At 32.5% G+C, this 142,195-nt stretch overlaps 15 protein-coding genes, 3 long non-coding RNA genes, 1 other non-coding gene and 1 pseudogene across 25 annotated transcripts; 8 read left to right on the plus strand and 12 right to left on the minus strand.

The window, feature by feature from the left end:
• Window positions 1-23,800: 23,800 nt before the first annotated feature.
• LOC130503531 (uncharacterized) lies at window positions 23,801-25,561 on the minus strand. Its single transcript, XR_008940856.1, has 5 exons — window positions 25,447-25,561; window positions 25,182-25,318; window positions 24,321-25,005; window positions 24,137-24,235; window positions 23,801-24,041 (listed from the first exon to the last, which is right to left on the minus strand). It is a non-coding gene; the product is annotated as an uncharacterized LOC130503531 (long non-coding RNA).
• Window positions 25,562-29,236: 3,675 nt separating this feature from the next.
• LOC108838553 (late embryogenesis abundant protein 49-like) lies at window positions 29,237-30,556 on the plus strand. The gene is made up of 2 exons (XM_018611477.2): window positions 29,237-29,332; window positions 29,628-30,556. The coding sequence occupies exons 1-2, from the start codon at window positions 29,246-29,248 to the stop codon at window positions 30,066-30,068; spliced, it is 528 nt and encodes a 175-aa protein (XP_018466979.1). The 5' UTR covers window positions 29,237-29,245; the 3' UTR covers window positions 30,069-30,556.
• Window positions 30,557-30,686: 130 nt separating this feature from the next.
• On the minus strand, window positions 30,687-31,495 carry LOC108840515 (arabinogalactan protein 22). The gene is made up of 2 exons (XM_018613342.2): window positions 31,146-31,495; window positions 30,687-31,046 (listed from the first exon to the last, which is right to left on the minus strand). The coding sequence occupies exons 1-2, from the start codon at window positions 31,261-31,263 to the stop codon at window positions 30,973-30,975; spliced, it is 192 nt and encodes a 63-aa protein (XP_018468844.1). The 5' UTR covers window positions 31,264-31,495; the 3' UTR covers window positions 30,687-30,972.
• A 2,023-nt stretch (window positions 31,496-33,518) lies between these two features.
• Window positions 33,519-34,682, plus strand: LOC108838463 (uncharacterized). The gene has a single exon (XM_018611400.2). The coding sequence runs from the start codon at window positions 33,558-33,560 to the stop codon at window positions 34,680-34,682; it is 1,125 nt and encodes a 374-aa protein (XP_018466902.2). The 5' UTR covers window positions 33,519-33,557.
• Window positions 34,683-35,090: 408 nt separating this feature from the next.
• Window positions 35,091-37,873, minus strand: LOC108841016 (DEAD-box ATP-dependent RNA helicase 18-like). Its single transcript, XM_018613808.2, has 8 exons — window positions 37,458-37,873; window positions 36,900-37,379; window positions 36,695-36,774; window positions 36,518-36,623; window positions 36,226-36,438; window positions 36,025-36,114; window positions 35,700-35,950; window positions 35,091-35,508 (listed from the first exon to the last, which is right to left on the minus strand). Exons 1-8 carry the CDS (start codon window positions 37,716-37,718, stop codon window positions 35,220-35,222), a joined length of 1,770 nt encoding a protein of 589 aa, XP_018469310.2. The 5' UTR covers window positions 37,719-37,873; the 3' UTR covers window positions 35,091-35,219.
• A 12,138-nt stretch (window positions 37,874-50,011) lies between these two features.
• LOC108840239 (transcription factor SPEECHLESS) lies at window positions 50,012-53,118 on the plus strand. 2 transcript variants are annotated; one of them, XM_018613077.2, is made up of 3 exons: window positions 50,015-50,544; window positions 50,891-51,517; window positions 52,750-53,118. In XM_018613077.2, exons 1-3 carry the CDS (start codon window positions 50,128-50,130, stop codon window positions 52,813-52,815), a joined length of 1,110 nt encoding a protein of 369 aa, XP_018468579.1. In that variant the 5' UTR covers window positions 50,015-50,127; the 3' UTR covers window positions 52,816-53,118. The 2 variants fall into 2 exon arrangements, with proteins under 2 accessions (XP_056858893.1, XP_018468579.1); XM_057002913.1 differs by lacking the exon at window positions 52,750-53,118 and having other exon boundaries at window positions 50,012-50,544; window positions 50,891-51,544.
• Window positions 53,119-56,288: 3,170 nt separating this feature from the next.
• Window positions 56,289-57,756, minus strand: LOC108840566 (transcription factor TRY). The gene is made up of 3 exons (XM_018613405.2): window positions 57,499-57,756; window positions 57,045-57,132; window positions 56,289-56,587 (listed from the first exon to the last, which is right to left on the minus strand). The coding sequence occupies exons 1-3, from the start codon at window positions 57,566-57,568 to the stop codon at window positions 56,416-56,418; spliced, it is 330 nt and encodes a 109-aa protein (XP_018468907.1). The 5' UTR covers window positions 57,569-57,756; the 3' UTR covers window positions 56,289-56,415.
• A 13,865-nt stretch (window positions 57,757-71,621) lies between these two features.
• LOC108825325 (mitotic spindle checkpoint protein BUBR1-like) lies at window positions 71,622-73,683 on the plus strand (annotated as a pseudogene).
• Window positions 73,684-76,690: 3,007 nt separating this feature from the next.
• Window positions 76,691-78,595, minus strand: LOC108836908 (probable WRKY transcription factor 25). Its single transcript, XM_018610001.2, has 5 exons — window positions 78,263-78,595; window positions 78,003-78,119; window positions 77,396-77,907; window positions 77,158-77,322; window positions 76,691-77,084 (listed from the first exon to the last, which is right to left on the minus strand). The coding sequence occupies exons 1-5, from the start codon at window positions 78,479-78,481 to the stop codon at window positions 76,946-76,948; spliced, it is 1,152 nt and encodes a 383-aa protein (XP_018465503.1). The 5' UTR covers window positions 78,482-78,595; the 3' UTR covers window positions 76,691-76,945.
• Window positions 78,596-78,728: 133 nt separating this feature from the next.
• Window positions 78,729-80,291, minus strand: LOC130507913 (U2 small nuclear ribonucleoprotein B''-like). Of its 2 annotated transcripts, none has more exons than XM_057002699.1 (5): window positions 80,114-80,291; window positions 79,636-79,808; window positions 79,429-79,522; window positions 79,213-79,286; window positions 78,729-79,114 (listed from the first exon to the last, which is right to left on the minus strand). In XM_057002699.1, exons 1-5 carry the CDS (start codon window positions 80,184-80,186, stop codon window positions 78,842-78,844), a joined length of 687 nt encoding a protein of 228 aa, XP_056858679.1. In that variant the 5' UTR covers window positions 80,187-80,291; the 3' UTR covers window positions 78,729-78,841. The 2 variants fall into 2 exon arrangements, with proteins under 2 accessions (XP_056858679.1, XP_056858680.1); XM_057002700.1 differs by having other exon boundaries at window positions 79,636-79,773; window positions 80,114-80,254.
• A 155-nt stretch (window positions 80,292-80,446) lies between these two features.
• On the minus strand, window positions 80,447-82,846 carry LOC108806812 (RNA-directed DNA methylation 4). Of its 2 annotated transcripts, none has more exons than XM_018579004.2 (10): window positions 82,687-82,846; window positions 82,487-82,591; window positions 82,314-82,397; window positions 82,149-82,249; window positions 81,969-82,043; window positions 81,835-81,876; window positions 81,554-81,705; window positions 81,271-81,462; window positions 81,103-81,179; window positions 80,447-80,905 (listed from the first exon to the last, which is right to left on the minus strand). In XM_018579004.2, exons 2-10 carry the CDS (start codon window positions 82,581-82,583, stop codon window positions 80,616-80,618), a joined length of 1,110 nt encoding a protein of 369 aa, XP_018434506.2. In that variant the 5' UTR covers window positions 82,584-82,591; window positions 82,687-82,846; the 3' UTR covers window positions 80,447-80,615. The 2 variants fall into 2 exon arrangements, with proteins under 2 accessions (XP_018434506.2, XP_018434507.2); XM_018579005.2 differs by having other exon boundaries at window positions 82,487-82,607.
• Window positions 82,847-90,144: 7,298 nt separating this feature from the next.
• Window positions 90,145-91,317, plus strand: LOC130499247 (uncharacterized). Of its 2 annotated transcripts, XR_008938131.1 has the most exons (4): window positions 90,145-90,339; window positions 90,433-90,494; window positions 90,571-90,609; window positions 90,745-91,317. It is a non-coding gene; the product is annotated as an uncharacterized LOC130499247 (long non-coding RNA). The 2 variants fall into 2 exon arrangements; XR_008938129.1 differs by having other exon boundaries at window positions 90,571-91,317.
• An 876-nt stretch (window positions 91,318-92,193) lies between these two features.
• LOC130508640 (uncharacterized) lies at window positions 92,194-96,543 on the plus strand. The gene is made up of 5 exons (XM_057004240.1): window positions 92,194-92,261; window positions 93,755-93,988; window positions 94,472-94,979; window positions 95,034-96,330; window positions 96,479-96,543. The coding sequence occupies exons 1-5, from the start codon at window positions 92,194-92,196 to the stop codon at window positions 96,541-96,543; spliced, it is 2,172 nt and encodes a 723-aa protein (XP_056860220.1).
• Window positions 94,074-94,180, minus strand: LOC130508936 (small nucleolar RNA R71). Its single transcript, XR_008943120.1, has one exon. It is a non-coding gene; the product is annotated as a small nucleolar RNA R71 (small nucleolar RNA).
• Window positions 96,544-109,984: 13,441 nt separating the features above from the next.
• On the minus strand, window positions 109,985-110,988 carry LOC108840857 (uncharacterized). Its single transcript, XR_001948009.2, has 2 exons — window positions 110,433-110,988; window positions 109,985-110,351 (listed from the first exon to the last, which is right to left on the minus strand). It is a non-coding gene; the product is annotated as an uncharacterized LOC108840857 (long non-coding RNA).
• A 3,546-nt stretch (window positions 110,989-114,534) lies between these two features.
• On the plus strand, window positions 114,535-116,907 carry LOC108840585 (bidirectional sugar transporter SWEET3). 2 transcript variants are annotated; one of them, XM_056991665.1, is made up of 6 exons: window positions 114,535-114,922; window positions 115,529-115,565; window positions 115,662-115,884; window positions 115,973-116,137; window positions 116,235-116,354; window positions 116,576-116,907. In XM_056991665.1, exons 2-6 carry the CDS (start codon window positions 115,543-115,545, stop codon window positions 116,771-116,773), a joined length of 729 nt encoding a protein of 242 aa, XP_056847645.1. In that variant the 5' UTR covers window positions 114,535-114,922; window positions 115,529-115,542; the 3' UTR covers window positions 116,774-116,907. The 2 variants fall into 2 exon arrangements, with proteins under 2 accessions (XP_056847645.1, XP_018468923.1); XM_018613421.2 differs by lacking the exon at window positions 114,535-114,922 and adding an exon at window positions 115,147-115,320.
• Window positions 116,908-119,571: 2,664 nt separating this feature from the next.
• LOC108843346 (ATP-dependent zinc metalloprotease FTSH 11, chloroplastic/mitochondrial) lies at window positions 119,572-124,227 on the plus strand. Of its 2 annotated transcripts, none has more exons than XM_057002702.1 (17): window positions 119,572-120,221; window positions 120,305-120,458; window positions 120,543-120,635; window positions 120,730-120,815; window positions 120,968-121,091; window positions 121,353-121,514; window positions 121,634-121,684; window positions 121,874-121,935; window positions 122,045-122,102; window positions 122,216-122,341; window positions 122,438-122,518; window positions 122,747-122,876; window positions 122,975-123,123; window positions 123,201-123,482; window positions 123,572-123,661; window positions 123,767-123,820; window positions 123,901-124,227. In XM_057002702.1, the coding sequence occupies exons 1-17, from the start codon at window positions 119,680-119,682 to the stop codon at window positions 124,048-124,050; spliced, it is 2,394 nt and encodes a 797-aa protein (XP_056858682.1). In that variant the 5' UTR covers window positions 119,572-119,679; the 3' UTR covers window positions 124,051-124,227. The 2 variants fall into 2 exon arrangements, with proteins under 2 accessions (XP_056858682.1, XP_018472026.1); XM_018616524.2 differs by having other exon boundaries at window positions 119,574-120,221; window positions 121,395-121,514.
• A 1,142-nt stretch (window positions 124,228-125,369) lies between these two features.
• On the minus strand, window positions 125,370-126,544 carry LOC108841798 (abscisic acid receptor PYL8). The gene is made up of 3 exons (XM_018614557.2): window positions 126,230-126,544; window positions 125,894-126,109; window positions 125,370-125,812 (listed from the first exon to the last, which is right to left on the minus strand). The coding sequence occupies exons 1-3, from the start codon at window positions 126,362-126,364 to the stop codon at window positions 125,597-125,599; spliced, it is 567 nt and encodes a 188-aa protein (XP_018470059.1). The 5' UTR covers window positions 126,365-126,544; the 3' UTR covers window positions 125,370-125,596.
• Window positions 126,545-132,157: 5,613 nt separating this feature from the next.
• On the minus strand, window positions 132,158-132,938 carry LOC130508641 (F-box/kelch-repeat protein At3g18720-like). The gene has a single exon (XM_057004241.1). It carries the CDS (start codon window positions 132,929-132,931, stop codon window positions 132,158-132,160), a length of 774 nt encoding a protein of 257 aa, XP_056860221.1. The 5' UTR covers window positions 132,932-132,938.
• Window positions 132,939-133,004: 66 nt separating this feature from the next.
• On the minus strand, window positions 133,005-136,553 carry LOC108819795 (probable protein phosphatase 2C 76). The gene is made up of 9 exons (XM_018592827.2): window positions 136,380-136,553; window positions 135,897-136,128; window positions 135,448-135,575; window positions 134,907-135,005; window positions 134,636-134,794; window positions 134,325-134,411; window positions 133,851-133,942; window positions 133,708-133,782; window positions 133,005-133,612 (listed from the first exon to the last, which is right to left on the minus strand). The coding sequence occupies exons 2-9, from the start codon at window positions 136,103-136,105 to the stop codon at window positions 133,289-133,291; spliced, it is 1,173 nt and encodes a 390-aa protein (XP_018448329.2). The 5' UTR covers window positions 136,106-136,128; window positions 136,380-136,553; the 3' UTR covers window positions 133,005-133,288.
• Window positions 136,554-142,195: the final 5,642 nt, after the last annotated feature.

The raw sequence follows: 142,195 nt of genomic DNA on the forward strand, positions 1-142,195 counted from the left end.
CTATTATAGAGTAAGTTTTGCTCCAATGGTTTACTCTATAATAGAGTTACTCTATTTTTGTGGAAAAAATAGAGTGAAACCATTATTTCACTCCAAATAATGGGTTTACACTATTTTCTCTACGAAAATAGAGTAACTCTATTATAAAGTAAACCATTGGAGCAAAATTTACTCTATAATAGAGTTACTCTATTTTTGTGGGAATTATAGAGGGGAAAATAGAGTGCCATTGGAGATGCTCTAAAAGCATACTACATAAACTTTATCAAAAATCGTGTTTTAATAAATTCTGTAAAATTTAAAATTTAAGAATACTACATATACTTTCAAAATCGTATTTATATATTAACTTTTAATTTAACAGAATTTATCAAAATGACTTTATTTTGCTAAATTAACGGATGACTAATATCTTTGATGGTCAATATACATATAAACACGATTTTAAGAGTTTCTGTAGTATTTTAAATATTAAATTTTACCGAATTTATCAAAAACAACGTCGTTTGCCTCTGATCTAAATGCAAAACAACACTAAATATTATTTTTATAATATATTTCAATTTAGTAATAATATAAAGTAAATATTTAAATAAATAATAATTAGTTTAAATTTATAAAATATTGTTTTAAAGTTAAATCTAAGAACATAAATAATTATATACTTATTTGATAAAACTGAAACAATAAAAATATGATAACATTTGTTTTGATTAAACTAAAACCTAAATATCATTTAATGTTTACAAATTTATACAAGAAATTTACTTTGGTATAGCAGTTAATATGTTTGTACTTGTCCACCAGTATAAGAGTTCACACCTTCCAAAAAAAATAATTTAATTTTATAGAATTTATCCAAAATTACGTTATTTTGATAAATTAATGGATGACTAATATCTTTGACGATATATATATATATACACGATTTTGAGAGTATGTAGTATTTTAAATTTTTAATTTTACAGAATTATCAAAAACAACGTCGTTTAATAAATTAATGGTTGAATAATACCTTTGACGTTTAAATATATATATATAGACATAATTTTGAGAGTTCATGTAGTATTTTTGAATTTTTGTTTAAAGCAGTATAAAATATGCACTATTATAAAGTTCGAGAAGGAAAATGCTGAATGCTTAAGATTCATGTAGTATTTTTACGTTTTTATGTAGTTCGATATGTAATGTGTACTATTCTAAAGTTCAGAAAAATAGACAGGTTGGGTAAAGTTCTGGTTGAAATAGGCATTTTTCCCTAACAGAGACTAAGAAGTGAACATACAAATACAAAGCACAAAAATTAAACATATACTTTTGAGTTTCTTTTTAACGAAAAAGTGAGTAGCCAAAAAAGAAGAAATATATAGTTTGAGCTACGATCTTTTGCATGCCTGCCTGCATTGGTTGGTGCGTTAAGAAAGAAGTTATCTTTTTCTGTAAGAGAGCATTCTACATGTTTTCATTACTTGTCATGTGATATTGTTCGTTTTGGCAATATTAATGTTTTCCTTTTTAGTTGCATGCCGAGAGTAGTGATCCGTGTAAAAAAACAAACCCATACCTCAGTCAAATATCCTTACTCATTTAAAAAAAAAAATTAATACTTGCATTGCTTCCGTACCATTTTGTTTTTAGGATGGTATTTCAAAATCAAACCCATAGTCATGATCAGTCTTCATTTTCAATTTGAGATCATATTTTTCTTGACGAAATTATAGGTTAATCTTGCATTCTCCCAACAGAATGCTTTTAAACGATGGTTATCATGAATAAAATCAAATTCTCTCAGACAGTTAATAACAAATCACTATTTGGGCTTAAAAATCTCGAAGAATTGGAGTCTAGACTTATTTGTTATCAGTTTTGTCTATCAGTTTTATGTTGCAGTAACAGGACAAGTTACATAAATGCCCTAGACCCATTATTGACCATCAATTTTATAATCGATGTGTATGTAAATTTTGTACCCTTTAATTTTGTCTCAACTATCTTCTAACTTTCTTTTGGTCTGAAAAATCTCGAACTTAATGCATCAAACGAACACACTTAATACAAATAAAGATTTTGGACGTCGCTTTTTCCTTCCTGCCTGTTGACTTCTTGGCTGCTGGCCGGTTGGTATATCTCTTAAAGACACAATAACGAGTGCAAAGTATCCGGTTAAATGGGTGTATACGGTCACGGTGGCGGGATTGAAGGCGGCAATCTTCAAGTCTTCCCCTCGTACGACGGCATCGTCGGATGGTGTCATTACCTCGTGCCGCTGGTTGTAGTTCGTGTCGAGTAGCTACTACATCTGTGCTTGTGATTCTTTGGATTGGTCTGTGTTCGGAGGGTCTTTAGGAAGCTGCAGGCACCATGCATCCAAGGTTTGAGGACGCCTTTCTCTGGGGTTAGCGGCAACCGCCAGGTCTTTCCCCACACCATTCCAGTCTCCTTGGTCTGTGCTCGTCTCGTTGTCTCCCGCTATTTTGACTTCAGCTCTCGCCTTGTTTGTGCTTTGTTCTTGTTTGGTTGCTTGTTGTTTAGTTTCAATTATTGCATTTCTGCTACTAGTTTCTTTGTAAACTTCTGTCAAAAATCAGAAAATTTGGTATAATAAATTTAACATTTTACCCAAAAAAAAGTATACGAAATTTATTTGAAAATTCGGTCAATGTCGGAGAAAAGTAGGTGACATAGAAAACATTACAAAAAATGTATTTGCGTGGAAAAGTGTTAAACGCACACATATACCTCAAATTTTAATCACATTTAAGACATCTATATTTTTAATACTACTATATAATAGTAAATTTATACAAATTAAAAGTACTTATAGCTTTGGTTTTTTAAAAGAGAATATTTTTTTTTGCTTTCGCTTCAATAAGGTTACCACTTGGTCTGCTATTGCCGAGAGACAGAGATATCATTCGTACCCCCTTATTCGTTTCCAATAATATAGGTTATCATATTGTTCTTTTAGGTTACTCGACCATAGTTGTTCAAAAAAAAAAAAAAGTTTACTCGACCACATAAAAACACATACAAGTATATTTTAGCTACGTCTATTATTTTATCCAAACTTTTATTCTTTTAACTTTATGTGTATGCTACACAAATATATTGGGAGCTCACCGCTCCACCCGTAAGCCTTTTATAGTTTTATTACGAATGATCACACCATCATTACCCACATGAAATAAATATTATCTGATCGTTTATTATAAAATTTATCAATTAAATTGTTTTCCTCAGTTGGTCAAAAATGAAAACTGATTCTCTCAATTAAACATGGTGATCGTAAATCACCATTAGAGATGTCAATCATGGACCTGGACCGCGGATCTGGCCCGTAAAGAACTGTCGCAGACGGGATTGGGCCGAGATTTTACAGACCCGCAAATTAGCGGGCTTTGCGGGACGGGTCTTTGCAGAACTGGGTCTTTTGCGGGACGGGACGATGCGGGCCTGCGGGATTACAAAGACCCGTATTTTTTTCCTCTTCAACTCTTGTTTTACCTCAAAAAAAATAAAAAAGAGTGGAAAAGATAATTTATATGACTTTCCTCTGGAAAAAGAAAAAAGCTTCAGCAATGATGATTCGAGCTCCGACGATGATGTTTTGAGCTCCATTAGTGTTTTAATTTGGTGTTTTTTAATTAATTTTGGGATTAGCAGCTTAGTTTTGGTGTTTGATTATATTTAGTATTTATTCATTAAAACTAAAAAATTGGTTATGAACTTAGGAGTTATAAGCTAATGAAAAACATATTCTGAAATTATCTTTAATTGGTATGTAAATATGTTTGAGTGTGACAAAATTAACTATAACTATTTTATTTGGTTAAGATAACATGAACAAGACTAAGCTCTGATCAAAGCGGTAACGAGAATAAGCTATTATTAGAGCCTTGATCGACTAAGCTATTTAATTCTATAACAATGATGTCGTTCAGCTGAAAGAGTTAGTCTTGTTACTGATTAGAACCTTCTTCGATATGTATTTTATTCTTCATGTTCTCTTGTTACTTATCATTGTTATCTTGTTACATCAACAGAATAGAATATACATTAACATCTCATTTTTACATGCACTTTTTGTTTGGTTATGACTTCATATATATATATATATAATCATCTCATGTTCTATATGCACTTTTAATAGAGAAAATATGCATAATATATTACAAATTTTGAAGAATTTGCATTGTAGACATTTCATGTATATTAATTATGTGAACTTGATTATGTAGGGGAGCAGCCTGAGGCATCTTAGAGCAGCATGCAGCATCAGGAAGTGTTCTGGAGCGGCCTGCAGTGTCAAGCATGATCGGATACATTACATTAACGTATGTCCCGCGGGACAGTCTGTAAAGGAATGTGCAATTTGCGGTACGGGCTTGGGACGACCTTTTGGAGACCGCAGCCCGCGCGGGCCTGACCCGCCATGACCCGCAAAGAGATGAGCCCGCTGCGGTACGGGACAGGACGGGACGGATCAACCTGTTTGACATCTCTAATCACCATATAAGGTTGCGTTTATTATAATCAACGTAACCAGAAATGTATTGATTTTATTATTAGACCCAATGGATCAGATGACACAATGAAGCCGGCCCATCTGCATATGAAGCCCACGTCCTGCTCACTAGTGTCTTCAACGGTCACAAACACATCAAGACAAAACAGAGAACGGTGTACGGTTCCTGCAGTCAAGCAAGTGGCTCTGTGTAACCGATTTGAAGCTTTATTGGATCAAGGAGAGTGAGCTGTCAGAGACCTAGAACCATCTCATAGCTATATAAATAGAGAGCTTAAGAGTTGTAACAAGATAAGTTAATAAAAACGCAAAACTTCAATAGTATTGTCTGAGATCTCCTATACTCTGTTTAACCTTCATGGTATCAGAGCTCTGGAAGTAGATCATGGATGAGAACCAAGAAGTTCTTGCGGTTTCCGCACTTACCATTACTCAAGCAGTAACCCTAAAGCTCAAAGATGGAAACTATCTTCTGTGGAAACTCCAGTTTGAGCAATTCCTTTCCAGTCAAATGCTTCTCGGTCATGTGACTGGAGCTTCTCTCTGTCCTCTCCCGACAGTGACAGTAACTGAGGGTGAAGACGTCACGCAAGCGGTCAATCCAGAATACAACAAATGGATGCAGAAAGACCAGCTCATACTCGCTTGGTTGTATGGAACGCTCACGGAGGACGCCCTCAAATCTGTCTATGGTCTTCGCAGCGCTCAAGAAGTCTGGCTGGCTCTCGGCAAGAAATACAACCGCGTCTCCGCAACTCGCCGTCTAGATCTCCAAAGAAGGGTTCAGACAACTGTTAAAGGCACCAAGACGATGTCTGCTTATCTTTCTGAGATAAAGTCTCTCTGTGATCAACTTGATTCCATTGGAGCTCCGATTACAGAGCATGAGAAGATCTATGGCGTCTTAAACGGCCTTGGAAAAGAGTATGAGTCTGTGTGCACTGTTATTGAGCACTCTATGGATCTCACACCGAGTCCTTGCTTTGATGATATTGCACACAAGCTTACTGGATTTGAGGACAAGCTGCGTGCTTATGAAGAAATAAATCAGCCCACCCCACATCAAGCGTACTATATGAACCGTGGAGGTTACTCTGGTAGAGGAAGAGGACAAAACAGAGGAGGCTATCGTGGTTGTGGTAACTACTCATCGCAAGGTAGAGGCTTTCCACAACAATTTGGTCATGGAGCTCACCAAGGACGTGGAGGTTCATCAGGAAACAACACCAGACCCACATGTCAAATTTGTGGAAAGTATGGCCATCCAGCTTACAAATGCCACTACCGCTTTGATGAAAGCTTCTTTGTTCAAGATCCACCTCAAGCTAACGCCTTGACCACGACAGCAAACAACAGACAGGCTGGAGCAGAGTGGTATCCAGACAGTGGATCAACAGCTCATGTGACCAACTCAGCTCAGCATCTCGATACGGCTCAAGAGTATGATGGGGCAGATCAGGTGATTGTGGGCAATGGAGAGTTCCTCCCCATCACACATGTTGGTTCTGCTTCAATCCCCACTGGTCCAGGTACTAGTCTTCCTCTATTAGATGTTCTGGTCTGTCCTGGAGTAACTAAATCTCTGTTGTCTGTATCTAAACTGACTGATGATTACCCATGTGAGTTTACAATTGATGGTGCTGCTTGCTTTGTTAAGGACAAACTCACCAGACGGGTTCTCACTCAGGGAAACAAAACTAAGGGACTGTACCGGTTGGATGATCCGAAGTTTCTCTCCTTCTACTCCTCAAGACAGCAGACTACGAGTGATGTTTTGTGGCACAAGAGACTAGGACATCCCAACGATCAAGTCCTGAAGTATCTATCCACCATCAAGGCTATCTCTTTCAATAAGACTTCTCAGTCATTATGTGAAGCATGTCAGTTAGGAAAGACATGTAGACTTCCTTTTATTAGATCAGATTTTCGTTCAACCAGATTACTTGAGCGCATACACTGTGATGTATGGGGTCCTGCTCCTGTTATGTCAGCTCAGGGCTTTCGTTATTACGTTGTATTCATTGACAATTGTTCAAGGTTTTGCTGGTTTTATCCCCTTAAATCGAAGTCTGATGTGTGTTCTGTCTTCAAGTCTTTCCAACTACAAGTAGAGAATCAATACAAAACAAAGATAGCAATGTTTCAGTCTGATGGTGGGGGTGAGTTTGTGAACAAACGTCTCATGGAGCACTTTGCTTCATGTGGAATCAAACATCTCATCTCCTGCCCTCACACGCCAGAACAAAATGGGATAGCAGAGAGACGTCACAGACACATCACTGAGCTTGGGTTATCAATGATGTTTCAGAGTTCTTTGCCGCAGAAACTGTGGGTTGAGGCATTCTATACTGCTGCGTTTCTCAGCAACCTGCTTCCTACTTCAGTGAATGACAAGATGATCAGCCCTTTTGAAATTCTGAATGGTAAAGCACCTATCTATACAGCTCTTCGTGCCTTTGGTTGTGCTTGTTACCCGTATGTGAGACCATATGCAGAGAATAAGTTTGATCCAAAGTCTCTGCTATGCGTTTTTCTTGGTTACAATGAAAGATACAAGGGGTACAGATGTTATCACCCACCGACAGGCAGAGTCTACATCAACAGACACGTCTTGTTTGATGAGACCAGGCTTCCCTACAGAGATACATATAAACATCTTCTTACTGAACCAGTTACTCCTCTGCATACTGCTTGGAGACTGCAAGACCCCTCTGTTTGTAACCAAGAAAACTCTGCATCTCAACCTCCTCAAGAAGATATTGGACGAACAGTGTCAGTTGTTCTATCTACTCCTCCTATTAGTATCACTCAGAACCACCAAGAAGCACCGATTCAGCATCAAGAGCAGACCTCATCTAGCTCTTCAGACTCTTCAAACTCTGAACCTGAGTCTGATCATGATGAGCAACCTGCAGTACCAGTGATACAACCTCAGCAAGTAATACAGGCTCCAGCCAACGCTCACAAAATGACAACAAGAGGAAAGGCTGGAGTTATGAAGCCGAATCCGAGATATGCGTTGCTAACAGTAAAAGGAATCCCTACATTACCGAAGACTCTTGCTGAAGCGTTGAGTCATCCTGGTTGGAATGGGTCAATGACAGAAGAAAAAGACATGTGTGATGAAACCAACACTTGGAGTCTGGTTCCTCCTCCTCCAGACGTTAAACCCATTGGGTGTGGTTGGATACACAGAGTTAAACTCAACGCAGATGGTACGTTACTCAAGCTGCGATCAAGGCTGGTGGCTAGAGGAAATGAGCAGGAAGAAGGAATAAATTTTTTGGAGACTTATAGTCATGTGGTTAGAACAGCTACGGTCCGAATGATTCTGCATTATGCTGTAACAGAAAGGTGGGATATCAAACAGCTTGACGTAAAGAATGCTTTCTTGCACGGTGACTTGTCTGAGACAGTTTATATGCGTCAACCTCCAGGATTTGAAGACAAACAACATCCTGAATACGTCTGTCTTCTGCATAAAGCTATCTATGGACTCAAACAAGCCCCAAGGGCATGGTTTGACAAGTTCAGTTCATATCTGTTGGAGTTTGGCTTTCTCTGCAACACGGGAGATCCATCACTTTTTGTTTATCTAAAAGGCAGAGACGTGATGTTTCTTCTATTGTATGTAGACGATATGGTTGTCACCGGCAACAACAAAACACTTATGCAACAGTTGCTTGTGTCATTGAGAAAACAGTTCAGAATGAAGGACATGGGGCAGCTAAGTTATTTTCTTGGGATCCAGGCTCAGTTCACATCAACCGGATTGTTTCTTAACCAAGCCAAATATGTAGCAGACTTACTGCAAGCAGCCGGGATGTTGGACTGCGCTCCCATGCCAACACCACTACCCCTACAACTCGACAGAGTCCCTCACCAAGACGAAGCATTCAGCAATCCCACTTACTTCCGCAGTCTAGCAGGGAAGTTGCAGTATTTCACACTGACACGACCTGATATACAATATGCAGTCAATATAGTCTGTCAGAAAATGCATCTTCCGTCTGTTTCAGACTTCAACTTGCTGAAGAGAGTGTTGAGATATCTAAAAGGAACTATAGAGATGGGAGTTCAGCTAGAAGCAGACTCAGATTCTCGTCTTAGAGCTTATTGCGATAGCGACTGGGCTGGCTGTCAAGACACGAGACGTTCAACGGGAGGTTTCTGTACTTTTCTTGGAGCTAACATGATCTCCTGGTCAGCTAAAAGGCAAGATTCTGTGGCTCGATCATCCACAGAAGCAGAGTACAGAACACTCTCAGATACTGCAGCAGAGGTTGCTTGGATAAGCCTGATGTTAAAGAGTATAGGAGTAACTCAGAAGGAACCTGCAGAGATATACTGCTACAACTTATCTGCAGTTCATCTAACAGCCAATCCAGTCCTGCATAGAAAGTCCAAACACTTTGCTACGCACTACCACTTTGCTCGTGAGAAGGTAGCAGATGGGTCTCTAGTGGTCAAACACATACCTGCAGCACAACAACTTGCAAACGTATTCACCAAGTCTTTACCTCAGAGAAGCTTCTTCAGTCTTCGTTCCAAACTCGGCGTTGCTTATCCACCCACGTCGAGTTTGCACGGGGGTATTAGACCCAATGGATCAGATGACACAATGAAGCCGGCCCATCTGCATATGAAGCCCACGTCCAGCTCACTAGTGTCTTCAACGGTCACAAACACATCAAGACAAAACAGAGAACGATGTACGGTTCCTGCAGTCAAGCAAGTGGCTCTGTGTAACCGATTTGAAGCTTTATTGGATCAAGGAGAGTGAGCTGTCAGGGCTAGCTGTCAGAGACCTAGAACCATCTCATAGCTATATAAATAGAGAGCTTAAGAGTTGTAACAAGATAAGTTAATAAAAACGCAAAACTTCAATAGTATTGTCTGAGATCTCCTATACTCTGTTTAACCTTCATTTATAACAGTCGACGGTTTAGGAAGAACTAGTTCAAGTATGGTCTTTTTATTGTCTAATTTTATTTGTCTGCATGTATTGTCTATAAACTTTCTAACATCTACACTGATCCCCTAGGCCGTATGTGAATTATATATTTTTCATTCCTTGGTCTATGGACTATTCGTTTTTCTAAAGAAAACTTGTCAACATCTATAATTAATTTAGATTTCACTTAGCATCTACGTATTTTAGATTAAATATTCTAACTGTTGGACTCTGACGAAAAAAGGCTGTCTTTTAATAAATTTAGATTTAACCAGCAGTTCCCATTATTATTTCTTTTCGTTTTTGCAGTTTACATATTTACCAAACGAAACAATGTTTTGAATTTATGCCGTGTAACACTCATGATTATTTCCATTGGTCTTGAACTAAAACTAACATATCCATAACCGAGCGATTATGGTTGTGCTTGTGTTTGTAAATCAAACCATACATGCACACATGATATATTTATATGTGTGATGCATGCTTGATAAGGAAATCTTAAATTAGTGATAATTCACGCATATTGTATAACATGTGAAGCTAAGGATCATGATGTCTCTAGTCACGTGAGTTACATTCAATTTGTTTTCTTCCCTTTTCGTACCATTTTTTCGTACCATTTTCTATATATTACATATAAGTTTCCCTTTTTGGAGTATCGAAAAAGTCACCGTATGCAAGTTGGTTTAGTTGAAATTCTCTAAACAAAATTTCCTTCACTTTGAGGTAACTTTTTTTTTGTTTAAACTTTTCTGTATTTTTACCTTTCAAACTAGCTACTTTTGAAGCATTTTAAGCTTTAAGATTCACCCCTCTTTATGCAAATTATTATTGCCTATATGGCTTCTCTTTATTTTTTTTATTTTTTTTTGAAAAAGAGCTACTGTGGCTTCTCTTCCACAGTCAATAGACTCAGAATTAGGCAACCCCATTAGGTGTAAATAGAATGATACAGTAAATTCTTTCCGAATTTTAACTTCGAATCGAAATACGAAATACTGGAAAATACATATTGAATACTTCAAAGACTGAAATTAATCAGAAACATATTTTGCTTCGTCATACACAAATGTACAATTACAAAATAACAAAAAGAAGAAAACACACTGACAAAACTTGCTAATGGACATAGATTTTTGGTCAAAGACTTTAAAACGAACTTATTTGTTGGCATGCTGAGTAGCAACACCTAGACCCCTACCTCATTGATCCGTTTTGTAAGCTTTTGAAGCACTTGATATATATAGGCGGAACATAGGAAGCAATAATAGTAACCAATTGACATTTCAACCTGCTATATGAGAGTAATAAGAAAAACGTAAATTTAACGAACTTACTATCATTTCATGTTATGATTGCATTTTTAAAACCGTAGGTAACTCAACTAGTTTGAAGGGAACTATGTTTATTTTGATGTATACGAAATTTACTAAGGTGTTATAATATTTAAAGAAGTATCGCAACAGTTGACGTACACCCTGAAAATATATTTCGATCATTATGATAATGGTAGTACATAGCTTGACGTCCAAAAAAACATTATTCTTCGGCTGTAGAACTTAATCTATTCAATTTGACTACTAAGTAGAATACCAATCGTGTATGTCGTTTTTCTGAAGTTTCAGAACGGGAATTCAAATTCATACAGACGTAAACAACCAAATTGATTTGAAAATGTTTTTTCTTCCCGGGACACTCTAGCTTATATTTTAGCAAAAAGAAAAAAAAGACACTCTAGCTAATATATACACCAGATTTTTAATTAATAAAATTATTTTAAGTTTCTTTGTTAGAAAAAAGATCTTGATTTATTTTAAAGTTAGGACGCATTTATACATGCAAACGTGAATTCTCTCCAGTCCCCACCCCCAATGAACTGGCCTCTCACCTACGGATGGGATGGACCGGCTATCCGAGGTATACTAGGATATCCGGATCTGGATTTACTAGATCTATAAAATTGTTATCCAGATCCGGATTCGTGTCTTCCGGATATCCAGACTAAAATTCGAATATCTGCAGATATCCGGATCCGAACATTTTTTCTAAAACAAAAATAGATTAAAAATTAATTAATTAACTATTTATTTAGTTTATTTAAAATTATTTTTAAAATAAAATTGAAAAATTATTGAAAATTAAAATTTTAGTTATTTTATATATAAACTATATATAGTATACATATATAGATATAATTATATTTTAAATATTTTAAATATATAATAGGTCCTAATCCAGATCCGGATATCCGGATCTAAAATTTTACTACCCGATCCGGATTTGCGGATCCGTAAAAACACTATGTGAATCTAGATCCGAACTTTCCAGATATCCATTTTTGGAGCCGAATCGGTGCGGATACCGGATCGGATCGTGAAACCGGATTTTAATTCCGAAGCCTACGGTATAGGCTAATATTAACCCTGCGCACAAGAGGCTCACATTTTGTCATTTTCACACTAAATTTCTATACAAAATCCAAACACATTTATTTTCATCTTTTCTAAAATTATATAATATGTATATAATAAATATATGTTCTGACAGCATAGTTCCACCAGAAAGTAGACAATAAACACATCGACATCTAACTCTTTTTTTATAATAAGCACCGTTCATGCATGATAACATAAAAAAAATTGGTTTGCTAAAAAAAAAAAACATAAACCATATGTTTTTTTATGAACCAAAAAAAACATAAACCATATACATATAACCTGCTAAGCCTTTTAAAAGCACTTGTAAATATGAAATTAGAATATGATTTTACTATCAAACAGATTTCTTTTTTGAACAATACTATCAAACAGTTACATTTAAGTTTCTTACTCCTAGTTTTCCTTGGGCGGGATAATAACAAATTAAATGGAGTACACTTTTCTTTTTTGCACTTTTTATTTATAAAAAAATTATTTGCATATGAGTAAACTAACTGTACATTTTTATTATTATTCAAAACAACAAAAAACACTAGAAATTTATGATTTTAGTTTTTTTTTTCTTTTGTCTCAGCTTGGGAGGTCAGGTCACGGTGCCGTCTTGCTTTTTGTTATAGAAGCTGAGGCTATAATTTATTTATTTTTAAATTCCCCAATTTTGTCTTTTTTTTTTGGTCCAGTGGTTTGACTAAGGATTCATTAATGCTTCTACACCAGGAGGTCTAAGTTTCGAGTCCCAGTGAAGACGAAATTATGCGAATTAAGGGAGAAAAAGCTTACAAGAGATTCTGCAGCATAGGGCAAAGAGTACCGTCAGGCATGGATACGATAGGGTGGTTCAGGTGAGGTGATGCCATCAGTGACGGGTAGAATTGTCGGCTGTAAAATCGTCTGTAACATTCTCATAGTTTGTAATAGCATAATTATCCAGAGTTAAAAAAAAACTATTTTTTTGAACTAACCATATTGTTATACGTATCTAGTAAAATGTTGTTTTGCGTCTGTCCTAATCGAGTTGAGCCGCAAATTAGTCTTCATGTGCATGGGAAATCACATAGTTTGGTCTCACAAGAAAAAGTTGCACCTTTCCTCATGAATTTTGCATGTCTAGTTTTCTTCAAAAAAAAAAGAGTTTTCCATTTTCTCAACGGTCAAATAAAACCCAACGATTTAATAGGTTATAACGAACTGACAGGCTCTATAATGACTATAAGGTACGAACACACGCAATGCAGTAGACTATGTTTGTTTGTTTCTTTCTTTTGGCAAATATTGCAAAGAAAAAAGAAAAAATCACAATAATATTGTAAGGTCTTAGTAGTAATTTTTTTCCACAAGTGGGTAATTTATAGCCGCAGTTCATAATTCATTTTACTAATTGCTTTTTTTTTTTTGGGAGTTGAAGCTGTTTTGGTCCCCTAGCTTTTGTTCTCTTCTTTTATCATAACTTCATATCTATATTTTGTAGGATTTTTAACACTAAAACCCCTCAACTAAGTTTGTTTTGGGTAAAAACCCCCCACTTAACAAAATAACCCCCAAACTAACTTTATTTAGTTAATTAAACTCTCTCAGGTCATAATTACCATTATTACTGGTAAAGTTTTAGTTTAGAGGTTTTTATAATAAGTAAACAAAGTTGAGGGGTTTTACCATTGAAAAAAATCCAAAATATAATAACATTACTAAAAGTTAGTGACTTTAATTTTCAAAATTAGCATTTTAAAAAAATTTATATAGATATATAATTCTGATTTTTTTATAAAATCAACATTATATATGTATAAATTAAAAATGTAAAACCCAAAAAAATATAAAAAAATATCTAAAGCTTTTACGTGTATTATAAATTATCTAAAAATTAAAAAAAATGTAAAAGACAAGTAAATATAATAAAAAAATATATCTTGTCTAGTTTTTTTAAATCAACATTATCTATGTATATGAGTCTGATTTTTTTTTAAATCAACATTATCTATGTATGAGTCTGATTTTTTTTTTAAATCAAGATTATCTATGTATAAATAAATAAAACGTAAAATTAAAGTTATACATATATAATGTTAATTTTATAAAAAAATAGACTCATATATTTATAGAATTTTTTTAAAAATGCTAATTTTGAAAATTAAATTTACTAGATAATATATAATTTGGTATATTTTCTTGTCTTTTACATTTTTAATTTTTAGATAATTTTTTTACAGGTAAAGCTTTAGATAATTTTTTTCTATTTTTGGGTTTTTACATTTTTAATTTATACATATATAGTGTTGATTTTTAAAAAAATCAGACTCACATATCTATATAAATTAAAAATGCTAATTTTGAAAATTAAAGTTACTAATTTTTAGATAATGTTATTATATTTTGGATTTTTTTTTTTTTTTTTATTTTAGTGATAAAACCCCAACTATATTTACTTAATATAAAAACCCCTAAACTAAAGATTTACCAGTAGTACTGGTAATTATGACCTGAGAGGATTTAATTCATTAAATAAAGTTAGTTTGGGGGTTATTTCGTTAAATACTTAGTTTAGGGGTTTTTACCCATATCAAACTTAGTTGAGGGGTTTTAGTGTTAAAAATCCTATTTTGTATTGCAAGATTTTTCTACTGATGACAAAAAAAAAAAAATCTTTCTACTGATATTTATTGGGTGAATTAGGAGATTGAGCGACTTTTAAGTTTGAATTAGAAAATTGGGCAAGTCCAAGTTTTAATTAGGTTGTTGGGCAACTTAGTAGAGAGATAATAAATTTATGACTTTTTTAACCTTTTTGCCTATTAAACTTGGCAAGTTGGAAAAGTAATTTCGTGGGACCCAAAATCCACTTTGTCTATAAAAAAATAATTTTTTTCTCCACTAACTTTTAACAACTAACTTTTGTGGACCCCATGAACATTCTTTATTCATTAAATTTGTGGATCATATTTAATATTTAAAGATCATATATGAGCAACTACTTTTAATATAATACATATTTTTCATATATAAAGTCAATACAAAATCTATACGAATTAATATAAAATCGATGTAAACTCTAAAAATTTATGAAAGTTACCCAATAAATTATACATTTTGACTCATAAAAGAAACTTTCATATTTATGAAATCTACCCAAATAAATAATAATTCATAAAATTATGTAAATTTATGGATAATTATCATAAATCTGAGTAAATTTAATAAACTTGGAAACCTTCAAGATCCTTCATTTTTGCCAAAATGGCAGGAAAACAAATTTATCTACATTTAATTTTAATATATTTGGATAAATTTAATAAATTTGGAAACCTACATGAATCTTACATTTTTTGGTCAAAATTGATCTCACACTTTTTGTTTTTGCCAAAAAATAGAAACACTCACGAAATGCTAAATTTTTTTCCCAAAAATAAAATGAAAAATTGGGATCTGGCAGCAAAGTGCATTCGTTATAATTTTTATGTTTATAAAATGACAAAATGGTTAATGAAATGACAAATTTATTAATAAAATGACAAACCCTACACCTTTCACGATGAAGTGATCTTATAGCTTTACTTTTCAAGGATCATATCTACTTGCTAGAACCAATATAATCCCATATTGAGTACAACCTGCAGATTTTCAATCATCCCAAGTTCTTGATTAGTCATAGGTAGAACCGTGCTTATAGTCTATTGATAAAGATATCTGCTATAGTGCTATTTCACCCCAAAAAATAGAGTTATTCTTAGGTTCACCCCTAGAGTGAACATTTAGGTTCACCCAACCAATAGGAATCAAGTATTTCATAATTAATATTTTTTAAAAAAGGAAAGAAAATATTGTCAAGTTATATTATGTTTTTAAAATAAATAAAATAAAAACAAATAAAAATAATAGTCGTTACAAAAAATGATTTTTTGAAAACTATTTTTAATATCGTCAAAAAATACTAAACCCTAAACCCTAAATCCTAAACCCTAAACCCTTGGGTATACCCTAAACCCTTGGATAATTTTAAACTCTAAACCCTAAATCCTAAATTCTAAACCCTAAACCCTTGGATAAATCATAAACACTTGGATAATCTTAAATTCTAAATCAAAAACACTAAACACTAAAACATTAAATCTTAAAAATACTATTATGGTTTAATGTTTTTAATTTAGGGTTTAGTATTTATCGAAGGGTTTAGGATTTAGAGTTTAGGGTTTAGTATTTTGTTGACGAAATTAAAATCTTTTTAAAAAATTTTTTTGCATATATTATTATTTTTATTTTTTTAATATAACTCGACAATATTTTGTATACTTTTTTAAAAGATATCAATTGTGAAATGAGTGATTTCTATTGGTTGGTGAACCTTAAGGTTCACTCTAGGGGTGAGCCCAAGAATAAGTCCAAAAAATATAGGATAATTTGGTGCCCCCATATCAAGTATCTAGTGATTTTTATGTCTTAAGAAGTTAAGACTCAACCTGAGTTTGACCAAATTCTCTCGCATAAACTTCTTATTTTAAATATTTAAAATCATCAACAAAACACTAAACCTAAAATCCTAAATTCTAAACCATGAATCCTAAACCGGAACCCTTGGGTAAATCCGGAACCCTTTGGTAAATCCGGAATCCGAATAAATTATACATTTTGACCCATAAAAGAAACTTTCATATTTATGAAATTTACCCAAATAAATGATAAATTATTCATAAAACTATATAAATTTATGGGTAATTTTCATAAATCTGGGTAAATTTAATAAACCTGGAAACGTACATGGATCTTTCATTTTTTGTCAAAATGGTAGGAAGAACAAATTTGTCTACATTTAACTTAAATATTAAAAATCATCAACAAAACACTAAACCTAAAATCCTAAACTCTAAACCTTGAATCCTAAACCCGGAACCCTTTGGTAAATCCAGAACCAATGGGTAAATCCAGAATCCGAAACAATCTGGAACCCTTAGGTAAATCCAGAACTCTATGCCTAACGTTTAATACAATCTAATTCACTATAACTCAAGAAATAAGTATACGTATACATAAGATGTACGAATATCTAAGGTGTACGAATATATAAGGTGTACGTATACGTAAGTATACATAAGGTGTACGAATACCTTAGGTGTACAAATACCTAAGGTATACGAATACCTAAGGTATACAGAAGGTGTACGAATACATAAGGTGTACGAATATCAACATAGCCCATCTAATACTTAAGATGTACAAATACATAAGGTGTACATATACATAAGTATACATAAGGTGTACAAATACATAAAATGTATGAATACCAACATAACCTATCAAATACTTAAGGTGTACATATATTTAAGGTATACATAAGTATACATATATTTAAGGTATACGGATACATCGGTGTACAAATACATAACATCTATGAATACCTTTGTTTATACTCCCTCTGTTTTTTAAAGATGTATGTTTTGGAGTTTTCACACATATTAAGAAAACACATTAATCATCCATTGTTTTTAGAAAATATCAAATTTCAATGCATTTTAACCAATAGTCTTTCAATAAATTCAATTAATTTTATTGAAAATTGCAATTTTTATATAGAAAACATAAAAAATACATCTTTTTGAAACAAATATTTTTTCCAGAACATGCATCTTTTAAAAACAGAGGGAGTATCTCTTATGACATTGGAGAGTTTAAATACATATTAAGTATAAAATTTAAATACATCTACGAATACAACGAGAGCACAGTGCTCTCCAAAACAATTATACGTTAATTATTTAGAACTCACATTTTACTCTATATAAAATTTAAATATTTTGCTAATAACCTATTGGTATTATAATCTAAAATTTGTCAATCTCATTATAAATGATCTAATTAACAAAAAGGTGGTAAAAACAATGAAATAGTTATAACAACATTTCATTTGTGAAAGCTGATATACCAAAATATTTTCATTAAATTTAATAAAATAAATTAACATATTAGTTTAATTGTGTTTTCATATATGTGAAGCACATTCATTTAGACAACATAATTTTTCATATAAAATTTAAGATTGTTTAGAAATGAAATGTTGAAATAAGTAAGTGAAATACATCTTATAATAAAAAAACTAAACAATTAAATATTTTTTATAATAAAAAGCTAAACAATTAAAAAAACTAAACAATTAAAGATTAAACAATAAATAATTGACATTAAAGACATCTAAAATGAAATATAATGAAAGATTTCTTTAAAAATATACATCATACTTTTATTATGAAATATATAATACAGTTACAAAAAAAATCAATAAAATCGAAATAAAATCTAGATAATTTTTCAATAGAAAAAAGACATTTTCTATTAATAGTTTAGGTTTATTCAATAAAATCACAGCCATGAAAACTAGAAATTTAGATGGATATAAGATGTTTTAATAGAAAATAGACATTTTATATTATCTTGTATTATTCAAAGATTTTTTAAAAACTAAATTATTAAAAGATAATGAAATATAATTTAAACAATTAAAGATAATGAAATATAATGAAAGATTTTTTTTAAAACCAAACAATTAAAAGAATGTAATATGTAATACAGTTACAATAAATTTCAATAAGATCGAAATCTAACCTAGATAAATTTTCCCATTAGATTACTTTTAAGAATCAATTTTTAAATTTTAATAAATATTTTTAGTATTTATACTTTTAATAATTAATAAATGATATATAATATTTTTGTATGATATTAAGCATTCATTTTAATCATTTTTAGTGTATAAATATTGTATTTAGGTGTCATTAGGAGTTGCATATGTATAAATTTCATAAACAGGGGCTTGGAGTGCACATGGGCGTAATGGTTTCTTATTCTTCAGTTAAAGAAAACATTTTCTTCTTTTTCTTCAGTTAATTTAACTGTAAAAGTGGTGGTGTAGAAAAGAATGAGAGAAAAAAAAAAGATGAGAGGAAAAAAAGGAGAGTGAGATGATTTCGTAGATGATGGTTGGTGGTGTGGAAAAGAAGGAGAGAGAAAAAGAATGAGAGAGAAAAAGAATGAGAAAGGTGATGTGACAAATTTTATTTTAGATATATTTTAATAGAAATGGCAAAAATGTAAATAATGAATCAGACAAAGATCCCAAAGGATATTTAGACATAAGTTTATATGGACAAATGCAAAAAGTTGCCCAATTGATTAATTTAAACTTGAGGTCGTCCGACTGTCTAATTACAAACTTATGATTTGCCCATTTTTCCAATTTTTTCATATTTATTTACCTTACTGAGATCTTTGTAAAGTAATGCTATATTCACTCTTTTACCTCTTGTTTCTATTGTCGGTAATATATGGCATTACACACTTTTACAGGACGAGAACGTTGACTAATCAAGGCAGATAGTGCGAATGTTGTAGTGACACGTTGCATGCTCTGAAGCAGTGGGATTGATCAAAATAGCCAACTCACTCTCCCGTTTGGCTTAGATGGCGCAAGGGTTATATGCCTAATTCTAATAGCTTTACCTAGCATATTACCAAATTGCAGATTCCAAATGCTTTATGGCATAGTTCAGAACAATTCTCTTTCCTTCCTCTCTTTTCTCGATCTTCTAATCATACCAGTAGTCGTGTTCTAAACGAGCATCGAATTGTCTTTAGAAAATATCAGAAAAAATCTAAACATTTCTGGCTGCGTTATGTATTTATGTCAACAATATATGTGTGGTATGTCACTATGTGGGCTTGAACACGGATGGCAAAAAAGCAACATTGTTAACACAAATTCTTAAACTATACAAGTTTAAACTAAGCAAGTATTTAAAAAGTTCTTTCTCAAAAAAAGAAGGTTTCATTCAGTTTCATAAAACAAGCACCTCTTTCACATAAGAAAGTGAAGGCAAACTTGGATACGATCTAAAATGATTCCATATGAAAGAGGATTTGAGTAGTGAAGAAGCGGGTTAGTCCCCTGATCAAACTCCTCCTTTTGAAGGAGTTCCACCGCCCGCCTACTCTCCCACCCTCCTCCGCGGCAGCCTACTTCTTTTGTTCTATAATATAATTTTTTTGGAAAAGTTTTGATGTTTTAAAATATAAGATGTTTGATATTTTTAAAGTACTTCAATTTTATTGAAATTGGTTAAGCTAATTTACTATATATTTATGATTGATTAATTTATTTTATTTAATAATATTAATTTTAAAGTAATTTTTTAATTCTTGTATATTTAAATAAAACATTTTAAATTATAGATGGAGAGATTATTAAGAAGTACTCCTTCTGTTTCAATAAGATTCATGTTCTAAGAATTTTTTTTGTTTCAAAAGATGTATTTTTATGTTTTCAATGTAATTTTTGTCAATTAATAATAAAAACTGTAGTTTTTTAAAATATTAATTATATTTCTTGAGAGTCTATTGATTTAGAAATATAGGAAACACAAAATTACAAAAATCTATGCAATAATAACTATGTTTTGTTAATAAATATGAAAATTCTATAATATGTATTATTTTGAAATGCATGGAGTATTTATTTTAACTCTTTAGGTTAAAGGAATGTTGACAAACAAAGAGCTTCCAAGGTCACGTGATGTGATCATGGGCCCTGCAATTTGTAGTGCACAGTCACATGATTCTAAGTAAAATAAAAAGCCCATCTGTTCATAACCAAATTTTACTTTCCTTGCCTTGATTGGTAGAGCATTAGCATTAGCATTATACTCCACATTATCCAATCAATATTTGTTAGAAAAACATTTAGAAAAGCATTTACTAAATGCTAATGCTCTCCAAATATTCTATGGCAAATGCTCTCATATGAAGCTTTTGGAAGTTACAATTTATAAATTTAAGAAATAAATATAATTAATTCATTTATTTGATTTAATAATATCATAAAATTATTTTTATATCCATAAAATGAAATTTTGATTTATAAAATAAATTTACAAAATAAATATTCTTTTTAAAAAATAATATTTCACATTTAAAATAGAATTTGATTATATTATGATTTAAATGCAAAATATTATTTTTAAAAATAGATATTTTAATTGTAAATTTTATTTTTTAAATAAAACTTTCGATATAAACATAATGTTGAAATTACTAAATAAAATAAATTAATTATATCTCTTTTATATATTAATATATAAAATAAAAAGATATATATATATATATACATATAATGATAATTTATTTATTTTGTTTAATAATATTCAAATTATTTATATCCAAAAATAAATTTTTTATTTTATTTAATAATATTCAAATTTATTTTATATCCAAAAATAAATTTTTATTTAAAAAAAACATTTTAAATAATAATATTTCACATTTAAATTTAATTTAATTTAATTTATGTTATTAATTGAGAATTATTATTTTTAATAAGAAATATATTATTAATATATATATTATAATTTAAGATACATAATTTTAAAATAAATATATTATATACTAACTTTTATAAAAAAAAAGTTGTATATTGCTACTGCTCTACCAATCATCTTATTAAAATTTTTAATAAAAGCATACAGCTTTTGCAGTATACTGATTCTACAGCATAATGTTACTGCTTCTTCATCAGCTATACCAATCGAGGCCTAGACTATCTCTAATTCTATATTTCACTCTAAAATAGAGTAATTCTATTATAGAGTTGAATTTATTTCAATAGTTTACTATATAATAAAGTTATTTTATAATATAATAAAATATAGAATAATGTTGATTTTTGCTCTATATTTGGAGTAGAAAATTAACATTACTCTATAATTTATTATATTATAGAGTAACTATATTATAGAGTGAATCATTGTAGCAAATTTCAACTCTATAATAGAGTTACTCTATTTTAAAGTGAAATATAAAGTATTTTTTTGTACTATTGGAGATGTTTTTAGGTTGGTTATTATAAAGTGAAGCTTTTGTTTTTGTCTAAATTACAAAATTTTAAAAAGCTTTTATAGTTTTTGTTGGTGGTTGTTTGGGCTCAAACTATAGCTGTCCGCTTGAAGCTATCTGACGAATTACTGAGATACTTATGTAAAATTCTATAAGTTAACCGAGAGCTTTTGGTATAGTGGTAATGGAATATCAGTTGGAGTGTCCGTCTTGGGTTCGATTCGTTTTGGCCATCTTCCCGCCTATAACTGTGTGTACCCGAATGAAAAGTCTCGTGAGAATTAGTTTGAGTTTACCGTCTGAGATCCACTACGGTCATAAAACAATTTTACGTATAAGTACACATTTTTGAAACAACCATATGCCTTACGGTTTCTACTCATATTTTCTCTTCAGTTTTGAAAACTCATATATGATTCATTTTCTGCCTTTGTTGAATCATTTTCTTCGAAACACCGTAAACGAATTTTGGTTCTCGCTGTGTATATATACAGTTGAGAACATATCAATTGTTGGTTATCAAATGAAATAGTGAAATAAAGAAAAAAACATGGAAGCAAAATCTTAGATGTGATAGTCGGATAGTAGAAACAGAATACCTTACAATGTTGGATTTCAATTTTTGGAATAAAATGGTTAATGTCATGAATTTCATCGATTATTTTTATTATACTATGTAATGAATTTATTCTATTTTTAATGTATTCCATTAAAACTGTACTGCTTATTTTTATTCTACTAACTTCATATTAATTTACCAGTTAATATATTTGATAGCTATGGAATGAAACTGATCTTGCTCATGGAAGACAAAACGACAACAGACGAGTAATTTTATATTGTATTCTTTACCAATCTTTATATAATCAAAATGGTTCAAATTTTCATTTATTGAGTTGGGAAACTAAGGATTTGAGTTTTCCTACTATGATTATAATTATGGTTGGGCTTTAGACTTACTAAAAAAAGTTACTTTGTTTTGACAAGCTTGATAGTTAATATGCAATTTTTCTCTCTGGACTATCGAATATATATGTACTAGGGCAAGCCCGCGCTTCGCGCGGGATATTGACGTAATTAAGTGTCTAAATCGACATTTTTTAGTTCCAAAAGAACAATTATGTTTTTTGTGAAACATTATTTATATGTGATTTTTGTTTATATAATATCAAATGATATCGAGAGCTGGATTAGCTGTTGTTGGCCAGATTGCGTAATTATATTGTTAGAGTTTTTAGTTGGAACATATTTTAGAAGTGTGTTCAATAATAAAATGAAAGTCAGCATTATTGCATACTATAAGTTTGAAGGGAGACACGATAAAAGTCATGTACGTACACAAATAAATATGTATCCTACCATTTTTGATACAATTGAACATTTTTGAAGAGTGGTTTGCTATAAGTACATATGTTTATATGACAACTCTATTAGTACATATATTTATATGATAACAAAACTTAACGTTGTTCTTTAAGAAACACAATCCTAATATTGTTCCTTTATTTTTGGAACTAAATATCCAATTTTTTAAAAACCCTCACAAGTTAATTTCAAATTGGTTTATGTCTGTTAATCTCATAAACTTCAGAAAACATGTAAAACCACATTTCAAAAAAGAACATGTAAAATCACTGATGCAACTACCGTGGCTAGTGACCACCAATAGCCCGTTGCTTGATCATGTACCCCACCGTTCCCTACGCAAACAATATCGAGAATCAAAGTAGCTATTGCAACCCAAGAGTAAATATTCACTAAAATTTCAAAGCAGATTTGATTACTTTATACCTGCAAGAAACTTCCCAGCTGCACCATTGGCAAAAGGGAAGAGATCAAATTATTTCAAACAACATCAAACACTAATGGCAGTCCAAACTAACATAAAAGTAACAGTTACTTGTGCATACCAAAACAAATCTTTTGCTTTAATCTGTAACATAAAGGCAAAATAAAAAAGAAATTTTAAATTTTTTTATTTATACTGAAGAAATACAAACGAAAATGCTTCGTCACTATCAACTGTAGTTTCTGGATTGTTGGGATCAAATAATAAATGCAAAAAAACATAAAAACTGATTATCTTGTCTACACTTGTAGGTGGAGACTTGGTTGCAGAACTTGTTGATCCAAGCATAAAGCTTCCTCCTATTCTAGCTCCATCAATGGAGTTAGATCTTCCATCACTTTACTTGACCACCTTCTTCTCCTCTGGTTTATTTTCTTGCAGCAAGCAATCCAATGCATTCCACGCCTTTGAAGATATTACAACAAAACTATAACCCGATTAAGTAAAACCAATGTAATTAGAAAAAAGTTCGGATGGTTAAAAAGATTGATTTGGTTTACCTTTTGTGTCCAACCAGAAGATAATGTTCTGGTTTCCCTTTAGCCTTCTTCTTCTGCTTGTTTAGACCAATTTATGAAGTAACAAAACTACTTTAGAACCTGATACATCATATAATTATAAAGATATTTAGCTTTATTCTTGATTCAAATAGAGTTTTTGTCAAAAACTTATCAATTTACTTACTGTGTTGTGATGGTTTCATTGATTCCTTCAACACTTTCTCACTGGACTTCTGAGCTAATTTTCCATTGAACCAAAATAATTCTATTCCTCTTTTTGACAAAAGGAATCTCGAGAAGATCCCAAAACAAAGTATATTGGCTTAAAGACAATGCTCTTCTCCCCAGTAAGGCCGTACCAGACATCTTGATATCCTCTAAACATTTGGGCAGCACTGAAACCGTTGAAGACTCTTTCCATTTATTTACAATATCAACACGGAATAACCACTCTGTTGGGCATAGATGAGATTTGTCATCTTTAGTAATATCATGCAGATTTCTTAAAACTATCATACAATAAGCTATTTTTTTAAAACAAAAACATTGTTTCAAAATAAAATCGACTCGAGCAAAAAAATTACATATGATATTTGACTCAAATGGTATATATAACATATGAGCTTTACCTGTCCCCACTACAGACTCTCGTCTTAATATACTAAGACGCCTTTATCTTAGTACAGTACCATCAATGAATTTCCCCATATGTATCTTCATACCTTCTCTGAAGCAGAGCATTAGTAATTCTTTTTTACCTGGCAATCTCTTGACTGTAATACAGAAACCGCAACCAAAGCTCTTCTTATCGCCAAGACCATTTACAGAGACAAACCCAGTTTGTAAAGACTTTGACTTTAAATCATCATCTGCATTTGTTTGAGCCATTGTCAGATTAAAAAGACAGAAGAGCTTAAAAAAATGAAGAAGCAAACATATGACTAAGATAACATACTAATTAAGACCACAGACTAATTAAGACCACGTTACTTCTCAATCTTACAGGAAAAAAACTTGAGTTTGTTTTTAAAATCGCCGGAGCTACCTTGGCTTCAAGGAGAAGCGTATTGACGTCCATAACGATTTAAGAAGAAACCCAAACGAATCGATTGAGTGCAGCCACTAACCGTTCATGTTTCCCTTCGTCAAGGAGAGGAAATCAACGCAGCAACCTGACCTCAACTGGGAGGAACATTTACCACATTTTAAATTAGAAAGAAGAACTTTGGAGTTCGCCATTTATGAAAAAATAAGTCTACTTTGTTGGTTCAACAGATCGAGAAAGTGATTTTGAGAGGAGGAAGGCTAACCTTTTTATATTCGCAGTAACACCGCCTCTTAGAAGAGAAGCTCACATTCAAGGCCAGATTGTGGTTGATGGAGTTAAGAAAAGGTTTAATGAAACGAATCTGTAACCGGGAACGTTTTGGTTGAAGAAAAAGAAGGTCAGACGACGGCGAAGAACAAAGAGCGGAGATAAACTTTGTTCCATTAGGGTTGAGTGTGACACGTGTCACACTCTCAGAACATGAGTTTGTGACCTGTCATCCTAGGTGGACACCCCAGGAGAGATTGAAACTCTCTTTTATATATAAAGATCTGTTAAATGGTTCGATAATTATGTTTTTAATCATATAACTAAAGTAAATACATAAAAATGCAATTTGCTCTCTGGATTATCGCATAGATTATTTTTGAACTATATATATATATATATATATATGTTATATGTATCCAATATATGTATCTGTTAAATGGTTCAATAATTATGTTTTTAGTCATATAACTGAAGCAGATACATAAAAATGCAATTTTTATTATGATCGTGGGGATCCCAGGCGGTAAGTCCAGAATAATCTCTACAAAGTCTTCTATTCGAGTACGCACGATTATAGGCGGGAAGATGGCCAAGACGACTCGAACCCAGAGCAGACATTCCAGCCGGAGTTCCATTATCACTAGACCAAAAGCTCTTGGTTATAAAAATGCAATTTGCTCTCTAGAATATCCGATATATTATTTTTGAACTATATATATGTTATATGGTTCAGTAATTATGTTCTAGTCATTATAACTGAAGCAGATACATAAATTTCCTTCTACAGAAACTAGCTTATAATTATATGGCCGATCATAACCAGTTTGGTATGTATCTAAATCTAAATTTTGTTTATAGTTGCATTTATATGTTAGGGATGGAAAAGATCAGGTATTATCCCTACCCAAACATGCAATTCATGTCCTCTGAGACTTTGGATTAAGAGATATTATTGATGACTTGTAACCACTATGACGATCAATACTCTGTCTCCGTCAAGCTTTACACTGTTTTACCCAAAAAATTACAAAAGAAGGAAGATACGAAATATATTGTGACCCATCTGCTAATAATTATTTAGAAGTGGCAAAACACTTTCTACCGGTTTCATCAGCTTTTGTCGTATCACAATGAAGCAACTTGGCTATTTCATAATTATACTTGGTCCAACCCTTCTTCGTTTTAATCTATAATCGACATCTGAAAATGAATATTCTAATTATATTATTTCGCTTATCCCATATTTATAACTATCACGAGCGATCATTTCTTATCTTCGTGAACGAGTTACATACAAAAGGATTAACAATTGCAAAACACAACTATGATTATGTTGTGGGATTACAAGTATAGTGGAAACTCAACTCGTATTAGACAAATTATTAAACACGCTAAATTAATAAATTAATAAATTTATTTAATTCTAAATTAGATTGGTTCAAAATGTGACACAAATCGATAAAATAATAAAATAATATTTTAAAAAAAATTCTATGTAAATATCCATTTCCACAAAATTATAAATTAATAAATTATATATAAAAAGTTATATAAGTTCAAACAAAATATTGTATTGGTTATTTTATATTCACAATAAAATTCATCTCCATTTTTTCTTAACATTTCTATATATTTTGATAATATTTAGTAAAATTATATCTAAAACTACATTAAATTTTTATGAAACATATTTCGTATATACCAAATAGTATAATAAAAATGATATAAAATTTGAATTTCTAAAACTTAATTAATATATGACAAAATCCATTATATTTTTTATAAAACAATATTTTTAAAATAAATAAATTATAAAGGAAACTTTTATAAATTAATAATTCTATAAATTAATATATTTACATAGTCTTAACATTATTAATTTATAAACTTTTATTATGTGACTTTGGTTTTACATTACTGTTTGGTGTCTGACTAGACATAGTTTCACACTTTCACTTGTATCTGTATTTTTTTCCAGTATCCAATAGTAGAATAGAGGGAAAATGGAAGTTGCCAAATTCAGATATTACTTTCTATTTTCGATGTAACAAATTGACAAAATGACAACGTCCTTATATTGTTTTTCCCATCTATTACAATCTTACCCATCGCAAGTTATGGTTCTTCATTCTATTATCATTTCTAATAACAAAAATGTGTGTTTTGAGTTTGTCAGCTAGGAGTGTTTAATTGTACAAATTTCGATGATATATTATTATAGATTCATATTAGTCACAACTATATCTTAATTAGTATCCTATTAAAGGTGGACACGAAGTGGATATCCAAAATTTTAAAGATATCCATAATCTGATATGTTTCATACGAATAATTAATTTTTCGACCGATCCGTAATCTTTCGGATATTTGGTGTTATGGATATTCCAAAAATTAATATATTTTACTGGATATCCATTCGATCCAGTAAAAATAATAAAAAAATCATTTTTTGAAAAAATATTAAAAAAAGGAATTTTAATAAAAAATAATAATATTTCATTACAAATTATTTAAAGCCTACATAATTTTAAAAATTTAATGACCAAATAATTAATTTAGTGGATAAAATAATTAAAATCTATATAAAGATATAAAATTATATATATATATATCTATCTAATCAAAACGAATAGTGGATCGAATCAAAATTTACATATATTTTTCCCACCCCTTTATCTTACTATACAATATTGTATAGTCTAAATGTGAAAAGTATTTGCCCAAAAAACATTCCAGACAAATCGAAAAATTGGGTTGACCTAGTTGACAGGAAACCCGGGGTGATATTTCCCATAATGCGAACCAGGACAAACAAAGTGTCTAACCCATACTTTCACAATCCATATATAGGTATTATTTATTTGTCTAATCACGTTGAGATTCATGTTTACAACATTGAGAAAAGGGAGGACGCAGATATAGAAAGAAAAGCAAGAAGAAATTTATATCGTTAAGCGTGTAGAGAAAAAGTGATGTGAACTAAATATATTTTTTTTTTTTAAAAGAGAGAGACAAAAGAGATGTAAAGAAAATGATTTTTGCTATTCCGTAGGCCACATTATATGCATCCCTCTTTGACTCCTGATCCTCCCGCTGATCTCTGCTTTGTTCACATCACAAAAACAATTCACATCAATATAACCAAAAACCAATAATTTCACAAAAGGTAGCCAAAAGCAGTTTACTTTGTTTTAGGACTATACGTTACAATGTTATATACAATGGATATATGGAACCTGTAGAAAATTTGCTATGAACGCAAGTCATACACATAAGAAATCAATATGTTTTTCCACTCAACCAAGATAGTCGGGACTATAAGTATAAACTTGTGGATTCATAAGTTTCTATATTGCTTCAGGTTCATAAATAGATGGAGTGATATGATATTAAAGTAAATAGGCCTAAGGTGGAACAATCTAGGGCGGGATAGTTTTGGTATATATATGGGCCATTGGTGAGCCAATACTTACATCAATCTTCACTATGCCTCTCAACTGGGGCTGAATAGTTTTCGAAAACGGGTTAGAACTCACCCGGCCCGGAAAGGCATGTGTGTTAATTTTGTTAATCGATGTAGAACTTAAATGCTTAATGTCGTTCAATGAGGCCCAAAATGGCCAAAAGTATCATCCGCGTTGGTCTCACCGATGCATGGAATTGGTAGGTCATTGTCGCACCAAATGTGAACACGTGGACTGTTAAACACTGACGTGTAACTGGTGAGGTTGAGGCTTATTTAAACTAAAGAAGAAGAAAAAACAAGAACAGAGTTCAAACACTTTAAAAAAATGACTGCATCAAAGGATGGCGCTAGTTTCACCAACATATCTGTAGAGGAGCACTTTAGGGTCGCTCAATCTAATCACGGTGGACAGGTAATATAGATATGTTAATGGGTATGCTCTATTGACGAACCAAAAGAATAATCGCGTTTGTGTTAGAACTTACAAGAAGCAAATGATACAACCATTAGGAAACCAAGGTAGCTAATTTATGTCCAACAAGACATAGGTTTTTGTAACAATGTGTCATAGGCTAGTGGTGGGCTCTTTGGACTTATTGTGTTTTGAGCCCCTAGCTAGTTCGATTCCGATGTGGGACAGAGACATAGGTTTGTGAAACAATGACGACCATAGTAACATCAAATGATGTGTAAACCTTTTGATACAGTATGTAGGTACAGAAGAAATTTCCACGGCGGCTAATGCCCTTATCGGGAGGTCGGCGAGATTGACGGAGGCTCTCAAAGCAGCAGCCATTAACGTCGGCCGCAAGCCTGTGGAAACCAGAGACTTAGCTGCCATAAAAGAGGTGGAATCTAGAGCTACCGGAGGCAATACAGAGAGCGGCGGTAGTATCACAGCTGTGGCTAATGAGGCGGTTGCTAGTAACAAAAAGATAGGTAAAGAAGATGAGAATAAGATTCATCTGGGCGATATATTCGCGGAGATTGATATGAAGATAACGAGGGATAGATCAGTAACAAGTGAAGACGCTGAAGCAGTGGTTCAGGCTGAGCTCACTCAGCCTCCCTATAACCATGTTATTCCTGGAGGCGTCGCTGAGTGTGTCACTGCAGCTTATAGATTAAACCGCAGTCCCTCTCTATGATATTAATTTGCAATATATATTTGTACGGTTCCTTATTATGGTCTAATGACTTTTATTGCCTCTCTTCAGTTGCACAAAATGAACTATAGGAAAACGCACAAACAAGCCAATCAAAATAAGTTTTGATATGGCAGTTCGTTGTTTATGGTAAAGATATTGCAACTATCTGCCAGTGTTAAGATATTTGTAGTTCTGAATCTTAGAGAGGTAGGTGCAACTCTTTTTCTATTAAATGGTTGCATGGTGATTGATAGTATAGAATAACCACTATTGTCTCCAATTTGTTTTCTTTCCTTTTGGTCCCTCGCTTTGAATAGTCACACAAACTTACAAACGTGATCGCCCAAAGAGTGTTCGAGACAACTTGTGTAAACTAGTGAGAAGGTGGAATTAACACATGGTATTAAATTAGAGGGGAAGAAGTGATTCAATAATGGTTCAATAGTGTATAATATGTTTTGATGGACTTGTACCATTATTCGTTTTGAAGGAGTTATTCAATAGTGAAAATATCTCTTAGCCGTATCTTTTGTTATTTTCTTGTAACATTTTTAGTAATTATCACCTCCTTAATTAAAGTTCATTTCCTGTCATTTACCAAATTTACTATTGAATTAATAATGGGTTTTCTTTTCAATAACAAAAAAAGAATAATTACACCATGGCTGAAAAACATATACTTACGTTTTTTTTTCACTAAACAAGAATAAAGAAGTCACACACACGAATCATCCAACCAACAAAAAAAGAACAAAGCACGATGTCCAAAACCTAAATATCTTTTGACTTTCTACGAATCTCACGTCAATCCAGCAACATAAAGAAAGACCAAAATGATTATGAACACAAACACTAGGAAACAAAACCATTGTGGAGGAAGAACAAACTGGAGGATCCATCAAGTTCAATGAATGAAATAGGTCAACGCCAAAGCCACCATCATTAGAACATACGCTACCCCCTGATCTATCGATGTTCCTGCCATATCCCAATATCAAAAATGAACATTAATAATCCAAATCTTCTTAGACATCCGTTAAATTCAAAATGGAAATGTTAAATCGAAAATTATAATACCATCGCTTGTGGGTGCTGGAGCTGGCGAAGGTGATTGTGAATGAGCAATCGGCAAGAGAATCACGGAGATGATGACGAAGACGGCGAGAATCTCCAATGGAAATTTCAGGGACGCCATTCTTTTTCTCTGTCTCCGGTGATTATTCCGGCGAGGGAATGTCTTTTTCTTTTTGATGAAATCTCTCACCAAAATCAAGAAAATGCCGACTGGTGAAAGAACAAGAGAGCTAAGATTCGGTTAAATAGTAAAAAGACATGCCTAAAGGAATGTAGGGCCCGGACAGCTTGGGTCTTACGTGACACACAGATCTTCTCTGTCTTAAACTCTAATCATTCGTTGGTTGTTGGTGCGTTGTCTTTTTAAAAAAAAAATGATTGTAAAATAAAGATTGAATAATAGGATTAACGAGAAAAACGGTTAATTATGCTCTGTTTCTAAGCTGTGTTTGAAAAGGATCATATACAACTAGGCTAGTCTCCGGTTTTCATATCTGATAGAGTTACAGAACCGAACTGACACGTCTCAAACCAAACCAAGTTTCCAAACCGAAATACACTACGTAATTGATTACATAGAATCTTTATTGTTTCTTTTTTTATTTGTTTCAGTCCACCATCTACTCCACTTTCCCTTAATTCCCATGTTGAAAGGAGTTACGACTCACTTTGTTTCTGTATCTTCTCTATTTAAATGGATGAAAAAGCCAAAAAGAGGCAATCTTAATTTTCCAAAAGTAAAGTTTTATTGTTTTTACTCTGTTCTAAAGCTTTGAAGAAGTTCATAGCTATCAATCTCAAGGCGGTCTAATGTTTACGGGTAAATTGAACCATTGGCGAACCTAGGTAGAGGATTGTGGTAGCACTTGCCCCCATAATAATTTGAATTTTTGGTATATTTTTTAATAATTTGATATCTACACCTATAATTATATCTAAATTTACATATATTCTATCATTGTGCACCCACTGGAAAAAATCTTTGGATTCGCCTCTGAATTGAACTTTAAGCTAGCTGTTGTGTTGAGTCATACCATAACGAACATGTCCGCCATGAGGCGTATCCACAAAGTCTTAGACATGGTGGACCAGCGAAGAATGGATCTTCTCTGTTGTAATAGATCAAGAGTTGGTTCGAGTATCGGACAGCTAAATATCTGCGTTCCACAAAAAAAAAAGATCTCTGCAAATCTCAACCGTGTTAAACGCGTAACTTTGCAATTCCTCAACCGATTTCTTCAAACCACTGGAGAGATCTCCATTTGTCAGAAAATCAACAAAACATTTATAAACATATCAAAAATGTTTTATGAACATAGAAAAAATGCACCATATCAAAAATATGTTTGTAAGTCATTGTTGTGGATTTCTTATTCGGTGTTGCCAAGACCGAACGCACCATGCGTACTCTCTCAGTCTCTTAAATAACTTTTTATGCTTGTTTTGTGAAGAAATAGGCAAAAACTAAAGTGACGATTGGTTTATACTTGCATAAGCGAAAATATGTAATATTTGAAAGCTTATGCAGGAATATGAATATTAGTAAAAATAATAAATTATAACTATAGACTATTTTTTTTTCATTTTTAAAAGTTTTTAGTCTTTTATTTTTTTTCAAAATTAAAATATACATATCATTTTGATAGGTTTAACATCTAATCAGAATTTGAACAAGTAACACATACAAAAAAATAAAAATGTTCATCAATAATAAATATTATTCATTACAAAATGAGAAATCCGTGCTCTATCAAACATTAAAAATATAATAATAAAAATATAACAATTTATATTTAAGAATAATTATATTTTTGAAAATGGACATCTTGTAAATTTAGTTCTGAACAACTAGGACACTAAATGTATAGTCTTAAGTTTGTTTTTCCACTAGCAAAATATGTCAGAATTTTATGTGGAAATTGTTTGTTTCAGTTTACAATGTTAAATATTAAGGGAAAATGTTTAGGGAAGAAATAGAAAAACAAATATCTTTCTTTCCGCTAAGAACATCCAAAATAAATTACCAAATAAACGACTACGGAAATTCATGAAGGAAAAAGTAAAAATCGTAAATAACCGGCCAAGTATACCTTAAGATGAAATGTTTGTACATCTTTGTGGTGTCTGTATTCTGTGTTGACTTTTGAAAAATAGAAAATAAATATCTTTGCTTTCAGGTTTCAGCTAAGAAAATTCAAAATAAATTACCAAATATTCAGTTACGGTAAATTCAATTCACTAATATCATGAAAGAAAAGTGTATATAGTAATAAAAATAAATACTACTCCGAACATAAACTTGGCTTGGTAGGCAAGGCTATTCTCTGCATTAATGGAAAGAGTAGTTTAGGTGGAGAAGGTGGGAACATCATCAACTCTCTCAGATCTCTCTCTGGTTTTTGCTTAACAACACTCATGTCTCTGTTTCTTAGCCGGTACTCGAGGAAACCTGAGTTGGTGAGAAGATCTTTTCTTCTTCTCTCTAACGCCTTCTCAACTTCCTTGCGTCAAACCCATCCTTGTTTCATCATCGGCGCTAAACCTTGTCTACCACACAAGTTTTCCCCTGATAATCGCCTTGGAACACTCGGCATTGTAAATGTCAATATTAAACGCTTCACTGAATTTCAAAAGAAGGTGTCTGCGGAGTTGGTATACAATGATTGTTTTGATACAGTTGTAACGATCGGGGCATCTCACGGGTGGGTAGCTAGTTTGAAGGACGATGGAATCTTGCGTCTCCATGACGATCTAAACCCTTATGCATTGTATAAAGATCCCATTTGCATCCCTCTGCCTCCTCTTGTGACTCTGCCACATTGTCAAACCAAAATCATCACCAATGTTTCAATGTCATCATCTTCTCCAGAGAATGATATAGACTGTGTCGTGGCTGTCAAGTTCTTGGGACCTCAGCTCAGCTTTTGCAAACCAGCCGGTAAGAGTAGTAAACCAGAGTGGACCAACGTCAAGATCGAAAACCCCAGCTTCTACTCCTCCCGTGTCATGTTCTCCAAGAAATACAACATGTTTCTTATTCCTGGATCCGGAGGCCACCTCATCGGTGCATGGGACCCCAGTGATCCCAGCGATGACCTTAAGTTTCAGAGCGTGCGATTTGAAAACCCTCCCGAGCTACCGACTAACGTACGCGAGCTTATGAATTCGTGCAGCAAGAGCGAGCACTTGGTGGAGTCAACATCCACCGGTGAGATTTTCTTGGTTAAGCAGTACAGGAAGACAGCAGCCGAAGGTGGTGTCCCTAGAATGAAAACAGAATATTTAATGGTGTACAAGCTAGATGTTGAAGGAAACGCGGTCTACACTCAAGACATGGGAGATCTGACCATGTTCCTCTCAAAGTCTGAACCATTCTGTGTCCCTTCTACTTCCTTTCCTGGTTTGTATCGTAACTGGGTTTACATCTTGGATTTCGACCAACACACAGCTGTCCATCTGCTGAAAGGCTACCCCTTAAGAACTACAACTTCTAGAGTCGTCGCTCCTTATTTTATTCCACCTCAAAATATAGTAGACTAGTTGCAACGGAGTCTATTGTTGTTTTAAGTTTTGGAAGAGAAGAGAGAGTATTTCGTTTGAGTTGGTATTTGTTCCATTTTCACTTTATTAATGAAAAAGAAAAATCGTTACTGGACGGACTTTGACTATGAATTTAGTTTTAACAATCGACTTGTTAATTATACCCCACTGAAATGAACTCTGATCATGAAATTTGTACGCAAACAAGCCTTTGTTGAGATTAAGATCCTAATAACGAATTTTGAAAACAAGCCTTTGTTGAGACTAAGATCCTAATATAACGAATATTATTTTTGCATTCACAATTTATTTGGTTACTTAGGGATGTGCAAAACAAAAAAAATATTGAAAGGAGGAAATCGAATCCTTTTGCTAATATGCTTAAAATATTTTAGACCCAAATAGGAAAGATGATCTCAGTTAATTCTCTCAATTAAGACTCAAAAGCCACAAACACACGAGAGTGATATATTCTCTACTACAAAACACTTAAAGCATAGTAAGCCCCATCTCTAAGCCTCAAAGGTTACTTACTTCTTATAAGATCAAATCTGTACGTTTAAAATATTCATCTTCTGTAATAAGCCCTTTCTTCTGTTTCCTTAGTAACAGATACTCTAGAGCCATCTCTTCTTCATCTTCAGCTGTTTGGATGGTTTGTCTCTGCTTTCCTGTTAGCTTTCTCTTTTTCGACACTTTGCTGGAATCATTAGAAGCAGAAGCATTATTCGACCTTTTCTTGCCTTTCACTCTTTTTTCTTCTTCTTCCCGTTTCTCTTTCCTTTCTTTTAAGTTTTGCTGTCTTTGTTTCTCCCGAGATTTATCCCTGCGTTTATTCCCAAAAATAAAATAAAAATTCTGTTTTAGACCTCTAAATCTAAAACCTGATCGTTTCATATAACATATGGAAACTCACTTAAACAAATTTATAGAGTTTTTAGCTTTCTCTGTAACACTATAGTGGGTATGAACATTAACAAAAAAAAAAAACAAGTTCCAAATGGCGAAAAGACTTACTTGAATTTTAAGTCCTGTAACTTGAAGCCTTCAACAGGTGTAAAACCGTCACTGTAGAGTCTATGTTGTTTAACTTCAGAGATCGAAGGAAGATACAAGAGGCCATATCCCATGGCTAGCTTGCCGATTTCAAGCTCTCTCCATATGAAAATGTGAGAGCACTCGTGCTTCTTATAAGCACGGATAAAGGAAACAAATGCCTTTAATCCCTTGTCCGACACTGCCCGGTCCTCCATCGCAACTGAGCGTATCTGAATACATTATAGCAAAATACTAAACCACCCTGTGACAGAGAGAAAGAGAGGCATTATGGAGATTTTCTTACAATAGGGATGACATCAGAAGCATTCTCAGAGCATTTTCTCTTTTGAAGAGGGACCTTTCTTAAGCTCAAAAACTCTACATAGTCTTTCTCCTAAGACATAAACAAAGCGAAAGAAATTATCAGCTATTACTTGCCCTGAAAGTAAAGTCTGGGGAACACAAGGCACAAGAGAGTAGTACAAAGGTGCTAAAAGCTAAAAACCTTGGGCAGTAAAAACACAATGGACCTCCCTTGTCTTCCAAATCTAGCAGTTCTGCCAACCCTATGGATGAATACTTTTGGGTCTTGTGGGGGATCATACTGAACTACGTAATCGATGCCTGGAATATCAAGTCCACGTGCAGCCACATCTGTGCACAGAAGAACACCGCTTGTTGCCTCTGTAAACAAAGCTAATGCCTTGTCTCTAGCATTCTGATGTACGTGTAAAAGCATTAATTTCATCAGAACAACATGCAATGAGATGAATATGGAAGATTTAAAATATATCAACCTGATTCATCTTCCCATGTATAGGAATTAACGATATGGACTTCAGGGTAGGGATTTTTGAAAGCACTTGTCCCCAGTAATTAACAGAAGCACATGTTATGAAGTATCTGCAAAGATAATACGTACTTAATACTATCTGTAAGGATTATTAGTCAGCGCTAAAATGTTTTGAACTCACACAATAAGCTTTTTATTTTTGTTCTCTATCAGGAGATCCACTAGTTGTGATGATTTTTTATCTGCTTCGCATACCAAATACTGCACAATAGACAAGAAGAAAAAAACTCAATAATTTGCTAGAAAAGTTAGTGGAATATATATATATATATATATATATATTATATATACGCACACAGGATAATTTAGTATTGAGCTTACAATACCTCAAGATGAAGACCAGAAGGCGTTTTTGAGTGTGTGAATTGCTGCGATGATGATTCTGACGCACGAACCTCAACTCTCACGGGGTTCCTAAGCCCAGCCTTGGCGAGCTCTTCAACAGCTTCTGTCTGCGTAGCTGAAAAGAGGCCAGTCCTACGTTGCTTCGGTAATCGAGAGATAATGTAATTCACCTGCTTCTTGAACCCCATGTCCAAAAGCCTATCCGCCTCGTCTAAAATAAGAATCTCAACGTGCCGGAAATCAAGAACTTCCATACGTTGCATTATGTCCGAAAGCCTTCCAGGCGTGCCGATCAAGATATTGCCTCCTCCTTCTTCGAGAGTATCCATGTCGGCTTTGACCTTGCGTCCTCCGACAAGCAGCACAGAGTTCACGTTTGTCATAGTCGAAACAAACGGCTGCGCCACTTTAAATATCTGTGCTGATAGCTCTCTTGTAGGAGATATAATCACTCCCATAACCTGTCATTTAATCTCATCAACATATATGAATCCAAAAAATAAAAATAATTTTCAGATTAGTCTGCGGATTCTTCTAACCTGGTGAGGCTTGGGAGGATATGACGTGGATCTACGGATGATTTCAACGAGCGGGACGAGGAAAGCTAGGGTTTTTCCAGAACCGGTGGCTGCGTCGACGGCAACATCTTTGTAGCCGCAGAATAAAGGGATCGTCGCGACCTGAACGGGAGTGCAGAACTCGAAACCGGAGTCAAGCGCCGCCTTGATGGTATCGTCAGATAAGGGAGGTTTGAGGTCAGCGAAACACGTTCCTGTTATCGCTCTCTGCGATGAATCCATGACAGACTTCCACAGTTTTAGCGTGCCTCACACTCTATCTTTTAGGGTATCAAGTGGCCGGCCCTTTTATTTTATAAGCGCCGGCATAAAACGCACCGTATTCATTGGTTCGGTTTGGTTTTGTATTGGATTTCGAAACCCGAAATTAAATACTGATCCGGTGATCAATCTGGATCCAAACCACTGCAAACTACACGCTGTTTAAGAAAACACAAACAACACAACTTGCAAATGCATTATTGAAATAGATTTTTTTTTTTTTAATTATTGAAATAGATAGACGAAAGCATCTAGTTCTACCAGAGTCTTTCAAGGCTTCTCTATACTTCGCCTTAGCCACTTTGAACAACCATCCGGCCAACTCTCCCCTGTGTACATCTCTTCATCCTAGCAAAAGCCAAAGGAACTGCAAGTCTATCAAACTGAATAAAAACCATGTTTGGATCAGGTTTGGTTATGGTCATTTTACCCCCATTGGTTCCTGCACATGTATATCGGTTTGTAATCCCAGTTATAAGCTTTAGGATTGACTACTGTTATTACTCTTTTGTTTATTGCCCGATACAAATACACTAAATTACTTAGAGGGTTAAGTATTTACTCGATCATTTAGGGTTTTGTCCACTGAATTCCCATCTGATCCTTGTTTTTTCGTTTATCAGTCTTGAAAAATCAATCCCTAAACACAAACTGGAGTCCCTAGCTAATAATATCTAGAGGCTTGGCATCGTTCGTCACATCTCCTGTTAGACCACAAAAAATCTGGATTGAAATTACGAGACAATTAGTTAACCATAAAATAAAACAGTAGATTAAGGAAATCAAATCAAAATAAGATTTATATGAAACAATTTTAGGGAACAATGTTACCAAAAAAAACAATTTTAGAGAACAAGACTAACACAGAGTCAAGATTTGATTTCTTTCGTTAACTCTATAAATCACATGTAATCTTGAATCCTAAGATATAGCCGTGATGAAACTACTATGCAACACCCATAGCAGAATCTGCAAACTTAATAAACTACTCAATTCTTTCGAGACACTTGCAAAATTGAAGACTATGACGGAAATCAAATCAAAATAAGATTTACAATATATGAAACAGTTTTAGAGAACAAGACTAACACAGAGTCAAGATTTGATTTCTTTCGTTAACTCTATAAATCACATGTAATCTTGAATCCTAAGATATAGCCGTGATGAATCTACTATGCAACAACACCCATTGCAGAATCTGCAAACTTAATAAACTACTCAATTCTTTCGAGACAGACACAAAATTGAAGACTATGACGTGAAGGGTTTGTTGGTAGGGTTTCTGCTTCTTTATAACATTTTTAGGTTTTTTCTTTTAGCATATGAATTATGAGGAGACGAGACATCTATCTATATACGAGAGAGTTAGCTTGATCCCCAAGGGATAATGATGAGGAGTTGAGGACCCTAAACCATAACTGGAAAAAGAAGGTCTGATAACACTTAGAACAATTTAAGACAATTCCAACAAATCTCACCCGAAAGCTCCAATTTGAAGGCTGTATTCAATATAGTGTAAAAGGCTGAGTATAGCAACCTAGGATGTGATACAACTAAGCTCTCTTTGAGTCTTTTTTTTTTAAGAACACCAAAGATCATCCTAATGCCGCGTACCAATCAATAAAGGACCAAACACTAAAGACATATCTGATGGATCCTTTCTATGAGACTTTTTGGCCTTTTTTGAAGCCCAAATCAGAATATCACTTTCCCAGCGTGTAACCACCATCTAGGAGAAATTTAGAAAGATTATGAGGATAACTGTTGACCAATAAATACAAGAAAATAATGTATTTTTATTATTTCTTTTTTTTTGCCATTTATAATTTTTCTTTCATTCCTTTTCATTCTTTTTATTGTATAATATAGAACAAATTTGTTTCTTACCAAAATTAATAAATAATAATTTTCCTCTTTATTCCTGTGTATTTTTTTCAACTTATTCATATTTTTTCTATAATAGTCACCGGTTAGATCCATATATATATATATATTATATATATATATATATATATATATATATATATATATATATATATATATCACGGAGTGTTTAACTACAACATGTAAATTTTAAAAATTTTATGTTTCAAAACTTCATATAAAAATTTTGAATATTTGGTAAATATTAAAAAATAAACATGTAAAACAGATATCAATGTATATAGAATTAAAACAAACATACATATGGGGGTGAAACTCTAGTAGATAATTATAGTTGGAATCTAGATGAAATCCTTTCATACTATGCAATAAAGAAAAATTAAAATGATCAGTTCTTATAAGTTTTCCATTTCATCCGGTTGCCGGAGAAAAACATAATCCAAAACCTAAACACCATTATAGTAATTTATAAAGAGAGAAAAACCAATATAATTGTCTAAACAGAAAGATTTGCTTCGTAAATTAAATATCCCAACCGTCATAATTAACAATAACATATATCAAAACTTGGTGAATTATTATTATCATATCGACCATGTTTAAGTCAACATGTTCAACTTTATATAATAAAATAAGGCTAATGTTACTAGTAGCTAGCATATAAGTAAAAGATATTATTACAAACAACGAACATATATCTAGTTAAACCAGGACTTGTGGTTGTGGTCCGGTGGTGATTAATTTAAAGACAAAAACCCAATGCGGTGAAACCGTCAGGATTCAAGTCTCGGTCACTGGAAAATTAACATTTCGACATTGCCAGAAATATATGACCGATACGTGACAACATGTGACTAGTCTGAACCACTTCTGTGGGATCATGATACTCCTGTATAATTTAAAAAAAACATATATCTAGTTAGTTAATACTTCCACGAGAATTTTAAAATTATCAGTTGAAGCCTTCGTGTTTAAATTTTGCTTAAATTTTTATATTCTTCTTGTAGAGTCGGGAAAAAAAAACAAGTTGAAAAGATGCATGCACCACATCACAAAAAGGTGCATAAGCATCACCACTCATTATGGTTTTTGTAGAAGATATGGGGGACATGGCATTCACTTGTGGGCTCTTCAAATCTAATTTGCAATCAAAAGTATCATGGGTCCCCGCGTATTTGGGGGAAGCTAGATTCTTCTCCAAATCTAGCCGTAATTTACCCAAATTATTAGTAGTGAATAAAACACTCTAGGAGTAATGATCGGCACTGATTTAACAAATCATCCTTGATGAATGAAAGTGTACTAATTTTTGCTCATTAATTCGTGGTCACACAAAATAGTACGTAGCCTTTATGAAACAATTTTTATGGACTGTCTCAAGTCATTAATGTGTCTCTTACAAAATTAAACAATGGTTGATTAAATGTAAGATAATAGTAGTTGAGAATCAACTGTGACGAGAATCTAAGGAGGATGTTTTGTTTGATAGAAACCATGCATGTCATTGGTATCATGTACTAGTCAAGATGATTATGAGTTTTAACTCCGTTCGTTGCAACGTTCAGTGAATCTTAGATATCAAACGATTTCTAATTGAACTTTATCTGGCTACCCGATATTCAGATACATATACATGACTGACTGAAGTTGACAAAAAATGGTTGACTGAAATCCAAAAGATTCTTTTATGCAAACATGGCAAATACGGAGAATTATAGTAAACATTATAAAATTATTTGAAGAGGATTGTGCTCTATTGATCTTGTATTCTTGTGTTTTTTTGTTGGTAAAATTTGTATTCTTGTGTTCATATCTAACTTTCTAGATTTGAGGTTTTACACTTCAATCATTCAAGCGGTTTTTTCCTTGACTTTCCACTATATGTTTGCATGTTGTTTGCTATTGAGTAAAAAATGCTACTCCATAAACGTCTCCCTACTACTTTTGTGAAACTTCTAATCTATTAATTTAGGGTTCTATTTTTATCTACTATTAACAAGTCATAGTAGGACCACTTAAAGAATTAGTCAATATGACATATTTGATTATTAACAATAAACCAACTATAAATATATTAACAATAAACCAACTATAAATTTGATTTTTTTAATTATAATAAAATCTGTTGAGAAAGAATCTAACAAAATCTTAGTTTAAAATTTAAATATTTTTTTTTATAAATAACACATTAATATATTTCGAAATTAGTAATATAATATTATTATAAGTAAATTTAACTAAAACTTATTATAAAAAAGAAAATAAAAAACTCTTTATACTATTTTTTTATAGATTCTATGATATATTCCGTATTATATAAAAATAGAAGTGCTATATGAATTAAATATTAAAAATATATTAAATAGGTAAATTAACAAAAAAAAATTATTTTATTTTTAACTTAAATAAATTATTGATCATCATTATAATGGATTAAACTTCGAAAACTATATAATACTTTTATATTAAAATAAATGTATTAACATAAGTTAAAATTTTATATTTACAGCCATATATTATCTTTTTATTTATTTTGAAACTATTAGCAATATATTGCTTAAAAATGTTTATATACAAAAATATAATAGTATATAATAACCTTTAGTTCATATACTATTTAAAAATATGTTATTAGTAAAATATGAAATTTCAGTAATTCATTTAAAATATTAGTGACAAAAATCAAATTTTAATTATAAATTTTATTTTATTTTAATTGTAACAAAATTTGTTGATAAAAGAATTAAAAATATCACCAAAAATTCAAATATTTTATAAAATAATACAGTAATGTAGTACCAAAACAAATTCAAAATTCATGTATTATTCCAAACTCAAATAGTTGTGTAATTTTCCAAAGTTGTCTCGAAAAAATATATTATTTTGAAAATAAATATTCAAACTCAAAATGATAATATTTCAAATTTTACAAAAGACAAAATCATGGATAATAAAGATTAACTTTTTGAAATGTACCTGAAAAAACTAACTATATATGTTAGTAAAAATTTAAAGTAACCTAATGTTTTGACGTCTTAATTTAAAAAAAAAACAGAATTTAATATCATAACATCCAAAACAAATATCCTATATAATAAATTTAATAAAATAGTATGATAGATACTACTATGTATAAAGTTTACTAAAACAATAGGATTATATTATTTAAAATAAATAAATCCCGTAAAATACTAAAATGAGATATGTTAAAGTATATTTTCTTAAACACAACATGTAAATATAATTATTTTGTCATATTTATTTTCTATAATATAAATAAATAAAATTTAAAAATGTATTATATGCAAAATGTTTAAATTAAAGAAAACAACATAATTTGAATGGGGTTCTATATTTGAGTATTTCATATTTTATTTTATTTTACCTAACTCGAAATATATTAGTAAGTAATAAAAATCAATAACAAAGTAAATTTTTTTAAAAACCATTATATATTAATAATACTGAATAAGAAATATAAACAATAATATGATATAATAATATAATATATAAAACTAAAATAGAAATTATATATTTAAAACATTTTTAAATATATAAAATATATTTAAAAATATAAATATATCCGCACGAACGTGCGGGTTAAAATCTAGTTACTCTTTTTAATTGTCGAATGTGAAACTAATTGTTTTTGAAAATAGTTTTTTTGTAGGAAAAAAAATTCTATTTTAGAAAACAGATTGTTCTACTACTGTCGTTTACTTAAATCGAAAAAAGAACAAAAGTGAGCTAGGTTGTTTTTTAGGAAACCTATAGGTATTAGAAACATAATCATTACCTACAATTTTTGTCTTTCATAGATGATGAAACTCATAATTTGTAATCATAATATTGCACATTGGGATGAGAGGGAGAGAAGAGAGGGAGAGCAATAAAGCGTCGCTCATGTATTTCGTGGTAAGAGTAAATGATATTTCAGATCTTCGCAGTGATTAAAGTTTAAGTAGGACCCATCTCATTCACCTCTTCAGCTACTTCTCATCTTTGTTTCTACTAGAATCGATTTAAAAATTTATCCAAATAAACAATTAAAAATAAAGTGTTATCCTTCAAGAGCTTATCTTCTAGTACAAAACCTTTGCCAGTTTGTCTATATTCACCTTTTACTATTGATATGTAACAGAAATAGATATAAACTGTTATACTGACTACCGAATTACAGAGACGAGAGACGTGTAGGCATGTAATACGTAGGTAGGGTGCAGGCGGAAATGAAGGAAATTGAATTTTTGTCATGCAAACGTAATAAAAGCACATAGAAAGAGACAAATAAGTATGTAAGAGTATTATATTATTATTATTATTATTATTATTTTTTTTTTTTTGATTAACCTGGGGGTATCCCGGACCTATGGAAGGGCCCAGACTAATTCCCAAGGGGAGGTGCAGCCCACGGATAGACCCTCTCTCCGGGGTATGCAAATGGGCCCTAAAGCATATGCCCATATCCGTGTTGGTGTCCAGAAATCATGACTTAGTTCCATCCAGCAGGGTTCGAACTCACAACCTGGGTGCAGGAAGGAGCCCGTCCTTACCATTCAGCCATGATGTTCTGGACTATGTAAGAGTATTATTACTTTTGAAGTTTGAAAATTTAAATGGAGAAACGAAAAGGGTAATGGCTGGCTCCTAAATTCAAGCTTATAAAATCTGCATAATCTCTCAGTTTCAAATTAATACATGTTATAGGATTTTCACACTTATTAATATTTCTTCCATTTATATATAAATGTCATTTTGACATTTTTCACACAAATTAAGAAAATGATAAAAATATATATAAGTTGTTATTAATTATATATCTCTTATTACTAATAGTATTTGACATAAACAAAATTATTTATAAAATCAATGCAGATTATAATTAATTTTTAGATGAAAGTAAATATAATTTGTATTGAAATTGTTAAGTAACATTTTTTATGTAACAAGAAAAAATAGTTAGAATAACACTTATTATGCAACAGAGAGAGTGAACACACATTAAATCTTAGTATTAAATGTATAGTTTTTCGTGATTAACTTTTCCCACAACTTTCAACTAATCAACATTTAATAAATACAATTAATTTTCTTGAAATTTACAACTTATCATTATTATCTATTAAAAATTACATTGAAAATGTAAAAAACACATATTTTGAAACAATTTTTTTCTCTAAAACATGGATTAATTTGAAACGGAAAGAGTATAATATATTTGTGTAATGGCTGGCTTCATATTTTCTTTTCTTTTCGAAGAAAATTTGCATACAATATATTTGTTCATTGATCCTCAGTGAGTAATTGGTATTTAAATTTGGAGTATTACTGTTATTATTCACTTTTTTATCGTTAGGTTCTTCATTATTTGTATCTACTTCTTTTAAGAATCGTATCCCTTGATGTATCTCAAAGAAAGAACCATATAATGCTCGATCGGAGCTAGGGTTTTAGAGCTGATTTTATTTCAAAGCTACGAACTTAGGGTATATGCTTTTTGCTTTTCTGAATCGGTTGCAGGATGTAGGTGTAGGCATTTAGCCAGTTAGGGCATACTGTGTTTTGTCCAATTGGGACTCCAACAGTCAAATTCACAACTACGTGAGTCATCCAGCTACACACATGCAATCTCGCATTGGTATACGCACTTTTCTATAACGTGTAACGACTACGTAATTTTATATGCGTTCTTATATAATATAAATTGTAATGCATTGCGTGTTATCTGATGCGTTTGTTAGTTTAACCTAGACGTGGTTACTTCAACAAGAAGAGTGTTATTTTAGTGGTGCGAGATCTTAATTCGAGTCTGGTACTGTATAGTTACAAATAATTTAGGGTAATTCTTTCAAATAACTAATTTTTAGTTTTTATCACAAAAATAACTATAAAAAAATAAAATGATCAAAATAGCATTTTTATTTTGAAAATTTTAATATTTTTTTTTTATTTTTAAAAATTTGAATTCGTCCGCTAAACCCACCTCTTAACTCTAAACCCAAAGTTTTAGATTAGTTAATTCTAAGGATATAAATGCATATTTACCCTTTAATAAAATTTATTTTGGTCATTTTCCTCATTGAAAAACTATTTTTTTTAAAAATAAACTAAAAATGCTATTTAAAGGAATTTCTCAATAATTTACGATGTCACAATTATTTTTAAATTGTAGCATTGGATATATCTAGAAGAGTGCATGCCAAATAATTTATTTAACCTATAATTTTATTTTAAGCTGTTTAGAACGAATTGTGAGTCGGTTGTGTTCTCATAACTAAAGAGGTGATATATAAACAACATGGGTTTGGTCGGGTGGCGTATGCCATCTTAGGGTCCCTAAAGAATTTGATTCGAATATGCCAGCTTAGGTTTATCTATATGATCAGGCAACATGAATATTTACTTCTCTTTTGCGAGTAATCGGATATAGTTAACGATGATGATAAGATTTTTAAGAGATTAATCAGTTTGGTCTAGATCCATCGGATATTCTCAGATTATAAAAAGGTGATATATATATATATATATATATATATATATATATATATATTAAAGCCTCATTAATCTACCATGCACAGATATATAAAAATATGGAATTACAAATTATCTATTTAATCCTAAAATATTATTAAGTTCTTTTACTTCATTAATTCATAGCCATCATATTCGTTATAAAATTTTAATAGTATTATTCTAAAATCCATCCCACGTTTCTTATGTTTTAATGTTTGTAAATGTTTGCCAATATTCAGAGGATTTTCAAAGAAAAACGTTCTCGGATTTTAGTCAATTTTTTGACAAAAACATAAATATATTCTGTAAGAAACTTTCAATGAATAAACAAAGATGTTCCATCAATATTTACAATATAATTTGAGCGTTAAAGTTCAAAAATTTATAGCAAAATTTAACAATAATTCATTAATATCAATTATGATTGTTTTGATGGTAAGAAATGTGTAAAAAAGTTACGACAAATTACAAAGACAATCTATCAATATTGGTGATTATAATGGTCATGAAAAATTCTTTGATTATTTTTCAACAAATGTTTAATAAAAATTTGATTTTTAAGATAAATTTAGTTGATTTTACATGACTTGGTTTCGACAGTGAAAACTCTCTGGTTTCCGACAGACCATCTATAATCACAACTATCACAAGATCCAACTCTACAAATAAATCATTTACATTAACATTTTATAAATTATGTCAAAATATAACATTTTATAAATTACAGATATAATTTGAAAAAAGAATTTCTACCTGTTTCAGTGAACGCTTGTCAAAAGTCTTTAGCATAAAAAATATATAATAAAATTTTAAATTTTTATTCATAATCTTAAATGTTATCTAAGTTTTGTAATTTTTATTTGATTATTTATGCTGAATAAGTGATATATAACGTTAGAAAGCGTTTTTAAATCTAACCGGACAAAATAGCATTGAAATATTTTAATTACTAAGAAAAATAACTTTATTTTGAAGAAAAACATGTTTATATATAGTACTTATTATAGTTTAGTTAAATTATATATTTACCTATGTTTTTAAAAATTTATTCTTATTATTTAATAAGTTATGTGATATTCTGAAATGGTCCAACTGTAGACTAAATTTTGTGCTGTGTGTGCAAATATGTAAATATTGTTTCTCACGAAAAAGTGTATGTAAAATGTGGAACATGTATGATGATAAATGTGCATGAAGAAGTAGAATCTCAGGCACGGGATGGCGCGTCCGATCTTTGAAAGCCGCCCGCCATCTTTACTTTGTTTCATGAGCTAACTCTCTCACTCAATTTCTAATTAATTGCTGCAAACACTTTGACAGTTCTTATACAAATTAAAAATGACAGAAATATATGTAAATTGTTATTAATTATATATCTTTTACTAATAGTAATTGAAATTAACAAAACTATTTATAAAATCAATACATTTAATAATTATTTTTCAGCTGAAAATTAATATAATTTGTATTGAAATTGTAAAATAACATTTTTATGTAACGAAATTTTTTTTTGGAATGACGCTAGTTATGAAACAGAAGAAATATTATTTTTCAAAGGGCAATAAATTTCACCATCTATATATTCTTTAAAGTCTTGAGTTTTACTTGTTTTTGATTAGTAATTATCAACGCCAACTCATGACTTCTTAATTGAGACTACAGGAAGAATATAATCAAAGTTTCGTTATATCATATGAACTGAAATAAATTTACCTCGATCGTCTTTTTTCTTGTCACAATGATGAGAAGAGCAACGATGTTATAGAATTATTGATTTGGATTTAAGAAATAAATAGAGAAAGACAAAACGGTACGAATATAATTAAAATCAATGTCATAGTCTCCACAAAAGGGTATATTTATGAAATTGAATGACGTCTTGGATCCGAGTCATATCTCAACTATATCATGCATGCATGATAAAACTTTATTTACATTTCTATGTTTGATATATAAAATTATTCATTAACAATACGAACCATCGAACTCTTCTTCATATTTTTTGTTTGCCTCTAGTACATTGTGTTCGTTTTAGTTGCTTAAATTCGAAAACCCCAATTCGACATTGTACAAACCTTTCATACCAATAACCAGTGTGAACTCTGTCAACTAAACATTTGAGATTAATTTGAAATTTGATACATATATATTTCATGGGAGATATATTAACATGCGCATTGCATTGCATTGAAAAGAAACATACATGATTTTCCTTAATTGATCTCTATTAATTTGGGCTAGAAACAAAACATAACTAAAGGAGAAGAGACCCGTTACTAAAAAGACATTGTCAGGTAAACAATATCTGACAGCCAACACATTAACTTCAAACCTAACGTCTACCTGATTTTGTCTTGGCTCCAACTTCTTAAAAAAAAAAATTTCTAAAACAAATTATTGGATTACTTTCATTAATATATCATATATACGGACAACCTACATAGATATTAATGTAGAAAACATTTCAAAAAAAAAATTGAAAGGGAAAGTTCAAGTGAAGGGTGGCTCCTCTAGAATCAATTTGATTTTGAAGAGACAAATTGAGGCACGACTAGTATGACATCAAGTATTTATTGCCTTAGATCTATCCCTTTTCTTTTATATTTCTTGAAACAAAATGGTTTTCTTTTAACATTTGTATCCAAAAAATGTTGTTCTCTTTGTATCAATTTAAAGATCAACGTAGATGATGAATCTATTTTGTGCTTCATTTTGCTTAACAAAAAAATTATTCTTAAACTCATATTTATTTTGATTTTTTCCCAAAATAAATTGAATTGGTATGCCATCTGATTACGTTCTCATAATACATGATATGGATCCATTTGAACCGAACTAACTTTTGTATAAGCCGACAGGTTTTTCAATTACGAATTCTTTTTCAAGCGGTTTTTCAAAGTTTAAAATTTAAAATAAAGAATCAAACTAAATCCGAGTGAGATAAAAAGAAACAACATCAAAGTGAACTGAAAGTAATGAAATGGATAGGAACTTGTTCATAAGAAAAATGGATAGGGACTAAAAGAATGATTTTGAGAAGAATGGAGATATGTAAAATAAATAAATACGGAAGTGTGAAGTAGAGCATACAAAAATTAATACGAATTATAATGTTTTATAATATGATGGCTAAAACTAGCGAAGGCCTTTGCTAATATGCCGATGTGCTTGAAATCGCAAAAAGTGTAAACTTTGTTTTTTAACGGCAAGTGTCTAAACTTTATAGGTTTATTTTGTTAATAATGCGACTGTACAACAGACTTAACAGAAAATATGCGACTGTACAACATATCATTCAATTGTGTGTCTCACGAGCGAGGGCGCTAAAATAAATGTGAATGCAGTAAATTTCAAATACCTTTTTCTTTCTTTCTTGTATATGTTTACTCGAAAACCGGGATTAGTCGGACCATTTGCAACCCATATATATAGGTAGATTAAATACATATGAACGTGCATGTCCGTGTTTGTGTGCATTACATGTTTGTGTGTACAAAAAACAATTATACCGAGCTTGTTACTATTCAAAACTTTACCCAAAAAATATCCACAAAAATCTTTTCCTAAGAAATTTATGAATATTTCCCTTTGCATATATACAACCTTTATATCTCTATTTTAAAGTATACAATAAAACGTCCCTATATTTATATCTAAAACATAAATGATACACACCCAAAAAACCTAGATCCTCCCCAAATTTCATCCAACGGCACAAACCCCATAATAAATACCCCTATCAAAATTTTATAATATATTGAAGTTTGATAGCGATAGTTTAGTCCTCGATGAATGCGAGTCCCTCATATTTACTCCTTTTAGCATCTCTCTCTCTCTCTCTCTCTCTCTCTCTCTCTCTCTCTCTCTCTCTCTCTCTCTCTCTCTCTCTCTCTTTTATTGTACTATTTTCTCGTATCCAACCATAAGACAAAACAACGAACTAGGAAGAGAGAGTGAGAGATTTGTAGTCACGATGCAAGAGATAATATCGGATTTTCTTGAAGAGTGTGAATTCGTCGACACTTCACTAGCCGGTGATGATCTATTTGCTATCTTAGAGAGTCTTGAAGGCGCCGGAGAGATATCCTCCACGGTGGCATCTACACCTAGAGATGGAATTGCAAGTTCAAAAGAGTTAGTAAAGGATCAAATCCATGAAACTTCATCTCCTAAGAGGAATAAAAGGAAAAGAATAGAAACTGACAAAGAGGAGGAGGAAGAAGAAGACGGAGAAGGAGAAGGAGAAGGAGAAGGGGAAGGGGAGGAAGATAATAAGCAAGATGGGGAACAAAAGATGTCTCATGTAACCGTGGAACGTAACAGGAGAAAGCAAATGAATGAGCACTTGACGGTTCTACGTTCTCTTATGCCTTGTTTCTACGTCAAACGGGTACATGTTCAATGCATCTATACATTTTCTTAGCCAGTACTTTGGTATATGAGTTGTTGTTGCTCCTGAGTAATTAATATTCTAAAACATTTGTTCTCTTTTTTTCTGAAACGCCTTCTAAAACATTTGTTCAATTAATCTTTTTGGTATACCTAACTATCATATATCATATCTTAGAAACATCATTTAAAACAATAGCACCATATCAATGTTTTTAGGAATAATGACAATTATAATGACATTTGGTCCCACTAATCATCTTTCTTTTCTTTCATGTCACAATTGTGATAGATAGAATGTCCTAAATATTAACTTATATTGTTTTTTCCTTTGATCATGATAAAAGGGGGACCAAGCATCGATTATAGGAGGAGTTGTGGAATACATAAGCGAGCTACAACAAGTCCTTCAATCTTTAGAAGCCAAGAAACAACGTAAGACCTACGCGGAAGTGCTAAGCCCGAGACTAGTCCCGAGCCCTCGTCCTTCGCCGCCTGTCCTAAGCCCGCGAAAACCGCCTCTTAGTCCGCGCATCAACCACCTTCAGATCCACCACCACCTCCTCCCTCCCATAAGCCCTCGAACCCCTCAGCCCACAAGCCCATACCGAGCCCATCCGCCGCAACTACCACTCATCCCACAGCCTCCTCTTCGTTCTTACAGCTCATTGGCAAGTTGCAGCACTTTAGGGGACCCACCTCCATACTCTCCAGCTTCATCTTCTTCCTCACCTTCAGTTAGTAGTAACCATGAGAGTAGTGTGATAAATGAGCTCGTTGCTAACTCAAAGTCGGCTTTGGCTGACGTGGAAGTGAAGTTCTCAGGAGCTAATGTGCTGCTTAAAACGGCATCGCATAAGATCCCTGGACAGGTTATGAAGATAATAGCTGCTCTTGAGGATTTGGCTCTCGAGATTCTTCAGGTTAATATCAACTCGGTCGACGAAACCATGCTTAATTCTTTCACCATCAAGGTACGTAAGAATAATCATCCTCATTAACTTTCACGGATTTTATTGATCTGTTCTAAATGAATGTCATATATTGGGGGAGGGGGGAGATATGGCAGACTACTATAACATTTAGAAATATAATAAAATAGTATAATATACATAAGTCTTATTATCTACATTGTATATAAACATAGACGCACACAAAGGTATGTCAGATTACTCACAAGCATACAACACTAGCTTTTTGTTGTTTTAAATATTTTTTCTCAAAAGTTTAATAATATAGTTGACTTTTTTATTTAAACCAGCGTGAATTACTCGTGTTCCAATGTCTTATTTGCAAATACATGGGATATTCTATCTAGGAGTGGCCCAGATCAAATACTATCATAAATTTCAGTATTTGAAATTTGCACCGAATTTTATTGATATCAAATTTTTCCATTTTGTTTTGATTCAGAAAAATACGGATATCCGAAAAATTTACAAATATTTGCAAATATTTATGGATATCTTATACACTTTGTTCAATACAAATACATTTAGGAAATACCATACAAGTTTGTCTTAAAAATATCTTTAACTTAATATAGAATATATATGTTTCATAATTTTTTTAAATTAATTAAATGTTCTTATAAAACATAAAATTCTTAGAAGAATTATAATTTTATAAGGCTTTTATATTCATTTCTTAATTTGATACTTCTATAAGTAATTTTATAAAATGAAACTAATAAAGTTGTATGTTAAAATAATAGTTATATAAAATTATACATTTAAACTTCTATATTTAATTTTACATATACATATATTTGAATAAAAGCCGGAGCGGATTAGATATCCGACTTTAAATTTTTTAGTATTTGTGATTTGATTCCTTTTTAACGGATATTGATTTTTAATATTTTACTTCTAAAACTTGTGAATATTCGGATTTTTGTGGATCGAATCGAAACGAATAACGAATCAAATCAAAATTAACAGAGAAAATATCCAGTCCAATTTCTATCTATGTAAAAATTGAAGATTATTGTAAATCTTAAAATTCTATATAAATGACATTTATTCAAATAAGTCATACTGATGTGGTTTGCTGGTTTTGTTTATTGGTCAGACTTAGATTCTACGTTCGATAGGCGAATGCATATATACATTTTTTCAATAAAGAATAGTCTATTGTGATTTAAAGAAAATGTTATGATATTGGTTGAAAATGATTTATGTATCTCTTTCTATTGTTCTTTTGATAGATTGGAATTGAGTGCCAACTAAGTGCAGAAGAATTGGCTCAACAAGTTCAGCAAACATTCTGCTAATAAGAGAAGGATTAAGTAGGTCTTCCACATAAACCCTAACGCGCGAGAGATCAGTACTTACTCACTTTCTCTCCTTACTATCCTTTTAATTATTTTCAAACATTCCTAAATTTCAAATATATGTTACTTTGAATAATATTGTTTTTTAAGATTTTAAACAAACAGCTATCAGATATTTAAGTAATATAAATGGGGTTTCAGCTTCATATATAACAGCCTTCGTCACATGTTTTTCTATTTAAGTTGTAACAGTACTCCTACTATGTTACTTTATTTCTATTACATCGAGAATTGTAGCTGTAATTGCATATGACTGAACATGTGTATGGATTTCTCATGGATTTATTTTTTGAACTTTTCTTCTAAAGAATAATTTTATTCAACCTGATAAATGGAAATTCAGATCCGATTACAAATCTGATTTTTGAAGAAAATTATCCGAGTCAATCTATAACATTCTAACTTCGTCCACCCACTAAATCCGGCACATTCCGGTAGTCCGTTTGAAATCTGTTGATATTCTCAACCATCAACGAAAATTCCAGAAAGGTGAAGTTCTTCTCGTTGCCTTGGATGTTAGTATTTCCCGAGTCATCTTCAAAGTAGGTAGCTTTCGATAAACTCCTGAAAGCTTATCACTGACAATGTCCTTTGAGCACTTGGCTAACAATAGAGATGATAAGGTTGAAAATACCTTTACCAAGAAGATCTTCGAGAAACATAAACCACCGACCATGCTGCAAGAACCAGGATAGTGACCCACGACTGAACCCACTCGCCTTTTCCATTAAAGATGGCCTGGCAATGGCACACATTGGCCGGAAGGTCTCGAACGACCTGCACAATAAAGCAGCTGAGCAACACTATCGATAGCAAATCAAGCAACCCACCACCGGCACTGGGATGTGTGCTAGGCACAATGGGACACTGACACGAATAATACAAGGATCGTGGCGCATTTGCCCGCTCCAAGAACCAAAGACAAGAAAACTGTGACTCGCAAAGGCTAACCACTGGTGTCAACGGGGGATAACAAAGAAATGAGCATGAGAATCCATCTTCAGGAAATAAAAACTGTCGTTACACTTCTAGAGGTACCGAGACAAATTACGAATAGGAGAATCCGAAGAATTGAGGACCACCGAGCAATCTTCAAGCGGCCATGGACAACCAAAAATTCTAACCACTCGATGATATACTAACGGACGAAGACATCTATATGGTTATTCTAAAAGAAGGGAGGAATTTTTGGTTTAGACAATTTTTTAAAATAGTCCGTGGAGTTGGTTGCTTGCTGAGCAATTGCATTCTCGAGGCATTCCAGTAGATAGAGCATGTAAGATCTGTGGAGCAGGACAGGAAACAATATGTCATACTCTCTTTACCTGCTCGGTGGCCAGAGATACATGGGCTGCAGCTGGTCTGCCTCTTCCAGAGAGAGGGCTCTCTCAAAGCTCTGTTTTTTCTCAACACGCACCACTTAGTAGCCTGCACCAAAAGTAAGAACCCTTCTCAAATCCAACATGTTATTCCATGGGTGCTTTGGCATATCTGGAAAGCTCGCAATGCTCTGGTTTTGAGAAAATTAAATTGGATCCTACATCTATTCTGAGGAAAGCAGATGAAGAGTCCAAAATATGGTTTGAGCTGAACTATCCTGACGTTACTCCTCCAGAACCAATCAAACCATCTGCGCCACCGCATCAACCTGGAAGGCTCCACTGATGACATGTTAAAATGTAACATTGCTGCTTCTTGGTCGGAAGTTTCGGGTAGGAGTGGTGCGTCTTGGGTAGTCGGGGATAGTCGAGGTAGAGTCTTAATGCATAGCAGGCGTCCTACTCAGTGGCGGACCCACAGAGGAAGATGGGATGTGAGGTGACATACCTTAAATCTCAATAAATTTTGTTTTGGCTGTTAAAACAATGAAGAATTTGTAGTTCTAGTGATAAAGTACACCCTCTGACCCCCCTAAACTTGGGTTCGAACCTCCTTAATGACACCTTTTATATATTTTCTTCCTTTTAAATGTCAAGTTTGACCCAGGTAAAATAAATTCCTGGGTCCACCACGGACTTCTACTCTTTTATAGGATCCAGAGAACTCGCAGAACTTTGGGCTTTCTACTGGGCTATTGAGAGCATGAACTCCATGCGCATGGAGAAAGTCATCTTTGAATATTCCTGTGAATGTGCAAGAGCGTGCATCCTAAATCAAACCGCAGTCCTTGGATCTTTGGAGCATGTTGGAAATATATGTGGTATGGTTCAGAGGTTTCAAAACTGGACCTTGGATCACGTTATGGCTGCTAAAAACGAGGTAGCTCAACGAATTGCCAACAGTGTCACGCAGAGCGCATATACCAGTCCTACATTGCGGCTGGGGCCCTGACTGGTTGAGAGACTTGGTTGCGTCGGAAGCAAGAAACGCAACTTCTCCTCGTTGAATGGAACACTACTGTCTTACTTCCATCGTAGAAGCAAGTGGTTTGTTATGGTGTTTGGTCTTTTTAGACATCCATTTTCTTTTTATCTTTTTTCTTTCCGACCTACTGGTACTGTTTTTATCCCACTTTCGTGGAATCTTTGTTTGAACCATTGCCCTGAGGGCTTTCTATCATTCAGCGTTAAAAAAAAGTTGGTTGCTTGCTAACGAGGTGAAGCGAGATAATAATGTTGTTTTAACAGTGGTATTCGTGTGTCTGCCGCCAATGAATTAGCATGAAGACATGTGGTTTCTGATGAATATTTTCAGTGTTTTTGTCCCATCCATGAGAGAACGTTCAGTGTTGCGATTTATTTGGGAAGTCACCACAATATTTTCCTGGAGAACCTATTTATTCAGATAGGCCGGAAAGGTGAATATACTTCGTTGTATAAGCTAACATGGTGAACGTAACTAAAAATTTACTATCTGTCTACTTTTGTTTTGTGGTCAACCTTTTGGGGGTTTTATTAGATTCTAATTTTTGGGAAGACTTATATTCTTGTATATGTTTTAAATCAAAATCTATCTGTTGGATCTGGAAATTTGAATGTTTCTGAAAACTCATGGTATAGGACAAGTTTTCTTCAATCTTAATTTCAAACTCTTACATTATTCAACCTACTATTTGGGAAACACCTCAAATGTTATGCTGTTGTTAACTTTATAAGAGATTTTTCCGTCTGATTTCAAGTGTTTATGATTTCTGTAAAATAAAACTGCAAATTTTCTTTTACATGAAACTTTGGGAAACTTTATTTAGTTTTAAGTGGTACTTCTGATTTTATTTAAATACCCAACTTTAAATTCATCACAGTTCATCTAAAATATCATCAAACTTGAATCATTCCAAATTTAATATTGAGTAACCCATATAGTTTCTGTTACTATTTAACCTGATTGCAATTTGTTTATATAATATTACCACACCGATCAATAATTGATTAATAACTAGAACATACTATATTAAAATTAAAAAACACGACAAAAACATAAAAATTTCGTTGAGCTAATTAAAAGAACAACTATTACACCATTTTTTGTTGTGGGGGCAGAAAAATAGAATAAAATATAAATGACAATAAAAACTAAGAAAGGTCATTCTCGAAAAGAAAACTAAGAAGGGTAAACAGACGGACGTGGACGATGAAGTTTGTTATTTTTATGAGAGGAAGAGTGGTGAAGTTGGAGTCGTTTTTCAGCAAAGCTATCACTGTTTCTCATTATCCAGTATCTTTCAATCTCTTCTGGTTGTCTTCCTGGCACTCGTCCTGCTATTAAATCCCACCTAAAATAAAAGGAAATACACAAATTACACCATTTTCTATTTAGTTTGTTGGCATTTAAATTTTATTTTTTTCAATTGTAGAGCCAGCCAATCATTTATTCATAAAATACTTGTCGATAAAGAAAGCAAATTAGGTTCCTTACTTCATATATCAATGTATGCCTATGTGTATAATTTAATGAACGTGATAGCCTTACTTAAATGCATTTTTAAGAAAATTAGTGGACACCATGTGCTTCCACTACAACATTGTACACCGTACAACTTCAAACGTAAGTACACGCCTAAATTAGCGTATGTTTGATTAGACATATACAAGCATATTAAATTTATTTACCTGGTGCACAAAAAAAAAATTTATTTACCTACCAATGTATACAAATATCATGTTTCTTTCGGTCGAGATAATTGACAACAGAAAAAAAATTAAGAAGATGATGAAGAAAGAAATTGTTACCTATCACCGACAAGTCTATACATTCGAAGGATGATATCTTCTTCTTGTTCTGTCATATTGATAAACTTCCATTCGATACTGCTCACTTCTGCACACATATATTCAACCAATTAAACTCAAGCAAATATTAAATTGTATAAATGATTTTTTGGGGTTAAATTTTAATACTAATCTTGATATTTTTAGTTACTCAGCCCTGTCCTGGTTTAACTAATTTATAAGTGAACATTTGCTTCGTTTTCCACTCTATAATCAATCACTAGGCCAAATCAGACTCCATGAACTAAATTCAAAATCGAAGCCAGAACATGCTTTCAACATGTGCAAAAGCATCTATATATATATATATATTTTTTTTTTTTTTAAAAAAGCATCTATATTTATTCTTCTACCCATGAAAAATTACGCAAACAAGTATATTCCAGGTAAGAACTAACAGGGAATAGCGAGGGACCTTCAGAGTCTTGGACTTGGAGAGTGACTATGTGTTGATCAGGAAGGCGACGACGGTTGGTATTATCCATGAGCTAGTAAGAATAAGGTATATGAAATTTGAGGTCTTGTTGGAGAATGCAAGAAAAGAAAAATGTGAGAGATGAGAGTTTATAGAGAGGAGAAAAAGAGGAGAGAGATGGATAGGATGAAATTTCCAACGAACAGCCTTTGCAAACTAAAAGTAAGATGTGTTGTGTGGTGTTTGTTGACATCTTAGCCTTTGTGTAGACTTGTCGTTGACACTCTCATCTACACATGGAGATGAAGTCTTTTATTGGGATTTGTAAGTATTTGAAGGCTGATTTTGTCTCATTCGTCAAATAGTAACAAAATTACTATTTCCTCTACATTTTTTTTTTGAAACCTCTACAAATTTTCTACACCTTTAATACTTTTATATATTTGGTGTAGCAAATTCTACGGTTCTCTATGTTTTTTTTTCATTGTTAATTTAGGGATAAACAATATATTTCTACAAAACTATTTTATAGTACTTGAAATGAACCAAACAAAAACTTCATATTACATATTCCCAGGAAAAAAATTAGTGACAAGCTTTTCAAATTTATAAGTTATATATACTCTAAAAGTCAAAGTTGGAAACATAAAAACTCATAAACCTAAACTTTAATCAGTTTACTGTTTACAAATAAATCATTAACAAGAAGAAGAAGTCGATGAAAAACTAGGCGAGCGAGAAGTACATTTCAAATGGAGCACCTTGTCCAAGAGTTCATCAGCAAACCTTCGAGTCACCACACGTGTATCCAAACTTATATCCACAGCAGTGATGGGATTTAGTTTGACAACACTCTTTAATCGCCGCATATGGCATTATTGTACTCCCTCTGTTTTATATTAAGTATCGTTTTAAATTTCAGCACACGAATTAAAAAATCATTTAATTCTATATACTTTACATAGAATTAATTCGTTAATTGTATTTACCATAATATTTTACATATAAAACATAATAATTTTACAGGTTTTAATGGAATTTCTCCATTCGTAACAAAATGTATACCAATTAATAAATAATTTTTATTTATTTATAGAATCTGTTAAACATAGGCATCCAAATACTCATTTAAGTATGAATCGGTTTTTTGGATATCTGTTTTTTGCTTTAAAACTAAACTACATTCAGATATTAAAACATTTCGGATGAGATTCGAGTAGAATCCTTTCAGACCCGGATAAATTTGTTGGATCCTAAAAGATATCTGAATAACCAATATATTTAAAAATGTTATTAAACCATTTATAAAAAATAAATAGAAATCAAATCTCGTGCGGGCGTATAGATCAAATTCTATTGATTATTATATAAAAGCAAGGGGCTAAACTTTACGAAAACTCAACTCAGACCAAATTGGATTTTCTGTAAAGTTTAGAACTTCACAGTTATATTCATATATAATATATACATATAACTTTTAAAACTCTGGAGCTAGAACCTACCGGGGGTGCTCTTATTTTTTCAATGGTCATCTGTAATTTTTTCATGCTTACCAGCATATATCTATCTTATTAAAACAGAAACATTTTGTTGGACCTAACATTTATTTTGTAAGTTTTTAAATTAAATACACATTTATACTTTATAGTTAAACTTACATTAAATCACTAATGTTCCTTTCTTTATACTACTATCTATGTTTCCAAACAATATACTTATTTCTTTATACTACTATCAATGTTTCCAAACAATATATTTTATATACTACTATCAATGTTTCCAAACAATACAATAATTAATCTTAGTTATTTTATATCCATCATTTTCTCTTTAAAATTTTGTAGAAACGTCATAATTTCATAAATTACAAAATAATAAACTTTAAAGTTGGATTATAAGATTACAAATTATGAAACTATTACAATTTCAATCAAATTAGATTACATATCGGTCATCCATCAGTTCAGTCTGTTAGTCTCGGGTTTTAGTAACTTTTTAATATGAATATTTTAAAAAACTAAATTGAATTGTTAGATCTCCGGATTAACCGGTATAATCACAATCGGGTTGAATTTAAAAACACTGATTTAAATGCAAAAATATTTTAAATACACACTCTTTAAAAGTTAACAAAATATTTGTTAAGTTATTAATGAAATTTTTCATCGTAAAATATTCCGCTCTTCCAAAGCGCGGATCAAGATCTAGTGGTTTATTCAGTTTCGATGACAATACTACATTCTATATAAGTTTGTGATCGTTTGGTATATAGCGCTTAATAAATTCAGCAAATTATATTTTCCATCTTAGCTTAATTGTCTAAGTCTAATGTTATCTTTAGTTTTAGGAAATGTATTTTAAATGTAAAAAAAAAAATCAGCTTGGACTAAAAAAAGACTGGTGTAGCTACACTAAAAACCACATGATCCGCATAGAATATCCAATGTCTAAAATCGTGGATATCATCAATGTAACTCCCTTGTTTCTCAATATAGGAGGGCCATTTTTAAATATTGATTTTAGAATAAATGTTTTTTCGCCAGGAGACAAACGTGCTTGGCGGGCTGATATAGATTTTAGATATATATTTTTTAATTATCTTTATGAATTTTATATACTCCTTCCGTCTTTCCTTCAGTCCTGATGTTTTGATTTTTTTTGATGTTTTAGAATAGATGCTGTGTTGATATTAATTTTACTTTTATTAAAAACTGTGTAACTAATAATATTTTATTATTTTTTGATGATCAGTTGAGTTAGCTTTAATTTATATTTTAGTCTAGTACATTTTAGGAAAAAGTGAATTTCTTAATTATTGTGTCATAAACTAAAATATCAACTATTTTGGAAAAGAAAGAATATAAACTTAGGAAATTAGACTTTAATCATAAAAGTTTATAATGGAAAATAATACCTTATGCATATATTTTAGTAGCTTAAGAAAATTTGTGTGCTACTCTATGTTGTTTTTGTAAAGGTTAGGTAAATTAAAAAAAAACTTTCTTATGTGATGTTTTTCACTCTTTATTTTTATTTTCACTGATTTTATTTTTTGATCAGTATAAACTAGAAAAATAAAAATTCACCATAACTCTATAAATAAAAGAGTTCGGATTTTTGGTGATTAAATTTTAAAATTTCTAACTAAAATAATATAGAAGTAGGTGATAATTTTTTTTCAATCCAAAATCTTATCATCCCTTATAAACAAAGAAAATAAATTTATAAATGCATAAAATATATAAATATATTTGGAACTATAACTTCTATTAAAATAAATTTGTTAAAAAAAATTATCTTGCGTTTTTGTTTTGTTTATTTTTAGAGTTTGACCGGTGACCGTATAAATATTTACTTTCATTTGAATTTGTTTCTTTGTACTAGTGGTATTCCATATATATATATATATATATATATATATATATATGTAAATTAAAATGTATTGCATAATTGTTAATATAACATTTTAAAACATAACAATTTTATTTATTACTCTGAAATAATTATATTTTATTATTTTAATCGTCTATTATATTACAGTGTATCATATAAACAAATCCTATATTTATAACTAATTGGATTTATATTATGAAAGTATTATACTAATAATATATGTACAAATGATTTTATATTTTTTTATGTTATATAAATTGATTACGATGTGTGGTTTTTTTATTTTATTATTTATTACTAACAAATATTTAAAATATTTATTATGTTAATAGAAAATATATTAGGAAATCTATTTTGGTTAAGATTTGATTAAGGAAATTGATTATTTAAATTAGTAAAATATATTAAATGAGTAAATATATTATTTAAATTAACAAGTATACTTAAATATAAGTTCAATTAATATATCAATGGTAAAACTAAGAGGTATTTTATTTTTGTATTTCTCCTTTAATAATATAGATAGTCTATTCTGTATTTTCTAACTTGTAACAAATAAAATAGAAAATAAATTTCATGGTAATATAAATGATTATACACCACTGATATGAATTGATTGTTCCAGATTTCTGAAGACAAAATAATAGATAGAATACCAACATAGTTTTTCTCCTAATTTCTCTTTGTTCTTTCACACAAGCAGTATATCCCCTTGGTACTAAAATGGAAGCAAAAATTAAGAATAACCTTTAAAGAGTACTATATTAACTACTATGTCATTTTGACGACGTGGTAGCACGAGGTTTCTTTTCAGACGCTTTATGAAAAAAGGCTTACTCACCTTAGGATATTACGGCTATTGCCATTGGACAGGTTTATATATTCGTATATCCCTTGTACATAGTTTCATGTCGCTCAATAAATCGCCATATCAATTTTTGTATAAAAGGAAAGTAGTCAACTTCGGGATTTGACTAATTCAATCTTAAATGTCCATATATGGTCCACGTGATTATTCTCTTCGTTTCCACTTTCTATATTAATTTGTTTTGCATATGGAAATCGACTTTTGACTAATATTAAATACAGAGTGAATTAGGAACTAATTAGATATGTTTTTCCAATATTTGCATACGAAATTAGTTGCATATTCTTTTCACTTTCTAAATTTTGTTATAAGATCAGTAAATTAGGGATTACAAATATATACGAAATTAGTTGCATAAGCTTTAATTTATAATATCTCTTTCACATAATTACTTTTTAAATCAAATAAACCTGAAATTATATATGTATATATTTAAATGACATTTATAATTGACCGAACAAGTATAATATTAAACATAAAAACTGTGGACGTGTACCGTGCTATATTCGTGACCAATATCCTTTTAGGTGTAACATGATTTTTTTACATTAAAAAAATATTTATTCATAATTTTAGACAATTGTGAATTAAGGCACAACAAAACATAATTATTATATAGACCAAATTCTTCGAAGTATAAACTAATATATACAAGAATGACAATATTGGCAATAACGCCAAATATATCATGTATATAGATTATATTCTATTTTTTAAAAATATGTATTTCTAAATTCTAGATAATTCCCTATAATCTATTCAGAACAGGAAAACAACATTTCAGATTCCAAAAAAAAAATCAATATATTATGTACTGACCGATTATATTACATTTATTAAAATTTAATACTTCTACATTTTATTTAATTAACTTTATAAAATACATAATATAGGAAAATAGAATTTCAAACTTTAATTTTTTTAAAAGGTTTATCTCACTCCGCGCAGGGCGCGGATCTCACCCTAGTATTTATTTATAATACAATCGCCTAGGCCTACAATCGCCCTCTTTTCTTTTTCTTTTCATTTTCGTACATCACATCAAACAAATAAATTCGCGGCAAAAGAGAAAATTGTTCAATTCGGATATCGGTTCAGTTTCGGTTTTTTTTTTTTGATTTTTCGGTACTTCGGTTAGTAAACTACAACTAATATTCTAAATTCATATTTACTTCGGTTCGGATCGATTTATATAACATCGATTTTTGGTTTATCCGGTTTTATACCAAAAACATAATTATTTAATTTAAGATCTTATTATACGAATTTTAGAGTCATGTTGTCAACGCAGTTATTTATTAAAAAATATTATATATTAAATAAAGAACAAAAAATAAAAACATTTCTACCATCTAAAAAATAATCAAATCAAGAATTAGAATGAAAAATAAAAATTCTGAAAATAAAAATTTAATCTAAAAATAATCAAATATTCTATTCTTCCATATTTAGTGTTTATCAACGTCATGTTACTTCGATTGATCATGAAACTCTGTTCGTTTATAGAAATGAAAAAAATTGTGAATAACTTCCACTAAGTTTTGTCCATCAAATTTATAATCTTTACTTCAATTTAGTCAATGCTAAAATAAAGTGAAGAGATAAAAGAAGAAACTAAGAAAATAAGAGATCTCAGTTGCGATGAATTGTTACTTAATTATAGTTCAAGTGTTTTGCAAATTAGGACTTCTTTATTACTATAAAAATATGGTAATATATATTAGAAAAAATTAACTTATATAACAAATAGATTTTTATGTGTACTTATAAAATATATACTTATTTACATGTTCCTACCTTTGATCGGTTTTGTTTGGTTTATTCGGTTTAATCGATTATAAACCAAACTATATCCAAATCCTACGGTTTTTATAAAATCACATCCATTCGGTTTGTATGGTATATACCAAAACCGGAAAAGGCCTATTTCAACATGAAATTTACACGTCGTACCTATTCCTTCACGAATTTTGTAGTAGTGCGTATTCTACATTGAACTAAACAAAATTTTTAATATACTACATGAACTTTACCGTCATGCCTATTCTTTCACGAACTTTATAGTAGTGTGTATTTCACACTGAACTAAACAAAAATTCAAAAAATACTACATACTCTCAAAATCGTGTTTATTTATATTGACCGTTAAAGGTGTTAGTCATCTATTAATTTATCAAAACAAAGTTATTTTGAATAAATTGTGTAAAATTAAAAACAAATATAGACTCTCGAAATAGTACTTATATATTGACTGTCAAATGTGTTAGTCATCCTTTAATTTATCAAAATATTTTATTTTGGATAAATTCTATGAAATTATCGGTAGTTTTGTAATTTTTTTAATTTTACAAAATCTATTCAAAATGACGTTGTTTTAAATTGACATATGACTAATACTTTTGATTTGCTGACAAAAAAAATACTAACACCTTTGACTGTTAATTTATATATATTGACCGTCAATGGTGTTATCTTTTTTTTTGTTAGCAAGTCAAAGGTGTTAGTCATACATTAATTTATCAAAACAATGTCATTTTGGATAGATTTTGTAAAATTAAAAAAATTAAAAAACTACGGATAATTTCATAGAATTTATCCAAAATAAAGTCTTTTGATAAATTAAAGGATGACTATTTTATTTGACAGTCAATATATATAAGTACGATTTTGAGAGTCTATATTTTTTTTTTACAGAATTTATTCAAAATGACGTTGTTTGATAAATTAACGGATGACTAACATATTTAACGGTAATTATATAAATAAGCATGATCTTGAGAGTCTGTGTAATATTTTTTGATTTTTTGTTTAGTTCAATGTAAAATATGCATTACTATAAAGTTCGTGAAGGAATATGCACAACGCAGAAAGTTCATATAATATTATAAAAAACTTGTTTATTTCAGTGTGGAATACGTACTACTACAAAGTTCGTGAAAGAATAGACACGACGGATAAAGTTCATGTTGAAATTTTTTCCTACCAAAACCAAACTATATTGTTTATTTTAGTATGATTCGGTTCGGTACGGTTCGGTTTTACCGAACAGCCCTATGCAAAATTATCACATCTATCGACTACTTTATTACATGATTATTTTGTCAATTTATGTTCTCATTATAGTGTCATTACACCTATAAACTTTTAAACATTTGCATGCATTCGTTTCTTCTATTAAAGGGTATACAACTTTGAGTTCCGGAAACCTTGAACCGGTCACGCTAGCACAAAACAGACAAATATGTGATTTTATTTTGTAATACAATTGGTAAGCCGCATCAGTCTTCTCCTAGGTAGTCATAGGCCTGGGCATTCGGGTAGTCGGGTCGGGTTTGGACCGGGTCCTTTCGGGTCCGGGTCTTTCGGATCTAGGAGTTTAGGACCCGATAGAGTAATTTCAAATTTTCGGTTCCGGGTCGGTTCGAGTCGTACCGGGTCCTGGTCGGGTCGGATCTTATATAGTTGGACCCATTCAGGTAACTAGAATTTATCGGTTCGGTTCTGGATCGGGCTCGGGTCGGGTTCGGTTCGGGTTCAACCTAAAAATACCTAAAAATACAAAAAAAAATCTGAAAATATTAATATATCCGAAAATATTTGACATTTTATTTAAAATTTGTGTTTTTATTATATTAAAATGTGTATATATACTAAACTATGCGAGATAAAACAATAGTTGGTTGTCTCCTAATGGCTGACCCCTTAGCTATGTAGACAAATAACCTGTCTTCGATTCCCCATCAATTCATTTTATTTAATTTATATTATTAATTCGGATATCCGCCGGGTTTCGGGTTCGGGCCGGGTCGGATCCAAGACCCGCGGGTCCTCTACAACAAGACTCGATAGGGTAATTTGATCGGATCGGTTTCTACCCGGATCGGGTTTTTCGGGTCGGTTTCGGGTCGGGTCTTCGGGTCCGGGATTAATGACTACCTTAATCACAAAAGCAGTCTCTATCTATTTTTCTTTCCACTTTTAAATTAGAACAGTTTTACATATGTTTTTTTTTTCATATGTTTTTTTTGGTCTGTCGTAACAATAAATTTGTCACTACAATAAAGAAAAGACACAGACTAATCATAAAAGAGCAGCTACTAACAATAGTTTTGGAACTGAGAAAGTTAAAAGAGGAAAAAACGAACCGAATTGAAACATGGTTGTAGCCGATGGTTAGCCAACTTAAGTCTTCAACTAACGTTCTTAGTCCTTAATGAAGATATCTTTGGCCGTAATGTATGATATGAGCCAACATGTATATGTACGAGTCCCCATATATGTATATAATAAAGTATTTTTTTTAAAATAAATATATTATTAATTAAACCTGCTTAAACGGGAAATCAGATTCGGCTACAAACCCGCTTTGAACAAAACAACCCAACTCAAACCTATTACAAACTAGCTTCGCCCGCTCACTAAACCCGGCACATTCCGCTAGCCGTCTTCGGAATCATTAGGAATCGGTTGCCGTTCTTAACCCTCGACGAAAATCACGGTGAAGTGAGGTTCTCCTAGTTTCCTAGGATACCGGGATTCCCCGAGTCGTCTCCGGTATAGCTAGCTTCCGATGAACTCCACAAAGTTTGCAACCGTCACTGTCCATAAGGCGCTAGACGAGCAATAGAGGATAGTTTCGGGTACTTACCAACGAACAAGCCGGGCTTGTACACAACGTCATGCAACGCTTGAAACGCCTCCCAACCGAGCAAGTGCTCACTATTGCCGCCAACAAATCTACAAAGGTGGGTTGGGATCACCACCACTCCCGATCTAGGGCTCTAAACCTGCAAAGAAAGTCACGCTCACCACTATACTGTCACAAAATAACAATGCAGTTTACGGAAGGCAAACGACGACCACAAGGAGACACCGAGTCGGTTAATGACCCCGAGAACCGACTCGCCGAGTGCGACCTTCGAGAACCGAAGGATCGAAACCATGCTGAAAGGTCCCAACTCTGGTGTCAATAGAGAGGGCATAGACGATGAAGTACCGAAGAGACGACCTACAGAACAAAAGCTAATGCCTTTGCGATAGGAACCCAGAGAAGGAGCCGAGTAACGGACACCGGATGAGAGGGATTCCGACGCACAGTCCACAAGAGCCATAGACGACTGCTTGATTACAACCACCCGTCGAAATCACGCGAGACGTAGTCTGAGAAGTTGGCCATCTCCGCCTGCACACAACTTCTCAGGACACACTTCCGATGAGAACTCGTCGGAACGCTCATAGCTAAGGAGCAGAGGAAGAGATCTACGACGACACCACAACAGACCAACAGACCACTCCCCTTCGCCAATTAACCACCGAACCTACCCCAGTGAGAACCACCAAAGCCTGGAAAGGAGCCAACCCGAAATCCATAACCACGGAAGAGAACCCGAAACAGATCTACTAAGGAAAAAAGATCTGCTCCAATGACCCAAAAGCCGACCAAACCACTGAAGAACACCAGCTAGAGCCTCGCCGCGAAGCCACAGCACAGAGACTACGCCGGAGTCAGTCCACCTGCGCACAGCGCACCTTACCGGAGAGAGACCCGACCACAGATCCGCGAGCATATCGACAATAGACGATAGATCCGGTGGAGAGGCAAAATACAAACGAGGAAAAGGGAGAGAGAGCTCCTTGGCGCCGGAACGCGCGCACACGCGCCGCCGGACGCCGGAGAGAAACTAAACAGGCGGTGGTTGTCGAGGAAGAGAGAGATGAGAGAGAGAGAGAGAGGAAGAGAAAGGTTTATTTGTTAATAGCTATAAAGTATTTTGTTAAATCTTGTCATTATAATATAATTTGAATATCTTTGACGGAAACAAGAAATTTTTTTAAGAATTTATTGAGCTGTGAATGTTCGATTTCTTAAACAACATTGTTGACAATAGAGTAAAGTGGTCCACTGAATGTTTCTGATGATTTGGGTCGGGAATGTATACGAATAAGTAGATGTATATACAAATGTGTTCACTTCTTTTTCTTTTTGGAGGGAGGGGAAGGGAGGAGGGCAAAAGAATTTTTTAAAAACTATATAAATAAAAAATAATAATATCCAGTTAAAATTTTAAATTGAAATCATAAAAATACTAATATATATATACACACACATATTTTAATTTATATTGTAAAAACTTCAAAATAAAAAGCATTTTCTATAATTTTTTAAAAATTAATATTATAACTTTATAATATAATTTTCTATTTATTATAGTAATAAAATTTTAATATTTAATAATTATATAATTATAATTTTATTATTTAATCACTGCTACATTTGGTAGTAAACTAGTTATTTATCCGTAAGTGCACCAATTTATAACTGATGTATCTGCATCCACAAACGTCCAGAACTGTATCCGCAACTATACTTGTGAGGCCTGAGTAGATATAGTAGATCCACTTAGACTCATCCATTGAAACAACACATGAGCTAATTTAGATTTGACTTAGATGCTCTCATTAAATGGATCATAGAGTTATGAGCCCGAAGTTTGATTGACGAGGAGACTATAACGTAGTTGAATTAATTAGGGTTAGGACGTGTAGACAGCATTCTACAACTTCCTCAATTCTATGTAGATCGATGATTTTGTAGACTTTTTAGAAATAAATTAAGATAGTTGTTTAAAGTTTAAAAAATCAAGAAACATTAAAATTTTAATCATACACTAGATTTTAACCCGCACGTTCGTGCGGATATATTTATATTTTTAAATATATTTTATATTATTAAAAATGTTTTAAATATATAATTTCTATTTTAGTGTTATATATTGTATTACTATATCATATTATTGTTTATATTTCTTATTCAGTATTATTAATATATAATGGTTTTCTTAAAACAATTTACTTTGTTATTGATTTTTATTACTTACTAATATATTTTCGAGTTAGGTAAAATAAAATAAAAATATGAAATACTCAAATAGAGAACCCCATTCAAATTATGTTGTTTTCTTTAATTTAAACATTTTGCATATAATACATTTTTAAATTTTATTTATTTATATTATAGAAAATAAATATGACTAAAATAATTATATTTACATGTTGTGTTTAAGAAAATATACTTTAACATATCTCATTTTAGTATTTTACGGGATTTATTTATTTTAAATAATATAATCCTATTGTTTTAGTAAACTTTATACATAGTAGTATCTATCATACTATTTTATTAAATTTATTATATAGGATATTTGTTTTGCATGTTATGATATTAAGTTCTATTTTTTTTTAAAATTAAGACGTCAAAACATTAGGTTACTTTAAATTTTTACAACATATATAGTTAGTTTTTTTCAGGTACATTTCAAAAAGTTAATCTTTATTATCCATGATTTTGTCTTTTGTAAAATTTGAAATATTATCATTTTGAGTTTGAATATTTATTTTCAAAATAATATATTTTTTCGAGACAACTTTGGAAAATTACACAACTATTTGAGTTTGGAATAATACATGAATTTTGAATTTGTTTTGGTACTACATTACTGTATCATTTTATAAAATATTTGAATTTTTGGTGATATTTTCAATTCTTTTATCAACAAATTTTGTTACAATTAAAATAAAATAAAATTTATAATTAAAATTTGATTTTTGTCACTAATATTTTAAATGAATTACTGAAATTTCATATTTTACTAATAACATATTTTAAATAGTATATGAACTAAAGGTTATTATATACTATTATATTTTTGTATATAAACATTTTTAAGCAATATATTGCTAATAGTTTCAAAATAAATAAAAAGATAATGTATGGCTGTAAATATAAAATTTTATCTTATGTTAATACATTTATTTTAATATAAAAGTATTATATAGTTTTCGAAGTTTAATCCATTATAATGATGATCAATAATTTATTTAAGTTAAAAAATAAAATATAAAATTTTATTAATTTACCTATTTAATATATTTTTAATATTTAATTCATATAGCACTTCTATTTTTATATAATACGGAATATATCATAGAATCTATAAAAAAGTTAGTATAAAGAATTTTTTATTTTCTTTTTATAATAAGTTTTAGTTAAATTTACTTATAATAATATTATATTACTAATTTCGAAATATATTAATGTGTTATTTATAAAAAAATATTTAAATTTTAAACTAAGATTTTGTTAGATTCTTTCTCAACAGATTTTCTTATAATTAAAAAATCAAATTTATAGTTGGTTTATTGTTAATATATTTATAGTTGGTTTATTGTTAATACAAATAATCAAATATGTCATATTGACTAATTCTTTAAGTGGTCCTACTATGACTTGTTAATAGTAGATAAAAATAGAACCCTAAATTAATAGATTAGATGCCTCATCTTTTACACACTAAACAGTTTAACAGCTACTATGAATTAATAGTAATTCAATAGTATCTGCCGATAAATTTTGAAGTTTATAGTTTATTAACATAAATTATAAATTACTAGAATTTGAACAAAAAAAAATAATAAGTTACTAGAAAGGTTAAAAGGACAACTTTGAAAAATGATCTAAAATGTATGGTCAAACACAATTTTTTTTTTTTAAATTTTTATTTGCTTTATTCATTATAAAAATTAGTTCATGAAAATGTCGTTATTATTTTCTTAAAGAAGATTATTATTACTCAAACAGTTTCATCTTTATCACTTAGTTAAAAAAATATCATTATCAACAATATCACCAACCAGGGACGAAGCCAGTTACAAGACTATGAATGCATATGCACCACTAATTTTTTCAGTTTTTCTCACTTTACAAGGTAATTAAAGAGAAATCAATACTATATTAAAAGGCTAATAAAATCAAAGGAGAAGCTGTCCACGTCAGCAATTTAATTCAGACCAATAGGGGAAGAGCTTTCGTCCACGTCAGATCTATCATTTAGCTCTGATGGGCTTCAACCGCATTTTATGGTTGGGCTTCGTATAACATAGCCCATGTGCTTTGTTAAAACAAAACTAAGCTTTTGTTTGGGCTGTTTTAACATTTTGATTCGGTCCATTGTACCTTTTCGTTTGCTTCAGAAAATAAAATAAAAACTTATTTGTTATTACAGTTTATCCATGATCTTCACTTTTCCACGTTCGTAACAGTAAATGTCTTCCTCAATTAATTAGACATCGAAGGCCTTTCAGATTCTTTCAGCACTGTATCATCACTATTTAACTGCTTCCTCTACCTCTAGAAGATTTACGAGAAATTCCTGAACATGGAGATGTTACCAATGAAGCACTTTCACGATCAGAGCTTGAAGGCTTGACTCTTGGATGGCCCCCGAAGACATTATCTGCCGGCGTTGACGATATCATTTTCCTCTTTAGGTATCGGAATCTCATGGCTTACTGAATCCAAATATATAAATGGTACTCAATATGTCGTCCATAGTATCTACTCTCAGCCCATCATCTTGAATTGAAATCTAATCTCTTTTGCAGAGAAATCAGAAGCGTGAGCTTCCACTGCTCCTGAGACCAACCCTGAGAGAGGGAAGCTAAGGCGCATGAGGTTTACCAGAATCCTCTGAGGATATAGGGCGAAGCTCGTGTGGTCAACGGAACCGGAGCTGAGCTTGATCAAGCTAGGTCGGATGTCCAGAAGCTAGCTAAAGATAGACAGAAGCTATCGGCGACAAAGATAAGTAATGGAGAGATAGCCAAGGCTAAACCTGAATTGGATCGAGTCATGAAGATTAAGGCGGAAGTTGGGACTCTTCGAGAAGAAGTTAGCAAAGTTATGTGAAAACCGAATAGCCCTTTGTTGTGGTGTTAGACTATTTTGGACGAATAATGAGATTCTTTTGTTTGATTTGTAACAGGGCTTCTCTTTAGCTTGAGAAGAAGACACGAGCCACCATGAATGCGACATGGAGAAGACCACCACTTACTTCTTCAAATTGTGAAACTCCGAGAAGAATTGGCGAACGTGGAGATCATAGCTAGAGCAGCTATTGAGGCAGCTCAAAATCCAAGCAATCCCAAGGTTCAGTTTAAACTTTCTTGCGAAACTAGCTTTTAATTTTGTGAAGCTGTTGATGTAATATTGCAAGGCCATGTATTCGTTGCAAGTTATATGGAAACTTAAATGATTTTTAGGAAAGGGATTCCTCTAATATTAGCTTGAATGGTAAGCTCCGTTGTTATCTACTGCTAGCTTTATATATATATATATATATATATAAAAGAGAATCACTGTCTGTGTGATTATAGTTATTTTCCGAACACTGTAACATACCCTAATATCAAGGTTTTCTTGATTATACAAAGTCTGAAACTTGATCCAGTCTTGAACTTTGAGCTTCTCTCTTCTCTCCAGGTGTGTTAAATGGGTGCAGGAGGCGTTTCCTCCTGGTGGAGATTACCCGGGGCTGTTGGTGATATATGACAATGCGTTAGAAAGTCCAGGCACTCGGAGCGGTAAAAGTTATCTCAAAGTCTGGTTGGAACATGTAATGCTTCCTCTCTTTTTAGCTCCTTTGAGTGATCTTCTTTGTATTGGAATATTAGTACTAATTAAGGGAAGTGGCTACTCTGTTTTGAAGGCGGAGCATTTTATAAGTTCTTGGAGGTTAATGATTTTGGGAAGACACATGCTTTGTACTACGCAGCTTACGCCTTGCACATGGAGTTTAAGGGTAAGGAGAAGACGGCTAATGAGATCTTCAATCTAGGAATCTTTAGGTAAGTCTTCTTTATTTTGGTCTCTTTCGTATCAGTTTTTGTCACTTTGGTTTGACTGATAAAGTGTTGACACTTTGTGCAGAAATGCAAAGCCTGTAGAGAAGTTGAATGATGCTTACAAGAAGTTAACAGACAGTGGGAACTATGAGAAGGCCCAAAACAGTTGATGTTGATGATCTAATCTGAGATGTATCTTCTCTATTTCTCTAAGTTTTTTTCACATGATGATTAATGTTTTTTTAATTACCAGCAGGAGCCAAAGGAGAATGACTTACCGTCAAGAAGCTCTGGGACTATATTGTCTAGGGGAGATAATAATAACAGTGAGTCACTCTAATTACTCTGTAAGTTTTATTATTAATCTCTGCTTTATTATTAATCTCTGCTAAGCTTTACATGACACTGTTTTGTATAGATACGGGCAGGCAGGCGTTAGGACCACAAGCAAAGAGAACAAAGCTGAATCAGTAAGCAGTTTTGTTGGTTATGTATTTCTCACTTTAGCATACTTCACCAAAACTCTAAAACTAATTGTGCAACTCACTTTGATTTCTGCACTCATCCAAGGTACCTTTGGCTATCTGCAAGGACACTACATCGAGTGATCAAGCAGAGATGGACAAGTCAAAACCAGAGTTTGGTTCTTGGCTCATGCTTGGAGGCAGATCAGAGAGGAACAAAGAGACCAATACTTTACCTGGAAAATGGGTGGCATTCAAGGTTTTTGCTCCTGCTCTTTTTTTTTGTACTGCTTTTGCTCTACTCTCCAAAACAAAACTAAACGTGTCTCTGTAAATTGATCCCTTACATAGCTGCCTCTGCTTCCTCCTTTGAGGTTTTTGTAGACGAAGAAGAATGTACAGAGTAAGCTAGACAATGTTATGTTTACACAAGGCAGATATGTTCTGTTACTAACTTTTGATTATGAAACAGCAGTGAGGGAGTAGAGAAGAAGAAGAATGAAACCATCTCGACATCATCATCAAACGTTTTGCACCTTAATGATGGCCGTGAGCAGAGAAGAAGAAGAGTGAAACCATCTCAAGGCAGGGTGCATATACAGGCAAAACATACACGCATCACATACTTTGTTGTAGGGGTTAGAATGCTTCGTTTTCAGTTTTTTTATTTAAAGGTTGTTTTCTCTGATTTTTTTCATATATGTCTGCTCCTCCAGATTATGTATGGGTCTTAAAATGTCCTTCTACTTACGTCGTAAATTTATGGTCTTTTACACTTACGTATCTAATCCTTATTGTAATTAGTTATTACAAAATAAGACATCAACAAATATATCACATAATTATACAGAAATAAAAACTAAATATTAAAACAAACTAATATAATTTCTTCCGATTACTAATCCATTCGAAAACAACCAGAAGACTAAAATCTAAAACTTGCTTATACCAAATACCTCAAGCAACAATAATTTATAAAGTAACTAAACAAACTAAATTCAAAAAAAAATGACAAATTCGTGTTTTGAATTAAAATATATATTAATGTCACCAGAAACATTGTTTTTTTATAACAATTTCTCATAATATGGTATTTGGTAACTTCAAATATAATAACGTGTTCTTAACAATATGGTATATCATATTTTTTGTGCAAGCATCATATTATATGATTCATATATAACGTTATGGCCTCTTAAAACAATAAAGCTTATATAAATATGGTCAACCTTAGGTTACAGACAAATTGTGATCCCGATAGCATGGCTAAAGTATGCAAACACTGTTATTACTTCAAAAGTCTTAACCAATTTGTTAACTTTGCTATTAATAAAAAAAATTATTTTAAAATTTTAGTACAATATTAGTTACCCACAATGTACTTTCTAAATTTTTCCTTAGTAAAATAAAAATTAATTTTAGTACGCTCTATTGCATATTTAATTTTAATAACTTCAAAAGAACGAAGTAGTGGTTTGATAGAAACTAAAATACAATTGTAAAAAAAAAATCATCGACTTCTTAAAATCATCGACTCCTTAACAAGTTGTCCAAAAAAATGAAAAATAAACAATTAAAATAACAATGCAAATAAGACTAAAATAGTGATTAATATATAATTAGTATATAATTAGTATACGAATTTTGACGGTTCAATCAATACGTCAAGCACTTCAAAAGACTAATAAATTGTTTTCATTTTACACATATCCCACCTAAAATGTATTCTGTTTCGGCTGAAATAAATGCATCAAACTTTATTTTCGCTATTTTTTTAAATATAATATATTCTCATAATTTTCATAAATTTAATCTTCTCCACTATGAAAAACTTTCACATTGCATAATATCAACATCAAAAATATTATTTAAAAATACCAAATAAATTCTTAATACTAATAAAATATTCTAAATCTAAAAATAAAAATATCAAACCCATTTTCCGCGCGTAGCGCGGACAAAGAATCTAGTATGATTAAAAACAAAAACCCTTTGTAATGTACTAATGTGGACAAGATCTATGTTAAATCGATAATCTAATTTTTAGTCGTCCGTGGCACTGAGGACAAGATCATATGATCTTTAGTCACGACTCACTATGCATATGTACTTCAGTAATTGGATCTTAGGACAGGAATCGAATTGTAATACAATCAAGGATAGAATTCCCAAATATCAAAACAAAACTTTCTTTTATCTCGAACCAAATAATACGAAAGGTAGAATCGTGTATGGGGGCGGGTAAGAAAGAGTGGACCAATCATGCAGGTTATCACATGTGGATGTAGCCATGTAGGTGGACCAATCGTAAAGCATTAATTTGAAGCTGATAACAAACCATATGGTTCAAATAATATAAAATTTTCAATCATCAAGAAAGTTAATATTATTTACTATATATAGACAAATTAATAAAGGCCCCAATAATTATGCATAAAGGAACCGTTAATTTTCTTTCCCACCAAAAGAAATTGGCAAAAAAACTACTGAAAATGTATATGGTCTTGAAAAAAAAAATATGCTGTTGACTTTCTCCTGAGTATTTGATTAAAACTGAGAACAAGTCGAATATGTACGGTATTCTAACTTTAACTCGACTTTGATACCACCTTTTTAATTTACCTTTAAATGATAATAAAACTTATAAATATCTTAAGTTTTAATATAAAAATAAAAAAAAATAACTTTCTCAAATCATTTATAAATGTTAAAAATTATTTATAGAGTTTATAAACTCAACTCCACCCCATAAATATTAAATCCTAAATCTAAATGTTAAGTATTTCAAAAAAAATAGTATCCAACTTAGTGTATTTCAAGAAAAGAAAATTTTATATATTTTTTGTTAAATGTTATAATTTGGTTTTAATATATAAGACATGACATATTATTTTAAATAAAATTTAGAGATCAAATAATAATAATAATAATTATTATTATTAACAATATTATCTAAACTTGTTAATGAAAGACCCCGATTCTGAGAGCTGAATCAGTAATACACAATCAAGATAGAATATAGCAGAAATATATATATGTTTAAATTTTAATATGATGTGCAAATTTGTCTGCCATTATGTCTTGTGTTTTTGGTATATGTTCTCAATCAAAGAATTAAAAGAGATTAAGAGAAAGAAAATCTATTGCAAAGATTGTTTTTTGCTTGCCAGCATTATTGGGAGGAACTTAAAAGGTCATCTATAAGAAAGAGAACGAAGAGGAAAAAAATTGAAAGCTGGCGAGGGCATCTGATTTGGCTGCCTTCACATGGATCCCATCCTTTATGTCCAATGTCTCCTAAACACCCATCTATTCTGTTTCTCACACCGGTTTGTTTTATATAAAACTCAAAATCATTTTTTCACATTTTAGATGTCTAGCACCCTTTTCAATAACAAAATGCTAGTCTTTGTTACCTATCGGACTTATCTCTGCACGAATCACGCGAATGCTTATTTTGAGTAACATGTTGTATTGTTTATCTGAAGAACAGAAGAAGTAACATATCGTATTGCTAAGAGTGGTTTGAGAGTTTAAACTTTAATAAAATAAATAGTGTTTTGTCTTGAAGAAAAATGATAGTAGAGTTGGATGACTCTAATATTATGCAGATTTTCTTAAAGTCTTACGTGTCAAAGTTTTTTTATTCATGAGAAACGAATGACATGTATTTAAAAGATATATGTAAACAAAACATTACGATTTTAAAAAAAAAAAAAAAAAAAACATTACGATAAAGAAATGCACATTAAGTTGATTAAATTGTGCTAAAAGTAAAAACATTACGATAAAGAAATGCACATAAAGTTGATTAAATTGTGCTAAAAGTATATATGTGAAACTTTACTAAATAAGTAAATACGATAATAAATAGATACAAAACACAAGAAACTAAAATAAATACTAACCACCACCCTGTACTACTACTAACTGTGTTAAAAACAACAAACAAATAAACAAACTGTAGTGAGCACAAAGATAGCCATAGTAGGTGTTTTACCAAATCCTATAATGTTATTACTAGCGACTTTAAGTATTGTTTTCATGAGCGGCGTAGCGAGGTTGGGACATCGTGATTGTGTCTTCCTTCATAGGTAGTGAGAACCGCTCTTTCGTCTTCTGCGGATCTTTCTACTTGCTTCCTCACTCCACAACCTTGGTATGTGCACTTGTAGTAGCTCCTGTCATATAATATAACAAGGACGATTAGTAACAGAAAACATTTCTCAAAAATGGTTAAGAAAGATTTACAACCTTGGATTAGTATTCCCCTTGACCACTTTCTGACCATACTTCCTCCATCTAAAGCCATCTATAAGAACATCAACGTCACTTATTGTTTCAACAACAACTCTTGGTTCTTCCAGTCCTCTGCTTATTTGTGCATACATTCCTTCATCTTCTTCACCTTCTCTTTTCCTGTTACACAAAAATTCAAAACATGTCATTTTCTTTCTTTCGGTTCCACTAGTTGAGAAAAAACCCCACTTACACTCTCTTAATCTCAGGTTGATCATCCTCTTCTTCTACCTCACCATACTCAGATTTAAAGCTCCTCTGCTCAAGATCACTGCAATCAAACGAAATGGACGAGTTCTCTGACTGATCATGAGTTTCACTAACAACAGATGAAGCCTTAAACATTCTTCTCGCGTTAGCAGAAGATGATGATCCTGACCCTGATGGTCTCTTGGTAAACTCAGGCTTAGGATGGTTATGACCTCCTTTGTAGATGATCTCAGTGATCTGTCCATCAGAAGCAGTCTCAACAATCTTCTTGGAAACACAATTGGGATACGTACACTTGAAGTAACTCCTAGGGTTTTCGCTCTTCTTCACTTGTTTCTGGCCGTATTTTCTCCAACCATAACCATCATTAGAGTTCCTACTCACCACAACCGTGTATGATGGTGCCTTAACCTGGCGATCTGCTGCAAACTCACGAGGAACTGGATCCTCCTGCTTCTTCTGGAGATCTTGAACAACATATGTTTCTTGTAAAGCCTGTATATAAAGAGAAAGGGTAAACGAAACAGGTTTTGGTTTCAGTACAAGGGAAGTGTAGATGGTCTCAGAAACGGTAAGGGAAAACATATTACAGAAGAAGCGATTGGCGGTTGCGTTTGTAGCTGCCAGGGGAAATCTGAGTGATTTTTTGGTCCACTTCCATTAAAGCATTGATATGGAAAGGCTCCTGTCGTCGGAGATATCAAACTCTGCAAAGTTAACAAAACCCAAAGAACAGAACATCACAAGTTAATCATGGTTTTTGGCGATTGGCATGGATTTCAAAGTGAAAATTTTGATAGATAAGATGAAAAGTGACGAGATGATTGATAAAGTTGGAAGCTTTACTTACATGAGATGAGCTGAGAAGAAGAGGAGAGTCGAGTAACTCTGAGAAGGCGAAACCATGAGAAGGTTGTGAAATCGGAAGAGGAGGAGGCTGAGCCGTCTTAAACTTGGGTAAACCCGACCCGGTTCTCTCCGGGTAAAACCCACCAAGAAAGTCTTCGTCTTGTTCGTAGCTGTCAACGCCGGAGGAAGCGAGGAGGTCGGTGAAAGAAGTCGACGACATGGTCTTAACCAAAGGAGACAACTTTCAAAGCTTACAGGAACAAAAGTATTTGCTAAAAAAAGAAACTTTCCTCGTGAGAAATGATCTATGTGAAGAGGATAAAGAAGACGACGGTTGCGTAACGAGCAAGGTTTGTCTCTTGTCTTTTTCTACTTGGTCTAAAATATCATTTTAAATTTAATATTTTTATAAATGGTTGACAAGTGACAATGAGCTAGTGTGAAACCGCGTATTAAGGGGTCCCTGATTAAAACCAAACCGGAGTCAATCGAACTAAAACATTAAACCGTCGGTTATACACACTAACAGTCTCATTGTCGGCATCTTAAAAGACAAAACAAACACAAGCATTTCTCTCCTTCATTTCTTGGCAAAAGAGATGAGCATGGGATACTGGGGAGTGATTTTGAAGTCCTGAAGACCACGCATTGCCATGGAAGATTTAACATCGTCTTCGAACTCCGCAAATGCAATCCCTGGTTTAGCAGCGACCATTCTTATCTCTTTGAATCCAGGATACTGACGGAAGAGAAACTCAAGCATAGCGGTCGTTGCATCGTGCGGAAGATTCTGAATGAAGAGTATGTTGTTTGGTGGCATCGCTTCTTGTCCGCTAGGCTTGTACGATGATGGCTGTAAAGATAAAACAAAGATCATTATCATTTCCGAATAAATACATTCATGTTAGAAAGAAGACTACTGTTAAAGATTGTTCTGAAGAAGGGACTTACCGGAGGGGCTCCGTTCTGTGGAGTTGGGCCATTAGCTGTGTTTGGTCGTTGGGTTTCTTCACGTTTTCGTTCAGCTGCAAGTAAACATGCAAGTGAAAGTTTACCATCGTATCCAAAATCTCAAAGAAACAAAGTTGCATTGAAGATGATTTAATCTAGGCTTCTTATGAAAATCATAATTAAAAAAAATAAAAAATAGAACACAGATCAAGTTACCTTTCTCTTGTTTCTTCCTCTTCTTATCTTTGGGAACGAAAGTTCCTTCCTCTTTAGCAATACAGTCTGACTTTTCTTTTGCGAACTGTATGCGCTGCACTCAACAAAGACCCCACACTATTAGAACAAATTCAAACTATAATCAACCTGACTAAAAAGGCAGTCCATACACCAGTAAGAGGAAAATAAAACTTGAGACAGACAGACCATAGGCTTATCATAGAAAGGGAAGTTCTGCATCTGGCGAACAGCATTAGTAGCAGCGGTGACGTCACTAAAGGCAACCCAAGCTTGACCACGGAGCTTAGGAGTCTTCAAAGCAACCACATCAAGTATCCTCCCAAACTGTGAGAACAAACAGTAAAGAGATCTCTTCAATTCTGGCCAAAACAAAAACCATGTTAGATCTAAAACAGCATGACACTGATACTTCCCCCCTCGCGCCAATACTACTTCTACTTCTAATATATAAACTCATATCTCTCTCATAACCTCGCCGCTAGATTCAATACGATTTCTTAAAACCCTAGGGAGCTTCAAACGAACACTCTGTAGCAGCTAATAGGCAAACTAAGCTGGATTACGGCATTCTATGGGAGATAATTGGTACAGGGAAGCTCATGGAGGTTACGAGTTATTGAAATTTGATTTGAGGAAATCGGATGGAGAGAAGAGAAGAAAGTACCTTCTTTTTTTATTCTCTCATTGAGATTTTTGATGTAGATTGACTGATTCGGTGGTATATCCGCCGTGAACATCTTCGAACTGAGCTTCGCAGGGGGCGAAGACGGTGACGATACCGAGTCTGAGAGAACGAACCCTAATGAATGTGATTTGAAAGAAGAGAGACGCGGAAGCCCTAAGAATTCGCTATTCAACAAGACCTTTAAAACGATGTCGTTCGGTTTGTTGTTCGATATCCGGATGGCTATTGGTACATTTGTACCGGTCGGACCGGGAATCGAATTGTCGACTGAATTTCTTTTACATTTTTTAATATATTTCTTTAATAAAATACTACAGATAATATTTCGTGTTTAATTGTATTGAAGATTTAAACATTTGATTATTTATGAATAGTGAGCTTATAGCAACTCTTTGATCTCTTGCAATACCAAAACATCTACCAAACACTGGTTAGTTTTGTTTTTAACAGAAGGTGAGCAATTTTGATTCACAGCCTTGCACTATCCCCGGTAAGACCACTTAGCATCCTCAAACTCCTCATCGCTATCCCCATAAACATTTACATCCTCCTCTGCATAACCATCAAAGAACTCCTCATCGTCATCAAGGGCCATTCTCACATGTCTCTCTAATGTCTCCTCGTCTTTTGATTCATCGTCAGAGGCTTCACTCTTCTCTTCTTCATCTTCATCTTCCTCATCTTCCTCATCACCTTCTTCTTTTTCTGTTTCTTCTTCCTCCTCCTCTTCAGAGATCTCGTCTGGGTAATCATTCCTCGGATGATCTTCAGCTGAGTCATACAAAGATATATATATATATATAGTTTAACATTACTTCTTTCTTGACTTTCAGTCTCTAGGACACAGAGTACAACCACATACCAATCATACTATGGATCATTGTTCTATCAAATGAAAACAACCCCCCTACTCAAACACGGTCTAAGAAGTTCAACAAGAATGTAAATAAGCAAATGTAAAACTGTACCGTTTGAATCATCAGAGTCACAGTCTGATTCATCATCAGGTCCATCCCAGAACTCTTCCTCCTCCTCCACTGTGACACTAAAATAACCCCAAGAACCGAAATTAGCAGGTAACACAGAAAAAAAAAAGACAAATAAATGAAGAAGTTTCAGAATGAAAAACTACGAACAGAGGAAACTGGTGCTTAGAACTGTCTTCACTGATATCCATCTCTTCGTTTACAGCATAGAAATCATAAACGTATTCTTCAGCATGACTGGAATGGATATCAGCTTCAATCTCTTCAGCTGCTGTTGGAAGACATTCTCTGAGGAGAGGCAAGAAACTAGCCAGCATTTTCTGGTCCTCCAAGGATGCAACCCTAAAGCAGTAGAGAAAAATACTTTAACCAAAAGCTAAACTATTGGTATTGGGATTAAAAATACAAAACGCATATTAACAAGAGAACTTACTCAGGTGGTGCATTGTCTGGTCTTTCTTCAGCGTCAACACGAAGAACATCAAAGAAACTACACCTCTCATGAAGTTCTTTATCATGAATGTCTTCAATGTTTCCCTTCCTACTCCGCCATATTTGCTTGAACCGAGCAGTCTGTGCAGCGGTCTAGAAGAATAGTTGAACTTTTAATTAAATTGATTGATACCTAAAAACGAGTACTGAGATCTCCTCTCCTAAATTGTTAAATCTCAAAAGAAACTGTATAAAAATGTTCATGACCAAAGAGCCTGTTACCTGTTGCTGCTGTACAGCTTTTGTCAAGAGCTGTTCTTTTCTCTGCAAACCCAAAAAGGAAAGGAATTTAAGCTATCATTCGAGTACCAGTGAAGATACAGAGAATCTGGAATTAGTACTAAAACAATACATACGTTGTCTTTCTTGAAGGCAATTTTTCGATCCTCAAACTTTCCTTTACTGCAACTCTGCTCATCAAGATCAGACTCCTGCAGAAACATCCAATAACAACAATCAAAACATACAAAACAACAATAACAACGTGTAAAGGTTTATACTTTCAACCAGGAAAGAAAAAAAAAAAGTTCACTCACAAATAAAGAGTGGATGATATCAAGAGGGGTTTCAGAGTCAGTGAGTGTCTCCAAATGCCGCACTAACACCTTCTTGGGCTTCGCATCCTCCGCCACATGAACTACAAGCAAGCAAACCATCATCATCATCATACCAAGTAGAGAAAGCCATGATAATAAAAGTACCTTTCTTTGCGGAACTGGAGATAGAGAGCTTTGAGAAGTCGTCGAGGAAGGGTCGTTTGAAAGGTCTTTCATTTATCTCCAACCCTTAATTGCCACACCAACATTTTTAGTAGTAGATACAAACATGCATAGATAGATTCAAAGAGAGAGTTTTTTTTCTACTTGAAACTTACAGAAAGCATCGAGCGGAGATTGTCCTACTTTACGCTTAACCCTAACAATCACAGGCTTCTCTCCTACCGTAGAGCTTTCACCCGAACCATCATCCATCGTCAAACCTTCAGAAAATTCCTTCTGCACACTCTTAGGTTTTGTTCATTCGCTTCTCAAATCAACAACAATAGAGATAGAGAGAGCGAGAGAAGTTAACTACCTTCGAATCAAGGCCTGCAGAGTTCCCGGAGACGGAGTTTGAGTTGCCGGAAATGTGTAGAGTCAGGGTTCTGTTCGCCGGGGACGAAGCTGCTCTGCTTCGAAATCAATAAAGACTCCGCACAGACCAGAAACGAGACTGAACCCTAAAATCTAATTAAACTGATTGGGCAAATATTCGGTTAAAAATCTAATTTTGCTTTTGGAATTAAAAAAAAAACTAAAAGTTTATGATATTGGGCTGAATGGGCCAATAACATCAATATACAATGTGGCTTTTGAAATTATCTTTGGTTTTTGATTTTTGTTTATGAAATGCTGATTTGTCTCGACAAATTAACGAAGAGGTGTGATTTGGGCGTGCGCATTTTAGCCTTATCCAAAAATTCAAACCGGAATCGGAATCGGAATCGGAGATATCCTATCTGAAACTGAATCAAAATTTACAAGTACTAGTTACATCCAAAACTCTTTTTATCCGAACTAATAACAATCCAAATAGACTCTCACCCGAATATATCTACCAACTCAGCGAATATACAAGACTATCACTTCATGTATTCTATTTTTTATATTTTAATTTATGGTTTAGTCTAATGTATCCTTGTTTGCAGTATTCGTTATAATTTTGTAACATTTTCAAGTAATATTAAAATTTAGAGTTTAAAAATGTTTAATATCAATTATTAATAGTTTGTTCTTAGTTTTTTGCAATATTATAGAAAATCAGGATATATTTTAACTAAATTTTGATGAGATTCAAGTATTTCAAATCTTTTTGGATCCTAAATACTGGAATGGTTTAGATTTGCTATGTATCCAATAATTACATGTATTTTGTAGGTATTTTAAATTATAGATCTGAATCGATTCGGATCTGAAAAATATTGATCTAAATCCAAGAGATATTGACCCAAACTCAAACCGAATACTTTTAAATACTTAATTGGGTTCCAATATCTAAAATTCTAAAAATTCAGATCAAAATCCGACTTAAAAGCCGAACCCCCAGGGGATAGGTGATATACTTAAGAATAACATGATTGATGATATATTACCGAGTAAATTTTTGCATATTTCGCAATGATCATGTCAAAACATGAGCACTTTAACAGTTTCACTTATATTTAAGAAAGCACAAAACAAACATAGAAACACCCTGGTTAAGAAATATACATAAACTAATCTCAATTGGACCACATATTCTTCTGAAATATTTGTTATGTTTGTTCCAAGCAACGACCTATTATGTGTGGTGGGAGAGAATTCTAGCCGGCATATAATCAGCTGGGTTAATTTCCGGTTAAACATCTCATTCATCCTAGAGAAAAGGCGAACTTTAACATAACAGTTTTGATGGCCTATCATACTCCACACAAGTTTAGATTCTCTCCTAAAAAGATGGTTTGAACTTCAAACTTTGAAGTATACGATGCTTCTAAGTGTAGATGCGGTGGTTTCGAGACTATCTTACTCTTTGGTTTCTGAATACAGTTGTTTGTTTCATTCTTTATTCTTTATCATAGTCACAATAATCTCTATGTGAATATTTTCACTATTGTTCTATTAATTTGAAGTTTTGTTTTTTAAAAAGGTATATTAATAGAGAGATGTTCAAAAGAAAAAGCCTCCTGACCAACTTTCTTTGTAAGAATCTCTTATGTTCTAAATCTTTAATTTGACTAAAAATAAATGTGTTAGAAGTCTTTAAAAGGGTTGAACTTGAAGGTAAGCCGAATTGGCAACTGGAGCACCACTGGAGTTGGTGTCGGTATGAAATTATTGGAGATTCGTCTGATGAAGAACACACAGCTGGATATCAACCAACGAGCTACGACTTCTTTCTTTTGCTGTCTTTTCACATTCTTTCCTCGTATTTTTCACGTTATCTTTTTTTTTAGTGAGAATTCTTACGCATGAAAGTAAGAAGAAAATAGATCAATTACGGACGAGTCGGTTTCGTTCTTACACGAGCCCTCACGTCATCCAACAGAGGAAAACATAGGCCAAGATGAAAATATGCAAGAAAACACGTCAATGACGGACGAGTCGGTTTTGATACTAACCAAGCTACAATTTTTCTACGTCGAAATCAAAGGTCAAATTGCACAATAGGCAAGAAATTAGCTCAATGACGGGGGAGTCTGGCTCGATCCTTAAACCTTTGTCATCGTGCGCGTTTCCTGGAAACAAGGGTATTAATTAACGCTTCTTCTTTTTATCATGAAAGTGAATGATAATAAAAGTATCAAACACGATTTTTAATGTTGTTGTGAACATTATATATTTTATTATATATTTATATGCCAATTGTGAATTAGTGAGTTCTATTATATATCAGGGATTTTAATTATTGTGTGACCGTACTCATTAATTGGTTAGACTTTAAATAAATAGTAGTTGAATGTAACTTATCATTGTGACAAATATAAATAAATGAGAAAATTTAGCGTTTAATAAGAACGTCATATTTATTCCCTACAAATAAATATATATTTTTTTGTCAAATACGTGTTTTGTTGTAAGTGTTATGTTGAATTTTGAAATTCAGATGGTGCATTTATGTATTGTTATGTTATTCTAATATAATAATATATAGTGAAGTTACAACTTTTATGAAAACGAAAAATAAGTACCAGACGTTGCAGTTATAAGTTTTTAGTATATCATTGTGTGATTATCCATACTGAAATCAGATATATAGTGTATGTATGAATCATATATGTTAGTAAGATATGCTGAATTTTTGAAATATCAAAGAGTGAATACTTGGTTTGGAGATTCTTTGCTGTTATCAAATTATTGGATGAAACAAGTTTACTTGCAAATCTTCTCTATCCTTGTAGAATCCATTCTGAAATGTAGAAAGATGTTGGAGACCTTCTCATTGACCCATATCTCACGACAATGGCTTAGCCAGTTCTTATGAATCTCATCAGTTCATCGAATTCACTATATCAAGCAGCCTTAAAGGTGTTACATTGTGCAGCTAGAACTCAAAGGTATATTTTGTTGATTCTATCTAGCTAGAACTCAAAGGTTTTACATACGCTGATTAGAGTCTGTTGTTTAGATGCTAGAAGGTACTTATGAAGGGCTACCGTCTGTTTATCTCGGATATTCATTGATTTCCTGGAAGTCTAGCTGGTATAAGCATCATGCTATGTCAAGACCTTCTCGAGAGATTGAATACGTCGTTTTGTATTTGATGTCTGCCAAATTGTTTGTGTAACATTCCGATTTCTGGCATATATATGGAAATGGTAAGAGAATTAACAAAGTGTGCTTAACTTGATCATTTGCTTTTAACATCTTTCCCGAATGTATATTTCCTCTCTTTTTAACTAGGTTAGTAAACTGTGTATAATTGAATTCTCACACACAACGGTAATGTTATTTTTTTCTCATGGGATGGTACAAAAGAGACATGAAGAGTTCGCTGCCGGTTTGATAGAATTATAGAAACGTTCTATATAAACATTTACTTTGATGGAAACACAATTATGATACGTCTGGAAACTCGCTCCTTCAAGAGTTATTTATGCGTAGTTCTCTTGTCAACACCTTAGTTATATACTACTCCATTTGTATCATTTTAATAGAAGTTTAAGATTTTTGCACAAATATTAATTAAGAAAATTGAAAATTTTAAACAGTTTTTCTTGATTAATAAAAGTATCTTTAAATAAAAAAATTAACCAATAAAAAATGTTATTTTGTAATTGGTCACAAATTTTAGGTAATATTAAATTTTATCTTGATTATCGAGAACACAATTTATTATGAAACAACATAAAAATTACTAAACATCACTTAAATTGATATGGAAAGAGTATCAGATACCGTTGTATGTAAGATAAGAGTTGCATAAAAGATTAGTGGCTTTTGTGAGTTTGTGAATATATTACTATTTTATTTATTTTATTTTTTACCATCTAATAACTTTACTAAATCGTAATTAATTGTTAGACTGTAAGAATAAAAGTTTTTGTGAAAGTCACTCTAACCGGTGGTTTAATTAACGGTTCATCAATATTTCTAAATTAGGAAGTTTGGATTTCAAATCTATACTATATAATAGTTGAGGCTATAAGTCATTAAAAGCGTCCACATAGAATTTAAAACAGCCAATCGTATTACGACACATCGTTATTTTACATAATTATTTTCAAAAAATCAATATTTCCAAAAACAATTTATTTCGTAATAAAATACAAATCAATATCGAATAAGGCAAACTAACAAAGGTGAAAATATTATACATATAATAATTTCGAAATTTAACATAAATAATTAAGAATATAATAATTAATATAATTCATCATTATAATTTATCATTTTCAAAATGTTAATATTTCCAAAGAAAACTAAAAGTAAAACGAGATTAGTATTATATATAATTAAATTAAAATAAGTATTAACATTTGAAAAGTTACTTAAAATGTTAAATTTTATGATAAAATAGAAAATCAAAACCCAAATAGTAATATTAACAAAAAATTATGTTTTCTATTTTATCAGGAAGTTTGGATTTCAAATTATAGAAAAGACTAACTATACATAAATTATTGGAAAAAATATATATGAAATCTTTATCACAATGTAAGTAATTTTTTAGATGCGAATTTTCTAAGATGGGTAGAATTCACAACTGTGAAATTGTTATTTAATGTTTCATACAATTTGTAATTGGCATTCAAAAAAAGTTTAAATAGAATATAAGTCTAAATCATTTATAAATAGAAAATATACTTAAACGCTAGTAAATACTGAAACAAAACGTTAAAAGAAAACAAGCAAATCAGCATTTAATTTATGCATTAATTTAGCTCTTTCCTTTTTCTTGATTACGAAACTAACCACACCTTCCTTCTCATTACCACAACACTAAATCCCTTTAGGAATATAAAATCGACTTCGGATCCACTCGAGGAATCATCTTCAACATTTTCCATTTTTCAACCTCAGTTAAGCACTCTCTCAAGAAAACATGTCTCCTAACGTTCTCCGGTGGTTCAGCCTCGTCGCTATCCTCTGGCTTCAGTCTATCAATGGGACCAACTTGAGCTTCCCTGCTTACTCTTCACAGCTCAAAGAGTTTCTCTCAATCTCTCAGTTTAAACTCAACTACCTCTCTTTCGCCTCCGACGCCGGAAAAGTTCTCGGTTTTATCTCCGGGATCGCCGCCGTTTATCTTCCTCTACCGCTCGTCCTTCTCGCCGGTGGTTCTTTAGGTTTCGCCGGCTACGGTCTCCAGTATCTCTGTATGGTCAAAAAGATGTTCACGTTATCGTTTTACCAGATCTGGGGCCTGAGTTTCTTGGCGGGAAACAGTATCTGCTGGATCAACACGGCTTGTTACATCGTCGCCATCAACAGTTTTCCGGTGCACCGTCAAGTTGCCGTGGGGATAACGGCAAGTTATCAAGGTTTGAGTGGGAAAATCTACACCGACATGGTTCAAACGTTCTTCTACTCGTTATCATAAATATATTCATCTTTCATTTCATAAGCTTTGTGCACCCACTAAAATCTACATTTAGATTCGTCACTATCACCAACCATCATAACAAACAAAACCAAACTTTAAATGCACTAAAAATCGATATCTACATTTTCTCAATGCAAACCATTGAACCAACCATACTATGTAACACCCATCAGATGCTCCTAACCTTTATTTCAAGTTTCAAAGATGGCCGTATACATTCCGACAAAGCACGATCCAAATCGATGTCAAACAACATGAGTTTAAGACTCAATGGATGACTTACAATAAAACACTGTGAAACAACGAGCATCCATTGATATTATAGAGGATTGAACCATAAACAATATCATGAGCAAAGAAAAGAGTATGATGGACTTCAAACACATAACAAAAACAAGCTGAGAGTCCCAACCATCAAACGATAAAACCAATTAAAAAAAATTCGTGGAGACCTGGCGACCTGGAGACTTACGACTTGGAGACCTGGAAACTTGACACCCTTCCTGGATGAAGAAGTTTAATATTGCCTATAGCTGTCTAGCTGTAGAAGAGACATAGTTGCGTAACTGGAGACCTCTTTCCTATATACCTAGCTAAAGGAGGGACCTAATTGCCTAGCTAAAGAGGAGACGTCTCTCCTAGCTGCCTAGTTGAAGGAGAGACCTAATCGCCTAACTGAAGAAGATACATTTCTCCAACAATCACATTTCATATCACACGTACAAAATATTATCTAAGAATTACATTTGGCTTGATTCCAATAACGTACACAACTTATCTAAAGGCACAACTCATAATATATTTAAAATCATCAATGGCCAATCTCTGAAATCTTGCTCATTGGAAGAAGATTTGAAACCTCTTATCACGAAGAGTAATACAATTAGTATGGCACTGAGGTTCAGGGGACCTCTAATTGCAAAGACATAAAGCGATGAATGTGAAATGAAACTCAAGACACCTGGTATTAGCTTCCTTGTCACATAATCAATCAAAAACCATAACCATAATTTATGAGTTGATCAGGTGGTCCATCAAGAAGATAGCTCGAAGACACAACCACCTAAGATATCAAAGGCATAAGGATGAAAACCTTGAACTCCGACTGGAAAAATGACCAAAGAGGACCCTCGATCTTACACGTGAACATAGTGATCTCCTAACAATGACCAATCACCTCCTCGTAAGAGAAAAATTTAAGAAACTTAACCACCAAGGTTCCTTAAACTAACTTTCAAAACCAAACAAGCAGAGAAAAGAGTTAGCAGATTCCATCAAAATAATCAACATCCAAGAGATAAAACTTCAGAACATAACCCCGCAACCACGAACACCAGAAAAGAAAGAGGTGAACTAGTGCAGCAAATCTTAATCATAATCTGTGGGTCCGTCACAGCTGTTCTGCAGTGAGGCGGGTACAACTCGATCTATTTGAAAATTTTGAATTGTGGATTGGATTGAACTTATATTGTGCATAGGGGATGCATGTCGGTATAATTTAATTCGCGGATACCCTCAAAATTGGAAAATATTTTTTTTATAAAGAATAATTTATTTAAAATAGTTGAATAGTTAAAAAAAATTAAAATTTTGATTATTAATATCTAATTTATATTATCTAAAAATGACTATTATTTTATTATTAATAATTTCACCAGCGGGGGTTCTGTGTGACACCCATAAATTTAAACGGATGGATACAGATGTAGTTTATCTTTCTTGCAGATTAGTTAGATCAAAATTTTGAATCAAAAATGATTTAATCCATAGCTTGGCAGAATAGACGTGGTAAGGTTGACCCGGTTCCAAGCACTAAGAGCATCCCCATTAGAAGATGTAATGGGGTTCATGGGCTCAAGTTCATAAGCCTGAATTGATTTAAAAAAATAAAAAATGGCTTTAATTCGTTGAACCGATCCTTATGGATGAACTTATGAAACAGGTTCAAACCACGTGTCAATCATTCACTGCCTTCTCCTTCCGTCACAAACATCAGCTCCTAACCGTCTTCTCTCTTCCAAGACTCCTCCCTTTTTCTCAAAACCCTCTCTCCAGATCCACCTTCCTCGGCGAGTAGTAGCACCGTCGATGAGTTAGATCCCGCCGCCACCGCCGCCGGAACAACAATATCCGTCGACCGTTCCGCTCTCTTCAATCCTCCCGGTAATTCATCCCACCTCCACACTTTATAGTGAGTTCAATTTGACTGCTTTTGGAGAGAGAGTCTGATTTGTTGTTGTTTAAAATCGAACTTAGACCACTCTCATGAACCCACACCAGACTCGGAGCTCGTCAAGCACCTCAAGAGTGTCATCAAGGTTACCTTACAACCGATTCTTATTTAGAAAGATTGAAACTTCTTTTTGTTTGATTAAAATTAATGCACCATCACAGTTTCGTGGTCGGCCAATCTCAGTTTGTGAGTTTGACGAGGTAAATGTTTCATGTCTTCTTAGGAGTTGTGAGTTTGTGTGCTTGAGATTGGTTTTATTACGCCAATTTCACTGTGTTTTCAATTTTATTGATTGGTGTGTATGTATTTGTCCATATTATGCTTTCCTTAACTAGTGCAATCCAAGGGCTCGAGTTTAGTGGCCTTGATTTGCCGGATTCAGTTGGAGAGTTTGTTGTTAGTGGGGTTCTCGTTCTTCAGTGCGAGAGAGTATTGCAGTTGATTTCACGTTTCATGCAGGCAAAAAACATCCTGGTGAATCTGCAGGAAAGCTTAATATGGACATCCTGGTGAATCTGCAGGATCGGCTAAAGATGGTTTTGGATTCTTGGAGAAGGAATATAGCAGCAGACAAGAAAACAGCAGCAAGTAGCATAATAATATATGTAGACTTTGGTCTGAGAATTGGAGGGCCATTGTAGCTGAAGCTCAAGGTCAAAGCATTCCTTATTCTTCTTTACGTCATATAATAGCTGGCTTGTTTGTCTGTAGTAAAAACAGAGTTTTGTGATTATTCTGGTGATGCTCTGCCTTAAACCTCTTTGAAAGTGATCAAAATTGTACTCACTTCATGTTTTGTTGTTCAATGCTTTTTCCTATTTTGTACACTAAGCTCTAGCTCACCTTTGTTATTTCTTTGAAACAGAAATTCAGGTTTTGTTACGTATGAGATTAGTTCTAGGTTGTGGTGCTTGTAAAAACATTGTTGATTAGTTTGTTGTTATTTTTATTCCTAAGAACTTTTTATTCAGGTTCACCAATGTAAAGAGCACAATAGATAGAGGTTCATCACTGTTGACCAAAAAAAAAAGATAGAGATTCATCATCATTCATGGTCCCATCAAAATATATAAAAAAAATTTTATGAACCCCAAGATGGGGTTCACTAATGATATCTCATGTTTTTATAGATTTTTAGATTCATATTTTAGATTATAATGATCATTTTAGGTTGCATTTAGATGTATTTATTGCATTTGCATATACAATTGCATTTAACAGGGGTTGGAATGCACATTTGGAAGTTTGGGGCGAAATTCAAGGGTTAAATCTGCACTTTCGGAAGTTATGGGTCAGATTGAGAACAGACCAGAAGAAGAGGGACCAAGGTTGCAAATTTGGAGTATCTGCCTGGGTTAAATTGTCACAATAGAAAGTTCAGGGACCAATTATTGAGGACATTCCTGCACGATTGAAAGTCTGAGTCCGAGTTCAAAGTAATCAAAAGATCAGGGACTGGTGTTGCAAAACTCTGGGAAATCACCATTGGAGGTCACGAGCTTTCTTCTGCGACGAACCATGACAACGGCTGCGACAGACCATTCTCAGAGCACGCCACGCGGTGAAGAAGAGAGCAGGACGGAGATTCACGAGCTCGTCCTTAATTTGGAGAAGTCGTTCGGCGGAGAAATTCATCGGAGCTTGACGGCGGTTCCGGAGCTTCCATGGCGGAATCATGTCGAGGAAGAAGACTGAGACTTGACGCCATGGAGCTTTAATTCTGGTGGATTGCGTGGAGGAAGCTTCGACATGGAGGTCACGACTTGAGAAGAACCACGAAGAAGATGAAGCACGCCCACCGGTTCGAGATTGGACTTGCAGTGATCTACTGGAGCGGGGGACTTGAAGCGGGGTAAGCACACTGGTGTGAAGGCTAGAGCGGGGTAGAGAGACCTGACGGAGCGGAGTGCACTAGACCGCTCGGGTTTATGACGAGAAACAAAGCAAAACGGCTAGAGCGGGGTTCTAGAGCGGGGTTGCGACTCCGCTGCGTGTTTTCTAATTTGAGCGATTTGTAATGTTCTAAGGGCTTTTTAGACTTTTTAATATCAACCATTAGGGTTTGGAAGGATCATATAAATACTTTTTAGATCCTAATTAGGAGAAAGGAACTATTTTTCTCTCAAAAACACATTTGTAAACCTTGAAGAAAGCTTGGATCTTTGATCCTTTTTCATCTTATTTTCTTTGTGTTTATTGGATTATCTTGTTCACTAAACATGTTTAACCTTGAATCATCTTTGGTTTTTGGGTTAATCATGTCTATTAGTGAGTAGATCTATCTAGGATTCATGGGCTAGGGTGATTAAGGGTGATTAGTGAAGATCTAGGGTGTTTAGTGTTAAATCTCCTTATTTCCTTGCTTGTTGAGGGTTCTCAATGCTATTTTGGTTTTGATCATACTAAAATAGATCCTTAGGCATTTCCTGCCCGAAAGGTGTATGATGAAATGCCTGAACCAACTCTTCAATGCTTTTAATGCACTTTGCCAAAGAGATTTGTTGTTAAAGGTGTTAAGATTGCTAGTAGACTTGTTCTCCATGATTGCTTTAGTAACATTCAACCAAAGGGATTTGATGCTTGAGTTGCTTTAGCAAATGAACATTCATCTAGGGATAGAGCTTGTTTAGTATTGTGTCTAGGCATAAGGAAAGTGCTTGATTGATAGCTTGTCACCTTTAGATTGGATCTCCATCACCCAAGATCAAATGCCTAGCCCCATGAGTCCACTTGCTTCATATTGAGAAAGAAAGTTCACTCTTTTATTGCATTTCTAGTCTAGTTTTAGTTCACTTCACTTCACTCAATTGGTTGCACTTAGATTAAGCATAGACTTGCATTCCCTTTGCATTAGAATCACTTAGGATTGGTTCGACAATCTTTTATACTACATCATTTGATTAGGAGCCTTGAAACTCCTAGCATCAAATTGGCGCCGTTGCCAGGTTCTAAGTTGATTTTGACATTGGGATTTAGTCACTTGCTTGAGACTAAGTCATTTTTATTTTTATTGTGATATTGGCTCTGCTTCTTCCTCTTTTTGCATTTCAGGTGTATGAACTTGAGAAGTAGAGGGACTACAAACCTCACTCCACTAGTACTAGACATCCGGGCTTTGGAAAGAGAGAATACAAGAAGAAGGAGAGAAGAGGAGCAACAGGCTCATTTCAACAGATTGGGTTTTGATATGGCTCACCATCAGAACCAAAATCAAGATGGAGAGATCCCTTTGGGAGCTGCCCAAGAGGGGAATGGTCAAGGAGCTGCGAACCTTCGACCACAACACCCACAGCGCCAAGCTCGCGCCATTGGAACCTATGATCGCCCTCACATTCATGGTCATAGGTTGGGAATCAGAGCACCACCTGTGGCGAACAACAACTTCGAGATCAAGTCAGGGCTACTCAACACCATTGAACACAACAAGTTTCATGGCCTGGCAGCTGAAAATCCTATTGATCACTTGTACAAGTTTGATCAGTATTGTAGCTTGTCCAAGACAAATGGTGTCTCTGAAGATGCATTCAAGCTGAAGTTGTTTCCCTTCTCTTTGGGAGACAAGGCACATCAGTGGGAGAGGTCTGTCCCAAGTGACACTATCACCACTTGGGAGGGATGTAAGGAAGCCTTCTTGGAGAAATTCTTCTCTACCTCAAGGACAGCTAAGATAAGGAATGAGATCTCTGGTTTCCAGCAGAAGAATCTAGAAAGCTTCAATGAGGCATGGGAGAGATTCAAGGACTACCAAGCTCAGTGTCCTCATCATGGTTTCAGCAAGGAGAGCTTGCTTAGCACTTTCTACAGAGGAGTTCTCCCATCTTGCAGACACAGGCTTGACACTGCGAGTAATGGTTTCTTCTTGGGCAGAACTGAGCAGGATGCAGAGGAGCTGGTGGAGAACATGGCAAAGAGTGACTCAATCTACAATGAGGAGTATGATAGAGCCAACAGAGGGAATGACCAGCAGACAAGGAAAGATATCAAATCTTTGCAAGACAAGTTGGACTTGGTTCTTTCAAACCAATCCAAGAAAGAGCAGGTTAGCTTTGTTGGTGATCCTAGTCAAGAGGTTCCTCCTAAGGTGAATGAAGTTGATGGTTTGGGAGGGCAAGAAGAGTTGTGCTTCATCAATGCTAATGGCACCTGGTATAGGAAAGAGCCAAACTTTCAATACCAAAACAACTACCAGCAAAGACCTCACTACAACAATCAGCAAGGAGGACACCAGGCCACGCAAAGCTACCCTCCTGGTTTCAGCAACCAAAGTAATCAGTCTACTCAAGCTCAAGGCAGTTCTTCTCAAGCTGCATCTTCAGATTCAAGTGTGGATTCTATGTTCAAGAAACTCTTGGAATTTCAAGCCAGAAATGAGAAGACAATGGTTTATGAGTTCAAGAACATCCACACAAAGATTGATGGGAACTACTCTGACCTCAACAACAAGTTCTTACAACTTGCATCTCGCTTCAACACTTTGGAGAGTCAGGTCGCCTCTATGCCATCATCTTCCAAGAGCTCAATGGGATCTCTACCAGGGAAACCAGAAAAGAATCCCAAGGAGTCTTGCAATGTTATCATCTCTACTACTTCTTCAGAGATTGAGCTGAGTGATTATGAGAAAGAGGTAGATGAGATTGAGAAGCTAGTGTTTGGGACTGAGCTTGGAAAAATTGAGAAATTGGTTGTAGCAACAGCTGAAGCACAGATGGTGGATAAAGCTATGGAAAGGGTTCAGGTACAAGCAGAAAGGAAGGTTGAAGCAACGAATCTGCTGAGAGTTGAGCCTAGTGCTGAGAAACCAGTTGAGAAGAGAGCTGACCAGAAGCTGAAAGAGGTGACGAAAGACGACACTGAGATTGAGCTGTCACCATATGACAAGCTCCCTTTTCCACAAAGGGTCCTCACCAAAGCTCAGAAAAAGGTTATCTCCAAGTTCAGGAAAGATCTTAGTGATGTTGGGGTCAGGCTCCCAGAAATCTCTGGTATGCGTGAAGCTCATGTCCAAATGATGCTCATCAAGGACATTCTAGACCACCAAACAGAAGTGGCCGAGCTTTTGGACATCTCCATTTTGAAGATTGATCCACCAGTCCCTCCACAGTCCCTCCCTAAACTAGAATCTCAAGGAAAGTTCACATTGTCTTGCTCCCTTGGTAAGATCACTATGAATGATGCTTTGGTTGATTCTGGTGCAAGTGTGAATGTGATCTCATTGGAAATGGTGAAAAGTCTTGGTATTGAAGGCATGGAGCCAAACACATCTTCTCTCATGTTTGGTGATTCATCTTCTACAACCCCTATTGGCATCATCAAGGATTACCCTTTGAAGATTGGAGCATGCACCATTCCTATAGACCTCACTGTCCTGAAGATGGCAACTGAGAAGAGAGTTCCTTTGATCCTTGGCACTCCATTTCTCACAACAGTTGGAGCATGTATTGATTTCCCAAACAAGAAGGTCACACTCCTCAATGTGAACAAGACTGTCTCTTACCCAATCCAATCTCCAATGGATGTTAGGTATTGTGGAACAATCACTTGTGAAGAACCATCCATTGAGAAGATCCAAGCTAAAGTGGATGTTCCTGAGAAAGACGATCTTGTTGGAGAGTCCTCTAAAAAGATGTGTGATGAGCACTTGGAAAGTGCTAAAAAGGAAGAGGTGAGTAGAGCCACAAAGGCTGCTCATGGCATAAAGAAGATAGTGAAAGAAACTCATCCTCCACCTCTTGATAAGACTCCTCACACTCTCACTCTCCACCCAATGAAGCTCAAGGATGGAGCCATTGAGTACAAGATCAAGTGCAAAGGCATGTCCAAGCCATTCTCAAGTGCAAGGGCCATCATCACTCCTCAGCTTCAAAACGACCCCATCAAGCTCCAAGAGCTCCTCTCTCAGGTCCTCACCATCACTCTTGAAGGTGGGAAGGATCCTCCTTCTCACTAGTATAAGAGAAAAGGTAGTCAAGCTAGTGACTCAAAACAAGCTCACTTGGGAGGAATTCCCATGGTTATCCTTGTATATAAATTTGCTATTTCATTTCTTTATGTTTTCAATAAGTGTGGCAGAAGTTTCAGGCCAGCTCAAAGCTCAAGCTCTAGACACCCATTACCACACTTCACTCTCCACTTGAGGTATCACTCCAACCCTTCTTTGTACATACCATTGCTTTTATCATATTTTCGGTATCTCCTTCTCTCTTATTCACACAGAGACTGTGTGATTTAAGTGTGGGGGAGGTACCAAGTATTTAATCATGTTTGTTTTGTTGATTGTGAATCTCATGCATTGCATTGTACATTCATATATGCATAGAAAAAACCAAAAAAGAAAAAAAATTGAAAATTGCATAAAGATCATATAGATTGCATTCACTTGCATATGGAGCAGCTGTTGATAATGCCTTGTAAATAACACTTGTTTGCACTGAATTTGACACCCTAGTTAAGCATATCAAGTAGCTTAGGCATCTCTTTAAAACCTTGCACGCTTCGAGCTTTGAACACTCTTCTTGAAACATGTGCTTGCTTGATATTGGCATTGTTCTTGAAACCAGCTCCAACCTGAATCTTGATTTAAATGAACTTAATCTCTCTTGCATATGGGCATTTGCATACTTGATCATGGATCTCATACACATTTGGGTTATCTTTTCCATTGTACCACTCTTTGTTAACCCAAATGGCACTCCCTTACCCTAAAACCCTTACCATTATTTGAAGCCTACATTGATTTGTATGAGTGAGGCCTCTTTTGATAGTTTGTCATGTGCAAAATCTTGAGAGTATTGGGAGCGACATGGATTTGTTCTCATCTCTTGCTAGCATAGGGTCATCATTTGAGCTAGCTTCTAGGATGGTGAGTGGGTGTATGTTTCTTAAAGGTTTAATGTCTTGGGTTTGGGGTGTGAGAAAGATGAGCAATAGAGTGTTATGAGAAAGAAAAGCCTTAAGGACCTAGAATAGAAAGAAAAAAAAAAGAAGATCTAGTTTGTATTGTTTGAGACTTTCCCCCTATATATATAAAAAGAAAAAAAGAAAAAAAAAATTCAAAAAGATAGTGGGGAAGGGAAAATAAAAAGAGTTAGAGCTTAAAAAAGTGAATAAGAGGTCCTTAGTGGTTAAGTCATAAGAAAAGAGAGTTGTTCATTGGGTGAGTGATGTGAGTGTTTGTTATTTTGGGGTATGGGATGAATGAAAGGGGTGTAGAATTTGTAATCACTTAGGAATGGGTAGAATGATGAGGATGAATCCATGTATGCATGAATTGCTCCTAGTCTTAGATAAATTTTGCATAATGATCAAGCTCTTTAATTCTTGAGTGATTGCCACCTTAAAATGATGCATTGAACCCTCTTTTTCATCCATATTAGACCATTTGATCACCTAGCCAAATGATTGAGATCATGTGCCCATTTGTGAGAATTCACCTTGTGTGTGTGTGTGTGAATCAATATGAGGGCTGGTTAAGAAGACTTGTTGGTTGATGAGTATTGCATATTGTGTAGAGGCATAAGAGTATTGATAGGCCTAGAGAAGCTAGAGTATAATAAGAGAGTGTGCTCATGCTATTTGCTATGTTTCTTTAGGATGTCAAGTTGAGTGCTATGAGTGTTTCTTTTGGTTATAAGCTCCATCTTTATATCTCTCCTCCATAGTTCTTGAAAGTTTACTTGTGGACAAGTAAATGACTAGTGTGGGGGAGTTGATATCTCATGTTTTTATAGATTTTTAGATTCATATTTTAGATTATAATGATCATTTTAGGTTGCATTTAGATGTATTTATTGCATTTGCATATACAATTGCATTTAACAGGGGTTGGAATGCACATTTGGAAGTTTGGGGCGAAATTCAAGGGTTAAATCTGCACTTTCGGAAGTTATGGGTCAGATTGAGAACAGACCAGAAGAAGAGGGACCAAGGTTGCAAATTTGGAGTATCTGCCTGGGTTAAATTGTCACAATAGAAAGTTCAGGGACCAATTATTGAGGACATTCCTGCACGATTGAAAGTCTGAGTCCGAGTTCAAAGTAATCAAAAGATCAGGGACTGGTGTTGCAAAACTCTGGGAAATCACCATTGGAGGTCACGAGCTTTCTTCTGCGACGAACCATGACAACGGCTGCGACAGACCATTCTCAGAGCACGCCACGCGGTGAAGAAGAGAGCAGGACGGAGATTCACGAGCTCGTCCTTAATTTGGAGAAGTCGTTCGGCGGAGAAATTCATCGGAGCTTGACGGCGGTTCCGGAGCTTCCATGGCGGAATCATGTCGAGGAAGAAGACTGAGACTTGACGCCATGGAGCTTTAATTCTGGTGGATTGCGTGGAGGAAGCTTCGACATGGAGGTCACGACTTGAGAAGAACCACGAAGAAGATGAAGCACGCCCACCGGTTCGAGATTGGACTTGCAGTGATCTACTGGAGCGGGGGACTTGAAGCGGGGTAAGCACACTGGTGTGAAGGCTAGAGCGGGGTAGAGAGACCTGACGGAGCGGAGTGCACTAGACCGCTCGGGTTTATGACGAGAAACAAAGCAAAACGGCTAGAGCGGGGTTCTAGAGCGGGGTTGCGACTCCGCTGCGTGTTTTCTAATTTGAGCGATTTGTAATGTTCTAAGGGCTTTTTAGACTTTTTAATATCAACCATTAGGGTTTGGAAGGATCATATAAATACTTTTTAGATCCTAATTAGGAGAAAGGAACTATTTTTCTCTCAAAAACACATTTGTAAACCTTGAAGAAAGCTTGGATCTTTGATCCTTTTTCATCTTATTTTCTTTGTGTTTATTGGATTATCTTGTTCACTAAACATGTTTAACCTTGAATCATCTTTGGTTTTTGGGTTAATCATGTCTATTAGTGAGTAGATCTATCTAGGATTCATGGGCTAGGGTGATTAAGGGTGATTAGTGAAGATCTAGGGTGTTTAGTGTTAAATCTCCTTCTTTCCTTGCTTGTTGAGGGTTCTCAATGCTATTTTGGTTTTGATCATACTAAAATAGATCCTTAGGCATTTCCTGCCCGAAAGGTGTATGATGAAATGCCTGAACCAACTTCAATGCTTTTAATGCACTTTGCCAAAGAGATTTGTTGTTAAAGGTGTTAAGATTGCTAGTAGACTTGTTCTCCATGATTGCTTTAGTAACATTCAACCAAAGGGATTTGATGCTTGAGTTGCTTTAGCAAATGAACATTCATCTAGGGATATAGCTTGTTTAGTATTGTGTCTAGGCATAAGGAAAGTGCTTGATTGATAGCTTGTCACCTTTAGATTGGATCTCCATCACCCAAGATCAAATGCCTAGCCCCATGAGTCCACTTGCTTCATATTGAGAAAGAAAGTTCACTCTTTTATTGCATTTCTAGTCTAGTTTTAGTTCACTTCACTTCACTCAATTGGTTGCACTTAGATTAAGCATAGACTTGCATTCCCTTTGCATTAGAATCACTGAGGATTGGTTCGACAATCTTTTATACTACATCATTTGATTAGGAGCCTTGAAACTCCTAGCATCAACTAATGAGGATGCTCTAAGAGCTTTCTCCATTGGAGAGGTTCAGTGGACATCTAAAACTTAGAAAAGAAAAAAAAAACAAAATTAGGAGAGAAAATACATAGAGGTTTGGTTCAGAGATATTCTTGTAAATGTTACGGATACTCAACAACATTTTTACTTCTCATGTATTGGTCCATCTATTTAAAAATAAATTGAAATTAATAATAACAATATAATATTTTTTTTTAAACTAAAAGAGTTTCTAACCAATAAGATTGCTGACCACTAATGAGAAGGTGTTGATATTATGTTATATATTATTGTCATTTCATCATCTAGGGGGGATTTTAAAACGAATAACTCGGCATATAATTTTATATTTTATGTATGATTACGATATATGAATAGTAGTATAAACGTCTTGGGCAAACATGTGAGTATCTGAATTTCTAAACTAAGACTTCAACTAATTCATTCGTTAACTTTGACCATCTCATTATTTGACCAAGCTTTGCCATGAAATATGATGGCTAGCTCTTAAGTCAAATAAAGAAAATATGATGGCTATATTGGGTAGTTGATAAAGGACTATATATGTTAATTATAAAGAATAATTATCTTTGGAGTTTAATGGAAATAATTACTACATCCGTTCCTGAAAATAATTTTTTTAGAGTTTTCAAGTTTATTAAAAATATAATAAATATTTACAGCTTAATTTACTATTTATTTTTAATATATTTTCCGTTAACTATCCACCAATAAAATTTAATCAATTCAAAAATATCTTAAATATATAAAAAGTTTATCTTTCTGGAATAAAAATAAATCTAAAAAATCTTATTTTGGGAACAGAGATAATATTGAATAAATTAATATCCTCCTTGTTCTTCTATTTTCTTAGTGTAAGATAACTTTTCGAAGAAATACTTTTTCATTCATGATACAGAATGATGCATTTTTATTATTTTCTAACTAAGGAATATCATAAAAATAAAGAATGTACAGAAAATTTTATCCCGTCATTTTTATTTGTATTTTGTGGCTATACCTTCGTAACTACAAAAAACTGTGGCCATCGTGGCTGCATAGCTATTCACAGTCTTGCTATAGCACATTCGTGGTTAAATTTAACCATGATTTAGACATTTTTTTATCCGTGGCTATTAAAAAATTAAAACAAAAAAACTATTAACTGTTTATAAAATAAAATACAAAAAACAATCTATCTTATTAAAACAGAAACATTATAACTTCTTCTAGGTAGATTTTTAAGTTGGACATCACATTATTATTCTTAATCTAACCTTTCATTTAAATATTTCCTTAAAGAGTTAGATATCAACCATCTATTAATTAACTCCACAATAAGATCTATGTCTTACATTATATACATCTATTAAACAAAATATCTATTATTTTCGTTAGAGTATACTCACATTATCATATTTATATTATATCATAGTACAAATATAACAATCCCTCTCTTTTATTATAGTCAAATGAATACAATAAACCTCTCTTTTATTATAGTCAAATGAATACGATAAATGTCTCCAATATTTACACGAGTCTGAATTATTAAAAATAAAAATATAAATAGATAGAAATAAAAATAAATATTACACATGTTATTAAAAATATAAATATTATTACACGAGTAGGTTGACAAAATATTACAAAAATTACACGAATCTTTAGCCAGTCATTATACAACTAAACCAATTGATTCAATTAACCAAATAACTCTCAACCTACAATATCGGATTTAAAAAACAATTATTTGGCATCAAATACTGATGAATCTTTAAATTTTTAATAGCTTGATACATAACTTTTAAAACTCAATACTAAAGATATCAGAATATATTTTTTTGATTCTCAAATAATTGAGGTTTACTTTGAATATACATTGAATAGAATATACTAATGTATATTCTTATTTCAAAAACATCAATTTATACTTTTAAAAAAAATCGATTATTGAAAAACCTCTTCACCAAGTTGAGTCTACTATACCTAAAATCTCGGTTACAATCAAATATTCACAATCAAATTGCCAGATTTGAAAATCATGAATATGGAAAACCCTCTTCTCCAAGTTTATTCTACTATACCTAAAATTTCGGTGTCAATAGATTTTGTATTTATTATATCTAACTTAATAGGTTAGAAAATATTCAATTCCTCCCACTTAAAATGTGTGTACAAGTACTTGCCTTCGTATTTATCATTGGACATTCGCAAAACATTCAGAAAAAACTCCCAAAAAGCACAATGTCAAAACCAAATCGTATTGTTTGATATTATATTAGTGTTTTCACCATACAATTATATCTCTAATACACCAATGAAAAACTATTAATAGAAAAAACAGTTTTAACATTTTTCTTAAACAATGATAAAACTCGAAATTATATAAAACCATATTATGTGAAAAAGACAAACTTCAAATTATATTAACTATTATAGAATATATGTTATGTGTTAAAAAATAAAAAATAATCCGCGCGGTCGCGCGGGTCATGATCTAGTTATATGCATATATAAATAATTAAATATACATATATGTCTGACGAGAACCACTACCACAATCAGTAGCAATTGGCTTGAAGCCCAAATTGGGCAAACACCGTCCATGCATAAGACGCACTAGTCCACAACACCTATCCATGATACATCTGCCTATAATACATGTATCCACGAGGCATCTGTACAAACTAATTGTTGACAACATTTAAGCTAAAATATTTTAATACATTATTAATATATATGGATATTGAAAGAAATATTATAAAATTATTTTTATATCCAAATGTGCAGCAAAGATCAGTATAATTTTCAGGGATATATAAAGAATATTTTAAATTACAGAGTAAATCTGAGTAGACAAATAAATTTTTTTAAAACGTTAAGAGGAAAACGTTTTTGCTATTATTTTTAACCATAATAGAATGATATAATTAGGTATGAGCAAAGAACCAAAGTACCGAATCGGAATATTCAAACCGAACCGAGGTTGGAAACCGAACTGAGTAGTCCTAGGAAACGGGGTGGACCTCCCCCCTCCCCCGGAACTGAAAACTCTAACATATCTGAATGATTCCTATATTTTTATATCTGAAATAATCAAACCGGAACCGAACTGAATAGTTCTGGGAAACGAGTCGGATCCGCCTGCCAATTTTTTTCTAATGACAAACACATTCTAAACCAAATATAAGTTTTAAGTCTCGATAAGCATAAAACATACAATAGACAACATACTTTCAAGTTTCAATAACAACACACAATGCATATAAAATGTGTATATATTTTTATTTATAATATATCCATTTATAATTTTTTAATTATAAATTTTAAACTATTTATAAAAAAAAATTTATATTCGTTTATTCATCTGTAACCGTAAATACTAACTAGAAATAGTTTTTGATTTTAAGAGGTTTAAAACGGTTTAAAACGAGTTATAGTAGTTTGTACGAGCATCAAAGATATTATAACTTAAGTTAATCTCTTACGAAAAAGTAGTTTTTTTCTTCTATCGAAATCAAAGATTATAAGAAAATGGGAATTGGGCAACTTTTAAGTTTGAATTAGAAAATTGGGCAAGCCCAAGTTTTTATTAGGTTGTTGGGCAACCTAGTAGAGAGAAAATAAATTTATGACATTTTTAACATTTTTGCCTATTAAATTTGGCAAGTTGAAAAAGTAATTTCGTGGGATCCAAAATCCACTTTGCCTATAAAAAATATTTTTTTTTCCCACTAACTTTTAACAACTAACTTTTGTGGACCCCATAAACATTTTTTATTCATTAAACTTGTTGATCATATTTAATATGGTTAAAAATCATATATGAGCAACTACTTTTAATATAATACATGTTTTTTCATATATAAAGTCAACATAAATCTATACGAATTAATATAAAATCGATGTAAACTCTAAAATTTATGAAAGTTACCCAATAAATTATACATTTTGACTCATAAAAGAAACTTTCATATTTATGAAATCTACCCAAATAAATGATAATTCATAAAATTATGTAAATTTATGGATAATTATCATAAATCTGAGTAAATTTAATAAACTTGGAAACCTTCATAGATCCTTCATTTTTGCCAAAATGGCAGGAAAATAAATTTGTCTACATTTAATTTTAATATATTTGGGTAAATTTAATAAATTTGGAAACTTACGTGAATCTTATATTTTTTTATCAAAATTGAGCTCACACTTTTTTGTTTTTGCCAAAAATAGAAACATTCACGAAATGCTACATTTTTCTCAAAAATAAAATGACAAATTGGGATCTGGCAGCAAAGTGCATTCCTTATAATTTTTATGTTTATAAAATGACAAAAATTGTTAATGAGATGACAAATTTGTTAATAAAATGACAAACCCTACACCTTTCACGATGAAGTGATCTAATAGCTTTAATTTTCAAGGATCATATCTACTTGCTAGAACCAATATAATCTCATATTGAGTACAACCTGCAGATTTCCAATCATCTCAAGTTCTTGATTAGTCATAGGTAGAGCCGTGCTTATAGTCTATTGAAAAAGATATCCGCTATAGTGCTATTTCACCCCCAAAAAATAGAGTTATTCTTAGGTTCACTAGGAGTGAACATTTAGGTTCATCCAACCAATAGCAATCAAGTATTTCATAATTAATATTTTTTAAAAAAAGAAAGAAAATATTGTCAAGTTATATTATGTTTTTAAAATAAATAAAATAAAAACACATAAAAATAATAGTCATTACAAAAAATGATTTTTTGAAAACTATTTTTAATATCGTCAAAAACACTAAACTCTAAACCCTAAATCCTAAACCCTAAACCCTTGGGTATACCCTAAACCCTTGGATAATTTTAAACTCTAAACCCTAAACCCTAAATTCTAAACCCTAAACCCTTGGATAAATCACAAAAACTTGGATAATCCTAAATTCTAAATCAAAAACACTAAACACTAAAACATTAAATCTTAAAAATACTATTATGGTTTAATGTTTTTAATTTAGGGTTTAGTATTTATCCAAGGGTTTAGGATTTAGAGTTTAGGGTTTAGTGTTTTATTGACGAAATTAAAATCTTTTTAAAAATCTTTTTTTGCATATATTATTATTTTTATTTTTTTAATATTTTATTTTTAAAATGTAATATAACTCGACAATATTTTGTTTATTTTTTTAAAAGATATCAATTGTGAAATGAGTGATTTCTATTGGTTGGTGAACCTTAAGGTTCACTCTAGGGGTGAACCCAAGAATAAGTCCAAAAAATATAGGATAATTTGGTGCCTCCATGTCAAGTATCTAGTGATTTTTATGTCTTAAGAAGTTAAGACTCAACCTGAGTTTGACCAAATTCTCTCGCATAAACTTCTTATCTTAAATATTTAAAATCATCAACAAAACACTAAACCTAAAATCCTAAACTCTAAACCATGAATCCTAAACCCGGAATCCTTGGGTAAATCCGGAACCCTTGGGTAAATCCGGAATCCGAATAAATTATACATTTTAACCCATAAAAAAAACTTTCATATTTATGAAATTTACCCAAATAAATGATAAATTATTCATAAAATTATATAAATTGATGGGTAATTTTCATAAATCTGGGTAAATTTAATAAACTTGGAAACCTACATGGATCTTTCATTTTTTGTCAAAATGGTAGGAAGAACAAATTTGTCTACATTTGTCTTAAATATTAAAAATCATCAACAAAACACTAAACCTAAAATCCTAAACTCTAAACCTTGAATCCTAAACCCGGAACCCTTGGGTAAATCCAGGACCATTGGGTAAATCCATAATTCGAAACAACCTGGAACCTTTAGGTAAATCCGGAACCATATGCCTAACGTTTAATACAATCTAATTCACTATAACTCAAGAAATAAGTATACGTATACATAAGATGTACGAATATCTAAGGTGTACGAATATATAAGGCGTACGTATACATAAGTATACATAAGGTGTACGAATACCTTAGGTGTACAAATACCTAAGGTGTACGAATACCTAAGGTATACAGAAGGTGTACGAATACATAAGGTGTACGAATATCAACATAACCCATCTAATACTTAAGATGTACAAATACATAAGGTGTACATATACATAAGTATACATAAGGTGTACAAATACATAAAATGTACGAATACCAACATAACCCATCAAATACTTAAGATGTACGAATACATAAGTATACATATATTTAAGGTATACGAATACATCGGTGTACGAATACATAACATTTATGAATACCTTTTGTTTATATCCCTTATGGCATTGGAGAGTTTAAATACATATTAAGTATAAAATTTAAATACATCTACGAATACAACGAGAGCACAGTGCTCTCCAAAACAATTATACATTAATTATTTAGAACTCACATTTTACTCTATATAAAATTTAAATATTTTGCTAATAACATATTGGTATTATAATCTAAAATTTTGTCAATCTCATTATAAATGATCTAATTAACTAAAAGGTGGTAAAAACAATCAAATAATTTATAACAACATTTCATTTGTGAAAGCTGATATACCAAAATATTTTCATTAAATTCAATAAAACAAATTAACATATTAGTTTGATTGTGTTTTCATATATGTGAAGCACATTCATTTAGACAACGTAATTTTTCATATAAAATTTAAGATTGTTTAGAAATGAAATGTTGAAATAAATAAGTGAAATACATCTTATAATAAACTAAACAATTAAATATTTTTTATAATAAAAAGCTAAACAATTAAAAAAACTAAACAATTAAAGATTAAACAATAAATAATTGACATTAAAGACATCTAAAATGAAATATAATGAAAGATTTCTTTAAAAAAAATATATCATATTTTTATTATGAAATATATAATACAGTTAAAAAAATCAATAAAATCGAAATAAAATCTAGATAATTTTTCAATAGAAAAAGACATTTTCTATTAATTTTTTAGTTTTTTTTCAATAAAATCACAGCCATGAAAACTAGAATTTTAGATGGATATAAGATGTTTTAATAGAAAATAGACATTTTATATTATCTTGTATTATTCAAAGATTTTTTAAAAACTAAATTATTTAAAAGATAATGAAATGTAATTTAAACAATTAAAAGATAATGAAATATAATGAAAGATTTTTTTTAAAACCAAACAATTAAGAGAATGTAATATGTAATACAATTACAATAAAATTTCAATAAATCAAAATCTAACATGAAACTAGAATTTTAGATGGATATAAGATGTTTTAATAGAAAATAGACATTTTATATTATCTTGTATTATTCAAAGATTTTTTAAAAACTAAATTATTTAAAAGATAATGAAATGTAATTTAAACAACTAAAAGATAATGAAATATAATGAAAGATTTTTTTTTAAAACCAAACAATTAAGAGAATGTAATATGTAATACAATTACAATAAATTTCAATAAAATCAAAATCTAACCTAGATAATTTTCCCCATTAGATTACTTTTAAGAAATCAATTTTCAAATTTTAATAAACATTTTTAGTATTTATACTTTTAATAATTAATAAATGATATATAGTATTTTGTATGATATTAAGCATTCATTTTAATCATTTTAGTGTATAAATATTGTATTTAGGTGCCATTAGGAGTTGCATATGTATAAATTTCATAAACAGGGGCTTGGAATGCACATAAGCGTAATGGTTTCTTATTTTTCAGTTAAAGAAAATACTTTCTTATTCTTCAGTTAATTTAACTGTAAATGTGGTGGTGCAGAAAAGAATGAGAGAGAAAAAGAAGATGAGAGGAAAAGAAAGAGAGAGATGATTTCGTAGATGGTTGGTGGTGTGAAAAAGAAGGAGAGAGAAAAAGAATGAGAGAGAAAAAGAATAAGAGAGGTGATGTGACAAATTTTATTTTAGATATATTTTAATTAAAATGGCAAAGATGTAAATAATGAATTTGACAAAGGTCCCAAAAGATATTTAGACATAAGTTTACATGAACAAATACAAAAAGTTGCCCAATTGGCTAATTTAAACTTGAGGTCGCCCAACTGTCAAATTACAAACTTGCGATTTGCCTATTTTACCAATTTTTTCTTCAATATGGTCTCACAAACAAAGAGTGGAAGTCTTTGGTGCCATTTCCACTACGATTCACGACATAAGCCACTAGCTTAAGAAAACATTATCACTCTTTCTTTATTTGGACTTTAATTTTAATATTCAATATGCATTAATCCACGCATTACAGCTTTTTTTTTTGTTTTTTATCTGCGTGCATTCACAACTGTTCACAAAATATATACAGCTAAATAAAAATTAGGATGAATTAGTGTAGTAGAACAAAAAAAAATACTCTCTATGTTTCTGAATAAATATCACTTTGACATTTTTCACACATATTAAGAAATTGACAGAAATATATATAAGTTATTATTAGTAAAACCTTTATGCCTAATAGTATTTGAGATAAATAAAATTATTTATAATTTCGATGCAGTAGAAATTAACTTCAGCTAAAAGTAAGTATAATTTGCATTATAATTTTAAAGTGACATTTTTTTGTGTAACAAGAAAAAAATTAGAATAACACTTATTATGAAACAGATGGAGTAAAAAGAAACTATAAGATGTGACATATACGTGTGTAAAAGGACACTTTTCTGAAATTCGACCAAAATTATCTAAACGGAAATACTTTTGACTAGCTTTCCCATAATCTTAGATATAATATTTAAATAATTTTAGATATTTTAAGAAAATTTTGTTGAGAAACCTCATCAAAAATGTTCTAAGACTATTGTATCTATTCTTTGCAAATAGAATATTTAATGTGTCTACAAAATAAGCAAATCAAATGTGTATATTTTTAAAAAGAGGGAGTCTGAGAGAGAGGGTATAAAATTTTAAGAATGAATTGGTTAGATATACAAAAGAAACATAGATATTAGGTAACTGCCCAAAACAGTGAAACTTTGAAGCAAATTATGATGATGAAGTGACCAAAACCTCGAGATAAAGGCAGTGTTAACAGTATGTTTAGGTAGATTACTAAATATAGTAAATTGTATGAGTATGAAATGCAAATTCTCAAATTTTAATTAAAATATTTTACCACATTATTGCTACCATTAATCATATTTATCTTTATTACATTAAAATTGTCAAAAATATCTTCTTCATAAAGAGATAAAAGACTCTTATATCATTGCTTTATAAATATATAAATATAAATAATTATTTAAAAAATAAAAGGTAAAAAATAAAAAATTTATACTCGTCAAATTATAAATTTTCAAAATCAATTTTTTTATAACTTTTTCTGAATTTGTTTTGGCGATTTTTATTTTGTAAATTCAAAATTCTTTTTGAAAATCGTAAATCTCACATTCTAAAACGCATGAACTCCTCGATTCTAAATTATAAATCTAAATTAGTTAACCCTAGAGTAAATGTGGTAAAGCTAAATGTGAAAGTAAGAGTAAATGTGGTTAAGGTAAATATGAAACATAATATTAAAATGTGGTAACTTTGAAAAAAAAATCAATTTCAATTATATATATACTATTTTATACACATAATATATAATAGAATAAGATATTCGTGATAATAACAATTTATTTATTTTGAAAAATATATATTCATTTGAAAAAAATTAAAATACAGTAAAAATATGTATAATTTATTTTGATATTATTATTTGGCTAAATTACACTGATAATGAAAATATAGATCAAATCAGAAGGAAAAAGGGTGAAAATGAAAAAAAATGGAAAAAGATCAAAGGCTGAAATTGATTAAGGATAAAAATATAGTTCATATTTTTATGTGGTTGATATGATTATATGTTGACTTATAAATTTTATATGGTTATATATTACAATTTCTCTAAAAAATTTACTTATAAATTTTATATGGTTATATATTACAATTTCTCTAAAAAAATTTTGTGCATGCAGGTAATGCGTGTACAAGATATAATTCTTTTTCAATTCACCTTGCGACATTGAAAGATGTTCATCTTTTGTCTATTAGTTTACTATGTTAATCCATATTAGTTTGCTATCATTTTAGAAACCAATAAATTAATTGTACAAGAGGATGTACAAGACAACTTTTTCGATTTAGGACATAACCTGTCAGGTATATTATCTATTTAAATATCACAATTTTTATTTATAAAATACATTTTCTGCGGAAACCACATCACTTTTGCAAGGCAGATTTGGGAGATGGTACCATTCTCAAGAAACGTAGACACCTTCTTGGCGAAAACCGCAGATTCTTGACTTAATTTGGTCTTACGTCAGATTCTTCTTCTCCAAACAAATATCTCAATCATCCAACTAGGAGCTTGGATCTTATGAACAATTTGATCCACCAGAAATCAAATAGTCTTCAAAGATCGGATCTTCACAATACAAGAAACATATATCAAAGCAATCACAAGAGGAAAAGAATGGCATGACGCTCAAGAACCAATTACACTTACCAGACCTAGGCCGATCGAGCGCCTCTAGACTCGACTCGAGGAACTCACCTGTAGATCAGATGCAGCTAGGAAACCTTGTATCTTGGCATCCGCTTTAGCGTGGAGCTTCTACAGCACCAGTGGAGAGATGATCACATCTCACAGTAACTGATCTCATTTTTGAATTCGCCCCTTGTAGCCGAGAGGCTAGCAATGAGGAAGGCAATAGATCAGCGTTGTCTCTCAGACTCAATCGAATAATTTCAAATTGGACTCTAAGCAATTTGTGTCAGCAATCGCAGAGGAAACCTGCTTCTTAGAGATTCACGGAATTATTTCTGATATCACTCTTCTTAGAGACTCTCTATTGCTTTGGAAAACGGTTTAGCTAAGATTCTTTTGTACCAAATACTAATTAATTGGTTTATAAGAATCATTGGTTTGACAGAAAAAAAAAAGAAATACATTTTCTGCAGATTACCTTAGATTTTGTTATATGTTATCTGGCACTCGAAGTCACTGCTATGTTTGTTGTTGTAAAAAAACAATTATTATCCAAAACGAAACATTGAATAAAACCATATCATAATATTTTCGCTAAAATTTCATATATTTCAGCTTTATATATTCTAGATGGATTTATGTGTGATACGGATCTACAAAAAAATAATAATTGAAATGTCCATTGAAGAACTAATGTTTAACTGATAGAGGATACTTGTGTTACATCCCACGTGTAACCTATCACAAAGCTACCTTAAAACTGCTTTTAACTCTTTTAATTGAAGTTGGTCTGGTAATCTATATCAATTATTATCATTTTCTATCATATCTAATCTATTAAAACTGAAGTACAATTGAAAATTAACCCTTAATTCTCCTTTAATATTACACCTTATGTCACTGGGCTTTTTGTCATTTAACTACATTACTAAACCATCATAAATCAATTGACATAATAATACGAGAATTTAACATTCCCTTACCAAATCTAACCTCGGTTTAATTTGGAACTACCAACCTGTAAGTTTGTGCTTCAATCGTCGTGTAAAACAAGTTGTTTCCGTCTAAAATATAAACCAACTCGGTCAACAGAAGACATAAGCTTATCTTTTTTTTTTTTGAACCTAAGCTTATCATTATCCATATTTTTGTAACCTGAAGATTATCTCTATCAAGGAAATGTGATTCATCTAAATATTGTTTTCATAATTACGCTCTACTACATTTATTATAAAAAACAATTTTTAAAAACAGTATTACTACCTTATTTAGTTTAGTCAAATATAAAAATTTCAAAAATTCAATTTTCAAAAAAAAAATCATAAAATTAATAATAATTCTTAGAAAACTAATGTAAAAAATTAAAATTTTGAAACATGGATAAAAGTAAGAAGAAAAAATTAATGGATTATGTTATTAATAAAAATTGGAAATCCATTATATCAGTTTTAAAATATACAAAATGGATTAATCTAATTACCTAAAACATTGTTTTGTCTAAAATAATCATAAAATAAAATAAATTTTATATACATATTTCAAATCAAAATAATAATTTAAGTTGATTTATATCAAAAATTGATTTAAAATATGCATATATTAAAAAAAAAATTAATTTTACTAAAATATTTTCCAATAACTATTATTAAAAATGTTTTCAATATATATAAGAAAAATACAACAAAAGATTAATTTCATATACCAACTTAAATTATAGTTTTTATATTTCACATTAAACTTTAAGAATATAATATATGTGATTATTTATAAAATGGTACATATAAAATACTATTAATTATATGATTGTTTATATGATGGACCAATACAATTAATTATATGATGACATATATATGATACATAATAGTGACTAGGGCTGTGCGTTCAGGTATCCATTCCGGTTTGTTTCAGAACTGTTTGGGTTTCGGGTTTTAGGGGTCAAAGATTTCAGCCACATTCATATATTTCTAAATTTCAGTTCGAATTATGATTAGGAATGGGCGTTCAGGTATCCATTCGGGTTCGTTTCGGATCTGTTTGGGTTACGGGTTTATGGGGTCAAAGATTTCAGCCCTATTCAGATATTTCTAAATTTCAGTTCGAATTATATTCGGATCTTTGCGGGTTCAGTTCGGGTTCGGATAACCCATTTAAATTATTTTTTTAATTCATTATATATTTTGAATTTCTTAAAATCTATAAATAAACTAATATATTGTATACAAATTTGAATAACATATGTCTAAATATCTAAACTTAATATATAAATTGGTTTGGTTTAAATTTTAGATCAAAAATCAAAAAATATTTTAAATATTTTTGGTGTTTTGAGTGTACTTCCACTATGTTAGATATTTATATTTAAATATTTTATATATTTTCAAATATTTAAACCAACCTATAAATCTCATATATATTCTGGATGTTTTTATATACATTAAAACTAAAATAGTTAATATATATAATTATTTAAATTTTTCGGATACATTTTGATATCCAAAATATCTTGGTTCGAATTCGAATTGGTTATGGTTTCAGTTGTCTAAATATCAAAATTTTGAATAATTTAGATATTTAATCAATTTTGGTTCGGGTTTGGTATTACTCTTTCGGATCGTAACCAGTTCAGTTCTTCAGATTTAAATTTTTTCATCCAACTTTGATATTGACATAAAAAATAAATAGCAATATATTTTTTAAATATACACCCGCACGGGGGTGCGGGTCAAAATCTAGTTTTCCATTAGCGCTTAAACAAGATTGTATTCTTTAATGAGGATTCGGAATTTAGTGTGCTAAAACGAAAAAAGATAACCAAAGTTTAAGTCTACGAACTGGATAGACACAAAAAAAAAGTTGATCGACACTTTTGAGCACTATACACTTCTTCACGATCTATTAAACGAATAACATCTTTGCTAATTTTGTATTGAGCTTCTACCTTATTAAAATACGATCACTGTCGACAAAAAAAAATATGATCACTATTTAAAAATTTCAATTAGTTATTTGTTATATCAATAATTTTTTGTTGATAATTAATGAACGGACTAACATTTTATTACATATATCTATAGAAGACAACATCACTATTAAACATTCAGAACAATACATTAATTAAACATATTTCCAAACAATATATCCCACATTTTAACAATTTTAGTAGCAATGTTTTCACAAAAATAATTTTAGTAGCAATCTAATACAATATTATTAGATAAATCAAATAATTGATTAGAAACAATAGGATAATTTATGAAAACCAAATTCGAAGATAAATATAACTAAATTTTTACCAGATTGTATACTACAAAATAATTTCACTAAATAAAAAGTAAGTTAAATTTACAGGTCAATCTATTGTATTTTATAAATATGGAATTGCATTGATTTAAGCTACAACAAGTTTCATGTGAAGTAATAATTTTTTGCACAAAAAATATAATAACACTTTAAAAAGAATTCATTTGAAATAACACACCGGTAAAATAATATGCTAGGATAGAAAGACAACAAATAAGTTTTACAAATATAATAGATAAATTTCATTAATCATTCATAACAATTCTCATTTCTATAAATATATTATATAAACTTCATTAACCATTTATACCAAAATTTACTCAATAAATTAAAATTTGAAAAGATATTATATATCATATTATAGTCACTATAAATATAAAATTATACAAATGATATAATATTATTATCTCACCAATATTGTATTTTTAAAATCCTACAATTTTATCTCAATAAAGGTAGACATGTTTATCACACAAAAAATATACAGGTATATATATATATATATATAATTATTAAAATAAATACTTTTGTTAAAAATTTATCAAAAATAATTATATGTTTTGAAGTGTGGATTAGAATCTAGTATAAGGTTATTATCTGATGAAATAATTTGCTTTTATACAGTATACTTTGCATATGGGTTTGTGATTTATGATGGAATGGTTGCTGATAGGTTGTTGAAGCACATAACTTTTGTGATATATCATCTAATATTATGCGTGCACTTCTTTTACAAAACTTAAAGTGTGTGGAAGATTTTGTATATACGAACAACTGTTAAATCTCCATACACGTCAAACTGTCTAAGAATGTCATACTTATAATGCCATATGACTCATATCCATCATCTTTCCAGGCTCGTTTTTGGTTCATAAAATTCCAGCCGTGTGGGATGAATGACAATTGTGTGCATTTCAAAAATTTGGTAAAAGTGATTGTTTTTGAATTCTACAACAGATTTTATAAATTAATGCTTATTCGCTATGAAAAAAAACGTTTAACAATTTTCATCATTGCGAATTTGTTTATAGAAAAAAGCAATTGTAAAAAAGCATTTTTCTACAGATTGACTCTTCAATCCGGAACAGAATATGCAGTCGGCGAGCTCAAAATCCTAGGAACTCTTCTCGCATGATGCAGCAATGGTTCTCAACAGATCACTAATCAACCTACAACTCCTACTTGGCGACCTACTGACTTCAATCTTGGTGGTTATCTTTGTGTACTTGTGTATCTCTTCGTAGCGTAAATTACTCGGCTCCTAAAAATCTCTCTCTACTACTACTAGGTTCTTTAAAACCTAAACACTCTGCCTCATGACTGTACTTTGCTCTATTTATCTAATGCATAGAAGGCTCTTTTCAAAAAAAAATATATAATAATAATAATGATTGCATCAATATTCAGCATTAAAATCTTAAAATTATCAAATGTCCCAAACTTTGATTAATATTTTAAAAGATGAGCACCGAAGACATGTTGTTATATATATAAATACACACATTAGAGGCGTAACCCTCCTACTTCACAACTATTCCATAATCCTTGTTCTTCCTGCCAATCAAAAATATGGGTGACAAACTTCGATTATCCATCGGAATCTTGGGTAAATATATGTATATATATATTTTTGTGATATTATTTTCTTATTATCCCATGCTCTGTTTCCAAATTTAATAAATATATTTTCCTAACAAGTAATTTTCGGTCTAACATTATCAGAAATTGTTTCTTTTGTTTGTCACATGATATTTACTAGAAACAAATTTATGTGAGTTTTTATTGTTGAAAACTTATATATGAACTCTGCACAGGAAATGGAGCTTCCATGCTGCTCTATACCGCTCCAATGTACGTTACAAAAACCAAATAACTATTTTCATATAGAATCAATTTACCAACAAAGTAAACTATAACTCCTTAAGAACTTGATGAATTGGTATGTAGATTAACATTTTCAAGGGTGTTTAAGAAGAAAAGCACAGAGGAATTCTCATGTTTTCCTTACGTTATGACACTCTTAAACTGTTTGATTTACACTTGGTATGGCTTACCGATTGTGAGTCATCTTTGGGAGAATCTTCCTCTCGTCACCATCAATGGAGTCGGCATCCTTCTCGAATTACTCTTCATTTTCATATATTTCTGCTACGCGTCGCCCAAAGAAAAGGTATGTGATTGATTAAGTATCATATTATATCCTTATTTTTTCGTAAAATAATATTCGTGACATTGATCTATATAGACATTTGAATTAGGTTAAGGTTGGTCTTATATTTGTTCCGGTGGTGATCGTTTTGTTCGGGGTAACGGCTTTAATCTCAGCCGTAGTGTTTGACGATCACCGTCACCGGAAATCATTTGTCGGAAGTGTCGGCCTCGTGGCTTCTATCTCCATGTATGGTTCTCCTCTCGTCGTTATGGTAATTAAGCTACATATATTACTATTACCTAGATATGTTATTTATACAGGAATATATAATAATGGATCGAGCTAATATAATGTGAATGTGTATGCAGAAAAAAGTGATAGAGACAAAAAGTGTGGAGTACATGCCATTTTACTTGTCATTCTTTTCATTTCTGGCAAGCTCCCTTTGGCTGGCCTATGGTTTACTCAGCCATGATCTCTTTCTTGCGGTTAGTTCTCTAGTTATCACTCCCTTTTTGGTTTGTTTTCTTAATTTAACAAAGTTGAACCGGCTCTTAGAATATAAAGAAAAGCTTCGTTGATGGTTATAAAAGTACAAAGAAAGTCCATTATAAATTAATGTTTGCGTGAATATATATTAATAAAATGTAGAGATTGTCTTGTGCATAGTTTTGAAGATGTTATTGATTGATGTTTTACACATGTATAGTCACCTAATATGGTGGGGACTCCACTGGGGATTCTCCAACTTATCCTCTACTTTAAGTACAAGAACAAGGAGGCACTGATTACAAAAACAGTGATGAGCAAATCGGATGATGAGAAGAACAAGAGATCACTCGAGCTTGTAGTTGATGTTGATCATGACGGTGATGCCAATGAGAAGAAGTTCAACAACGCATGTTAGTTTCTCCCTCCCCAAAAATTCCATGTGAATCCAGAGATTTAATGTAAACTTGAAGGTCTCGTGGGATTCTGCTTTCACTACATGATGTTTTATCTCTATTGTGTATCATGTGAATAAAACACTCGACGACAAAATATCCAATGTGTCTACCAAAAGGAGCAAAAGTAAAGAAAAACAAACGATCAATCGATAGTCTATGATTGATACGATCCAGAACTATTAGCTATTTGTTTATGTAAAATATTATCCAAAGAGTACGTGGAATCAAAGTTTAATCCACAGAAAATAGGATCCCCTTATACTTTATAAGATTTTTTTGTATTATTATTTATCTAATTTTTGAAAAAAAAAGGGAAAATTCTCCTAAAACACAAATCTATATTATTATTTGAGAAGTAAATTTGCTGATGTGTCATTTTCTCCATAATTTTAGGTTTATTCATATTTTATGTTTAGTTATTAATGTTAATAAATAATTTATTGATTTATCTGATATTTTATCATTATCTTGAGTATAACTAAAATATTTGACAATAATATCATGATTAAATTTATATTTATATTTTCTTTAGTAATATTAAATTATTTACATATATGTTTATATTATATTTTGTTTACTAATATTAAACCGACTCTATTTTAATATATTTCACGTAAGATTAAATGAATCATCTATCTTTTAAGATACATTTCTTATGACAATCAAATTTAATCACTGTGATAATTACTGAAAAATTAGCACAGAATTAAAAAATATATAATATTATTTGTAAAATGATTTTTTTACTCTCGGTTTTAAGTTAGAGCACTTAAAAGCTTTATTACCCTTAACAATTAGATTAGATTTGTTAATACATAATTACTCATAAAGTTAAAAAAATTCATTAATTTGATAATCATCATTATGTAAAAATTCTGTATTATGTTATAAAAATTTGTTTACATCATAATATTTTTAAAATAAATATAAAAATTCATGTATATAGTTTTATATGTATATGAGTATTTTCAAGTTTGTTTACATAATAAAATATATTTTATTAAAATAAAAAATTATCATCTATAAACAATTTAATGTATAATTAATTATTAATTATTCACCAACATGGAATAATTTGTTGTAATGGTTTTTGATTTGATAATATATCTATGTACAAATTTTATACAATTATTAAACCTGGAAATGCGGGTAGAACACCTAGTATAGTTATTATTGTAAAAAAACTAGCTCACAAAAAGAATAAAATGACTAAAATATCATTCATTAAAAAGTAAAAAGACCAAGGCACCATTAATAAATAATACATAATACATTTATATAATAAAAATTACAAAAATATTTCTTTTAAATATTATTATTTCAAAGTTTATACCATAAGTCAGTGTTTTTAAACCCAGATTAATTTTTGACCCAAAAAAAACCCAGATTAACTAAATTCTGGCCGTACCATCTTACACGATTAACATATCTAGATTAGATGGATAAAAAAGGATCTATTTGTAATTTACTGTCAAAATTTAATTTTATTCATTAACTTTATCTTTAATCATATAAATATTTTTTATTGTTTATTATATTGATTTAAAATATTTCAGTGATAAATATTTAATGTTAAAAAGTTAGTTTCATATCTAATATTAAATTATTATTTTTAAATTTAATTTTTATTTGGTGCGTACTTAAATTTTGTTTCATGTCATAATTATTCATTGAAAATTTTAATAACTAAATTTAATCATGCTGTTGTTCTAATTGCTGGTTTTCAGTGCAGGTATTCTCAACCTTTGGGTTTGTCCACAAGATGACAACTTTGGAGAAGGTAGCTGGATATCAGGTACGTTAGGCACTGGTTCAATTTACGGAAGAGGGAAACTGCTACCTCAAATGTATATATGATTGAAAATTTGCTTGCTGCGTACTTGAACCTCAAATGTCAAATAAAAATCTGGCTGTTTTTTTCTTTCTGAAACAGATGTTCAAACGGCTGTGGTAGGGAAGGGGAGCATTGGAAGGACATTGTAAGCTACATATCACTTACTCTCCACGCCACACCTGTCTCAGCATAAAAGTATAATTAGTGTTCTCTCTAATATTAACATGAAGTTTCGAAACCTTTCTATCGACACCAAACCAAAGTAATGATATTTTTGGGGTTTAATATCATTTTGAGATGAAAAATGATAGACAAGACAATGCCTTAAACCGAGTGTTGCGATGCCCCAACAACCCAACCGGAATCCATACGCAGGCAATACCACACAGAAGAAGGATCAGCAACAGCAGCCACAAGGTGGATGGGGGCAAGGTCACAACACAATCATTACTTCTTACATGGCAGCGCAGAAGATGAATCAAAAAATCCTGCTGGTCATATGCCTCCACATCGTTATGGTGGTCCTCCAAATGCAATAGAAAGAGTCCCTTTGGAAGACAAAGTTGTTTAAAAGCCCTCTCTTACTTACCTCCCGTTTCGTTTTTGTCTCGTTTTGTTGATGGAACACACACACACACACTTGTACTCGTGTCCAAAAGATCATTATCAAAACCATTCGGTATTATCATCAAATTATCATCAACTTAATCCCTGTCCTTCTCTCTCACTAATATTACCAATTATCTAATCCTCTGATTATTGGCCAAAGTCTTCAGAAAATTAGGAATGTAGATAAGATTTTTTTTCAACTCTCCAAATTAGATTTGCAAAAAGAGTGAAAACAAAAAAAAGAGAGAAAAGATAAAAAAAAAAAAAAAAAAAAAATGAGAGGAAGGGATCTTGTGGTTCCCAAGTCTCCAAGTAAACTCCCATCTCTTTTGTCTCTCTGAATAAAAAGGAGTGAAGAAGGGGAAGAAGAAGAAGATAAGAGAAGAAGGAATATTCGAAAAAACCCTAAACAAACTCTCTTCAATGTCTTCCTCCACTCTCCAAGCTTCTCTTCTCCTTCGTCCTCCTCCTCCTCCTCTCCATTCCTTCAAACCTCATCATCATCGTCCTCTCCTCTCTTCTTCTCTGCGTTTCAACCCTCAATCTCTCTCCAGCTTCTACCGTCTTTCTTCTTCGATTCTTCGATTCCACCCCATCCCTTGCTCCCTCCGCCAAGACAATGTCGCTTCCGATTCCGATTTCCTTCCCAACGAGGAGGTTACGGATTCTCCAGAGAGCAGATTGGTTCCGGAATCAGAGACAAACGAGGGGACGAATGAAGAAACGATTAGCGGAGGAGGAGAAGACTCGGAGAAGAAGAGTAAGTTTCAGATAGTGGTGCTGATGATGGGAGTATGGGCAGCGATGAAGAGAGCCATAGAGAAAGTGTTGGAATGGGAGTGGCTGAGCTGGTGGCCTTTCTCTCGCCAAGAGAAGCGTCTCGAGAAGCTAATCGCCGAGGCCGACGCCAATCCAAAGGACGCTGCTTTGCAGGGAGCTTTATTAGCTGAGCTCAACAAGCACATGTATATATGCCTATTTCATTCACTAGTTTAGGAGTTTAGTTGAAACTCAATAAAAATCGATTATGTTTGTTTGTTTTTTTCAGTCCTGAGGCTGTTGTCCAACGGTTTGAGCAAAGGGAACACGCTGTGGATAGTAGAGGAGTTGCTGAATATATTCGAGCTCTTGTCGTTACTAATTCTATTTCTGACTATCTTCCTGACGAACACACCGGCAAGCCATCCACTCTTCCCACACTGGTACTCTTCTTAGTACTACTTGTCTTTTGTTTTCTAAATTGTTGGTGTGCTGTATATGTGATATTCATTGTTTTTAATGCATAGCTGCAAGAGCTGAAGCATCGTGCATCAGGCGATATGGATGAATCTTTTGTCAACCCTGGTATATCTGAGAGGCAACCATTGCATGTTACCATGGTTAGTTCCGCGCATATATGAGTATCTGGTGAAGTATTTTAAGCGTGGATTTTCAGTTTTATAAGTTCTTAACACTGTTTTTTTGCTTTGTTAGGTTAATCCGAAAGTTTCAAACAAATCAAGATTTGCACAAGAGCTTGTCTCTACCATCTTGTTCACAGTTGCTGTGGGAGTAGTCTGGTATGTGATCATCTATATTTTAGTTGAATCAAGAGATTAGTTCAGATAGCACCGGTGGATAAGAAATGTTGCTTCTTGTGCATAATTGAACATCTTATTGCTTCTCCAGTTTATTACTGTGTTCCTATAACAGTGGATGTTTCTTTTTTTAGGTTAATGGGTGCAGCTGCTCTGCAAAAGTATATTGGAAGCCTGGGAGGAATTGGAACTTCGGGTGTTGGTTCAAGTTCTTCATATTCCACAAAAGAAGTTAACAAAGAAATAACTCCAGAAAAGGTAGACTTTTGACTAAAGTTTACGAATATAATGTTCTTCACTGTTTAAGTAGCTGGGTTGCAACTGTGAAGAACGAGACAGATATTGCAAAGTAGTTGCATGATACAATGTTTCATATCTTAGACAACTATCGTCTTTTGTATCCGGGATCCTCAGTATACCCAGAGAAAATTTAATAGTTATGTTCATATAGCATTTAAGTAGAGTGAGTTTTGAAAAGCGGCATCATTATATCTTATTCTGACATGTTGGTTGCTGCAGAATGTCAAAACGTTATGTAAACTGACATGTTTGTTGCTGCAGAATGTCAAAACGTTTAAGGATGTAAAGGGTTGTGATGATGCAAAACAAGAGCTAGAGGAGGTGGTAGAATATCTGAAAAACCCATCAAAGTTTACCCGTCTTGGAGGAAAGTTGCCAAAGGTATCTCATTATGTTTTGGTTATTAAATCTTCTCGATTGCATATTACTTTACTTGGCACTTGTTTTGTCCCGTCTACTTATATTTAAAGTAAACACTTTTACTTGATGTTTGCTTCCAGGGAATTCTTCTTACGGGGGCACCTGGTACTGGAAAGACATTGCTGGCTAAAGTAAGTTCTCATAGAGCATTAAATTTTCGTCTCTTGTTGAATAGGATAGTTAGTTAGTTAGTTAGTTACCAAACAGTCAATATATTATTTGTTTGTGCCTCGCAGTCAGATAACGTTTAATCGTATAACTTTTAATAAGCTACCATACTTTTGTAATTGCAATTAGCTGACATAGTTAAAAATTTAAAGGCCATTGCTGGAGAAGCTGGAGTACCCTTCTTCTATAGAGCTGGATCTGAATTTGAAGAGATGTGAGTCTTCTTCTAGTTTTCTTGAGCAACACTGTTATTATCGATTAATTACGAGGTGGCTTCTTTAGTAGTGGATAATGGCGTATAATATTATATTTTCAATTGATAGGTTTGTTGGGGTTGGAGCACGGCGTGTGAGATCCTTGTTTCAGGCAGCTAAGAAAAAGGTATAACTCAACCTGTCACTGCTCTTAATCTATTTCAGAAAAGTTGGGTTCGTTAGGCTGGAAAGCCTCTCACCATGAGTGAAGTTTTATTTGCTGACAATAATGTGTTACAGGCGCCCTGCATCATTTTCATCGATGAAATTGATGCTGTCGGGTCCACGAGAAAACAATGGGAAGGGCATACAAAGAAGACATTGCATCAACTACTCGTCGAAATGGATGGTTTTGAGCAGAATGAGGTAGTCTTTTTATAAAGGATAGTGCACCTTGTAATCACGTTTCCTAAGTTTCTGCATTATAACAGTGCTTCTCCTCTTTCTTGTTTTGCTCTGTAGGGAATAATCGTTATGGCTGCTACAAACTTGGCTGATATACTTGATCCGGCCTTGACAAGACCGGGTAGATTCGATAGGCATGTAAGTATTCAACTTCTTGCGACTCTTCTCTCTGTTTACGTTATTACTGAAGATGAGAGTTGATGCTAGTTACTGGAAAACGAAGAAGTGGTAGCTCTTATTTTTGTCTTGTTTTGGATTTTGTGTATAATTGTTGCACTTTTGGTGTTCGATTGGTTTCCATTTGTATGAAACTTGTTTTGGATTTTGCCAAAGAAATAGAAATTACTGACATAGTTTTTATATTAGATTGTGGTCCCTAGCCCGGATGTCCGTGGACGCCAAGAGATTTTGGAACTCTACCTCCAAGGCAAACCTATGTCAGATGATGTGGATGTTAAAGCTATTGCTCGCGGGACTCCTGGTTTCAATGGTGCTGGTGAGTATCTGAAATCTATAACTACGTTTTGTCATTTAGTTATGAAGATTCAATGTGACTCACCACGTTTTCTTCAATCTCATCAAAACAATTTCCAGATCTTGCAAACCTGGTTAATATTGCTGCCATAAAGGCAGCTGTTGAAGGGGCTGAGAAGCTATCCGCTGAGCAGTTGGAATTCGCAAAGGACCGAATAGTTATGGGCACAGAGAGGAAGACGATGTTCGTATCAGAGGACTCGAAAAAGGTAATTAATTGTCTGATACGCGAGTATAAAATGTGTTTTGGATGTGACCTCATATCTGCTTGTTTGCCTCTTTTTAGCTCACTGCCTACCATGAGAGTGGTCATGCTATAGTCGCTTTGAACACGAAAGGTGCACACCCGATCCACAAAGCAACAATAATGCCACGTGGATCTGCGTTGGGAATGGTTACGCAGCTACCTTCAAACGATGAAACATCAGTGAGCAAAAGGCAGTTATTAGCTCGTCTTGATGTATGTATGGGAGGAAGAGTCGCAGAGGAGCTCATCTTTGGCCAGGACCATATCACCACTGGAGCAAGTAGCGATCTCTCCCAGGCCACAGAACTTGCTCAATATATGGTAATCACTCGTCTTATAACCTTCACATGAATGGCACAGATTTTTCTTGTTGTAGTTATGGTAAATGGTTTTTGGTTTTAACATGGAAGGTATCGAGTTGTGGAATGAGTGAGGCAATAGGACCAGTTCATATAAAAGAAAGACCAAGTTCTGAAATGCAATCACGCATCGATGCAGAGGTAGGGACTCTCTCTTTATTCATATTCATCTAGTTTCTTCGTTCAAAACCCATTTGCTCCTAAGTCTGATATTTCATCTGATGGTGTTGATACTTATATACTCAGGTTGTGAAACTTCTTCGTGAGGCATACGAGCGAGTGAAATCTCTCTTGAAACGGGTATGTTTGTGCGCTGATCATATTTTCGACTACTATATAAAGGAAAACTTTAAAGTCTTATCGTGTGTTTTCTTTGCCAGCATGAGAAGCAGCTACACACGTTAGCAAACGCACTTCTAGAGTATGAAACGCTAACCGCAGAGGACATAAAGCGTATCCTCCTTCCAAAACAAGAAATAGACAAGTTTCAGGAGAAACAAGAAGAAGAAGGAGACTTGGTATTGGCCTAGTCGACATTATTTTATTATCATAAACACACACCTTTTTGGGTGAAATGGGGACATTCAAAACTTTTGTACAGATTATGTCTCCTGTAGCTTAAAATTTCCAAAGGAATTTGTATTTGTAGTTTTTGTTCCATGTTGTGATTCTCCTCAAGGTTATTACAAGTTCTCTTTATGTTTTAAGCGAAATTTGCCGATTACAATTTTTTATAATGATAAAATGAACATGGAAGCATTGTTGATTGATGGAGTTACCCGTCCATGTGTGGGGTTCGAATATCTAAAATAAAAATAGTAGAAAAAACTTTAAAAGTGTACCTTTTTTACAGCTAATGGATGTAATTTTGTACGTTGTTTCCTGGATCACAAGTCAGAGACAAAATCTTTTTTTTTTGGACAATAAGAAGATTTATAAATCTAAACCAGAGTTCAGTACAAGATAGGGTGGGAGTTATGCAGTGCCGATTTCGCAATGGAGTCGGCTACAACATTGAGCTCGCGACCAACAAAAGAAACATGGAAAAAACTGAAAAAAGATAGAAACTCGATATCCATGAGAACTCCAAAAAGCTCCATCGGATATGACTTCGAGTTGATAGCTCTTGCGAATTCCCGGGAGTCGGTTCGAAACCAGACTTTGAGATGAGATAAGCACTTTGCTTCCAATACTGCTTCCCTCATGGCAAGCGTCTCTGCCATAAGGGGTGATGAGACCAGATCCAAAGCTCGCGATCCTTCCGAGTAGGTGGTGTTATCAGTTTTGCGGAAGAGCCATCCCAGCCCTGCTCTTCTTGTATCAGAGATCCATGCCGCGTCGGAGTTACATAGGAGAACGTCTGTTGGAATAGGCGGGAGCTCTGGTTCAATCTGCAGGGACTGTTGGACAGTATCAGTTGCTGGTTGCGCTTGTGACCACTCACGAGCATTAGAGGCAGCTGTATCCATTGCTGTTTTTGCAGGCAATGCTCTGTTCTCGAACAGTAGGAGATTGCGTGTAGTCCAGATTCCCCACAGGATCCAGGAGGTGAAGTTGCTTGCGACTCCAGTGGGTGGGAGAGTGAGACATGTCGACATGTCAGAGACAAAATCTATAAAACTATTACACAATAAAAGATCACCTTTCTCTTAATGGTAGGTCCTTTTGGAGATTTTCACACCCCACAAGTGCTATTGGATGAATAAAGATAGTATTATAGAATAAAGATAGAGTATGGCCTTTATGGGTGCAACTGCAAACTATAAAAGTGTTAAACAAAAAGGGAAGAAAGAGTGGAACCCCATGATCATTCACCACTTTTGACATGTCTCTCTCTCTCTCCCGGCAAAATTGTAAAGATTCCTTCAAGTGGCAAAAAAGAACAAAACTCCAAATAAATCATATTTGGTTCTTTAGAGAAGAAACCAAAAACATTCATCAAACTAACAAAGTAAAAAAAAAGGAAATTATAATGTAACAATAAATGAGAAATTATTTATTTTCCCTTTGAAAGCTTCATCCAACGGCAACCAAATCTCTTGGATCTTGGATCTCTCTCAGTCTCTTCTCCTCTGTTCATGAGGAACCTACGGTTGTGTCTTGAACGGCCAGACGTTGGGAGATATCAGCTAAAGATTTAAGATTGCATTTGATTAGAGCCTCCACAAAGTAACAAGTCTCATCCTTTGTGTTCCCTTGTGGTAAATCCACCACAAAAGACTCGATCACAAGTGTCCCCATTCTTCCTTCTTCTATCGTCTCAGGGTGAAGAGAGATAATCGAAGAATAGTTCTAATCACACAAACAAAGAAAGAAAAAATTAATTAGCAAAAGACAAATAAACCATTGATTCAAAAAAAAAATGATGTCTACCTTGAGCCTGTGATCACCACCTACGATCCTGATGCTGAGAATGTGCTCATTGTCATCAAGCAACTCCAACCTCTCGGTGCTTCTAGTTGCTGGTAACCCTGACTTCACATCAACTTCTCTAACAGTACCAATCTCCATGTCTCCTTTCACAACACATCTACTGATAAATGGCTTGTACTTCTGTGGCTGATCAAATCTTCTCACAAGTGACCACACCTAAAAAATAATACCAAACTAATCCATCAATTTTTTTCTTTTTTTTTTCAATCAAACCTCAAGACTTTCTAAATCACATACACTCCCCATAAGAGATTAAGAACTAAGAAGAGAGGTTACGATATGAACAGGAGCTTGGATGTGTTTAACAAGCGTAGAGCTACACTGATTCTCCACAAGCTCATGCTTATTATGGTGCCTCCTTATATACTCTCTCTCCATGTTATTACTCTCCATCCCGTTACTAGGTTCCATCTTCTTTTTTCTGAATCTCTACACTTTCCGGCTAGATCTTCCGATGAAAACGTTAATGTGAAGGAAACAGATATATAGATTTCACTCTGCCGTCTGTCCTTTTTAGAGGGGAGAGATAAAGAAGAGAGAGAAGACTTCTTCCAACAAACTTCTCTTCTCCTCTCTCTCACTCACTAGCTTGTTTTAATTTTTTAATTAATTAAATAGACTCCAGAGATTTTAAATAGTAAAATAAAATGTAACATAAAAGACCTTAAAATCTATTTGATTGGATGATACTAATTTCACTGTTCTCATTGAACAGATTTTTAATTGAGCTTTTATATTAGAAAATGCCCCCAAACTTCGGATCAGTTGAAGAAACACTGTTCCTTGTCAATTTCTAGATGTTATGTTCATTGACAACGATTGTACAGTTTCATACAATCCAGAATATGGTAATTTGAATTTCTATGTGATCAATCTCTATATTCTATTCTATCTTTTATTTTTCTCTTTCATTAAAAAGAGTTTCATCTATGATGGATTAATGGTTAATTTTTCTCTATTCAATCCTTCATTACAATTTCCAGTTTAGTCTCTATGACTATGATCGATGACAAGAAATGCAGTCTAGTTATGTTGAATCAAAGATCAAGTAGTAGAGAACTTTATTTTGGAAAAAAATACCATGAAAACCACTAGGGTGTGTCATCGTCGTAGGTATGGAAGTGATGCAACTACAAAGATATTTTAATTATTAGAAGAATTACAATTCAAAATATTTATGAATAGTTTTTCACCGGTGATGCAATTTTCTTGTTTTATGGCGATGTTATTAGAACCGTTGGAAATTGGCATTTCCAATTTCTGTTTCTTTTGAAAAAATCAATAGATTGGATTTTTTCCCCAAAATATATCTATAGATCCTATTTGGAATATGACCAATATTATACGACAAAAAAAAATCAAATTTATTTTTGGAATATCTTTAAAAGAAGATAACCAAAATGGTGTTGCATAAGAAGAAGCAAGATGATCAGAATAATGGTGGTAATTTTTGTGATGTAATGTTTCTCATATCATTGCAATGGGGAGCGACTGCACAAGAAAAGTACATATCAAATGTTAAAAGTATTCTTTTAAGAATTACACAAGGGTTTCAATAAGATTCTAAAACACTATTACCTCTTCTTTGCAATTTTTATATTTGATAACTAGACCTTACAATTCATCTTAGAAACATTTTACTCATAACAGTTAAATGGTGAGAATCCACACCTTAGAAGCATCAATTTTTGTGCTTGAATGTTTCCGTAAAAATCATTAATTGCTTCCTCAATCCCTTCTAAATCGAGTGGCCAGCCAAATTCAGCAACTACTTCTTTCTTCTTCAATCAGATGGATGGTGATGGAGATGAGTTTTTAAATTCCTTATTGGAGATTAAGAAAGAGTATACAGCTGCTAGAGAGTCACTTCATGTACTCTCTGATTCTACTACTGTTAAGGTTCTTACTATTCTTTGAGATTCCATTTAGTTTTGCAAAATGTACTATTGAAGTTGTTATATTCGATTTTTGGAAGGTTGCATTTGAATACTTAGAGAAAGCTATTACACAAAGAGAAACAGATGTTTTATCTACTTTAACAACAATATCAACTACACAAGTGACCTTTTATTTCTTAAAGCCCTTCTCTTCTCTACTCCTATTTATTTTTTGGCATTAGTTTGTTTTCACTGCATGATTTTGACATCTGTTTAGTCTTGTTAACACTATCTATCAATTTGTAGATGGAGACTTTTCAAGCCAAACTGGAAAACTTTGTAGCTGAATGTCGAACAACGGCAGCTGACATTAAGGAATCTTACTATCAGAAAATGTTAAGGTTTGATGAGGATGAAAAAAAAAAAGGATGCTGAATACGATCTATCATGCGCTGTCCTGGGAGATGAGGTTCTTCGTTTTAAATCGAGGATAGCAAGATGGCTTACAATTTGCAATGACATATATCGCAGAGCAGAGATAGCTTTGGTAAGAAATTAAATTTAAATCTTTTATTCATTTGGCAAGGACAGATTACTTTTGGACATTACATTCGTATCTCTCGTGTACTTTATTTTTCCTCCCAGCTTGTAGCAAAGTTGGATCATCTGGCAGCTGCTATTCAAGATATGAGATTGACGATAAATTCTCATGTTCAAGCAAACGCTCCACCAGAACAGCACGGCGCAGAAGACAGCGAAGCCATTTGATAGATGCTTATGGTTCTTAATGTTTAGCCACTTCTTACTTTGTGTTGCGTCTATGAGAATTGAACCTTTGTCACTTTTAGGCCCTATTTAGATCTGCAGCAAACCATTAGTGTCATTATAAGAGAAAAAGTGTATGAATATGAAAAAAAACCTCTGCTCTTCTTCTTCATTTACATACCTACTGCATTTCTGAGCTTATCTATATGGATGTTCTCTTGGTCTACCTTCTGAATTTTCCTAGAAGAAAATGACTCCTTCACTTCCTCCATTTGATCCCTTTATATTTATATTAATCCACCTGTAGTTTCCACAAAGTTTAAATCCAATACTATATTTGAGATCATAGTGAAAGTGAGACACACATGAAAATAAGTTTTCAAGAGTACAAAAGAACCACAGCCTTCATAGAGTATTGGAGTGGCAAAGAAAACTGCTTATGATATTAAACATGTTACAAGTTGCAGAACTATAGTTGCAAGGAATGTCATTTGACTTTAATTCACACTAGATTTTGACCCGCGCTTTTGAAGCGCGGAATATTTTACGATGAAAAATTTCACTAATAATTTAACAAATATTTTGGTTATTTTTAAAGAGTGTGTATTTAAAATATTTTTGCATTTAAATCAGTATTTTTAAATTCAACCCGATTGTGATTATACTGGTTAATCCGGAGATCTGACAATTCAATTTATGGTTTTAAAATATTCATATTAAAAAATCACTAAAACCCGAGACTAACCGATTGAACTGATGGATGACCGATATGTAATCTAATTGGATTTTAAATTGTAATAGTTTCATAATTTGTAATCTTGTAATCGAAATTTTAAAGTTCACTATTTTGTAATTTATGAAATTATGACGTTTTTACAAAATTTTAAAGAGAAAATGATAGATATAAAATAACTAAGATTAATTATTGTATTATTTGGAAACATTGATAGTAGTATAAAAATATATTGTTTGGAAACATTGATAGTAGTATAAAGAAATAAGTATATTGTTTGGAAACATGGATAGTAGTATAAAGAAAAAAACATTAGTGACTTAATGTATGTTTAACTATAAAGTATAAAGGTGTATTTAATTTAAAAACTTACAAAATAAATGTTAGGTCCAACAGAATGTTTCTGTTTTAATAAGATAGATAGTATACGTAGACATGTATGTGTGTATTGTAATAAAGTACTTGTTATTTATATATTAACGGAAAGATCTTACCATATCTATCTTTTTTCCTTTTTCATTTTAAAATTCTACCAAAACCCCATAAAAGTCTCTATCAAAATCCTTGAACTTTAGCAACATTCAACTAAATTCTACCAAATCTTAAATTCTCAAATATTAGTTGGATATATAATGTATACTGTATATTTATTTTGGGATTTCTACAAATATTATTATTAGGTATAGTTTAAGTTTATAATATTTTGATCTATTAAATTTGTTGATTAAAATCAATAGAGAACTTTTAATTGGTTAATAATGAACTATAACATTAAATTTTATTATGAAATATTAATTATCTTAACACATACATCTCATGATTATGAAAAAGGATAAAAATTAAAAAGGAAAAACTACCATATATGAGTTGTGATATATATATATATATATATATCTAGTATTTCTGTTAAATTCATCAAATACTAAGTTTGAAAACATTTTGTTACTGGATATAGAATATAAATTTATTTTGAAAATTTAACAAATATTAATTATTTAGTATAATTTAGTTGCATACACAATTAATCAACAATACAAGATTAATTTCAAAGCATTCTGAAATATAAAAGACTAGGTGTTTTGTCCGCACTTGCAGACATAATAATTTTACAAGAAATTGTAAATAGATATATTATCAGTTTAAAAAATATTATAATACATTATTTTCATGCTTTTTAAATATTTAAAAATTAATCAAATATTAATTTTTTATATACAAATTTTTATATACAGTATAGATTTTTATATATTTTACTACGTAAAAATAATCTTGAAAACATTCATATGTACATAAAACTATATACATAATTTATATTTATTTTTATAATATTAAGATGTAAAATATTTTTAGATAACACAATATATAATATTTTTAGATAATGGTGAGTATTAATTTAATGAAATTTCGCTTTAATTTATGGATATTCTATATTAAATATCTAATTTAATTATTTATTAAGGATAATAAATATTTTTAAAAATCTAACTTTAACGTGGGAGAAATAATATTACTTTGTAAATAATAGTATAAATATATTAGGGGAAAATGTGTTGAGAGACGTGTGTAAGAATATGGTGTTTATTAGCTTTAGCTAAGGTGTATATATAGTTTCATTAAACAATTATGAATACATGTTGGTTGAGACAAAACTAATTTATCATAATTTTTTATTTATTTCGGTTTGAAAGTAGATATTATTTTGGTATATGTTTAGAATATCCAAAATTTTAGGATTTCCAAAGTTGTTACCCAAATTTTTAAATTTTTTATGTTTTATTATACATTTATTAATTTGAATTTTATAGACACTATATATTTAATTTTAGAGTATTTAATTGGTACTTTTAGCATAATATAAAAATATCAATGGATTTATTAGAGATTCAAACTGAACGATTGTAATTAATTTCTTTAAAAAATTTGAAGCGATTTTATTATATATTCCTTAAATGTTGATGTTTTAAATATATATATTTTGTTTTTAAAAATCTATTAAGTATAAAAAAACTACTTCCATTATATTATTATTTGTTGTGTTTGTATTGTGTAGAAGTAACAAAATATTTATAAATGATGTGTTCGTTAGTTTGCCTCAAATATATAAAGCCACAGATTGTATGCTTATTTTGATATAGTTTTCAATTTTCATAAAGTAATTGATGTTAAAATTTAAATCTTGATTTCCCCATATAGTTTTCCTGTTTCTTTGCATATACAATTTCAAGTAGCTTAAAATTATAGTGGAAACTGGTGACTATTTTTGTTTGGCGGCGATCAAGTTAAATCCAAATAAAAAAGGTCATCAACATTCATTCCAAACGATTTGAGACAAAAGTTTAGTCGGTTGGATCATCCTATACCTATGCTCTCATCTAAAATTTACACCCAGTGAAGGTATGAGAAGCTATAATATTTGGTTCAACAAATTAAATGAAACATGTTGTTTAAATGTTATTAATGAAACATTGGTCAATGAGTAATTGATTTAAAGCATAAAATGGTTTTATTATGGCCAATAGCTAAAAGATTAATACACTCTCTTAATAAAAAGTAAGATTAGTATTCAATTACAAGGAGGGCAAAGAGTGATAGAAAACATGTTCATATTAAAGATATATTATTGATTGATTAAGGGAAATATAAAACAAAGCATGTTAATTAAGTTTGTTAATGAATTTGGTCCTACAACATTTTAAAAATAAGATTCTATTTTAACAGATCAATAGAAACTTGTTCAGTGGTTGTTCAAAAAAAAAGGGAAAACTTGTTCAGTTCACAGAGATATAATGTTAAAACACTGACATGAAACTAATTCAAATTAAGCCCAAGTTACAAAAAGAAAAAAAAAAAGTAAAAGGGATGACAAAGTCGCAACAAATCCAAGTAGTTCTGAGGTGGCTCTACCCAAGCAACGCTGCCAGACAAATTGGTTCTTGGAGGGAGATGAGAGATTGTGCCATAAATCAAATAAAAATCAGTAAACGAAGGATATATTCTGTTCATCTCCTCCGGGGAGAGACAAGCTCTTATAAAAGAGCCAGGGACACTTGCAAATACTGTCAAGCCTCCAAGATCTCTCTTCTCTTCCCATACATTTTGTTTCATGTTTAGTTTAAACACCATATGGTTGCTGTTGAGGCGTGAACACATAACAAAGATGTCTCCTTCATGCTCCATGATGAACACTGGAGAATCCAGCTCTGTGAAAAGAAATGGGCTCACTGGAAGAAGATTCCATGTTGCTTCACACGGGTGGAAAACACCAAGGTAGCCACAAGTACTGAGAAAGTAGAACACACCATTGGAGAAGACACATTTCTCCCACCTGCGAAGAACAGAGTTCTTAAAGCGATGGGTGGTCCATGTGGCTTCACCAGGCCACCAAGTTTCGATCACAAAAACAGTTTTAGGTATTCGAGAATAGAAGATGACCACACAGCTAGTGGAAGTAGGAGCAGCTGAGAAAGCTAGGCGAGACGTTAAATGATACAATGACCCCACTGGTAAGAAACTAAGAATAAGAGCTTTTCTTTGCGGCAACACAATTTTTCTTATGTCTTTATCTAAATACAAACACAAACCAGTAGACAATGAAGCATTCATTATATCTCATATACTACCACCAGTTTTCTTTCTCGTGACAGCCACAATGTAAAATTCACCAACAACAAACGCATACACAAATGGATGTTCAGATATAAAGAAGTGGAAGGAACATAACAAATGGTGTGTGTGTTTTTGCTGCGAGAAGCACCAATAAACAAAATAAGAGCAAAATGAATAGACAAAAATCGAGGACAGGTCGAAGCCAGGCATGTGCATATGCAACACAAATCCTCACACGTTACAGGTAGTCACAAAGCACACAACTACTAAAGCGATTTAATATTTATCTGTCTATCCGCACATGCCTCATTCTCGACCCTAACAGCATATTTTTCTCCCCTGATTGGGTATACCTTACTCGCCGGCTTTCGCACCCTTCGTCTCTGGTTCAGTTTCAGGTTTAGTATCGGGTATAGCATCAGATTTGGGGTTTGATTCGGTTTCCGGTTCAGCATTTGGGTTTGACTGGGGTTCGAGTTCAGCTTTGGGGTTCTGTTTGGGCTCCTCCGGTTCAGCCACAGGTTTTGTTTCAGATTTGGGAGATTCGGTCTTATCATGATGGAACTTAACAACAATGCACGTGATGTTGTCCGCGCTGCCACGAGTGAAGGCTGTGTCCGTTAACTTGCGGGCCGCTGCCACAGGCTCCTCATCGCTCTGAGCAAGGGATACCGCATCCTGAATCCGACGAAAAATAGAACAATTATATTCCTGAACAATCTGGAAACAAATACAAAAGGAGGAGGAGGAGGAGGAATTGATCTGAGTCATACCTCATTTGTTACTACATCCCATAGACCATCACTTGCAAGCACAAGAAACTCAGCCTCGTGATCTATCTCTAGATCCTGCAAAAATAAGCAGAGTGAGTTCACAGGAACTTATGTACTAGGATGCTGAAGTTGGAAGCGGTTACTTGTATCTCGGGTTCAGCAACAACGAATTGCTTCAGCAGTCTGTTTCCAAAAGCCCGGGACATTGCCAAGACTCCACCTACCCTCCATGTTCCTGACAAGGCATATCCAAATGATATTTTACTTTACACCTAGCCCGACAAAGAGATCCAGAGGAGGGTACTTAAAGAGCATGCCCTTAATAATACTGATTGTTTAAAGCGTGAAATAACTAACTAGACCAACAGAATGCCTCCATATAAGGGTTGGGGGTCAACTGTTCCTAGAAACTTAATAATACTATTAGACCTCAAAGCAGACTAAACAATCAATGACAATGTATTATCAAAATTCTTGTAGGAAATATCGAGCACTCTTTGAGTAGCGAAGTCGTCTAACTCTAACTACACAAGGTAATTCTCGTTGTGTCATGTTCGAAGCAAGCAAACCAATTAGGGGCACACAAGAGAGGGGCGATTTCTTATAATATCAGATACCTGCCCACATGATAACACCGCCAGCGTTTTCAATTCGCTTTCTTTCATCGCTTCTATTAGGCTTATGGTCATCTGATAGCGCAATCGCTGCACAACATAAAAACACTAAGTTTGAAAAGAGCTTCCTTATGAATAGGAAACAATAAAGGCTTGTCACCAATCGTAAAAATCTATTAAATATTCAATGTAAGGTTAATGTTCTCTTGAGGAATTGCATGATTCCATTTCCTGAACTCATTTTTGGCAGAAGCTCTCAGTTTTATCTTTAAAATGATATGCCAAATTGTTTCAGACCACAACGAAATACCTACCTTTCCCAGCTTTAGAAACTATTGTCCTTGAGTCTCCAACATTTGCAACATACAAATGGTTCCCCACCAACACAGCAGCAGATGCTGTGGAGCCATCATCTCTGTAAGTATCCTTTTCCGATTCAAGGAATGCTACATCTGTTTGTTTGTACGTTTCGCCTGCAAAATTGGTCAAGTTAGAAGGTGAACCTATGACTTGCAACACATGCAGGATGAGCTCATACTTCTGAGATGCAACAAAAATAATAATGTCTAGAGATATAGAGCGCACTTAGTGCCAGCTTGGTGTCTGTCAAAAATTGTGGATGCATCATAAGATTGTTAAAGAGGTGTTTCTTCAGGTACTCAGCAGCACGTGAACCACCATGACCTGTGATGATTAAGGTAAAATAAATTAGAAGAAAACAACTAAATATCAAGTCAACAACATATGATTCTGCATCTGAGTATAATATACACACATATCGAGAGTTCAACTGGTCACTGCAGACTTTAATTTCCTAAACAGTCTACTAGAAATCCCAGAAGCAGCAGTCAGCACGTAGAAATACAGAATCTAACTAAAGCAAATTCGAGATCCTTCTTAAGAAAGTTAGGCATATCATACATAATGGTGTGGCCATCTGTGTGAAACGAACAACCTAAAATAGCAAATGAAGCTCGACTATGTCTTAGCTATTGAAATGGATACAACGACGATATGGCACAAGTTGAAAAAACAAGACTTTCAACACAGATCAAATATCTTCCACAATTCAACAACGCTAACGATTTCCTTCTCATAGACCAGAAGGCACAAAATAGAATCAAACCATCGAAAATGCCAAACATGCAAACTGTTTGGCCTTGGATCCTGGAAGCTTTGACATCATAGAAGTCTTCCATCGTAGACCGTTTCCCTCTGAAACTACAGTACCCACAGCTCAAGCTCCCATCCTCACTGTCATTACACATAACCTTTATTAAGAACCACTTAAAAAGAAAAACAAAAGTAATACTATCATATCAGTCCAAAACCACGGACGATTACAGATTTTGCCTACACAACACGTAATTAGATTCTTCAGTACATTTCATAACTAAATAGCCGTATATAAATACTCTCTAGGTATCTGCTACATTAATAGAAAAAAAAAAATCTAACCAAAATGAGATAGATTTACTCATAACTAATATTGGTTGAAAGCCACATAACAATGTAATCAGTATCATCTTGTGTAAATGTCATAATCTAACGAAAAGGAGATTAGATCAAACTCACTTTTTCCACCCACCACCAACGTAACCGCCATCATCAACTTTATGAGGGGGCATATCAACCAAAGAAACTCGTGAAGATTCGACACTCATCTTTGCTGCTGCGCTGATTCTAACTCCGCTCAAGGTCTTGTTAACACGTCTTCCTCGAGCCAACACTCCAATATAACCAGCCTGAACAATGACACTCCTTACCAGACTGCTGCATACCATCACCAGGCAGGTAGGTCTCTTACCTTACAACAGATAACAAACAAAAGAAACGATTTGATTAGATTGGATATGAGCTAGCTACTTCAAAACAATATAGAACCACGATCATTCATCGTATGAGAGCTAAGGAATCAGATCCTGGATCTTTTACGAGAATCAATTTAAGATTATAAAACCCTATACATGAGTCCAGTTTCATCACAGAACGAACAATGATACGAATAGACTCAATAATCGAATCGGATTTGGGAAATGGATCGGGAAACACACTCACCACGGGATCCGAATCTGAGAGGTGAAGAAGAAAAAGTTGCTACAGGGGAATATCAGCTTTTTGGAGCTTCCATTTGGAATCTGAGAGAATCCAAGAGAGACGGAGATGGTAGTGTGAGAGAGGATGGATGACACCGAACAGACACTGTGACGTGGCGCTATGATTTCAGTTTTTCCTTTTTAAGGATTCTTTTTCATTCGAGGATTACCACACTTTATTTACACAACTAATCAGCATTAGTTTCTAACAAATCATCTTTTTCATTGTGATTGTAATTAATTTGTAGACCTAATTCAAGTATTATCTGCTCTTTGAGTATATTATTCCTGGAAATTTATAATATTTATAATGTACTTCGATTTGCACTTTGCTTATCTCCACCATCGATTCATCTCTATTTTACTGAAAAACATGTATTTCTATCAACTGAAAATTATATTAAAAAGGTGGAATGTATAGTCTTACACACTTAAGTTGGTAAAGAATCACTCCTTCCAGAGCCATAAGCTTGCCGAAAAACATTACCCCTAGAAACTAAAACAACCCAACATAGATCACATGAACTTAAACAAGAACAAAAGGAAACATAACACTACAATTTTCTGGGACAAACACATCAGCATCAAATAAATGAAGCAAGTTGATACCGACTGAAAGCATGTCATCAAACAAGTAAAATCAGCCACCAAAAACTACTCATCTTAGCCCCAACCCTCACAACTGTGGGAAATAAATTCTTAACCATATATCTACACGTTCAGGTCCAAAATAAGATACCCAATTAAGCCTATTTATAGTTTTTTTTTAAACCATAAAAGTTATAAAAATTCGGTTTTTTGACACCAGTCCTTGCATATATCACAATATTCACAACCATGTGTCTTTTAGAGTTTTAAAGGTTTAATTCTTTGAGAGAAGAGAAGACTTCCTCCTCTTATACCTCTTTGATACAGGAAAGTGGAGGGTGTCAATAAGGCCACATCGACTAGATCTACATTATCAAATAAAAAAGCTCAAATGAGTACATAGAGTGGAAAGTTGTTGACAGTAGATTCAATCAGAAATTTTGTTAAGCTCTTGACATCCTATGTTAGTGTTGAGCTGCTTATTCTAGAGGCGCATTGTAGACCGGTTCATGTTCTCTAGTTCGGAGCAAGGCGTCAAATTGCTTTGCTGATTAAGTCATATGGCTTCGCTTTTGACGAGAGACTTGTTTTCAAATTGATCATCCCAATACCACTTTCCGGTCAATATGTCGATTTGGTAATTTGTTTCATTCTTTTTTGCAGGTTTCTAACTTCGAGTACTTGATGGTACTTCTTTTCAAATTTCCAACCGTTTTTTTTTCAATTTGAGAGTGAATTGCTTCTATTGGATGTTGCATGTATTGCTATTTATGGTAGACTCTGACTCTCCTTTTGCCTGTTCGGTTGATTGTTGCTCCAGAGAACAAGTCAATTCCATTATTGATAAAGTCATCAACAAGGTTGGATTTGGACCAACTCCAATAAAACGTTGGACTCTAATTTTTTTGCTAGTTATATATATGAACATAGATCTCATTTAAAAATTACTAAAATTCTTGATAAATGTTTATGGTCTCTAAAATTTTAGATCCAACCATGGTCATGTGTAATTCTATAGTAATTATACTTCTTAGAGCAGCTGCAACTCAGCATATTAGAAGTAAATCCTTAGCCAAAAATTATTTTTATAATACGTGGGACCCAAAACTTTTAAGGATTTGTGCCCTTAAATGCTGTAGCTAAGGATCAATTCACTATCGGTCTCGCCACGTGGGATCGAGTGATTGGTTCCTTTTTTGTTTTTTTTTTGTTTTTTTTTTATAAATCTGAAAAAAATTAAAAATAATAAAATAATATAAAAACTTACCTTGGTTATCGAGTCTGTGGAGTTTGGCGTTGCAGCTGCTCTTAGAGCGATGTTTATTTCGGCTGAGAACGGAAAAAAGATTTCACTTATACTTTAGCTTCTTTTAGGTCTGGGCATCTGGGCTTTGGGTCGGGTTCGGGTCGGGTCCTATCGGATCCGGACCCTTCGGGTCCTAGAAATTTAGATCCACATAGGTACTTATAATTTTTCGGATCGGTTCCAGGTCGGGTTTTGTCGGGTCCGGGTCGGTTCGTAATACGTGTAAAATACCCATAATTTTCGGATCCGGTTTGGGTTCGGGTATTTAAGCTCTGAAAAATATATGACATACTCAAATTTACTCAAATTAAACAGTATTTGTCATATATATCTAAATATTTACAAAATAACTTAAATTGAACTATTAATAATTAACATAAAACATTTTTGAACTCTAAATTTTATATTTTAAAATTTCATATTACTCAAAATGTTATAAAATAATAATAACATAAAAAATATTTCAACTAAATAAAAATAATATATATATAAAACAGAACACAAAAAATCATAATTTTGAATATACATGTTTTTAAGTCAGGTACAAATCGGTTCTTATCGGGTCGGATCTATTCGGGTCGGTTCTTTTCGTGTCCAGGTCTATTCGGGTCGGTTCTCTTCGGGTCGGTTCTCTTCGGGTCCGGGTCTATTCGGATAAAAGAAATTTAGATCCAAAAGATACTTGTAAACTTTCGAAGCGGGTTCGGGTCGGATATTTTTGGATCGGTTCCGGGTCGGATCTTCGGGTCCAGGTTAAAATGCCCAGACCTAGCTTCTTTAGCAAGCTGCACCGATTAGTTTGTGTAAGGGATCTAGTGAGATTAGGGTAGAACCAGTTGTTTTGTCTGATTCGAAATGTAATCAAGATTTTCCGATTCGGATTGTTCTTAGTATTTAGATATAAAATTATAATAATAAATAAATGTTAAGAGCTCGTTTTCAAAATGTTTTTGGGTTTTTTCTTAATTAGTTACAGTCAAAACTAACTTAAAACATATTTAGTTTTAAGCTGAGCACAATTCACGAGCAAAAGATTTTTTTTTTGAACTGAATATTAAATTTAATTCAAAAAAAAAGATCTTTACAATTTTGACTTAAGTTTTGTTCTGATCAAAATGAAAACATATTTAGAAGAGACTATCTAGTATCAAACCAAGTAACCATTCCATCTCCATATTTCTTCCCTCCCTTTCTTCTGATAACCGAAAATTAGTTCCTCATGTTCTTATCCAGACGCTTGATCAAAACCACAGCAGGAACTGGAGTCTCTCCATGCCTTCTTCTATTTCTTTCTCTCCATATTATATGAACAGAAGACTGAAACATGTATCTTGCAATAAAGAGTTTTGTTTTACTCCATCCCAAATCTCCAGCAATAAGGTTAACCAAAGCATCCCAATTCACAGTATACTGGTCCTTTAGCACCCTCTTCATAAGCGTTTTCCAAATTTATGCTGAGTAGGAACATTCAAAGAACAAATGTTTTGAGGTCTCCAAAAGGTCTTGGCAGAGTACGCAGGCAACATTAACATTCCCATTCTATTTCAGCATCCTTTCCCCGTTGACAACCTCCCTCTCATTGCAAAAGATCCTTTATTGCAATATTTTTCTTGTAATAAAATTACATTGGATATAATAGTTGACCTGATTTTTTAGCTTGACTCATCTTCCATATTCAAAGGGCTTACTAATTTCGAACTCGATGATAATACTCAACTAGTATTATATGTAATCAATTAAGAAAAGAGTTGACTTCGTTTTCAGAAATTTGAATTATGAAGTACGTTGTTGTATAATTTGATAAACTATGACAAAAAAAAAACATTGAGACTGTTCTCTGGATCCAACGGCTGAGAAATAGGAATTACTCTCTCCGTTTTATATTAAGTGTTGTTTTAGAGAATTTTTTTCGTTGCAAAATAAGTGTCGTTTTAGAGTTTCAATGCAAAATTTATTAACTTTATTCTTCATTTTATTTTTCTATTGATTGAATTGTATCGGTAATGATGTTTTTATATTGAAAATATGCAAAATTAAATGATTTCTTAATTCGTGTGCACAAGTCTAAAACGACACTTATAATGAAACAGAGAAGTATTAGACAACCGTAAGAGAAGGGACACGACACATTCAACGGTCTCTGTTAGCAGTTAATTAAAATACTATCAATTAGCTGTCTTAAACTTTTTTCCTGTGTTTAGTTTTGGAGTGGTCAAACAAATTTAATTTTAACACTTAACCGGTCTGAAATTGTGGAGCACGAAATGTTGTAAAAGGAGAAGAAAAAGAGGAGGGTATCACGTGGGTTCGACACATACTCACGGGCAATGTCTTGTATCATCCTTTTGTTTTTTCTTTCATGGCCAGTAAACAAAGAAAAGCCTGGCATTTACAGTTTAAATAAAATAAAATAATTTGCCAGAAAAAAAGAACAAATGAAAATTTAGAAGACAATGAAAATTACAATTTTAGTTTCAAAAAAATAATTAATCACAGTGTTTTTTTTTGAAACTAATGTTCTAATTTCTGATAACTAACTATTTTTATGATATTATTTGAAGGAATGTTGTTGTAACTGTAAAAGTCCATCACCTTAATTTAATTATTTCAGACTTTCTGTCTATTTCTACCACCTATTTTTCAAATATATAAAAAAAACTAATATATATATATATATATATATGGTTAATGTTCAATATATTGAATGTAGGTGTGTGACTCTAAAAACTCTAAGATCATGTCTTTGCAGGTCAGGGTCTTCACAAACATATTTTATTCTCCCGGAACAAAAAGTCAGGGGAATCCCCGACGGTGATCCAACGCTTATGCATGCGCATTCTTCGACTCAAACCTTCTAATACGATTACATATCACATAAGTCATAACCGGTGACATCTTTGTCACATTAACCATTAGACCCAAATTATTTGTAAAGATCGTAAATGTCAGTTTCATCTCAATGTTGTTTTATTCCACATCCATATTTGCTAGATGTATGGAACAGCAATGTTATTTCTGTCTATCCAGTTGGACGGGGTTAATTTGTGGCTGTCGATGTTGCTTTCTCAGGTTCGTATGTGTTAAATCTAATATTTTTGAGCCAGATTTTCAGCATTTATATGCATTTGAAAGTTATTTTTCATTGTGTAGCAGCGAATGCTCGTGTATAATCAAAAATTGTGATTCCAGAGAAAAAGTTCCAAAATTGTAGAAAACTAATATGATCTGTCCTGAACTTAAATTAGCTTTCATTTCAGGGATTAAATATGATTGAGATTTTAACTCTACCACATATATAATTCGTTTACTTTAGATTAAGCAATAAACATTATCGAACTTAGCCTACCTTGAGATTCAACTAAAAAGTGCATCCATTTACGATTAACATGTTTGCAAGTTTTCTTTTGAATATCACATGTATGCAAGTTAAGCTCCTAATTGTATATTTGGTAGAATTAAGCTCTCAGTTTCGCAGATAATAATAATTGTCCATACCTGCTGAAATATCGTGTTTTTTCAATCAAATGGGGTTTTCATAACTCAGCTGATATATGTTTCTAAACAAATTATAATGAGAAGGAAATGATGAAAATCCACACATTATGTTTAAAATATGTTTCTAGTAAGCTTTTGTTCAAAAAACAAATGTATATAGACAAATTTGTTTTTATTCTTTTATTTATTATATAACTGGACTAAATAATACAATGGAATCATGAATCTAAACCAAAACTTTCAATTCCAAACCAAGCCGAAGTGTAATGTATTTCGAATATAATATAAACTTTTATATTGAATAACCGAATTCAAATTTTATGAAACCAAATAAAATAATGAACCAGATCAACCAAATTTCATAAAATATATTCTAATTCATAATATAG

Source organism: Raphanus sativus, chromosome 2, assembly GCF_000801105.2.
Source record: "Raphanus sativus cultivar WK10039 chromosome 2, ASM80110v3, whole genome shotgun sequence".
In the NCBI taxonomy this organism is placed as follows: Eukaryota; Viridiplantae; Streptophyta; class Magnoliopsida; order Brassicales; family Brassicaceae; genus Raphanus; species Raphanus sativus.

Excerpts from the sequence above, each read along its gene's own strand:
- LOC108838553 (XM_018611477.2), top strand. The coding sequence starts at position 29,246 with ATGACTGCATCAAAGGATGGCGCTAGTTTCACCAACATATCTGTAGAG. Across the intron at positions 29,333-29,627 it reads AATCTAATCACGGTGGACAG|TATGTAGGTACAGAAGAAAT; the intron begins GTAATATAGATA and ends CTTTTGATACAG.
- LOC108840515 (XM_018613342.2), bottom strand. The coding sequence starts at position 31,263 with ATGGCGTCCCTGAAATTTCCATTGGAGATTCTCGCCGTCTTCGTCATC. Across the intron at positions 31,047-31,145 it reads TCCAGCACCCACAAGCGATG|GAACATCGATAGATCAGGGG; the intron begins GTATTATAATTT and ends GGGATATGGCAG.
- LOC108838463 (XM_018611400.2), top strand. The coding sequence starts at position 33,558 with ATGTCTCTGTTTCTTAGCCGGTACTCGAGGAAACCTGAGTTGGTGAGA.
- LOC108841016 (XM_018613808.2), bottom strand. The coding sequence starts at position 37,718 with ATGGATTCATCGCAGAGAGCGATAACAGGAACGTGTTTCGCTGACCTC. Across the intron at positions 36,115-36,225 it reads TTGTGTTTTTACTGCCCAAG|GAGAAAGACTATGTAGAGTT; the intron begins GTTTTTAGCTTT and ends TTTATGTCTTAG. Across the intron at positions 35,509-35,699 it reads TTACAGGACTTAAAATTCAA|GGATAAATCTCGGGAGAAAC; the intron begins GTAAGTCTTTTC and ends GAATAAACGCAG.
- LOC108840239 (XM_018613077.2), top strand. The coding sequence starts at position 50,128 with ATGCAAGAGATAATATCGGATTTTCTTGAAGAGTGTGAATTCGTCGAC. Across the intron at positions 50,545-50,890 it reads CTTGTTTCTACGTCAAACGG|GGGGACCAAGCATCGATTAT; the intron begins GTACATGTTCAA and ends TCATGATAAAAG. Across the intron at positions 51,518-52,749 it reads TTAATTCTTTCACCATCAAG|ATTGGAATTGAGTGCCAACT; the intron begins GTACGTAAGAAT and ends TTCTTTTGATAG.
- LOC108840566 (XM_018613405.2), bottom strand. The coding sequence starts at position 57,568 with ATGGATAATACCAACCGTCGTCGCCTTCCTGATCAACACATAGTCACT. Across the intron at positions 57,133-57,498 it reads CCAAGTCCAAGACTCTGAAG|AAGTGAGCAGTATCGAATGG; the intron begins GTCCCTCGCTAT and ends ATATGTGTGCAG. Across the intron at positions 56,588-57,044 it reads TATAGACTTGTCGGTGATAG|GTGGGATTTAATAGCAGGAC; the intron begins GTAACAATTTCT and ends CTTTTATTTTAG.
- LOC108836908 (XM_018610001.2), bottom strand. The coding sequence starts at position 78,481 with ATGTCGTCGACTTCTTTCACCGACCTCCTCGCTTCCTCCGGCGTTGAC. Across the intron at positions 78,120-78,262 it reads TTCTTCTCAGCTCATCTCAT|AGTTTGATATCTCCGACGAC; the intron begins GTAAGTAAAGCT and ends TTAACTTTGCAG. Across the intron at positions 77,085-77,157 it reads AAGGGGAATACTAATCCAAG|GAGCTACTACAAGTGCACAT; the intron begins GTTGTAAATCTT and ends ATTATATGACAG.
- LOC130507913 (XM_057002699.1), bottom strand. The coding sequence starts at position 80,186 with ATGTTCACGGCGGATATACCACCGAATCAGTCAATCTACATCAAAAAT. Across the intron at positions 79,523-79,635 it reads CTTTCTATGATAAGCCTATG|CGCATACAGTTCGCAAAAGA; the intron begins GTCTGTCTGTCT and ends TGTTGAGTGCAG. Across the intron at positions 79,287-79,428 it reads GAGGAAGAAACAAGAGAAAG|CTGAACGAAAACGTGAAGAA; the intron begins GTAACTTGATCT and ends GTTTACTTGCAG.
- LOC108806812 (XM_018579004.2), bottom strand. The coding sequence starts at position 82,583 with ATGGATGATGGTTCGGGTGAAAGCTCTACGGTAGGAGAGAAGCCTGTG. Across the intron at positions 81,706-81,834 it reads AAGCTGTACAGCAGCAACAG|ACCGCTGCACAGACTGCTCG; the intron begins GTAACAGGCTCT and ends CTATTCTTCTAG. Across the intron at positions 81,463-81,553 it reads CCAGACAATGCACCACCTGA|GGTTGCATCCTTGGAGGACC; the intron begins GTAAGTTCTCTT and ends CTACTGCTTTAG.
- LOC130508640 (XM_057004240.1), top strand. The coding sequence starts at position 92,194 with ATGAAGCACGCCCACCGGTTCGAGATTGGACTTGCAGTGATCTACTGG. Across the intron at positions 93,989-94,471 it reads AAGGCACATCAGTGGGAGAG|TCAAGAGGTTCCTCCTAAGG; the intron begins GTCTGTCCCAAG and ends TGGTGATCCTAG. Across the intron at positions 96,331-96,478 it reads CCTCACCATCACTCTTGAAG|AAGTTTCAGGCCAGCTCAAA; the intron begins GTGGGAAGGATC and ends TAAGTGTGGCAG.
- LOC108840585 (XM_018613421.2), top strand. The coding sequence starts at position 115,284 with ATGGGTGACAAACTTCGATTATCCATCGGAATCTTGG. Across the intron at positions 115,321-115,528 it reads ATTATCCATCGGAATCTTGG|GAAATGGAGCTTCCATGCTG; the intron begins GTAAATATATGT and ends AACTCTGCACAG. Across the intron at positions 116,138-116,234 it reads GTTCTCCTCTCGTCGTTATG|AAAAAAGTGATAGAGACAAA; the intron begins GTAATTAAGCTA and ends ATGTGTATGCAG.
- LOC108843346 (XM_057002702.1), top strand. The coding sequence starts at position 119,680 with ATGTCTTCCTCCACTCTCCAAGCTTCTCTTCTCCTTCGTCCTCCTCCT. Across the intron at positions 121,515-121,633 it reads TTGGAGGAAAGTTGCCAAAG|GGAATTCTTCTTACGGGGGC; the intron begins GTATCTCATTAT and ends GTTTGCTTCCAG. Across the intron at positions 123,662-123,766 it reads AATCACGCATCGATGCAGAG|GTTGTGAAACTTCTTCGTGA; the intron begins GTAGGGACTCTC and ends TTATATACTCAG.
- LOC108841798 (XM_018614557.2), bottom strand. The coding sequence starts at position 126,364 with ATGGAACCTAGTAACGGGATGGAGAGTAATAACATGGAGAGAGAGTAT. Across the intron at positions 126,110-126,229 it reads TCCAAGCTCCTGTTCATATC|GTGTGGTCACTTGTGAGAAG; the intron begins GTAACCTCTCTT and ends ATTATTTTTTAG. Across the intron at positions 125,813-125,893 it reads GTGGTGATCACAGGCTCAAG|AACTATTCTTCGATTATCTC; the intron begins GTAGACATCATT and ends TTGTGTGATTAG.
- LOC130508641 (XM_057004241.1), bottom strand. The coding sequence starts at position 132,931 with ATGAATGCTTCATTGTCTACTGGTTTGTGTTTGTATTTAGATAAAGAC.
- LOC108819795 (XM_018592827.2), bottom strand. The coding sequence starts at position 136,105 with ATGGTATGCAGCAGTCTGGTAAGGAGTGTCATTGTTCAGGCTGGTTAT. Across the intron at positions 135,006-135,447 it reads CATGTTTGGCATTTTCGATG|GTCATGGTGGTTCACGTGCT; the intron begins GTTTGATTCTAT and ends TAATCATCACAG. Across the intron at positions 133,943-134,324 it reads CGGTGTTATCATGTGGGCAG|GAACATGGAGGGTAGGTGGA; the intron begins GTATCTGATATT and ends ATGCCTTGTCAG.